At 53.4% G+C, this 139,621-nt stretch overlaps 4 protein-coding genes and 1 long non-coding RNA gene across 35 annotated transcripts; 2 read left to right on the forward strand and 3 right to left on the reverse strand.

Moving 5' to 3' along the window:
- Positions 1–1,428: 1,428 nt before the first annotated feature.
- Positions 1,429–59,069, reverse strand: DIDO1 (death inducer-obliterator 1). 15 transcript variants are annotated; one of them, XM_070588603.1, is made up of 17 exons: positions 58,931–59,069; positions 37,408–37,585; positions 36,763–36,846; positions 34,926–35,766; positions 33,839–34,160; positions 31,266–31,478; positions 29,887–30,100; positions 19,973–20,447; positions 19,680–19,839; positions 18,493–18,609; positions 18,274–18,378; positions 17,642–17,777; positions 16,850–17,381; positions 16,267–16,420; positions 15,501–15,590; positions 14,426–14,621; positions 1,429–6,228 (listed from the first exon to the last, which is right to left on the reverse strand). In XM_070588603.1, the coding sequence occupies exons 4-17, from the start codon at positions 35,762–35,764 to the stop codon at positions 2,963–2,965; spliced, it is 6,819 nt and encodes a 2,272-aa protein (XP_070444704.1). In that variant the 5' UTR covers positions 35,765–35,766; positions 36,763–36,846; positions 37,408–37,585; positions 58,931–59,069; the 3' UTR covers positions 1,429–2,962. The 15 variants fall into 15 exon arrangements, 11 of the variants coding, with proteins under 11 accessions (XP_070444704.1, XP_070444698.1, XP_070444701.1 ...); XM_070588597.1 differs by having other exon boundaries at positions 36,763–36,858; XM_070588600.1 differs by having other exon boundaries at positions 36,763–36,858; positions 58,911–59,048.
- Positions 59,070–59,165: 96 nt separating this feature from the next.
- GID8 (GID complex subunit 8 homolog) lies at positions 59,166–68,634 on the forward strand. Of its 2 annotated transcripts, none has more exons than XM_070588611.1 (5): positions 59,166–59,386; positions 62,146–62,275; positions 63,321–63,517; positions 64,019–64,216; positions 65,029–68,634. In XM_070588611.1, the coding sequence occupies exons 2-5, from the start codon at positions 62,158–62,160 to the stop codon at positions 65,200–65,202; spliced, it is 687 nt and encodes a 228-aa protein (XP_070444712.1). In that variant the 5' UTR covers positions 59,166–59,386; positions 62,146–62,157; the 3' UTR covers positions 65,203–68,634. The 2 variants fall into 2 exon arrangements, with proteins under 2 accessions (XP_070444712.1, XP_008527399.1); XM_008529177.2 differs by lacking the exon at positions 59,166–59,386 and adding an exon at positions 59,445–59,730.
- Positions 68,635–73,472: 4,838 nt separating this feature from the next.
- On the forward strand, positions 73,473–90,320 carry SLC17A9 (solute carrier family 17 member 9). Of its 16 annotated transcripts, none has more exons than XM_070587772.1 (14): positions 73,473–73,819; positions 76,272–76,414; positions 80,085–80,282; positions 80,737–80,876; positions 83,020–83,119; positions 84,397–84,527; positions 85,077–85,173; positions 85,394–85,490; positions 86,163–86,250; positions 87,115–87,149; positions 87,586–87,701; positions 88,350–88,405; positions 88,574–88,603; positions 89,201–90,320. In XM_070587772.1, exons 2-14 carry the CDS (start codon positions 76,302–76,304, stop codon positions 89,362–89,364), a joined length of 1,365 nt encoding a protein of 454 aa, XP_070443873.1. In that variant the 5' UTR covers positions 73,473–73,819; positions 76,272–76,301; the 3' UTR covers positions 89,365–90,320. The 16 variants fall into 16 exon arrangements, 10 of the variants coding, with proteins under 10 accessions (XP_070443873.1, XP_070443875.1, XP_070443870.1 ...); XR_011530693.1 differs by having other exon boundaries at positions 73,602–73,819; positions 87,586–87,836; XM_070587771.1 differs by having other exon boundaries at positions 73,624–73,819; positions 85,394–85,520.
- A 26,015-nt stretch (positions 90,321–116,335) lies between these two features.
- Positions 116,336–120,769, reverse strand: LOC139078016 (uncharacterized). The gene is made up of 2 exons (XR_011530697.1): positions 120,180–120,769; positions 116,336–117,007 (listed from the first exon to the last, which is right to left on the reverse strand). It is a non-coding gene; the product is annotated as an uncharacterized lncRNA (long non-coding RNA).
- Positions 120,770–121,082: 313 nt separating this feature from the next.
- On the reverse strand, positions 121,083–122,060 carry BHLHE23 (basic helix-loop-helix family member e23). The gene has a single exon (XM_008529182.2). The coding sequence runs from the start codon at positions 121,944–121,946 to the stop codon at positions 121,215–121,217; it is 732 nt and encodes a 243-aa protein (XP_008527404.2). The 5' UTR covers positions 121,947–122,060; the 3' UTR covers positions 121,083–121,214.
- Positions 122,061–139,621: the final 17,561 nt, after the last annotated feature.

A 139,621-nucleotide genomic window follows, 5' to 3' on the forward strand; every position in this document is an offset into this window, starting at 1 on the left:
GTCAGCCTTGGTTCTGGAAGAAAGCCGGGGGTGACAGGGGCGATAGGGGTGATGGGGGTGGGGCAGGATGAGGACAGAGCTGCCTGGTGCTGCAGGAGGGTTTCGTGAAGCATGGAAAGAACAGACTTCAGGGTGAATGCGAATGAAACTAGACACTCGCAGAGCACATGGAGGCCGGAGGGTTTTCAATGGGGGCATACTTCGCCTATGTTTTGCAGAAACTGCTCTGACAGCAGTCTGCAGGCAAGAAGGGCTCACGCACTTTGGAGCCAGGTGCCATGCCCAGTGCTCCTTAGCATACGTCCTGCCAAACTTGGGGTTTACTGTCTGGTGGACCCTCAGCTACCAGGAGCTCTCTGTAGAGCGGCTTCCACAAGGTCAGGGCTAGCCCTTGGGGTTACCCACACACAAACAGGCGGCCCGCTTCTGTGGGCCTTTGTGGGTCATGTGCATGCTCAGCTGGCGCGTTTCTGAGATGACAGTAGTCTGCATAGGGCGGCCCCACCCTGGGGTCCCCTTGTGGATCCCTGCTTTGTTGCACTTGGGTTCAGGAGCTCTTCCCTGGTTTGCTGTACACTCGGCCGGAAACCAGTCAGTTCGTGTTGAACTGACCCAACAAGAGTCAAGCCTGTCCTGCCCGAGGAGCGTTTTCTCTGTGTTTCTGCTCATAGTGGAGTCGTGAAAGCACGTGCTTGTTGAGAAGCTAAATTCCAGCACGAGGTTCCCCAGGTTGAGGTCAGTCACACATAGCCACTGACAAGCTGGAGTTCAGGGGCAAGGCTCACCCTGTCTTCTCAAGTGGCCAGGCATAGGTCCGGGAGAAGCTGCTCCCCTCAACCCAAAAGCTCTGTGTCTGCCCGCTGGCTTGGCCACCGCCAACCCCCACCCTCGGCACCCATGCCACCAACCCCACCTTACCACATGCTCCCTAACCAGCCTGCTGGGCAGCCAGATGCTCCTTTAAACGAGTCAGCAGCTGGAACTTCGGGGTTATCTCCTGATGAGGCCTTCCCCCACCCCATGCCCGCCCACCCCCATGCACCCACCACTTGGCATCCTCTAACCACACACTTCTTGGTTCTTTGTGTGGTGGCCTCAGGCTTCCTGCTCTGACAGTCCCAGACCTGCACACAGAGCTGTAGGGTATGGGTCACCTAACCCAAGGAGGTCGGCTGCACGGGGCAGGCAACAGAAACATCTGCTGTGTGAAGGGAAGGACGTGGAGACCCGCACGGGGCAGTGACTGACACCGTCCCCTAAAGCAGGTGCACCACCCACCTCGGGTTCATCCCCAGCTGAGGGAGGGGTCTGTGGGCCAGATGGCACCCCCTGCTTATGCCATGTCCACTGGCAAGAAGTGGGTAGCTGAGGCATCGCTGTCCAGCTCCAACTTTCCAACATAGAAGAGGTCAGTGAGGACACGAGGCAGACAACCTTCCGTAGATGTTTATTCTACTTCAAGTAACAAAACCTATGAAGTTCCACGTTTTAATGTACAGTGATATACTTTGCAATATAAAATACAATTTACAGAAATTTCTATCAAGTAAAACTAAAGAAACACACTTGATTTTTACATTTGTGTATTTAAATTAGAAAAATTTGTTTTACATGTAAAAAACCTTCACATCATATTAAATGTTGGGACTTGCCACCACCTTAATGTAATTTACCCTACTGACACTGGCTTTATAAACCGATCATCCCAAATTGCTACGTTCTCGTTTCATAACTTAAACATTTGTGCTAGGAAGTGAAAAATCTGTAGTGATGTACGATGGAATAATAGACTCCAAACAACAAATGAAATTCTCTAATTTTACATCTGTAAAAGTAAGTTTATGAAAATATAAAAAAATTATCAAAGTGTATTTGTACAGTCAAATAAATTAGCAAGGTTTTCTCTATTTCACACTTCAGAAGTACTTGAAAAATACATGACAAGAAGCAGTGCACTGCATTTCACAGTGAAAAGCTTTCTAGTTTGTAGTTCTTGAACTAATATCACTATTTTTCATCTCACTTTATACAAATATTGTTCCATTTTCAATGACAAACTTTAAAATTTACCACCTGACACATAGAACGGTCTGGAGCTGTGCGCTTTCCCGGGACACAGGAAGAAGTGCTGAGATGGTGGAGCTCCAAGAACACGGTCCTGATATTCAGATCAAAGAAACCCACCCCCGCCTTTTAAAGTACACTTAATTGGTTTATTTCCTCACTTTCTTTAGGCTGGTAAAATTTGAACTTCTTTCAATAAATTGTTATTTAAAATGCAACAATTTCTACTCTAGCAGATGTTGCTTTTAATCATGTTTTTGAAAAAAATGTATGAGGTGATAATAAAAACGGAACAAAACTAAGAAATGTGTTTTGTTTCCTGGATGAAATTTGTCATTCAAATTTATGGCAAAAGAAAAAAGCATTTGTAAGTTTTGTGTTTCTCACCATTCCAGGGACGAGCTGACATGGTTCTCCCACAGCCACAGCACACTGCCCTCTGGGAGAGCCTGTCAGACCTGGACCAACAGCTTTTGGAGCACAGAAAGACAGGAGACGTCAGCAAAGATATGGCTCTGAGCTCCACTGAAATTCCCCTAAAATTTACACTAGTCAAGTTATTGGAAAAGATAACTCTATAATCTGAAAAAGCAATATGCTTTTGTAGATACTTTCCCATTTTAGTAATTTTAAATGGAAACATTAAATGAGTTCTTAGTTTTTTTAAAAAAGCATCAGAATTGTAAAGATGTGAAATTTTGTAAGAAACCATTATACACAAAACTACAGTAATTTTTGAAGTCCAGAATATTCTATTCTGCATCTAAGTTTATAGCTATTTCAAAGACGATTTGTTGAACACATTTTATGAGCGTGGCTTTTACAGAGGCTGCTGCCTGCTGCGACACACAGGCAAGGACGAGGGAGCCCAGGCCCCTGTCGCAGCCCCCTCACCGGCCTAGGTCTGGGCGGCGGGGTCGGCCCGCGGGGCCTCGGCCTTCAGGTCCCGAGTGCTCTCCTTGCTTTTGCTGCGGTCCTTGCGGTCTCGGCCCCGCTCACGCTCACGGGCCTTTTCGCGGTCCCGGTCTCTGCTGCGAGACCGCTCGCGCTCCCGGTCCCGTCTCCGGTCCCGCTCCCGGTCCCGGTTCCTGCTGCGCTCCCGGCTGCGATCAGACTCCCGCTCCCGGTCCCTGTTGGCACTCCGCTCCCGGCCACAGTCCTTGTCTCGGTGTCTGTCCCACTCGCGGCCCCTCTCCCACTCGCGTTCCCGGCTCCAGTTCCGGCTGCGCTCTCGGTCCCAGGGCTTCCCATGCTCCCGCTCCCGCCGGCGGTCTTCGAAGGCCCGGCCCTGCCGAGTCTCTGGCAGCTGAGCTTCAGGCTCATCCAGCGGTTTGTCTTTGGGCCCAGCTTCAAATCGCTCCCTCTGCCTCCCTTCAAAAGTCTGGTTTCTGTATTCGAGGCCTTTGCCCTCTCGGAAGTCAGAGGACGCCCACTGAGCATCAGCCTCGGGGCCCTGCCCAGGCCCACCAGAGGGCAGGGAGGAGGGTGGGCCGGCCTCGTCCCACCTGTCCTTCCTGTGCTGTGGCGGGTGGCTCGGGAGCTCCAGCAGGGGCCGGGGAGCAGGCTTCATCCCCTGTGCAGACTGGCCCTGGAAGTGGAAGCGGGAGGGTGCAGGGTCATTTTTTTCAGGAAAAGGCGCAGAGCCCCTTGGTCCACTAAACTGAAGGGGTGCTGGCGCCCTTTGGTTTGCAAATCTCGGTGGTGAATTGACCCTTTGTTCCTCAAACTGCTGAGGCTGAATCCCCCTGGGCCCTGGCATGAAATTCGGTGCTTGGCCTCTGGGTCCTTCAAACTGATTGGGATGAGGACCCCGGGCAGTTTCAAACTGACTAGGATGTGGCCCCCTTGGGCCAACAAAATGGCCAGGGGGTGGTCCTCTCTGACTTCCAAACTGAGAGGGAGGAGGTCCTCCCCGGGGTCCTTTAAACTGAGACAGCAGAGGCCTTCTTTGGCCTCCAAATTGGAAAGGTGCTGGGCCTCTATTTCCCATGAACTGGGCTTGTTCTGGTCCTTCAAACTGCGCAGGAGGGCCAGCCATCTCATTGTACGGGGCATCTTGGAATTCCCTTTTTTCCCCATGGGGATCCTTGCGTTCTTCGAATTGGGGTGGTGCTGCTCCTCTGGGCCCACCAAGGTGAGAGGGGGAGGGCCCCCTGCTGTCCCCGTAGGGAGGTGGCCCATGTGGCCCTGAGAAGAGGGAAGGAATAGGCCCCTTCTGGGCCCCGACTCTGGCTGGCGGTGGCCCTCGTGGCCCATCGCTGTTGGAAATGATATTCTCTTCTGAAAACGGAGGGACTGGTCCCCTTGGTCCTGGGAAATTTGGGCCATGAAGCCCTGACATTCCAAAAGTGCGTGGTGTGGGCTCACGCTGGCCCTGAAACTGGGGCAGAGGGGCCCCCCCTTTCTGCCCAGGTGTGGGGAATGTGGTGGTCCCATCGCCAGGTCTGGACTGTGGCTCTCTGTCTCCTTCAGTTTCAACTGCCAGATGGTCACTTTTTTCAGGAAACTGAGCATTTCTTGGATCCTCATACGGGGACGAACCAAGGGATTTTTGCTGAGATGTAAATACTGCACTTGAGAAAGGATCCCTTCCTCCAGGAGAACTAAAATTCTGCCCCTCGTTCTGCACAGGGAGGTTAGGCTGGAAGGAGGTGCTCGGGGGCGTGGGCAGCAGCACCTTCCGGGCAGGTCTGGACATGCCCTCCCCACCTGCCGTGGGGTGAGTGCTCTCCACGGGCTGCTGGCCTGGGCTTTCTGAGGACTCACGCTGGGGGCCGTCCTGCTTGGTCAGGAGGGGAGCCTCTTCACCTGGAGGCCACAGCGGAGCAGCCGACTCCTTTTCTTCCTGAGCCGGCACAGGACCCTGGCCGGCAGCGGGCCCTCCGGGCGCGTCTCTCATTGGTGGGGCGCTGCGTGCACTGCTGGCTGGGGGCTTTGAGCCCGGCTCACTCTCGCTGCTCTCGGCAGCTAATCGCCGGGCCTGCCGGGGGTCGCGACTCTGTCTTGGGTCAGAGCCTGGGCCCGCTCCCTGACTGGTGGCAGGGAGCACAGCTGACTTGCCTGTAGCCTGCGGCTCCTGCGGGAACAGCTCGGCCTTGGGCAGCGAGGACTTTGGAGGCGGCGACATCAGCGCGTCTGACACGGAGAAGTGAGCCATGGAGACCCCGACGGCGGCCCTTTGCTGTCGAAGAGCTTCTTCTTGCTCTTCGACTTGTCTCTTCTGCTCCTCGATCTGTTTATTGAGCTCTTCTATCATTTTTTGTTGCTCAACCAAGGAGGGAGTTGAGACGTCGGCAGCATACTCAGCAGGCCTCTCTGTTGAGCTGCCTTTCACGTCTGCACACATTCTATTGGGCAGGTCGTCAATCGTCACTTTGGCTTCTTCTAAGATCGTCTCGTCCTCCGGGTCGTATGCCACCTCCTCCCGCTCGGCGGCCTCAGGGGCCCTTTCCCCGTCATGGCGTCTTCCTCGCTGGCTGGCCTGAGTGTCAAAGGCTCGCTCAGGTCCATACTCCTCTTCAGGGTCATACGGTCTGTCATCTTCCTCTTCCTCCAGAGCTTTCTCCTTTGAGAACTGACCAAACTGCTGGACGATTGGATCTAGTAAAGGCGCTGCCGGCAGCCCGCCCTCAGCCTTGGCCCTGGAGTCGTGGTGGGAGGCTGAGGCGGGCTCCACAGGCTCTTTGGTGGGAGGGTCAAATGATTTCTTCTTTCCAAAGAGAGTCTGCAGGATATGTTCTAGGGGCGAAGCTGTTTTCGGAGCAGAGGAAGTGACAGAGGAAGCGGCTGCTGTAACCGTCGCTGGTGCGGGTGACACCGTGACAGTGTTCGTGGCTCCTGGTTTGAGGGATGACAGTATTTTTAACACCGATGATGAAGTTGGTGCAACTGGTGGTTCTGGCAGTGGGGGCGGGGGTGGAGGTGAGCCCGGGGGTGTGGTGCTGACAGCGGTCTCCCCAGGGCAGAGCTGATACTTGGGGGGCTTCTTCTCAGACGGCGGTGCTGGAGGCATTTTGGGATAGGCTGAAACATCCATTTCTTCCTGTGCCTGCAGTCTGGTCCGCTTCTCCTCTGTCTTGTCTAATTCTCCAGCATTTGAAGGACGTTTTATTTTTTGACAGATTACTAACCCAAGGATTATGTTTGGACGTGGTGACTCAAGACCTGAAAAACAAAGTATTTGTGCAAATTTTAGAATCTAAATTCAGCTTTTGTCCTTCAGAGTTAAACTTTATTAAGTGTGGTAGTGGGGAATGTTTTAATAGGTAGAAGGAAGAAATTCTGAGGCAAAATAAAACCAAATGTTTGAAGAGCTTATTGTAAAAGGCCCACCCAGCCCGACATGGGCCTTCTGACAGGAGCAGCTAACCCGAGTCCCAAACCACAGAACCAAGGGCTCAGTTCACAAGTAAATTCATCCCAATTGCCGGCATTTATGTTACAGATTTAAAAATTACATACGATGCTAAAGCAGGAGTGTGGGAGGAGGTGGGGAAGGCCTTATGTGAATGCTTAATGTCACTAGCCCACAGGAACGGAGGCGTGTGGACCAGGATGCTTTTTAAGCAACATCTCCAGCTGCGCTCTCTATTCGCCTCTTGCTACATACACATCAGGAGGCACAACCTTTCTGTCCTTAACTTAGGAGTTGCAATACATAAATTAAGCCAAATATACTAATATTAAAAGTTCAATTAGAAATCAATTCTATAACTCAATTATAGTGATCAATACAGCACACACCATTAGGTACATTCACAAGTGATTGGTGACAAAATCACAATTAATGAAAAAAACGAAGCTGACTGAAATGGCTAAAATAATGTTCTTTTAAGTTTAGAAAAAGCTTCAATGAGCATTAACTTATCAGGAGCTACCTAATGCTCAAGTCTTTGTAAACACGGGACCTGGCGCTTAAATAAAGCGCAGAGGTGATCAGAAAACTGGCGGCAGAGAGCAGACCCAGTGGAAGACACCCTGGGAGCTCAGGGCACAGCAGAGCTCTTAAAAGCAATGATTTACTACAAAAGGATTATTCCAAACATGCTACACTGTGGCACAAGATATCAGGGATGCTAACACTTCAGTAATGACCCCCACCCCCACACTCATAATAAATTCAGAATACCAAAGGGAAGCAAAAAATCTAAGTCACAAAACAGCAATTTAGGGAGAAATGATATACAAACTTTGTCTCAATAGCAGGAGGTATTTAAAATTAAGCAAATTCAATTTATAGATATTTTTAACATTACTATGGTAAACATATTCAAGCCGCATGATTCTTTTACTTCCTAAAAAAGAAAATCAGTACTTTTCCTATTCTTTTTGTGATTTTAAAGATGATTACAAGTCACTTCAAATAAGCTGTTTTTGGACATCATTATTTAATTCTAAAACATCTGTTAATCTTCCTAAATTCCAGTGGAGACGGGTCAACAGGCTGACACACAAGGGTGGTGGACATCCCAGCCGCCCCTGAGGAGGACCAGGCACGCACTGAGTTAGGGTGAGCCAGCACACACTCGGGCGACAGGGATTGCTACCCTCCCTCCCAACTGTGTCCTTCACAGGCTGGTAGGCAAGAGCTGAGATGCCCAGTGAAGACAGCCATCCCAGGCCCTCACCACCACCTTCCTTAGAGAAATGCCTTCCAACATCCTCTCCCTGCCCTTGTGATACGCAGCTGTGTATCAGGGAGAGGAGGGAACAGAGACGGGACAGTTAGGCAGGCTACACTAAGTATCCCACCCAGCTGACTCTGCTCAGCAGATGTGAAGGGTAATCTATCAGGTTCACTTTCTAATTAACATGAATTAAGGATATTCTAACTTAAAACAGTACTTCCTTCACTATAATAGCTATTTACTGAGTACTTTATAACCTATTCAAATCCAGTTTTGGGGTATGATGAATTGGCTCTTACAGCCTTTCTGGACCAAATGTATGTCGACAGTGGTCCCAGAGCTTGCAGAACAGGTTTCCGTGCTGAGCACTCTCGGCGCACACAGCCACAGCTGAAGCTGGGGGACAGCTCTGAGCCTCCCTCTCCCTGAGCGCCTGACACCAGGAGCAGAGGAAAAGAATGTGCTTGCCACGTGGTGGGTGTGAGCCAGGGCTGGGGGGCCATAGCATGGAGAAGCCCACTCGAGCAGCCAGGACCCACGTCTTGTCCTCAATGCAGAGGGACTATACCACCCCATAAGGAAAAGCTCCACTTCTAAAGTGCCAACACTACACCTTGTGGCACGAACCAAGCTTCAGGTCACTACACCGTGTGTGTGAGGGGTAAATCGTCATGGCAGACCCGGGAAAACATGGTCTCTGGTCTTGTGATGTGCACCACTCCAATGAACACTTTCAATGGCTTAATGTGCTTACCAAAGGAAATCGTCAGTATATCCCAGCCTTGGCAAGAGCCTTCAGATTTTAACCTTTGTTGTCATACTCATCACAGGTAAGGTCATGCTTAAATTACTTAATCTTTACGTCTGTTTTGAAAACAGCAAGCTGTCAGGAGACTGGCATCTAATTAAGCAGCTGGTATTTTTAAATGCTTCAATTCTCGCCCACCTCACCTGAACACACTCCTAAGTGTCCAATCAAGCTCCAGAGCCAGCTCAGTTAGTTCTAAATTTCCCCACTAATCTCCAAGATTTTAAATTTAAATTGGGCTGTCTCAAAATGTGTACCCCTATCTTGAAGCAGTCAAACCTTATCATCTGATTTATATGTTCTTGTTATGGTTGCATGAACATTTGAAATGTAACTAGCATCTTGGAAAGAACTTATATTCATGGAAGAAACAATAAAATTCACACTGATCTATCTTGGGCCTTGGAAGCAATCTCTCCTGAGATGAGAATACACCCCAAATTGGATCCTGCTCTGCACCGCGTAAGGTGGATGTCTCACAAGGCGACCACTGACAGGAGATGATGAGGTATTCACATCTGGGGAGCAGCAGAGGGCCATCTTTCCTTCCCAGGCTCCCACTCCTGGCCTGGGGCTCTCCAGGCTCACCCACTTGGGAGCCTTACCCTGGGGAGAGGACCGGGTGCCCTAAGAAGGTGCAGCAGCAGTGACCATGCTGGCTCCAGCCTAGGCACAGGGATGCTTCTCTGGTTTTGCAAAATCGCTTTTTTCCATTATTAGAAGGAGGCATGCCTACTTACCCACCTCCCTTCTGCGGGTTGTTGTGAGGTTTATAACTCATAAAGCAGATGAAAACAAGCAACTAGACAGGTGGGATATGGAAATGCCAGCTGCAGCTAAATGTGCCACCTTCCACTTCCACACAAGGAGTGTCCATCAGACTAAGAAGGGTGGTGGCACTACTGGTCTGCCCTGCCTCCAAAACACGAGAGCCAATGTCTGTCTTCAGAATGCATCGTGTGGAAGAGAACAAGCCTTTCTAGCTGCATGCAGGCATCCTCTGAGTTCTCACAGTAGAAGGGTCTAGCCTCAGCCCCAGTGGTTAGAATGAGACCACCCATAGAGAAAAAGTGGACAAACCCAGGGACAAGGGGACATCTGAAAAGATGTGTGCCAATTGGTTTCCTGAGACAAGACCAAAGTCAGGATCCGTATATCCAGGTGTGTCAGCAACAGAGATGTGAGGGCAGTGAAGTGGCCGGGAAGCAGTCCTCTGGGGCCTCCCTGATGCACCTCAAACTTGGCATATTGCAGGACAAAGTTTAGTTCTAATAAATAAGCCATCTGAAAGCTGACTCCTTAACTCTAAAATTATTAAAATGATGCTTCTACCCCTAAATCTATCTGGTATGCTCCGTTATTATTTAAAATCAAAACCCTCAGACCCTCTTATGGTCTGAGTCCGCCAAAATTTTCACACCTGCTGGAACAGAAACTGTGCGGGAGTTAACAGGCAGTAGTGCTTAAGTATGACTTGGCTAGAAAGAACCTTGGCAAACACAGGGGAAAGAGTGTCCTCCCCCTCCACCACACACACCCACTCACACACAGACACACACAACTCTCCCTCTTTCCAACTTTGAATCCCTAAGACCTGTGCGAAGCCGGCGCCAGCGCGTGTTTCAGGTAAAAGGAGAGCGTTGTCCATCTTCATCCAGGTGCCCCCAGAGCAGTGCCAGCCTGCACGCCCTCAGCTGGGCTGCACTCCCAGAGGTATGTCACGTTGGCTCGTGAAAAGCAAAGGTGGAGACTTTCGTCCTCCATCTCACTGGATCTGTGATAGGTACCAAGAGCTACCAAACGGTTCAAATTCAAACAAACAATGACCAGTTTCCATGAAATATTTTTATTGATGTTGAAGAAGAGCAGTACATTCCATTCGATACTATATGCGACTTTGATTACAATATCTACGCACAGCTATTGATACATATGTACATGAAAATTGAAGAAATGCTTACCTGACAATATTTCAAGTCACAGAATTTTTCAGCTAATTTAGAAAGCAGTTAAAGTGAATACCGAAAGACGACTATGGATGACTTTCCATTTGAACTGTGAAAGTTCAGAGACTTTCTGAGAAACGGCCCTCTCCATCAGAACCCCTAAGAAGGTAGAATTCCTGCCCTCTGCGTATTCTGTGCCTGTCTTAGAAACCCACTGTCACTCCACAGGCCTTCTGAACGGAAAACCCGAGCCCTACTGACTGACTCGGGAGTGACGGGTGCCCGGGCCTAGGTCCAGTGCCGTTGGGGTCACACAGGGAAGCACAGAAGATGAGTGTCCAGTCTGACTGGTCTTCCTTCCATGAATAAGGCCCCAAGACGTGTAGACCATCTGAGCCCGAGTCCCCAGCGGTGAAGCCCCATCCGTGTAAGCAGCATCGAGCTGGGCTAACATCCAAAGTGGAAAAGACGGTCAGCTGGACTCGAGACTCAGGCTTTCCAGCTGTCCTCTGAAATAACGCTGCCAAGTTATTAAAAAATGCCACTGTGTGACAGAACAAGATAACCTGGCATTTCTGTGCACAAATGATAAAAATATGCAAGGACTAAAACGTCCCGAGAAACAGCCCACTCTGGACATGTTCTGAATGCTGTGTGGGAACCCAGTGTGTGGAAACCATTTCCCCTGTTTACTGTTGATAGAGCATAGCTGAGATAACAACAGGGCACTGACCCAGGGGCAGGCCACTGCAGGCTTGACCGGGTGAGGACGTGGTCTAAGCACACTTGCTTCTCAAGTGTGAACAGCAAGAACTGGAGGAGAACACTATGTCATCAAAATCTCCTGGTTCCTAAGGTCAGAAGCTGAGGGACACCTGTAATTTTCTATAGGTATGAAATGGATTTCAAGCTGAGATTACGTGTACGAGATGGTCACTCTAGCCTGTAACAACCGCTCGACCTCCAACAGAACCTCCTACATACCCTCTCACAGGAGAGGACTCCATCTGCTCACGTATCAGTCCCTTTACACAGACTGGCAGCTCCCCAAAGCTGGAGCTCCATGTCCCACCCAAGGCCTGTGCTTTGTGCACCGCACAGAGAACTGACGGGCAAAAAGGCCTTGGGACAGAGAGCAAGGTGTTGGAATGGAGACAGGACCAGGTGCAAACCCTGGCTTGGCCACTTACTGGATGTGTGACCTCGGGTGAGGGACGGCAGTGGGCAGTGCAGGTCACTCCCTTGGAGAACAGGGGTAAATGCTCCCTCCTGCAGGACTGCGGTGGGAGCCATGGACGCTCCTGTCAGGCTGTGGGGCACTGGCCATGTCCTGCTGGCTGCTCTGCTGAGGGACACCATTGCCACCCTCAGATTGGGTCTGTGCCTTTGAAGGATGCTGTGCAGAGACTAACTCCATGAGGACAAGGACCACCACCAAGACGGGAAAACCATTTCCATGCCCAGCCTTCCAAACACATGCACACACACGTGACATACACAAGCGACACACACATCACAAAACCAGGACACACGCCCAGCCTTCCACACACACACCATGAAACCAGGACACACAAGCATCTGTAACTAGAGAACGCCAAGCCTCACGATGAGTACTTGAGGCAGGGTAGGTGGATTAACCTGCCTGGGATCAAGTTTGTTGGCTCACGTGGAGTATATAAAACATACATAGATATTAATGTCAAGCAATGGTATCAGGAGGATAGAAAAGATAATACACTAATTAAACAGGCTTAGATTTAGAAGAAGATCTTAAATTTTAAAAAAAATCTTTAAAAGCTTACTGGCAAAATTTCATTCGTTACTACATTTCTAAAACCCTTTCTACTATTTTAACAAAACACTTTTGTTCTTTTCTGTGGATGAAAATCTGTGGGTCTTTTGGGTGTCCCCTTCGGGCAGCGTCAGAGCCTCAGGAATGTGGGTGGATGAGTGTGAGGTCCACTCCGTGGTCACCAAGTGTGTCTGAGTGGTCAGCGCCCATCAGACTTAGCAGATGAGGCAAGCACCCCTGCCCAGACCAGCCCTCTCCTCTCCTCCTGCCACTTGAGCTGTCACCCAGGACTGTACCCACGTGACCCAACTCCCGCTGCGGCTCCAATGAAGGGTCTCCTCTGGTGGCTTCCCTTGACTGACCCCGCCTGTCCAATGCAGGGAACCAGTCCCTGCCTAATCGTGAACCTAAACTCCTTCCATCCTTGTCACAGCAGGGCCTGTCATGGTACCCCAGGGCCCGTTCAACACACCTTATGACCCTGCTCCTCTGCCAAGATGCCAACTGGGATGGTCTCAGGGAAGCTCACACTGCTGAGTTTGCAGACGGAGTGGCAAGAGGAGCTCAAAGAAGGATGAACTAGTGCTTTAATTCTGTTTAAAAGAGGCGGCTCAGAATTTTCTAACTTGCGTTTCTGTTATCAAAAAGTGCTTTAGCACTGAGAGGAAGATGTCTGTGTTAGTGGGAATCATGTGCTTACACTAGATCCTGCTCACAAGCTTCTACACGTGTGACTGACTGGAGGTTCTTCAAGGGCACCTGAGAAGTCAGCTTCTTCATCTTCACCTCAGGAACACAAGACGTGTCTCCCTCCACGGTCGTTCAGGGAGCTGGCCCATGTGCTTCACACAGCTGCTCACCAAGAACCTCTGAGACTCTTTCTGCCACCCATCAGGTGGTCTTTCCTCACCCCAAGGGATGTGAGATGATACCCTGAAGTACTTGGCTTTTCAAATGTATCTGGTATTAAGATAATTTAGTGTATCAAGCCAGTATATATTTAACCCTGCAATTATTGACATCAACCAATACCTTTGTGGGTGCAATTCTAAAAACTGGCACAAGCTGAGCCCACCTCAAGTACTAAAAACGTGCACCAGTCAGGACGTGAGAGCGTGCTTGTGGGTGGTGGGCTCTAGCCCTAAGCAGGGCCAGGGAGAGCAGAAGCCCTATAGGATCCTAGCTGGTTTAGGTGTGGTGGGGGGTCAGCACATGGCTGTGGCAGGAGCATTTGCCAAGGCTGGTGCCGGGAGCCAAGGACACGTAGGTGTCAGGGTCTAGGCAGCACAGCGACGGCTCAGGGCGTTCAGCCACTGCCTCTAGAACAATAAGGCACTTCAGCATTCAGCACACTTGGACACCACAGCTTTCAGGTAGGATCAATCCTGTGGGGACTGCATGGCCAAGGAGGGGCTTCCATCTAGGCACCTTTTGCCAACTGCGTAACTTAAGTCACATCAGCTTCTTCTCTGGGGCTAAGAAAGGGCAGGGCCCTCACAGACCACTGCCCTCGCAATCCCCCTCAAACCCTGGACAAGTCTGAACTCTCTCTTTAGGTTAATTTTAGGTAATCCTTTAAAAGCAGCACTTCCTAGGAAGGAGGAAACACAAAGCAGTTTGCTAAAGATAAAAGAACTTAATAAAATTTGAACAGTAGATCTGAAAGCAATTATTTCTAGAAATATTTTTCTATTTTACACTATCTTTTGTAGTTCCTAGAAATTAATCCCTGTTAGAGGAAAGAAGCCTCTGACTAATCTTTGTTCATTCCTGAGCTGAGGATTAAGAATAAAAATCCCATCTGAGTGAAGACTGTGAGCGACAAGCCAATAGGCAGTATTACCTTTTCTTCCAGCTCTTCTCTGGGTTCCTGGGCATTTGAACATTCCACTGACCTGAGGCCGTGACAAGCTGGTTGGACGCTGGGTTTTTCTCTCTTCATAAAACTTTTCTAAGATAATTTATGTCAATGATAAGGGTACTCCTAGTGTCACCCTCCAATATCCCAGAAGCTGAGTTCTATAGCTAAATGTTGCTTCATCCAGACTGCTAATTCCTGGTCCTAGAAGTCACAAGTTGGCCAAGCGGCAGATGTGCCTGTGACAAACTCAGCAGGACTCAGCGTTGGTGGGAAGGGGATGTGTGGGATCAGACGTACCTCAGTACCACCCAGTAAGTGGGCGCTTACCTGGTCCCTCAAAGGGCAAGAGTTTGGATGGAACGGGGTCCTTCGCACTCAGTGGGATCAGATAGAGGTCCTTGACGTGCCTGCTGTTATTAGCTACAACGCCGAAGCGGCCACGGCTGCTAAAATAGGAGTAGAGAGAGATATAGGCCACCTCCTCTTCCTCTGTTGCGGGGTGAAAGCGGATCAGACACAGCTCCTACAACAGAAACCAGGACAGAGAGCATTGACCTGCGGCTACTCTAGAAGGCATCTGCTGTCATTTTGTATTTAAACCACAAATGCAATCTGAAATGAGAGAAACGAGCAATTCTCTGATTCTGATTTTCACAGTCTTACGGTCCAACATGTTAAATCAATGACGTGGGAAAGAGAATCAGGCTCAAGTATCAGATTGCTGGATTCGGATCTTGGTTTCAGAAGGACTCTTTAATACTTCTCTACTCACAGCCCCAGTGTCCTCAAAACAGTGCCCATCTCACGGAGCCCTCGTCCCGACAAGGTGACCCACGTGCAATGCTAGCTTAGTGCTGTGTCTGGTACAGAGTAAGCTTTCACTACCTGTGACAACTGCAGTCACAATCAACTGGCTGTCTGAGCTACCAAAGCCAGAAACGGAAGGGCTAACCCAGACAAGAGGTCCACACCCTTCTGTGAGCCCAATAAAGACTTAAAGCCCCTTCCCAAGGGGCACAGTGCCTCCAAACACAGCGCAGCTCCACCTCAGGGTTCAAAGAGACCGAGCCCGGCAAGAGCCCAGGCCACACACCCCAGCCAGACCAGCTCCCGGTCCCACCCCTACTTCAATCACAAAACACTAAGGAAACAAGGTGTCTACACTTCTTACGAACACTGAACTGCATATATATTATTAAAATAGGAACAAAACTTGCATCACGGCATTACCCAGACACACTCTCCCAGTTATCCAGCCATAACTTAAACATGCACCTGGAAATATCTAACTACAGGCTGACATTTCTAGTATTAACTCATCAAGATGAGAAGTGAAAGAAAGAGCTGTGTTTAAACAAACACCTTCTTCCACAGGAGCAGAGACGAGACTGGGAGCAGGTACCTTAGACACGGAAGACTTGAGTTTGCCGACGTAATCCCAGACTGTCCTGGGTGCAATCCTTCCACCGATGTGAATCGTGTCCGGCAGGTCCTAAACAAAACGCACCTTGCATAAATGACTGGTAAAACCGTAGCATTCACAAAAACTGACATAGTAATTTCAAAGCACCAACTACTCGAGATTCAGGAAAACCATAACTACTCCAAAGAAAACGGTAGTAACAACGTTGTGTGCTGCTGGGTCCCCTCACAACAAGGGTTATGAGTAGCAAACCCAAGGAGGGCAGGACAAAAACCTTCTCCAAACAGAATTACGTTTGAAAACACGTTTACGTTCCCTTTCATGAACACATACGCACAGTAATAACTCAAATGCTGGTCAGAAATGCCCAACTCACTACTCTTTGCTAGTGCTGCTTTCATTAACTTTGAAAGCTACAGGAACTATCGTGTGTGTCACTCCACACCCATGGCTGGGTGCATGCACACTCCGGGTGAATGCCCCAGCTGAACAGGGGGGGGGGAATGAATCAGCTTTTTTATAAAAGCTGGAATGCCCGATTTCTCATTCAAATTTCCGCCACTGTCCAAACTGCTTCACCCGCTGACTCATCGCAGCAATCTCTATTTTGCCGTCAGAGATGCTTACACATCCAGACGCTCAACGGGAAGACTGTCAGACATCTGACTCCAGCATGTGATGAGCACTCCTGTGAAAGACATGCGCGTGCACACACACAGACACACCACATTCTCTCGGTTCTAACCTCACTGAGATAATCAAAACATCCAGAGACAGGATATGCCTTAGTGACAAATTTCGCTACACTCTGCATGTTAATAAATCCTTTCCAAATGGTGCTGAGTCGAGACAAAAAGAGGGTTGTATCTCCTTCTGGAGGGGAACGTGACTCTGAGATGCTGTAAAACAAAACCATAGAAAATAAGTAAATCTCTCTGCACAAAGAATTTCCAAAGTTTGAAGATTCTATATATTTATAAAAGCAAAAGTGAATTCCTGCCAATTTTGGTAGCTTATTTTTCCAAGTTAACTTCTTTAATCATAATGATATAGACAGACATTCCGGTCAAAGAAAAATAAACTGAATAGGAACGAGGCAGATGAGTATAAATGTAAATTTCAGTTTCAAGATTTGTACTTGTAAAATGATAATTAGGCATCCTAAAACTGGGCCTTTAGAAAACGCCCTATAAAATATTATAGAGTAAAGTCGTAGTTCTGGATAGATTTTGGAGCTGCACCATTCCATCACTCATGACTACTCCTTCTGTTAATCTAAAGGAAAGGAGAGGTGCTGGGCTCCTTCAGACCACATGTGGAAGCCGCACCTGATGCCTGGTGAGGGTGGGACCGACAGGAGGTATCTGGGCTCGGGGGACGAGGACGGCTTGGCTAGTATGGACTTGGGCACCGTCACAGAGGTTGCCGCAGGCTTCAGGACGTCTTGTCGAGGTTCCACCGGGTGGGTGCTGTCCAGGTGGGCTGCTGTGGGGACTGCGACTGTGCACGACCCGCTTGGTGCAGTCCTGGGGTCTCGACCGGACACAGTGACCGTGGTGAGCACCCCACCCCCACTGGAGGCTGGGCAGGAGGAGTGGCCTTCCAGGGTGGAGGGCTCAGGGTGGCCATCTCCTGGAGGCACAGGGCAATACTTTCTCTCCAGGTGTGCATGAGACGCACTCTCCAGGTCGGGCTCAGAGGCATTTTCAGGCAGAGTGTCTGGCATCACTTCATCAGCTGAGCTGAGAACCAGGTCGGAGGGAGAAGCGTCACACTTGGATTTTGACTCTTCCTTCTTAGCAGAAGCCGACAACTTTTGTTTTTTCGGAGCTGGTTCGTCTTCTGATGATGGAACCTGACCTGAAAAATTTAAGGAAGGCCTTCGTGAGAGAGTCGAGACATTCAAGGGCACAGCTTGCCCACAAATAGACAATTTCTTGCAAGAATAAAGAAATCAACCCTGTAAAGGTACAGCTAACTTCAACAACTTCAGAAAACCACCCAAGCCTTCTAATTTCTTAAACTTGGGCCAAATACAATTGCCATTAGAAGTATGAATGACTTTAAACAAAAGCTAGTTAAGTCTCATCTCTGAAGTTTCCTCCCCAAACTATGCTCACCTGTACAAATTTTACAGTTCAGATCAAACAGATGTGCCCGGTGCTGGCTCGTTGTGTCCTTCAACATACTGCTGAAGACGTCGAGAAGGGGCGCTGTGCTTTTCTCAGGGGCGGCTCGCACTAACTCTTGCTGTTCCTAAAAGGAAAAGAAACAACAGAGTAGGTCATTTCTTTCCCAATCCACCTCCAAATTCACAGCACGTATGAAAAAACAGCTCATGTGATTAAGAAACACTGAGGGGAAAAAAGGACCACTGAGGGGCTGGCCCGGTGGTGCAGCGGTTAAGTTCGCATGTTCCACTTCAGCGTCCCGGGGTTTGCTGGTTCGGATCCAGGATGCGGACCTATGCACTGCTTGTCAGGCCATGCTGTGGCAGGTGTCCCGCATATAAAGTAGAGGAAGATGGGCACAGATGTTAGCTCAGGGGCAGTCTTCCTCAGCAAAAAGAGGAGGATTCGCGGCAGATGCTGGGTCAGGGCTAATTGCCCTCAAAAAAAAAAAAAAGGCCACTGCATATAAGTTCTTGAGAAATAATGCAACCACACATATTGTGATAAGCGCAGGCACCTAAAAATACTTGGAATGGGCTCAGTCTAGCTGCTTCTGCGACCATGGGGAGCCCGATGCTTACGTCTGAGTCCGACACTGGTGGCGAGTCTTCCATGTCGGGAACCGCCTCCTGCTTTGCAGCAGTCTTCTTACTTTCATTGTGCAGTTTAGGGCGGGGTTCCATCACCTGAGAGGAAAAGACAAACACAAGCCTTAAGCCTTCTTCTCTGCGACTCACTCAGGCCAGCAGTCTGCTAACTCACTTCTGGAGAGCCAAGCAGCCACCTCCCTCTGCACTCACAGGTTTTGTCGGTCTCTCTTTCCACACGGAAAGCTCTTTAGATACAAGTTCTTCCGGCTTCATTCTCACAAGTTTTGCCAAAGAGATTTCTTCACGTAGAACACGATGGAAGAGTCCCTATAAACAAACATGTTTCATTCACTCATGTGCCTGTTTGTAAGACACTAGAGAGGACATGGAAAAAACAGAGCATGAGAAGTCCCTGCCCAGAGGCCTGTGACGGCAGGACAAAGGCCTGAAGCTTCAGATCGGGTGGAGCAGGGCCTGACCTCATCCAGCTCCCCAGCAGCCCGGAGTACAGCCTGGGGGCCCCCACTGAAGAGCAAATGAGCCCAAAAAGCATGGGCACTAAGTTTGGAGAGCTGACCTCAAGGCCTACCCTGCACCGCCTGCGAGGAAGCCCTCCTCAGAGAAAACAGAATCAACCCAAAAAGGCAGTGTTAGGTACAAAGCTAGGAAGTGCCAGGGGGTCAACATGGCGAGGTGGACAGTCAGAGTACTTGACCCTGTTTCTTAACAGAGGTAAAAATTTAAGAGGCTGATGGAGAAGATGCCAGAAGATGGTGACTCCACTGTGCAGAAGCCACACTAGGAAAGCAACTAACCCCTTTTCCAGCCTTAACTCCCGCTGGATCCCACACACAGCTGCTGTGAGGACTAAGTGTCCCACACACCAGGTGTGAACAGCACCTGTCCAAGCGGTGAGCCCGGCAGGGATTGCTATTACTTATCATCAACCTAAGGAAACCCAAGGTAGCAGGCTTGCTCAGCTGATGCGGAATGATGATAAGGCAGAAAAGGTTGTCTGAAGCCCAAATACGGAGATACCCATTTCCTAGGATTAAGAATTTGAACTTTATTCTGGAGCCCATGAAATGAGAGCAATGTAATTTTACAGCCACGCTTAGAAGAGACTAATCTGGTGAAATAAAAGTGGACTTCAGGGAGCCAGAGACCCCCAGGATGCCAGTTAAGAGACGGAAGGGAAGGATAAACACTCTCCACACCAAGAACATGGGGCCCGCAGCAAGTGTCGCAGAGGATAAAAATACCCGTTAGCTTTCACTAGGATATAAATGTTCAAAATGCTGTATTTGGTCCATTATTGTGAAGCTCAGCTAAAAGAAACTAGCTGCAAGTTCACCTCCGTGACAGGAATGTCGTACCTCTGAGCAATCGACACACACCTGGTTTTTGGGATCCTTGAGGTTGAACATGATGCTGCGATATTTACTCTTGTAGCGATTGTCTGTAACTCGGAACAAGTTGAACATCTCCTTCTCGATGTGGAGGGCGATCTTGCCGACCTCGTTTTCTGTCATGATTAAGTCGTCACTGTCACTGACTCTATACGGAATCCAAACAGAACTTGGTAAACCACTGCACCTGCACACATCACACCGCTTACATGGTGGGGCAGTCCAGGATGACCACACTTTAAGTGGAAAACTTTAATAAGCAAATCAAGTAAACAGCTCACCTTTTCCACAAAATCTCCTTCAGGGAGCGTCTTATATTTTGCCGAATTTGCGAATTTGGCTGTGATGGGGCAGGGCTTGAGGTCCCCAGGCGTCCTGGGGCTGTAGAGGCCAAGGGAGCAGAGCTTGCCACCGGCTTCCTGATGGCTCCCACCAAAGCAGCAGAGCCCGGCAACTTTTTAGAAGCTGCTGTGGTAGTGACAGGCGCCAGCCCTGCCTGCTTGGCAGCGGAAACACCGCTGGAGGGGGCGGCCGGGAGCCACGGCCTCTTGGGTATGGTACCCTTGAAGCCTGAGGGCGACTTTTTGATAGCTGATTTGGCTGCCGCCATGTTTGCAAAATGAGGTGGCTTCTTTGGTACTAGATTCCTGGACGAAGGCTGTCGGCTGCCCACCGAAGACCCTGGAGGAGCCATTTTCTTGGGTGCTGCAGCCGCCATGGCTGTGTGCTCCTCCAAGCGTCTGTCCTCCTTCATGGCTGCAAAAGACACGCAGCAGGCTTAGTGAGGCGGGAGGACACACAGGCGTGCTTTGCCGCTGCCTTGAAAAGCACGCACCCCTTAAACTAGCAAAAGCTTACAGCATTACTGGATGAGATTTGGAGAAAAGGATTTTTAAAGTAATTATTAAATTCAGAAATGGAATGTGAATAAAGGCTGATAGCAATATTTATGATAGTGACCATACTTTATTTCAGAAAGAAATGCTTTATTATTTTATTAGATTAAGCCTTTTACTTCAACCAACAAACTTTAGGTATCAAAGGCTTGATTTAAATCATTAGCTAAGCTTGAAAACTGAAGGCAAATTTCAAATCATCAGAAAAAAGGTGTTTGGAAGAGCCCTTTCATTAAGAATTCAAGCACAATGTGTTTGTAAACATGAGTTAAAAAAAATCTTTTCAAGATGGATCAAACAAATTCTCTTTAAATGCATATTCTCTCCCTCCCCCCAGGGCCTTGGAAGGACTACCAAGTCCATTCTTGGGGGGAGGGAGGGCACTCAAAGGTGCTCACCATTCTCTTGGACAAAAGTCAATTGATCATGACGACATTAATAAAAGACAGAAAGCTGAGAGAAATTTGCAACATGGGGAAGTTCAATCACTTTTATACTAAGAGATGACAAGAATACAATATGCTGTTATATAAATGTTCCCACTTACAACCCTCTAGATAGAATAAATTATGGGTAAGATGATACGTTAGTGCTTGTAATCCAAACAAGGATTGTAATCAAAAGCTAAAACAAGAACAATATCAAAACCTCTCAACTCATACAAAAATCGTTATACGATGCTAGTACTTTCTTTACAGAGAGAGACAGCAGGCTAGAGGGCTGATTATGTTCAACCCTGTCACAGACCGTCGGAACAAAGGTCTTCGGCACAAGGACGACAATCCTAAACCAGCACCGCGGCCCCTTGCTCTCCGTGACACGTGGCCAACCAGAGCCACGCCGGGGAGCTGTGCTCAAGTGCAAGTGGCACCTTTACAGATGGTCCTCACTCTGGCATGCCACACAGAATGGCAGGAACCCAGAGAAGTAAATGGCTGGGAAAGGGTAGCCCAGTGAGTGAGCGAGGACACTATGTGGAGTGCCACCTAGGGCAGGCAGTCAAGTCATACAAGGGACAGACAGAGAAATCGCCTCCCTAGGTGCAAGCTTTTCTCAAACTACCCACGCAGCAGGGAGCATCAAAACTCCCAAACACTGAAGTTGGGGACTTAACAGATACTCCAGCAGTCTTTCAATTTTACCCAGGGATTAAAACCAACCAATTGATCAATCATCAGTCAGCTACCAGTGCTCCTTTTAACTGTCCCCAACGACCAGGGAGAAGGTCTGAAAAATCTGGGAAAAGAGGTGAGACTCCATCTACAAATAACGCCTGCCCCAACAAACAGCCCTCCGGAGGCATTCACAGCACCAGGGGCCCCAGCTCAGCCAATACCACCAGCCTTGGCCATCTTGGCAGAGGGTCGGAGCAGTCACCCTCAAGGAACTCCCTCTTTCAGCAGCCAGCGAGGCCAGTTCAGCAACGGGCGCTAAACGGCTGGGGACCTCAAGTTTTTTCCACTTTATAGTATAATTGAAATTACCTAATTTTGTGAAGTTTCATTACATGGATCCAAAACTTATGACAGTGTTAGAAGTGCTTTGTTATTATCAAGCATCAACTCTGACATTAAACCTCATATTTTCATCTCACAAAGCCTCCTAACCTCATGTCCCTGCCCACCCCTGCCCAAGGTGGCCTGTCCCTCGGACACCAGTGCTCCCCCACATTGCCATGCTTCCCAAAGACCACTGTGCTCTCCCAGCGAGCAGCCGGCTTGTACTCTACACCTGCCCTGCTTGTCATCACTCATGTCCACTGTCTCCAACAGTCACACTTCTGAAGGCTTCATTCCTTTAGGAGTTGGGTTTCTAAATAAAGCACACTATAAAGTAATGACAACGTCTAACAAGATAAAAAATAGGGACACAATAGGAACAAAGATAAAAACTACACTTCTACCTGTATTATTTCATCAGATCGAGTTTACAACCTTAAGGAGTTAGACATTTGGAAATTTATTTTTGCCAACTCAGATTTGGGTAACAAGGTCCGCAGCATCGAACCTGTGGGATTGCTCAAGTTCACGTTAAATAAAATGGATGGAAGCCCCTTTTCTTAGGGGAGGGGGCGGGAGTGAGGGAGAGGAAGAAACAAAGATGTAGCACAGCAAGAATCCAGCGCTAGCCGACACCAGGAGTCCGCAGGGAAGCCAGCCATCAGCAGTCAGGAAGGAATGAACTGGTCAGAATTAAAATCGAGACCTAAAGCCAGTTCAGCCGCAGCCTTTCACAAATACAAGCTTTGCTGAGTACCCTAGTAGCACACTTTTAAGTAACTCTAAGAAGCTGGCTTAAAGTGCTTCCAGAGACCTCCTAAGATGCCGGACTGTAACATACAGGATACTTGCGTGACAGAGCCTGAGACAAATCTCACCTTTTGACATTTACGCTGTTAGGTGACAAATTCGTATTAACTTCAAAAACGTTTGCTCACTCCAGGTCCCCAATCAGAACCTAAGATGAGTACTTCTACTGTTCTAAGGGGTGTTTTCTCACTCATTCAGGGAAAACCCAGTCAAGAGATTATTTTTAGGACATTCCTAATACACATGATTAAAATGACCTATTATCCAAGAGTGGTAAGAGTAAATGAATGTAATCTATTAACAAACAGGGCATGGCTTTCCTTAACCATTATGCTGTTTTATAAAATCAATTGCTTCTGCTTTTTTAAAGTCAACTTCTGCTATCCCTTACCTATGCCTCATATAGAAACAGGTATATATTTATAAATGGGTAAATCAGACTATATAAATAGGTATAATTAAGCGAATTATTGGTGAAATGTTCTCAAACAGCAACTTGGCTATGGCCCTCTTCTACTTTGAAGGTAAATATTTACAACATGTAAAAAGTTCTATCCAGCAACTGTTACAGATGCTGATCCAGTTGGTTCCACTGTAAGGGGGACTTGGGTTGGCTGGAATGACAGTGATGGCCATACAGTGCTGGAACGCTCTGACAGTAAAAGAAACTATCATTTTTGAGCAGACCATAATCAAATTTGCAAATCCTTCATTTAAATTCATTTCTAACTGTATCATATTGTGTATAAATTTACAGAAGGGCAAGGACTAACTTTGTAACCAACCAGAAAAAAACGTCCTCAAAAGCAGAAGCACGCTTGCACTCCAGGGTGGCTTCAGGAGACAGCTGATTCCCTCCACTGCTACAGATCCTCTGCTGGTCAGCAACAGCACTGTGCTGGCAGCACCAAGCAGAGTTAACTGCAGTGTGGACACAGGCACAATGCCCAAACCCCACCCATATCTGCCTACGTCCTGGATGGAGCCGGCCCACCGGGAACGTGTGCCAAGTCTGTGCCATTCTGGCAGCAAAGCTTTCTTGAGCTTCCACATCCTGGGGGCCTGCTTGTCAGGGAGGAAGAGCGCTGCCTCATTTCCAGGCCAGGTGATGACTTAGGGAGAAACTATCTCCAGGAGAAGCTGCTCCAGTGGGCCAGCCCAGTGTCCTAGATAGTTGTTTCTGAGAGTCTGGCCATTTGTCTGTAATGGAAATGAGTTGTTTGGGGTAAAGGCTGGCAGAGAACTAAGCAGGCCAGCGTGCACAGGGATCAGTGCCATTCTAATTGGCTAATTTCCCAAGCGTAAGACTGGGTGCCTCGTCACACTGCAATGTGGGCTGTGGTGTTACAGCATCGCTGGCCACTGGGTGGCACTGGAGGGCCTCCATGGAGAACTGGGAGGAAACAAGTCTCCACCAGAGGAATTGTGGTGCTGTGTTCATCTGGATAGAAGCTGCACAGCTGCCCAAATGAAGTTACAGCAGGACAGGGTGTAGACACGGGGCGCTTTATCAAGCCTGAACAACCCCAGGCTGTCCCAGATACCCACATCTAGTGACGGCCCCCTCACAGGTACAGTGACTGGTGAGAAACCAGAGGAATTGCAAATTGCTTTATACCTTTTGTCTTGCCCAAACTATGTGCCAGTTTACCCTAAGCATCCCCAGATAAAAGACTTCCAGTCATACTGATGGCTGGGGTGGGCCCACTGCTTAAGAATGACTGGCTGTAAAAGCCAAGGAAATCAAAAAGTGAGCTTCTGGCATGACAATGAGTGGGTCAGAAACAGTGGCCTCTTCCGCAGGTGCACCACATGGCGCAGGGAAGTATCCTACAGGTCCCAGGCCAGAGTGACCGCAGGCCTTTGCACAGGTGTCCCCTCCCTGGAACTACCCACTGACTCAGGACCCAGCATCCTGCTTCACACCATCGGTGACCTCCAAGCACCACCCACTCCCACTGGCTCCCAAATATGCTCCGCAGGAAAGCGAAGGCAGCTATCGCTGTAGGGACCGTCTGTAACAGGAACTGAAAATGAGGGCAGGGAAGACACTGTAGAGGAGCTGTGGAAGTGACAGAAGCTCTATTTTCAACTCCGCATGACATGTGTACAATGAGGCTTCCCACCTCAACTTTCTTAACTGTGTGAAAAATCAAGTTAACAGTAGCAGAGAAAATCATTTTGCTTTTGTGCCTTTTCTTAAATATTCTGAGTTGTTCCTCTAGAAGTACAATAAAGAACTGATTTGCTTTTACATCAGAAAACATGGATAATTCCCAAATAACCTCAAGTAAGCATAAGCTACTTCCCTGATGCTCTAGGACATTAGGATGTCCTTAGATGCGTCCATAACCAAACTGTCACGGTTTGGCTACGTCAAGCTTTTCCAGGAAGACTTTGTTCTCACTCATGTCCAGTTTGAGTGACCTAACGGAGAGGTGCATGTAGCTCGCTGTGAGAAATTGGCAGAAACAAGGATACATCTGGAGGCCGTTGCCCTTCCTCCTTTTAACAGTATCACACGCAGTATTTTGAAAGTTAACCCAAGGCCTGATTCACATTGGATTGGTAATATGTAATAGCACTGCTCAAACTGTCCTTCAACATGAACCATGAGAGGGAACTGTGAGCAAGGCCTTGTGGGGAGACGGGCACTTTACCCTCCCTGAGCCCTGCTGGAACCCTGGCGAGCGGTCAGCTGTGCAGTGCGCGAGCCTGGCTGCCAGACCGGATCCACCTGGGAGGGCAGCTGCTGCTTTCCCAAGACCTCGAAACCAGTTTGCAGGCCCACCCATCCCTTTAATAAGGTAACAACATCATTTGTTGGTGCCCCGACTGCTTACTCCAGCCAACACGCTAGGGGCACGTTAAGAGTCCCTCTACCCTCCCCCGTGAGCCCCTAGTCCCAAAGGGTCGCTGTCAGCAGGAGCCCTGGGCTGGGCACTGTGCCCACACGGCCGGGCTGTGCAGCACGGTTACCTTTGTGTCCTTCTCGCTGAACTCCTCCAGGCTCCCAGGAACGAAAGCTGCCCAAACTTTCATTTAAATAAATGAAAGTGGCAAAACTTCTCAACAGTCTTCTAAGTTTACTTCTTTAATTTTCAGAAGAATGTAACTGTGTGCATGGTGATGTGTAACACACAAAAAATCAAGAATATTAAGTATTTTACAACTTTATACAAATATACCTGAAACTTGTGTACTGGTATTGGAGAATTACAGCAGCCTCTTCAGAGGGGACCTTGGGATCTTTGACACCAATAATGCCACCAGAGACTTCCCTATAGTACTAGTCATTAAACATTATCGAGTAGTTCCACAGCTCCAAAAGGTCATGTGAAGGTCACCGAAGAGCAGATGAAGTAAGGGGGACACCCTACTAGAAACTTCCAGCCCACCCCTCCTCCCGGGGGGCTGAAGCACAAGAACTAAGGGGTGGCCCAGAGCACTGCTGAGGGGTTTCGTCTCCAATGTTAAAGTTTATGTACACGTGGAAACCTTTCCCTGACCTAGTTTTCTGAACTGCTGGCTTTTTTTCAAGCTTGTAAAAAGTAAAACACTTAAGAATACCCAAAGACTGCCACTGCCAACCCAGGAAACTCCAGCTGTACGGACAACAGTAAAAGTAGTTATCAAGCCAAATCCCTTTTCAGGACAAGTTTTGGTTGTTCCACTAACTGGGGGAAGAAAACTGGTTTGGATGTACAGTCTGGTTTGTCCCCAACCACATTTTATTGCCATGACAATTCTGGAAGAGACAGATAAAAATGGCTCATGAAACTGATAAAAACATGACTCGCCCTCCAAGGCTTTAAATTTCTCCCAAATATTCTTGGGTTCTAGCATCCCCCACATATTTAATTTTATTATGGGAAACTTGTTTCCTCTTATCATTTGTGAAAGGTGCTTTGGGAGCCCACACCATCAGTTATCCTTGTGAGACTCTGTGTTCTCTTTGATCCATTTCACCACAGCACGTGGACTATCTGCGAGGCATGCACATGAACTACAGGGCAAATTTTGTATCTGAGTAAGATGCTTAAAAAATCACCTGGACTTGGGATTATGGGTCCTGTCAGAGTTTTCCATTTGAATTTTCATGGCTAGATGAAAACTAGAGAAATCTCATTTTCTAGTCAAAATTCATTCAAATCCCCAGTGTTTCAAATCACCTAACAAGCCATTTAGGGAGTCCACAATACTAGGAAACTGGGCCTATCAATACGGATAGCAGAATTCGACTTCTAAATTCTGTCTAATAAACCAGGATGTTTTAGAACAAAGTTTTTACCCTTCTTCATGCCTTGACAATAATGAGAGGTGAACCAACAGTGGAAATGAAGAGAAAAATAAGAATCAGGCTACAAAAACAGAGAAATATCATGATTTTGGGAGAGAAATAAAATGGCAATTGTTTCCATAAGTTAAAAAAATTGTACAGATATCCTCAAAAACAATTTTAAAAACAAATCAGAGGAACAACTGTATGTTATTTGCATCAGCCTGAGAACAAGAAAGATCTACTCATACTTTCATGGGGAGAAGCAGGGAGGAGCTTCCATACTCAGCAAAGTCTTGCCCAACATTTAACAGGAGCTCCCCACCACTGACATTCACTGAAAAGTTGTCCCTGTACCCGTTACCCCAGGTCAGCACCAGTGGCCTGGGAAGGAGAGGGAAGAGCGCCTCCAGGAGCAGCGTGTCGGCTCTTTAAACAATGGGCACAAGGAGCTGAAGGGATAGGCCCAGACTGGATACACACCCAGGTTAACGTGGAAAACGCCTTCTCCTAAGAACTGTGCCAGCATCAGCTGCATCCTGAATCTCATCGCCCTCCACGCGGAAAAGCATGCTGGCAGCCAGCCAGGGAAGCAGGTGGGGGTCCTCGTGGGGATGCGGAGCTCTGGTGAGTGGATGTGGTGCTCTGTTCCCACACCTGAGGCGATGGTGTGGGAGAGGTGGGGAGACGGTGCCACCCCCAAGGCAAAAGCGGATATTCTACCAATGGCCTTTTACCCTTCTCCCAATCATCTTCTGGAAAGATGACATTCTGGATAACAAAAAATGATCAGAAGCAACTCACTCAAAAATACGTCCCTTAAACACGCTACAAATCTGGGGCACCCATCAGTTTTGATTTTGAGATGCAAACGTGCTGGGAAGAGTCCTCAGTCATGAGTCCGCTCCGACCTTCTGCCCACGGAAGCACGTCAAGCTTCAGCAAGGAGCTGTGGCGCAGAAAGAGGGAAGCGGTGGAGAGGAGAAGCCCCAACCTGTGAGCAGACACGGGCCTTCTCAGGATCTCTCCCCGCAGTTCCCTCTCCTCCCTCAAAACTGGGGTGAGGAGGACTAAGAATCAAGGATGAGCGCCATTCTTCCCATCTTCCCACCAACCTTCCACCCCTTATGCGCCCACAGCTCCACACTCAGGGTCTCAGGGCAGCTTTCCAGTTCCGGTTAATAGAGATGGAAATTACTGGACTGAAATCCATCACCCAGGGGTTTTGTGGTTATACCCCGGCCTTCCTTCTTTTTCTGTTATGTGCCTGTAAGAGCACTTTAGCTCTAAGTATTCCAATGCGACTCCTCCCCACCTGTTCACACGTGGGTGAGGCTTATTTTAGAGATGTTCATGACCTCTATAAAAGTGCTACTTTGTAGAGGTGCTGTAATTTCCTGAAAATTTGAGACACGTTGTTAGCATGAAATTCTTAGCTCAAACCATCTAAGGTGTATCGAGACTCATTTTAATACACCATTTAATTCTGTATTTAACAACTCATTCCTAAAATTAAAAAATAAAAAAATCCAGTATTGCTTTGCAATTTACTTGCAACTCCATTTCTTAGGTCTTGGGCTGTTTACGTTCCCAAAATGAGTATTCAGTTACCCGTTTTTCCAACCACACTCGATCCAGAACCCACCTACACAAGCCCCCTCCCTCGGGTGACCGGTCAGAAGGCGACTGAAGGGAGAACACAGCACAGCTCTGTAATCCGGGGAGTGAGGACCGGTCAACCTTTCGGTGCTTTTGAAAAAGGCACAAAACAGTATAAAAGACAGTATAAATAAAAGCTGAATAAAAAATAATAATAGAAGAAGAAGTGCCCTGTGGATCAATTGAAATTTCCAAAATTTAATTCTGGGGAGTTAGAGTGAGAAATTAGAATAAACAGAAGAGACTCAAGCTGCATGATCTAACCTGGGATTTCAAAGATCTGTTTGAAACGTCTTGATTTCATTCACTAGCACTGTGGGGCACGGTGTGAGCCAAGAGCCCCAAGAGGGATGCCAGTTACCCTTGGCCATGTCCCTCCAGTGAGGGCACTGCTCAAAGTGTATACACATCACACTCACTTACCTTGGAACCGAGGTGGCAGCAGGAAATGGCCTTCAAAACACCAATGTGTTTGTGTAGGTGTGTAGTATGTGAATTGGACATGAAAAAAAATTCCTGTCTGGTCAAAAATAATTTAACTCCTGAAAATCCTACTTAAGGTGAGTATTAGATGCAACACAAGTTTGCAGAAACAGACTTCCACAACATACAGAAGAAGTGATGACTGCGTGTGCTGGAAGTGATAATGTGGAAAAGCCCTGAAGCGAGTGGGGCTGCAGAAAACTGCGAGTGAGGCTGGGACATGGCATCCTGAGTGCTAGGCAGTGTGTCTACTCAGTCAGATCTTGTTGGAGAGAACACAAACACTTACCAGAGCCTGACAATGAGAACAGAGATTAAAGACATCAATCGTCAGGTGACACATTCAGCAATGAGGTTTGTACAGCTTTTTGGAAAACACTGACAGGAAGTCTCAACAGACTAAGGATGGGTACAGGGGCTCGAGAGGCATCTTGGACTCAGGCATTTGCTTCGATCTTTGGAGGTGCAGCACTGCACACGGCTAAACTCCTAGGTCTGGACGGCCCAAGTGGACGGCCATCCAGAAAGACTGGGGAGGGTCCAGAGGCTACCCCCTAGGTGATACATACATTTATACAACAGTGATGGCCAGGGGGCAGCAGTCTGTTCTGGCTTCACTGCATTGTAATTGTGGTCGCTTGCCCAGGACGGCGTGCTGCTTTCACAAGTTGTTTCCTTAATAAGGACCTCACTCCTAGAAGGGGCCACCATCGCCTTCTTCACGGTGTTTTCTTTCTTGTCTGGAGCTGGTCTCTTGTGCACAGAAGAGATTTTAATGCCTGCCTGGATAATCAGTAAAACCCCAATCATTAAGGAGGTCAGAAATTAACCTTCGCTCATTTCACTTTGCAATGGAGGTCACGATACGCTCTATTCTTGAGGTCATTTCAAGCCCCCTCACCACCCTGAGCTTGTGCACTGCGTCAGGTCAGCAGCAGGCTCTGGCTACACCTGCACACCCAGCAGACCCTCAGCATTCCAACGTAATATCCAGGACTTCAACACTTGAGCACTGTGAAGGTCCCTGACACAGAGGAACCTGTAACCCTGCTGAGGTACAAGGCTGCTGGGGTAAGAGAATGAACCACTTGAGTGAGGCAGTGAAACACGGCAAAAACAAAGTGGAAAGGGCCTCAGTGCGAGAATGCGCCCTACGAACACTGCTTGGCGCGAGGAGCGACACTTGGAGAAGAGACGGAGTACAAACGCCGTTTCCATGTTCTCCATCAGGTGCTCCCAGTGCTGTCATGCTCTTACGGTAAAGAGCAGCAACTGCTTCTCTGGCAGTTCTATGATTCAAAATTACCAGCCTTAAAAATTAAGCCATCGAAGGCTAAATAAGCCCTTAAAAATATTAAGAAAACTCTCTGAATAGCACTAGTTACGCTTTGTTTCTCATGAATTTAACAGGGACCAGAACGCAGCTGCATCAACCTGAGCCAAAACTCAATGAAGGGTCTTCAAGTGTATCAGTGCCTGTGATTTCTAAAACCACCTGGATTCTTCCCAAATCACATGTAGTATAAAAATGAGACAATTCTGAGAGCTAGGTCTTGAAGTGCAGCACACAGCCTTGCCTAGGAGCGCTCTCCCTTCCCGGCCCCCACCTGCCCGAGTCTACTTCCACACCAAACTCTCCTCACAGGACTGCAGGCGCATGGACCGCAGGCGCATGGACTGCAGGCTAGCAGCCCTGAAGCAGCGAGCCGCCTGGGTCTGCTTCACTGCATTCAGTCACTCATCCCTCAGCTAAAGGGCAGAGAAAAGAAAACGTCAGAATATATGCTCATCTGTAATTCTGACGAGAATGCTGGTGGGAAAGGTGGAGGACACTGTGCGTTGCTTCTGTGCCTGCTGTCCCCACACTCCACAAACCAATCAGCCAAGACGGTAACATTTACACACTTTTTGCTTCAACTGTTCAAACAGTTGGTCTTGTGCAACTTACCTGAACACTACATTTTGGAAGAATGAGCTTTTCTGGCTTCGTCTTGGTCTTTTCTTTAGGTTTTGGTTTTTGTTCTTTACCTGAATTTAGAAATTTCATGGTAGCTGCAGCATGTTTTAGAATGCAGTCATTGCTGCAGTAAACCGAGTCAGGCTGCGCCACGCTAGAACACCCAGGGCCAATACACTTTGAGGCACCAGGAGGCTCTACAACCTGCAGAATAAAACATGTGACTTCAAACAACGGACTTACCAATTCTAGCAGTTAAAATACTTTGTAAAAATCACTACTTATAATACTGAGATCACTGTTTTTAATCAAGAGACACTAACAATATTCTTAGTATAAATAAAAATGTGTCTTTGTTTATTCAAAGTACAGGAATCTATTTCCCCTGTGTAAGGCGCACACATTCTTAACTGCCCTTCACGCCATCTGTGGTGGCAGAACTCTAAGAGGACCCGAGGACACTGCCCCTGGCGCACACGATGGGATTTCACATCCACAATTAGGTTGTTATACGGCAAATGGGCAGGGATTTTGGAGATGTAATTAAGGTCCCAAACAAGATGATTGCTAGTTAATCAAAAGGGTCTGAGTTAATCAGGTGTAAACCCTTAAGAGGGCCCAGGCATTTCAGAGGAGAGGAGACTCCATTGCTAGTTTTGAAGAAACAAGTGGCCCTGCTATGAGAGGGCACTGCAGCCAGGCTCTGAGGTACAGCTGCCAGGTAAAATCCAGGACACTCAATTAAATGTGACTCTCAGATAAACAACAAGTAACTTTTTAGTATAAGTATGCCACAAAAATTGCATGGGACATATTTATATACCAAGCCATGTGAGAGCTTGCTTTTGGAAGTGGATCTTTCCCAGCTGAGCCTCTGATGAGCTCTTCAGCCCCCACTGACACCTGGGGTGCAGTCTGTAAGAGCCCGGGCAGAGGGCTCAGCTAAGCCAGGCCCAGGTTTCTGACCCATGGAAACTGAGCTGGTAAATGTGTGATGTTTTAAGCTTCTAAGCTTATGGTAATTTGCCCTACAACAACAGGAATCATTTATATACCACAAGTCTAGGTTGCTCTTGTTTACAAATACTAAAGTATGTTTTGGTGGTCAAGACAAAATATACAAGAACATATCCCTCAAATGTACCTGAGCAAAATCTTATTTCTCAAATTAAATATTTAAGATAATTGTTTTTCCTCCATAGAATCCAAGTTTTACTCAGAATAAAATTTAAGCTTATGTAATCTCAAAAACATTGACAATAAAGATATGAAATTAAGACTTTTCACATTAATTTACATTTCCATTAACTTTTCTTAATGACTAAATGGGCCATTAACAGTTACTATCACATTTCCGCTTAGTAACTCCTAATACCTCCATGATAGACGTACTTAAATGGCCCAGCCCTCACGGCCCTTTCCCCTCGCAGCAGACAGTGCAGGGTGCTACGGCACAGCTGCTTTCCGACGCAGCCACCTCAGTCTTCTGCAGGCCCAATAGCTGCTAAAGGGCAGGCAGCCGGGCTGGCCAGGAAGCTGCCCTCTCCACCAACCCAGCTGACGGCAATAGGGGCAGGACCCCACTTCAAGGCTGGCTAGGGCCTCGGGAAGGCCCAGAGTGAAAACATGGTCTGGGTAGGACCATCATGAGTGCCTGAGACGGTTCTCCTCAACAACAGAAGCTGAGGACACGTGGAAAACATGACCAAGAACTGTGGCCCTGAAGGGGCCTAAAAACCAGTTGGGAAGGAGAAATGAGTAAGAGCTGGGAAAAGAGAAAAAAGAGCTGGGACAAGCACTAGTGAGTGTCTGGGACTATTCCAGAGGGTCGTGTAGCAGATGTGAGAGGAGCCTCAGACACCGGGGCAGAGTTCCCTGGCCAAGGCTGTTCCACCACCACTCAGTGTCTCAGGGAGGCAGGCACAGGACCACTAGTTCTCAGAACATGGTGTCAGGTGATATATGTGCACATTTACTTCAGTAATTCAAAAATAACTTTGTTCATAACTGTACATCAAGATCAAGATTCCATTAATAAGAAAACTTAAGGAGGTGTCAGCCCTGTGGCCGAGTGGTTAAGTTCGTGCGCTCTGCTTCGGCGGCCCAGGGTTTCATCAGTTCGGATCCTGAGTGTGGACATGGCACCGCTCATCAAGCCATGCTGAGGCGGCATCCCACACGCCACAACTAAAAATATACAACTATGTACCGGGGGGCTTTGGGGACAAAAAGGAAAAATAAAATATTAAAAAAAACCAAACAAACTTAAGGAAAGACTAATTTTCAAAAAGTGAGTCCATTTAAGGAAAAAGTTAAGTCAGCACTAATAGTACAGGAGATAGATATGTTCCCCGATGGTGGCACACAGGAGGGCCGGTGAAGCAGAGCACAGGACTGTTTTTCCACCAGGGCTCAGCCCCACAGCAGACACCACGCCAGCTGCAGGGAACACCTAACTTGTTCTACAAGAGAAAACATCTTCTAGTCTTCACGTTTCTGTTGATAAGGAGTCTGAGCTCTCTAAGGTCACCCTCCACCACCGACCTTGGCAGACAAGTACTTACAGGCTGGAATATCTTGAGTTTTTTCTTGCCGCTTGGGTTTGCAGCTTTCTCAATTCTACCCTTTATTCCTTGGTCTTCGCTACATTTCTGCTCTACTGTTCCTATACTGGTAAAGTCTGTGCCATCAGCATCTGCAGGTCTAACTCTCGTGTCCTGCTGACCTGCGGTTTCTGTGCTGGTCTCATCCTGCACTTGCAGAATGGTGCAGTTTGGGCAGATGTAATCTTCCCCGTTCCTTTCCAAGAGCCTCCCTCGAGCCTCAGAAATGCCCACACAGTCTCCATGAAACCATTCTTCACATCGGTCACAGCAAATCATAAACCTGAAATTACAAAATCATGGTATACTATGAATGCAAAGCAGAGATAACACTCAATTTTAGACATACTAGCAAGTCAAAGTGGTTTCAATGCTGTATTAAAGTAGAGAGAACAGAATAAAGAACACTCATAGGTCTTCTCTTGATTTTATTAACCTTCAACCAGATTTGCTTCATATTTTTTGGCGAGTGGAGACTTAGTGAACTGCAGGCTTCATGGCATCGCTCCCTGGACACTTCAGCACTCACCTCCACAAAACGGCAACAAGGCCTTTATCCCACCTGACGGAACCAACAGTGATTCCTCACACTACCTGATACCTTATCAGAGCCAGAGGCTCTTGAGATGCCCTCAATGTCCAAACTATGGTCCAATCACAGCTGCAAGTGGGCATTACGCTAGGACAGTCTAGAGCAGCACGTCTCTGAGACGGCAGCAATGTCCTAGTCTGAGCTGCCTTGCATGCTCACCTTAATGCCCATGCTCAGCCTTGCATGCTCACCACTGGCTGCGTGTGGCTAGTGTGATAAGGCAGTGAACGGCCCTGTGGACAGAGGCCACCAAGGGAGAGTGTGTGGCTCCAGGCAGTCCTTACCCACTCCTTCTGTTTCTTTTTTGACAATGACTTACTCATTTTTTTCAACAAAAGTTACTCATTCAGCACAGCTTTAGAACTCTTTAAATCAAATGAATGGAAAACTCTGCTGTTTCCATTACTTGTATCTCTCTCAAAGTGGGGTGGCCAACACCCCCTCTCCCCAACCTACCTGTTGTTGTGGGGCTGACGACACATGCAGTACAGGGCGTTGGGGTCGTAAACCTCACACTCGGGCTTGTGTCTGACCGAGGCTCCAGGTTCTTCATCTTTCATTCCCTGAGCTGCTTTCCCTTCCAACTGACTCTCTCTATCGTCCTTCGCCCCCTGGGACACGGGCCCCTGGGCAGCCTCGGGCTCCTGTGTGCCAGAAAGTGAGCTTCCCGCGGCATCGCCTGCCTCCACGTCCACAATTTCCGCAGGATCCTCCTCCTGACGCTTCTTCCTCAGGCGATTCTGGATACCCTTCAGGGGCCTGCTGGCAGGCTCTTGTTCTCGCTTTCTTCGTAGGCGATTCTGAAGTTCTTTCAAAGTCAATCCATCACTGTCGCTATCAGAGGTGTCGTCCTCATCATCACCTCCTTTGGCCTTTGCAGAGGAGGCTGGTCGTTCCTTAACACCCCTGGAGCCAGACTTGGACCCACTTTTCATTTCAGAGGTGCTTTCTACGCTCCCTTCAGAGGCTGTTTCCACATCTGTAACTGGACAAGATGTTGGCTCACTGGAGTCCTCAAGGGAGACAGGAACATTCTTCCTTCCTCTGCGTCGGACTGTTGTGAGAAATTCTTCCACTCTCTCAGTCCGCTTTGGCTGTCTCCCACTGCGTCGCAGGGAAAGGCTTTGTTGTTGCTGCCGGGGCTGCTGCTCCAGAGAGTCCAGCTCTGCGTCCCCAGCGCCCTCCCGCTTAGCAATGGTGGTCCTTCGAAAACCCCATGTTTTCCTGAACTCTTTACTGGTGGGTTTGATGGCCTTGGGTGCGTCCTCATTGCTCGGGTCACCTTTCTCATCCATACCTAATGGTGAAACGCAACCAAACCACAACGAGTGTTAATGAGGTCACATTTCTTAGCCAATGACCACTAAACCCCTGAGCTCAAAGAGCAGACAACCTTTAATCGCACATGAGAGGGAGCACCACCCACAGGAACGGACGCTCATGAACACGGATGAAATGGAACAATTTTCTACCTACAAAAAGTGAAGATGTCTGGTAAAGCAAGTTATTTTGACCAGTGTTTCCTAAAATGTGATATATAAGGTGATTCAAAGTGATTCTTGAAGATTTTAATAGTTATATGTCTAATGTTTAATAGAACAAGACAGTAAGCATATCAAATCTATAATTATGTCATTTAACTGCTTGGAACAGGGTACCTGTCTCATAAAACAGGTAGTGGGGAAAACATTAATGAGTAACAATATAAGTGGTGCAAGGACTGACTGGAACAGTGTTAGTGTAGTGGATGAGAGGTGGCTGTGGGCTCTCTGGCCCTCTCAAGTGGAGACACGGGGCCCATCTGCCTCCCTGTGAGTTGGGATCACTGTGCACACAGAGCACAGTGGACAGAATGCTGTGCCAGTTCCCAGCTTAGCATGTAAGAGGACTGGCTGCTTCTCTCCTGGGTTGTGAAGCCCTGAGCTGCCACGTAAGAAGTCCGACACCCTGCTGGAGAGATCACGTGGGAGTGGGTGTTATGTTGGACCCTGCATCCAGCCCTGCTTGTGGGCTGAGTGCCAGGTGATCCCTGTGGACACCTTGTGGAGATAAGGATCACCCAGCTGAGTCCTGCTCAGCTTCCTGAGCCTCGACCAAGGATACAAAATGGGCGTTACTGGAGTCCGCTGGGTTCTGGGGTAGCTGTTATGCAGCAACAGATAACTGGGACACTCAGGAAACACCGACCTAGGCAACAGCTTTGATGTGTACTACTTCTTTCCAATAGATCATTAAAAGGTCATGTTTGTGAAAACTTTACTCTTATTTAAAACCTCAAAAAATTACTATATACCTTGAGAAATTTTTTTCCAAGCTGTCCAGGCTTCAATCACATTTAACTGCTAATAACGACTCAGATTTTATGCCGTGTTCCATCCTAGGGGAAGGACTGGTATAGAATGAAAACATTCAAAATATAAAATACACAAAATCGGAATCACATACAACCTAATTCTTTTTTCTGCTTCCTACTAAGTGTTGTCACTTCCCATTTCCCTGGTCCAGCACCGCAGATCCTGAATCCTTCACTCTCTAACTTGGCCCACATGCTCACAGGCCACTCAGAAGCCTAGCGGGAGTGGCTGTGGCATCAGGTGTGCCACCAAGGACCAGACCACTTTTCTGGTCACCTGAGATTTTCTGCAGGAAGAACTCTTCTCTACAAAATACAGTTCTAACCAAAGAGAGAATATACAATGTCAATGTATATGCACTAATATATAACCAGTGTAAAAATAAAGGGACACTCCAAAGCAAATTCTTAACACATGATTAAACGTTCATCTAAAAACCTTAGGGCTAAAGTTTGGATTATTTCAAACAAATATGAATGTTATATTGTATCAGTTTCTTTACATATAATGCTACTTTAGCAGTAACACATGATTTCAAATCTAAGTTAAAATTCTGTTGATGTTTAACACCACTGATACTTTACCTGCCCCAACACTGAAAGCCTGGCCACTTGTTCTGGATGTCCTAAATACCACAAAAACCTGGCCAATACAATCACTTGGTCCAAGTAAACAGCCAGGCCTCAAAACACTGCTGCTGTCAGTCACTGCTCACAAATAACAATGTAGATTATCTTGAGAATGTTCCCAGGAAGTGGGCTCCTAAAATAAAATAAGAAAACAGTTTATAGATCTTAAGTACAACCAAAACTACATTTAAAAAAAAAGGGCACCAAACTTCCCAAGTAATCTATTATTTGAGGGTACATTACGTGACCTACAAAGACATTCAGGGAGTCAAAAAAAAAAAAAAAGCACAAAACACGGTCCCCTTCCTTAAGGACTTCTAAAGAAGGGAAGATACTATGACCACTGATCAAATGGGAGAACAGGCCTGGGAGGGAGCAGCAAGCCTTGGCTGGCACCCTGGGGCGGCAGGGGGAGCTGGTGCTCAGACTGCAGAGGCCTCAGTGGGGAGGAGGGTCTCAAAGTCAGCAAATGGGTATCAGCTGCTTTCCAATTAGGATCCTTTACTTTTGAGATGGACCCAGCTCAATAAAACCCAACGCTTGAAAGAAACACCAACAAAACGTGAAAAGGCTGAACAACAAAATTATTACGAACGCAATTACTTAAAAATCCTTAATATTGTAGCTATGCCATCACTTTAGATTAAAACCTAAGAAAGATTTTAGAAGACTAATGTTTATGATTACTGAATATCAACATGGTATAGTTCATCCATGTGTATTTAAAAAACACGTCCCCTCCTATATCCTCTTTCAAACAGCCACGCCTAGTTTACAGGCTCACTAACCATGCCTGTGTTCCTAGATAAGTCCTCAATTTTATTCTCTTAACACATTTCCATTCTAGCCCCAAATCCCACTCCCCTGAGCTGAGCATGAATCTGGCACCTCACCTCTTCCTCGCCTCACTCCAACTGCCTTCCCTGTAACCAAGGTCTCCTTAGTGACCTCAGAACAAAGACAAACATTCTGAGGCACCTCCTTTTAAAGAGACAGTGGCCACTTCACCCTGATTAGCCAAATCTGTAATCACGGCCATCACATCTCTTGAATGTGGTAAACCTATCTGAAAATGAGGCTTCACAGTCCAGAAACTTTACTTCTCAGAAGAAATGGTAAATAAACCATACTTCTATATTCCACAACACTGAGCATTTATAAATTAAGCAAAGAAATGAAGATGCTTTCAGGAATGAAAATTTTTTTTTTTTAAAGATTTTATTTTTTTCCTTTTTCTCACCAAAGCCCCCCGGTATACAGTTGTATATTCTTTGTTGTGGGTCCTTCTAGTTGTGGCATGTGGGACACTGCCTCAGCATGGTTTGATGAGCAGTGCCATGTCTGCGCCCAGGATTCAAACCAATGAAACACTGGGCCGCCAGCAGCGGAGTGCGCGAACTTAACCACTTGGCCAGGGCCAGCCCCGAAAAAATTTTTTTGAATTTATGTTAATCCGAAAATAAACATACTTCAGGATTTTATTTTAGCTCTGAATAATTAATCAGAAAAGGAAAATCTAGTTATTTCTGCTAAGTGGAATGGGATAAAGTACATATTCAGAATAGATCATTTTAGATAATTTGGTTCATTTACCTTGACTTTCTATTTGCAAAACTGATTTTTCATAATTATCTTCAACACAGAAATTCTAATATAAAATTTCAGCTGAAACAAAAACATGTATATCAAAAGAAAAAACAAAACCAACTATTTATAATCACGGCAAAAGTAAAGGAAAAATTGTGTTATGTTTCTAACACAACCCAGGTTTGGCGTGTAAATTCTACACTACAGCACCTCACATGAGGAACATGGTCATAAAACCATGATCACGTCATATTAGTAACAATTTTTCCCAGAAAAGAAGGTGTGCATCTCTGAAGCTGGGAGAGTCAATACCATAGGTGAACAGCAAGCGGACTGAAATAATTTAATTATCTTTCTACATCTGTAAGTGGACATATTTTCTCAGCTAAAACCTGCTCCATTTCCTATGCTATGAAATCTTAGGTTTAAAAATATAAATACAAGCCAACATTTCACAACTGCTCTGTTAACAACAGAGTCTGTGAGGTGACCCAGGGCACAACCAAATGGCTGAAAAGTGATCAAGAAGAGGACACACGGGCCCCTCCCGAGTTCTTGAAGGCAGCTCTCAGAGCCCGTTTACACTAAGAAGTCGAGGACCTCAAACAGTTTTTGTTTATGTAGAATATATAAAAATTTCCAAAATTCAAACTGAGAAAAATTTTCAGGTAATTGGGGATGTTCTTTGATACCACATCAAACCTCAGCAAGTAGTAGTTTCATAAAACTTAGTTGCAGCATGGAATCTGAACCGTATCAAGGAACTTTCCACACTTTCTTACATGATAATCCACGGGCCTGCTTGCACTGTGAATGCATCTCTCACCCCAGCACGTGCTGGTCACCTGGAAAACCCGGGTTCACGGACGTCTGCAGAGCCACGTGTCCACACACTTCATTAACGTACAGACGACACGCCTGTAACATCAGCACCCGTCTCCCCAAACATCTTTAATTACTGGGAAGGCATTAAGCTCACAATGGCAGATATAAGCTTTCCAAAATTCTACTCTTTGATTGAAAGCTCAAATTTTATCATTAGCAACAAATACTGTCAGTTGCTTTCCTCAAGACTCAGCTCATTCATCTTCGAGAAAATGCCTCCCAAAAACCAAGTCTGAAAACTGTAGCCCTCAGTTCTTTCACGTACAAATGGTGCTCCATGAAAAGGGGGCTGGACTCCACTCCTGAGAGCTCCTCCTGGAGACAGCCATCCAGCTCTGGGGTGCGGCAGGAGTGTTTTATGTGTGCCTGCCATTTCACCACAGGAAAGGCTAAAAAGAGGTCTGCTGGAGGGATGAGATTTAACGAAACCAATTATCTTTACTGCCTCAGCAAGGACATTCTTAAGGGAAGCCGGCACATTCTAACACTGACTGCACGGGGCGCACGCACACTTCATGCCACTGTCCTAATCTGCTTCCTTCTGTACCACCAGGGCCAACTATTACTGTGGAAAGAGTTCTGCCCTCTTTGTCCCCAAGAGGGGTTTGGGGACCCCGAGGGGTCCATGGAACACACTACGAGAACTTCTGTAACATGCCATTTCTATTAGTTTAAGAACACATTGGATATACGCAAAGCAATAATACCTATCTATTTTTCCTATCAGAAGAGACTAAAATTTCCTTCCGGACAAAACTGTTCTACAAAAATTCTAAAGCAACTAAATTTTCCCTTCAGATTCTCCAACTCTTCAAAATGTTAAACTGTCAAAAGAGAATTTGTTAAACACAAAACCACAAATACCCTCCCAAAATGTTATGCATTACTTAAAAAAAAAAACCCAAACTACTATAAATGTTAGTGACGCACGACTCCACAACCACTGCCAATCTGAAGGCTCAACCTCCCGAGTGTGCTCAAGGCAGTGACTGCAGAGAGCCGTCGACAGCTGTTCGTTCTACAAACTTAGGAGACTAACTTCTCTAAGACACTTCAAAGTACGACGACAACCACAGTGAAGCTCCTGCTTCCGCAGCACGCCGCCGTGGAAGACAGCTGGGGCTTCTCAGGACACCGCACCAGCGCACGTGCCCCACCTGGCGGCCAAACAGTGTTTCTCCAAACTTCACGTCCCCCTGAAGCAGGATCCAAAACTACCAACTTTCGCTCTGAAACAATTCTCACCAGCAGTCAGAAATTATATCCAACGCTACAAAACAACCTCATTATTCTGGACTCTGCTGACTCAGAATTTTTAATTCTGACAGGCTAGGCTAAGTTTACATTTTATATGTTCTGTATTAAGGGTCTTCCCTCTCACCACTAATCTTTGCCGTCGCTGTGGAGGGACTGAGACGATGCCAGCTAAAAGTTCTTTCCATGACTAAGAAAGATAGATTTCTCAATTAAAGACTCTTTCACAATTTAGTTTTTATTAATGAAACGGTCACTAATGATAATAGGCCCAGAAATTCCAGACAACTCAATACATCCCGAAAACACGAATGTTCTCCTATGATCAGCAATGGCTGCTTTCAGTCTACGTTGACTTGATGGCCCATGGGCCCGCTCTCCTCTCCTCAGTGAGCCCACAGGTCTGCAGCAGCAAACACCACACTTACCCGTTAAACAGGGAGAGAAGAGCGGTTTGGGCCCACAAAGTAAACTAAGAAATCCAATTTTTGTTTATTTCAATATCTACACAGAACCTGACTCAACCGTAAAATTACATTGAAGTCCTTCAGATGGTGAATTCAAAGTTTTGCTGCTTACCATATAACACTGTCATTATTAAAATTATTCTGATGACGTGAAGGCGTCCACAACAGCATAAGTTTCTCAAGAGGTAAATAGACAAATCTAGAAACAACCCTCCTGTTTAAAATTTCTTAGGTATTTTTGCTTTATGTAAAACTTGCTGAGGACTGATGCCTTGGGCCAGGCTCCGGTGTGAAGCCAGGCCTCCAGCTCCCTTGTCCCAGGTGTGCAATCGGTACTCTGGTTTCTCTCAGTCCAACACAGGCTTGTGACCCTGGTGGGCAACTCTCAATCAGCGCCAGGAGCCAGAGCAGCCATGAATACATCAAGGTTAAGGAGAAGGAAACGAGGCTTTCGACTGTGCTCTATTTAATCGTGTGGACACAGTCCCCTAAACAGCTTCTGCGGATGGGTTTTTGCTGTGGTCTGCACGTTTGTGTCTCCCCAAAATTCATGTTGAAACTTAGTGCCCAAAGTGATAGTACTAGGAGATGGGCCTTTGGGAGGTGCTTAGGTCATGAGGTCCGAGCCCTCATGAATGGGATCAGTGCCCTTAAAAAGAGACCCCAGAGAAATTCTTTGTTCCCCCACAACCCAGAAGACATCTCACCAGGATCCGACCATGCTGGCACCCTGTCTGTGGTCTTTTGTTACAGCAGCCCAAGGGACTGAGCCAGCTCCCCTCTCATCTCTCAGTAAACAAAAAAATATGGTTTCAAACACTATGCAAGGGACTGTCTGAATCTTACATCCTGAGGGATCGGTACTCTTAGGACAAGGCCACCACCTGGTTCCTCTGAACTGTACAGGTTCCCCTCATTAAAAAATCTGCCATATGGGACAAGTCTGGCTACAGCTAAATGCCCAAGGACAACACTGGGATGGGTTCCCAGACAGGAGCCTCCCCTCTCCTTCCCCAACCAAGACAGAGAGAGAGAGAGAGCTCTCACGCACACTCACAGGAGACCTGTAAAGACAGAGAGGATGCTGTCACTTCCCAGGACAGTGCAAGGTAAAGTGCTGAGTCATCCTTGTCGAGCACTTCAGGGGCTCCTTCCCCTTGGAGTCTGCAGATCCGTAGCCGTTAATTAAGAAGCTGATCTCCCAGAGGGCCACCCCCTCCCGCCCACCCCAACCAGCCACTCTACTGCTTCGATATCCAAATTCGTCTGTTTGGGCCCCAAGTGCATCTGTGCCGGCACCTACAAGGCACTGCGGCAAGATCCCTGCATCCTAGTTTGGTCTCCTGGGGTCATGCCATGAGGGGCCTGCATCATTCCACAGCCCCCAACACAGGTCACTCTCTCCCGTCTTCACCACGGCTACAGTTGCTTTTAAGGACCCAGTGAGAGGCTGTGTATAGTGAAAGGACATTCTACGATAATGCAAAGTGCCACTCAACGTTTCTCTCCTCTTCTGGCATCTGAAACAAGAGGCTGCGTGCCCTAAAGCCAAAAGAAGTCTTGGGCCCTTCCCACTCAGCAGGCACCCTGGCCACGCTCTGGGCCTCTGGTTTCAGGTGGTCCACTTGGAGGAAGAAGGCGTGCACTGAAACACCCTCACCTGTGATGACAAACTAGCCTTATTCCACGTTTTTCCCAAAAGGTACACATTTGAGCCAATCACAACAGTTCAAAGACATTGCCTATCTTCCCAAAAGTAATCCATTTTCTCAGGTGTTACAACTTGGAGTCAACTGTTTTTTAAAATTCTCATTTCTCTACAAGAAGAGCATTTCTAATCATTATCTAGAGCAGAGGTTCTCAAAGTGCGGTCCACGGTCTCTTTCAGGAGGTCCCCAAGGTCAAGTTATCTGCACAACACTAAGACATTACGTGTCTTTTTCACTGGTCACTCTCTCAGGAGTATGTGGCAGAGTTTTCTGGGAGCTAAATGACAGTGATATCACAACAGTTTCAATGCAAAAGCAGATGCGAGAATCCAGCTGTTGTCAGTTAGGCCAGACATTAAAGAGATTTGCAAAAATGTAAAACAATGCCACCTTTCTCATTAAGTTGTCTTTGTCTTGGAAAACAGTTTCCATAAAACACTATTCACATTAATATGCAGATGTCTATCATTATGATTTAAAAATGAATATAAACTTAAATATCCCCCTTTTAGAGCCTAACATGGTAAATATCAATATATATATAATATAAATAAACAAAAGCTCTTTGGGGTCCTGGTAATTTGAGGTGTCAAGAGGTCTTGAGTTTAGCTGTGTAAGCAGGTCAGTTTGAGAACGGCTGACATGGACACAGACTTTACACTTAGGGTAACTTTGAAGGGCTGCTCCTGATGGGCCAAAAGCAACTCTGACGACCTTGCCTGTCAGGAAGACTAAAAGACAGTGGCAGTACTGCTTCAGTATTAGACTCTTCCAGACCAACCTCCCCTGCCACACCCCCGCCCCTGGCCTTTCCTCAATCACAGGTCCACATGACAACTGAGAAGGCGCTGATTTCCAACTATGAAACTGACTGCAGCACTCCCAGAGTGACTGCCACCTCAGTTCAAAGAGCACGTGCTAGGAGAAAAAAACAAAGGCCTTCTCTTACAGGCGTCTGCTTCTTGAGTGAAGCTGCATCTTATGAAGGTATTAGGATCTCAAGTCACAGGCCAAGAGGCAAAAATGCTTGGGGACCTCGGAAACTCAAAAGTCAAGAATGAACTGTGGTTTCTTTCAGCTGAAATCTTCCTTTTTTTCCGAGATTAGCAGACACCAATGTCTAGTTTTGTTTTTGGGGATAGTGGAAAAGGTCTGAGTTTAATACAGGAGTTTCTGTATCCATTTTTGCAGATCCATACAGAGCTGACGTGACAGTCAGGCTGTATACAATGTCACTTGACAGACTTGTACCACTGCTGCATGGGTTGGACGAAGTGCAGAGGAAGGATGTCTTACTACTAAAAACATGCTGTGAAAGGGAAAACAGTTTAAATGACAATCTAACCAACCCACAGTCCCTGGCTTGCATCCACCTAGCCCTGTATCTCCATGGGGTGGCCAGGGGCATTTCAGGAGGGACCACTCTTCTTTGTGCAGGCTCAAGAGTCTCTGTCCTGACCAAGGCAGCCAGCAGTGCCCTCCCCGACTGACTACAGCGTGACACCCCACCATTCACAAGTGGGGTGAGTCCTCTAATAAGCAGATTGGGTGTCAGGAGGCTCAAGGGGTGGCACCATGGAAGAATGCAGGCTCCATGTCAGACGTCCCTGTCTTCCTTCCCAGCTGCAAACAAAAACAGCTTGGCATGCTGGGCAAAAGCACCTCTCTCTGGGCTGTACTTTCCTGCCTGGGAAATGGGGACAATTGTGACCTCACAATTTCCTAAAAGACATCTGAAACTACATCTTGTCAAGTGCCAGTCAGTGCTTGCACACAGCAAGCATGCAATACATGGTGGAAGTCATATATTAAAATGACAATGCCCATGTCAGTGAGCATTTGGGGAAACAGGCCCTCTCAGGAGAGTCTGACAAATATTTACCAAGAACCCCTATGTGCTGGGCATGGGGACAGAGCAGGCAACATCCCTGTTTCCATGGACCAGGTGGGCATGCTTCATTCACTCTGACCCAGCCGAGATAACTGGGAAAGGGGGGGCATATTTATAAGAGTGCTCCCAGGCATGCATTTTTTTTTTCCTGGGAAAGATTCACCCTGTGCTAACTTCCGCTGCCAATCTTTCTCTCTCTCTCTTCCCCTCCGCAAAGCCCCAGTACATAATTGTAGGACCTTCTAGTTCTTCTCTGTGAGCCACCACCACAGCATGGTAACCCAGAGAAGACTGGTGTGGTTCCAAGTCCAGGAATCGAACCTGGGCCACCAAAGCAGAGTGCGCCAAACTTCTACCCACTAGGCCATCAGGGCTGGCTCCCAGGCACTTTTTTTTCCACAAAGGAACACAAACTGATGTCCATTTTCAGGAGACTGGTTTGAAAAATTAAGAAACATCCATATAATGGAATTCTTTAAGACTGAAATTAAAGGATGATAACCCCCACGGCCACTGCCATGGAAAGAGGCCCACACACGTGAGTGAAGAGGCAGATCACAACTCAGTCCTGCACAGTGGCTACATTCCCTGAACACATCCTGCCATACACACACCCATGTTCACGAACACGTGAAGAGCTGTAATGTCAGCTTCGGGATGGCGCCATTTCTGGTGTTTGTGCTATCCTCTTTATATTTTTTATATTGTTTTAAGTTTCTATATACGTATTTAACTTTGTAACCCAAACAAAGTAAAGCTATCTTTACACTGGGGAAAAAACCCCTCATGTACCTTCTTATAAAGGTGTATTAGATGCCACTTAAAGTATCTGTATCAGCATAGGAAAACAAAACCACAGCATCTAAGTTTGATTCCCAGAGAGAAATATCTGCTTCACAAATTACACACAAGATAAACACTGCCTACTGATTTAAGTACTGATTAAGTCACTGATACAAGAATTCTTATTAAAATATGTACAATTACCTATTCAACTTCAGATAACAACTTACCCTCAGTATTACTACTGAAGAAATAAAATAAGGCCTAAGCAAGAGACTACTGTCCAGGAAGTGTGGGCACTCAGACCAACTGAGCTCGCTTCAGACTGCTTCTGATCTCCTCTTCCTCTATTAGTAGATTAGTACGTTTCCATTAAGTGTTAATCATAGAGCCTTTCTAATGGCATTCACACACACCATGTGATAATGGCCATAAAGAGAGTAATATTAGATATCCACTGTAACAGACCTCATCATTTAAACAAGAAATGCAAAGGGGAGACTCCATTTAGGGAAAGCTTTCTTAACGGACTTTCAGTCCACCAGGCATATAAAAAATCAGGCCTCCACTGGACACCCTATCACTGCAGGGACCCGAGGACAACAGTGAGCTGGCCCGTAAACACAGCCAATCTTTGCTCTTGCAAGAGCCAAATGGAAGTCACTTGGTACCATGAGAAAAGTGCATAAAAAAAGGTAAAACGACGTACCATGTTAGAAGTATAAAACAATCAGGACCTGGAACATGTCACAAACACAGAACTAAAAAGAACCAGTTCCTGGGCTGCTCAGGAACACACACTCAGTGACTAAGACCCCTACGTTCGTAGAAAGACTTACAGTGTCAACAGCAGGACCAAACTCCACTGCCAAAAGAAAATGGGAGCCAAAGCCCCCACAAAAGAAACTCCACAAAAGAAACTCACCCCAAAGCCCATGTGAAGCACTGAGAGTGCCCATCTCTAAGCCTCCATGACACATTTCCTCAAAAAGCCATTGTGATGTTCACACACGCATACACACCGTGAACAGCACTGTTTGCCAGGAAAGAAACCGGTAACCATGGGTACTAGCAGAGAGGAAGGAGCTGAGGGGAGCAGCAACTGCACAACTTTTTTCTTTTGGAGGAAGACTAGCCCTGAGCTAACTGCTGACAATCCTCCTCTTTTCGCTGAGGAAGACTGGCCCTGAGCTAACATCCCTACCCATCTTCCTCTACTTTATATGTGGGACGCCTACCACAGCATGGCTTGTCAAGTGGTACCATGTCTGCATCCGGGATCTGAACCGGAGAACCCTGGGCCGCCGAAGCGGAATGTGCAAACTTAACCACTGTGCCACCGGGCCTGCCCCTGCATAACTTTTTATTTGTGCATTTTCTTTTTTCTTTTTCCTAAAGATTGGCACCTGAGCCAATCCTCTTCTCCCCAAAGTCCTCCAGTACATAGCTGTATATTCTAGTTGTGAGTACCTCTGGTTGTGCTATGTGGGACGCCGCCTCAGCATGGCCTGACAAGCAGTGCCAGGTCCAAGCCTGGGATCTGAACCGGCGAAACCCTGGGCCGCCGAAGCGGAGCACACGAACTTAACCACTCGGCCACGGGGCCGGCCCCTGTGCCTTTTCTTGTCAGAACAGAACTCAATTTGCTTGCAATAGCCTGAATTTAATCAAATGCTAATAAGGGACAGCTCTAGGCAGAAAATTAAAAGTAAATTAAAGAGAGACGTTATTCCTAAACTCACTGTTAAAGTAAGTGTTCAAAAACACAGGCAAGAAGGGTAGAGACAGCACTTAAGAAATGCCTTACGCGTAAAGTTTCCAACAGGGCTGGGTCTGTGTCTCCCAGGTGACACTTCTGAGATGTCTATGCCATGTTTAAAATGGGAAACTAGTGGACTAGCCACAGACACATATGTATGTATACACCAACCCCAAGTGCCACAAGGGCTCTAGACTCCAGGACACATGGATGGCAACAGTGGGTTTCAGTGAAAGAGCTGGGATGCCCTCACAAGCCCCCGCTACACTTGTCTCCAGGACTGGAAAGACCATCTTTCTGGTCGCTGCTACAGCCAGGGTGTTCAGCACACAGACGCGATAAATATTTGCCAAATAAATCAAGGAACTGTTCTAAAGGTTACGGATTTTATGTCCTTGAAATGCACAGCTAAAGTACCTTTCTTGGATGCATTATTTCAGTTAGGGTCTATGTAGCTCTGGGGAAACCATGGGACATTTGTCTGGGGTGGCCCGACAGTCCAGTTAGAACCCAGCTCAACGATTTCAGGCAAGTTCCTTCCCCGTGCTTCACCTTCCTGGAGGTTCGAATGCGTACAAAAGCACTCGACTCATTAAACAAGTTAGCACTCATGAACTGCTCAGAACAGGGTCCACCTTGGTGGAGTAGCCACCGTGAGCTGTTATTGGCGCCAAATGGAGGCAGCTTCCCCCTGGCACCAATCTACAAGTACACTGAGAGTATGTCAATATACTGAGAAGATCTTAAAATCCACCTTTTCCTTCTGCAAAACACCCAGATACATTAGGCTCAAATCTCATTCTATCAGTGAGCAAATAATATGGATATTGTTATCTATGGCTAAGGTAAGAATTAAAGAGTACCTCCAATTTAACTCGTGCCCTGTTGTTACTTACCTATGATCCCAACTCTAAGCTTATTTACTGAGGTGCTAGATTCAAAGCAGAAAACCTGGTCCTAACCTCCAGTGTCTCACAATCTGGCCAGGGAGCAACAGACACAGAAATACAGGGAAGCAAGCAAAGGGGAAGCCGAATGTCAAAGGCGTGAAAAGAGAGAAAGGGAACGGCCAGAGGCACGCCTCCAGTGGAAAGCAAAAGTTGCCCCTTTCACTTTCAGGACAAAGGGAGAGTAATATGTGACACAATATACATCAAATTGGCAAGTCCCACAAAAAAGACACTAGAAATCAGTATTTTACGGCTAGGCATACACTCTTTAAGAAAGTGAAACCGATTCTCTGAAAGCCTTCTTTGCTTACTATAGTGCCAAATATCACAGAACCATCGTAATGTACCCTCTACAAGAGCAGTCGGCCAGAAATCAAAACCATCAAGTTAAACGAAAAGCAACAGAACCCAAAGTTTAAAATAGGATCCTAGGATGAAACTTCATGATCCTTCAAGAATGTCTTGAGGAACTAACTGGGGTTGAAAACAAAAGGATCCAATCCTACCAGCTAGTTACCTGAAACAGAATCATTCCTTCGTGTAACCCAGCGAGCCTGAGAACTTCCAGGAAAGCGCATTTTCCCTCCTCTTGGCCTATTCCGCCCCCTACGCTGCTGATTGGGCAACATTTGCTATTATCCCTTCGAGTCGGATCACACTGTGAACAAACCACCGACTAAACACCCCTCGCGGGCTGACCAGGCCCCAGGCCGGCGCCCACGCATGGAGACCATCGCCGGGCCCCTAGCCGCCCGTCACCCAGGCGTGGCGCCCCGCAGCCCCCATCCCCGGCCTGCCCTCCCGCCCTCCGTCTGTCCCCGCGGCCGCCGCCATCTTCTCTTCCCGGCGGGAGCGCAGCCCAGCACGGACGCTGCGGCTCTGCGCGGGCCAGGCTCGGGCGCCGCAGCTGTCCCCGCCCGCCCGCCTACCCCCCGAATGCGGCCGGCGGCAGTCGGCCCCTCCGCCCGGCGCCCCACTCACCACGGGGCGCAGGCCTCTAGGGTCTCGCAGCCATTTCCTCCGAGCGCCACGGAGCGGACAGGCGGGCGGGGTCGGCGCCGGCCACCGAGACATGGGGGCTAGAGGGGCCGCCCGCGCTCCGAGCGGAAGCGGAGCCACAGCCACCGAGACCCACCGGGTGCTAGAGAGGCCGCCCGCGCCCCGAGCGGCGCCCCCGCGTGGCGAGCGAACGGAGGTCAGGCTCCGCCCCCGCCTTGCACGCATGCGCCCTGTGCGCCGCCCGGTTCTCGGAGCCCAAGGGCCAAAGCTGGGGGCGGAGGCGGCGGGGATCCCAGGCTGTGGGGCCCTGAGGACCAGCCACCCCAGGGAGTGCACCGTTGCCTGGGTCCCCTTGTGGCGGAGGGGGCGGGGACGAGGATCAAGCAGCAGGGCGCAGCGCTCTTTTCCCACAGACTCGTTCTGTTCCCCCCCCGCGCTCAACCTGCACCCACACGCCCAGCAGCGCAGCGACCCGCCTCAGCCTCCCTACACGCGGCCACAGCGAGCGTCTGCTCACGGGACTGCGGGGGGAGGCCGGTCACTGTCGGAAAAGGGAGAGGGGCGCTGGCAGATGCGTAACCCTCCACCTGCAGTTTCTTGCCAGTGCTGACTACTGACACCCTGCACCTGGCCTCCCCAGATACTCAGCAAACAGACCTCGGAGGGAAAGAGCTGCTTGCCTCGGGGCACCGTGGACACTGGTCATTTGACCTGCCAGCAGCAGCCTTGGCCGGGCCTTTGCCCCCATTACTTCCTCCACAGCCCTCTTCGGAGCTCCTTAGAAGCAGGACCCCTTGGCCTTTGTTTTAGGCCCAGCGAAAAGCGGAAAGCTGCCCTGCGCACAGTGAAGCAGAGATGCTTCCTTGTGCGAGAACCAGGGGCCTGGGAGTAGGCATGCTTTTTGATAAACATCTCTAAAGATCACAGGGCCCGCCAGTTTCTTTCCGAGAGAGACTGTCAGTTTTCTCCAAAGGAATACAACACAGCTTGTTTCTGCTGGCGCAGCTCCCTTAGGACCACCTTCATTGAATCTTGCAAGGATGGGCTCTATACTCTTCCATCTCGATGTGGCTTCAGGTTTGCCCTCAGGTAGGCGTAGCGGGAAGTTTACAGACCCGCCAGATGGAGTTGAAACCAGCTTGAACAAGCAGTTTGATCTTGGGCAAGTTGTAAAATGGGACTCACATACTGTAACTCGGGGAAGATGACTTGAGGCCTCCCTACAAAGGGCTCCCTAAACGGGAGTTGGACGGGAAACTCCACACCGCCTCTTTAGATGAAGATCTTTAAAGAAAGCAAAACCAACAGTCACATCTTTCTGCAAGGTGAGATTTTAACACTGGGGTGCAGTTCCAGGCTGGGGGCTCAGAGGGATGAAAGGCCCTTAGGAGTGGGCGGATAATGGAATAGGAGAAGGAAGCATGAGAAAGCTCAGAGTGGAAAACCAGCAGACAAAGGGGAAACCCAGAGAGCAACAGCAGGAAGCCCCCACTCGTTGTCACTACAGTCCTCAAAGATCCTCAGGATGCCTCCCACAAAGCAACAGGAAAGGAAACCACTCAGGCCCCTGGAACTGAGCCTCCCCTTCGAATCTCTCCCAGCAGGACCTGACTCTGATTGCTGGCTCTGACTTTGGCTTGTGGGCTGAGGGGCACTTGCCACCCTGGTGAGGAGCCAGGCCCTCCCCCTGCGACCTCTTCACATAATTCCAGTTCACCTGTTGTCACTCCTGATGGAAGCTGCTCTTCGCTGGTGAAAAAGGCCTTTCTGGAATTGTAGATTGGGTATTTTTTGGTTGAACTCTACTAGCTAAAGAATATTTCCTTCTAACAAATGTACTTTAATAGCTAAACCCAGAGGATGAAACAAATTTTTAAAAGGGGCTCCGGTTGTCTCAAATTCTTCCCTTAAATATCCCCAATGCACAAACGAAAGTCCCAAAGTCCTGTGGACTGACAACAAGAGTGGCTCAGAGGGTGGAAGGGGGCAGGAAGCTTAAGAGGCTTCCATGCCTCAAGGAGGTTTCAGAGTCTCCATGAAAAAAATATGATTGGCGCATCACCAACACTTATATACACCAGGTCCTGCCACCCCCACCCCATGGAAAGTTCAAGGAAGTTTATAGAAAACTCAGCAATCCTTTACAAAAACTGCTTCTTGGTGCCCACTCCTCTCACCCCTGAATTAAAGCCCGTTGAAAAGCAGGGTCCTCAGCAGAATACCCTGATCCCAAATGAAAATCCTAAAGTAAAGTGCGCCTCTCCTTGGGGTCAAATGCAATCACCACAGGCAAAGCGTACCCTCAGGGCAGCTGTTTCCAAGGACAATTTAAAACCAGGCGAGGCAGCAGCAAGTACTTTTATTGTTACTCACTTGCAATTCAGACAGAGAGCAGCCCCAGGCCCTCTCCATGGGCGGGTCGCTGAGAAGTGGCTTGAGGGTCAGGGTCACAGGTGAGGGGCAGCCCCTCAGCTAGCAGTGACCCCCATTGGACCCCAGGCTGGGTCCCAGGTGGCCCTGCATTGTACTCAGATGGACCTGGGGCAGAGGGGAGGCTCGGGCTGAGGGGGTGGCCCCGGGGTGGGGGAGGGGAAATGGGGTGAGGGCACGGGGCGGTGGAAGGGACAAGGTCAGCAGCTCTTCTCCTCCCTGGCCTCAGTTTGGAGAAAACCCGCAGGATTCTTCCAGAATGGCCACCGCTGCCGGTGCCCTTTGATGCAGAGGTCAAGGACTGCAGGGCTCAGACCTCACACTTGCCCAGGCCCCAGGCTTGCTGGACAGACAGCATGTGGCACACTGTGGAGAACTATGCATTACTTGCAGATTCCCCAGTCTTCTGGGGGCTGCCCCAAGGCTGGGCCTGGTGCTCTCAGTGACAACAGCACCTCCCTCTGTTTTGCTTCTCACCCTATTCTGGTCCCTGGTGCATGGTGCCTGGCACCCAGAGGCTGTGCTCTTAACTATTTGTGGAATTAAATAGGTGAACGGAAAGTTTATTACAAAATACACCCCTGCCATTCCCCGGGGATACAATGTAGATTCCCAGGAACAGACAAATCTAGTATTTTTTTTTTATTGCTAACAAAAGCTTTAACCACTGTATTCTTTTTTTATTTGAGAAACTGATGAATTTTCATTACTTTTACATTGTATAAAGCCAGCTAACTTTAACAGTTAATTTTAGATAAATTCACTTGGACGGTCCTGTCATCTCACAATCAAACTGGCTACTACTCTCCCAAAGCAAGACCCAGCACTAGCCTTTGGCTCTCCTGTAGGGCAAACAGCAGGTTTGTCTAGCAGAGGCGCAGATCCTGCATTTGTGCGTCACCATCAGAAAAGCCCGCTTCACTGACTACGAGAGTTCGGCTAGATGCTGCTCTGAAGGGACCAACTGTCTCAGAAGCAGAGTGCTGTGGTGGCGAGGGTGGAGGTAAGTCAAGGGGGCTGGCAGCATGGAACAGGGCCAGGAGACAAAACACAAGGTGAGGAAAAAGTTAGGATTAGGGGTTAAACTTTGTGTCCAATCCTGAAGACTTACAGAAAGTCATCTGCGCAATGTGATAGAGCTAAACATTCAAAGTAGCAAATGAGAATCATACCAATCTGTCTTTTAGGGAAAAGAATCAACAAAGGTGAAAGACTAGGAAAGGGAATAACATGGGAGGAGGGAATCGCGCCCACTAATGCTGTGCCACGTAATCTTTCTACACTAAATGTCTGTAGCTGGCATTGGGATGGTGTCCCATCATTTGAACAAGAATGCCATAAACCACCGCTATGACTATCTTAATTAGAAAAGCAACAAGCCACGGCTCTTGGGTCCCTTCAGCCTGCGGAAGTGGCTCCAGACAAGGTGGCTGTGGCCTCACGACAATGATCTAACACTAGGTACAAAGAAGTGCAGAGGAGACAGGGCACTGAATCTAGATGTGTTCTCGGATCTTCCACCCTTTTCCAGAGATCCTTAGAAAAAATTAAGTCCAAGTATTTTTCTCTCTCCCTCTATAATAAAGCCCTAGCTTTGTTACCTAAACTAGAGCGAACACATTCAAATAGAACAGTGCTTGTTACTCCTACCTTCTAGGACAGTTCCTGTTACTCTGAGAGTCTAAGTTTCCCTGTGAGTTGAGTGAGGAAAGGAAATAAAGTCAACTTCAGAAGAAATTAATATTTTAATAAGTATAAGGCATAAAAATCATATTTCCTTTCTGGTTGGTTTCATCTCTTAACAGTCTCTAAAGGAATACACCAAATAAAGAAGCCAGAAAAAATCAATGCCTTTCACAGATCTTGACAGAAAAGCAATTTAAGAGTAAAGCAATTGTGCCTAAATGGGCCCTTTAGCCTTCTAGGCTAATCGTGCTGCTAAGTATGTAACAGAGAAAAGGGAAACCAAGCCCACAGACCTTCCTTGAATTCCTAAACCCACTGGGGAGCATGAAAAGAAAGCTGCAGAACCTCCCCAAGGTGAGAGGATGGTCAACCTAAACCAAGTTCCAGGGCAGGGGCAGGGCACCAGGCCGCTGGCGTGTCGGGCTTCAGAGGGAGGGTGCAGCTACAATCGTACAGGCTACATTTTAACAGATTATTTTTTTTCCGCAAATGAAAATACTTAAAAAGTGAAAAAGATTGTTTAAAAGTCAGGTCTAACAGTGGCTTTCTGGATTTGTCCAGAATAGAAATACTGTATAAATTCCTGCTCTTGCTTAGCTCACAAAAACAAAATGGTGAAAGTGAGAAAGAGTGTATTTGAAGGAAATACCAACAAGAATAACAGAAGCTGAGCTTTAGGGTTTTCAAAAGGACACCCAAAAGATTTTATTCTGAATTTCAACAAAATCAATACCCATAAATTACCCTTCTGATACCAGAATATGTTTGAGTTCCAGATTGAACAAACTGCTTCTAAAATTTAGAAATCCAAGGAAAAACAAGATCTCCCCCAAATCTGTCAACAGAAGGTGAGAGGCCAAGAATGTTCCCTTTTATGGTTGTGCAGAGAAATGAAAAATCTTAGGAGCCTGTCAGACGTACAAAAGTTCCTCTCACTCCAATAGAAAGTAAGCTTTTAAAGAGTAAATGTAAGAGGACTTTAAAGTCAAAAAAGCAAAAAACAAAAATTTTGCAAGTGTGTTTTAAAAAAGGAAAATGTGAACACGGACAGAAAAAATGTCTCATCTTCATTCAATGCTTCTAACTTCCAGTTAGACTTCTGATCCTAACAGCGGGTCTCATACAAAAAAAATCCTTAAAGCATACATAGATACAACTATACACATATCTATTATATATGTGTTTTTATATGGATATACATGTGTATATCTATATAAATTTTTGTTTAAATTTATAAAAAGAAAGAAAGGTCCAATCCCAAACTGATGTGTATATCAAACTCTTGACCAGTCAGGTCTGACCGGCAAAGTCAAATTCAATAGGAATGGTCCACAAACAGTCTGCAAATGGGCAAATTAAACAATGCCACTCCAGCGGTCTGCCCGTGCCCTCCTGCTGGCAGCCCCCACACCACTCATTTGTTTCAAGGAGCTTGATGCTGGACACAGTTTATGGTACAACCTCAGCAGGAGTTAAAGGTTAAAAAGAAAAGGATCAATAAAAACATTACTCTTACTTTTACCCATCCAAAGAAACGTCTGACATAGCCAGGCTTTCTGATTTAGTGTATGATGTAGAAAGAGATGGAGAGGGAGGGTGACCCTATCAAACAACCCCATGACATGCTCCACGGGGGTCTTAGTCCAAGTAAGACGCATGGCATCTGAGTATGTGCAGCAACTACATCGTAATAAAATTCTTCCTTACTCCTTTCAACATCTCCATGAAGAAACTTAGAACACTGAAAAGCTAAGCCTGTGGAAACTGACTCCCTGGTGTTTACTGCCTGCTTGTGGCAATGATTCTGAGCAGCAACAACCAATTCGTTTATTCATTATCCAGAACAATCAGGTTTGTTTTTGCCAAATCTCTTTGAAAGCAGGGGCTCCAGTATGCAGGGGTTTGATTTTATGCTTTTGGGTTTTTAGAGTAAGACAAAAATACCCACCGAAGTACTGTGGTTCTCTAAAACATGGCTGATATCCTAGTTGTGGAACAGTCTAGGATTTGAGTAAAGGAAGCACCGTGTATTTTATTCTCAAAATACTTTTCCCTTTTTAAGAACTCTTTAATGTTCTTTTAAGAAATAAACTGTTAACTCCTGTCTTTAAAGAACTGCTAATTTGTCAAAACAAAACTCTCCACCTGAGCCTGGAGAACACACTGGACCACTGGCTGCCCCCCCCACAACGGTGCCCCTCTTTCCTACCAGGAAGTGCAGCCAGTTAATGATCCCACTGGGCTGAAATCTTAGTCAGCCTGGTCAATGCTACAGATGGTGGCCAAAGTGGCCTAGAACCCACCCACCTCCTTCCTGCTCCCACACCCTCAGCCTCCTCGCTGCAGGCTGGTGTCTTCAGGCCTCCGGCCAGGCTCGCCTCCATCTTCACTCCATACACTCTCCACAGGGGACCTCAAGCACACCTGGCTGTGCTTGCCTTTACCTTGATCTGGATGCATCTACTCACCTGTTCCCCTAACATCTCCACTTGATGCCTCAAGTGCACCTCAAAACCTAAAGCATGCAAAATGAGCTCATGACTTCTGAGCCTCCTCACTAACCCAGGCCCTTTCTTGGTGTCTTTATTCAGCGATGGTCCCAGCCCATAACTTAAATGCACAAGCCAGAAGCCTGGAGATTCTCCTTGACAGGCCTGCCTCCCTCCCCCTCAGCCACCAAATCCTGCTGCTTCAGTGTTTAACGTGATCAGTTCCACCTGCTCACTTCTCTGCACATCTGCCGCACAGCCTGAATCACTTCTGAAAGTGGTAAACACATGAGCTGACTTCACCTAACCCCCATTCACCTCTCAACTCACCGCAGTCTAACTGCCACCCCACCTTGTCAGTGAACTTACTCTGTCACCAGGAACTGTCGGTCAGTTGTTGCTGAATGCCGTACTTGCCCACCCTGCTGCATCTGACGCTGCTAATCACATCTAGAAACTATGCCCCACAGCTTCGGGAGAGCCTGCTGAGGCCCTGGTCCTTGTCAAACCTCTCCGGGTGTTTCTTCTCTGTTGCCTCAGTGGACAACTTCTTTCGCTAATGCCTACATGTTGCTGTCCTCCTGGATTCATCCACTCCTCCTCTCTATGGAGTTTCTCTGAATACGTTCATCAGCCCTCACACACAAAACCCTCATCCTTCTCTTGAGCTTTAAAGTGTCCCACAGGCACCTCAAACTAAACAAGGTCCACAGTGAACTCATCATCTTCCCTTCCCTTCCATCTCACTCCTCATCATGATGGTTCTTTCTCAGTTGGCACCACCCCCATTGACCTCATCAACCAGGATCCGCATCTAAGCATCACTCTTGACTTCTTCCCTCCCGTACCTCTACAAACTGTCAGTCACCAGGGACTGCCAGTCTTCCCTCCTCACTGAAGGTCTCCCTTGGTCCATTTCCAGAGGCTGCTTCCAGTGAAGGTCTCCATCATCACTCACTCACTTATTCCTTCACCTTCTCAACAAATCTCTGTGAACTCCTACCACGTACTAGATGCTTCAGTTCCTGTCAAGCTCACGTTTGTGAAGCATGACATCCTACAGGCATCAGTGATACAGATCAGTGTGCCAAATGTTACAAAGGGATAATTCAGGACAGCACGTGAGCACAAAAGAGAAGCAGCACATCCAACTTTGATTAGGGAAGGTTCCCACTCTGAGAAGTCAGCCTAGCCAAGTGTTTTATGTGAGAGCCCAGAGGTGAGAGAACCTGGTTGAGTGGGGAGAAGTTCAAACAGGTCAGGATGCTGGAGCAGAGAGGGAAAGGGCAGGAGCGTGCTGTTTTTAACTGTGCTCACTTTGCACAGGTAGCTGCACAGTCCAGGAAGTGTGTGAGGGGGACAAGGAGAGATCACCCTGCCTGCTCCGAGGGTTTCAGAAAGGAGCTGGCAGGACCTCTGGGAGGGCAATCCAAGGAACAGAGAAGACAGCCTCAATGTTCTGAGGGAGAGGCTGGCACAATAAAAAGCAGCCAGTCTTTAGACCTAACCAAGGAGGTAGAATCTGCAGGACTTGGTAACTGGCTGGCTGCTGAGGGTAGGGGCTGTTAACCTATGACCCACCGAGAAGGGGCAGCTGAAGCCTCTGTGGACAGGAATATTGTATTTCCTTAGGACACTGCCATGCATGCTTTTTGCTTGTGTACCCTTGAAAAGAATTTTTAAAATCCGCAACCTATCGCACACTATTAAGGTGACATTTAAATTTGTTTATAGGGTCAAGCAGTTGCAAAGAACGTAATCATGGACACGTGCTGCACCTGCGTTTTAAATACTAGATTTGTATCAAAGCTTTGGATCTGCAGATTTAGCTCGTTCCACTAATGGAAAATGTCCATAACTAGTCATCGCTCTTAAAGCTATCTGCCAAATTGGACTTGGTTTCCGGGAGAAGTCTGAGAACACTTTCGCGTTATTCAGTTCACTTTTGAGCAATCACATGAAACCATCTAACTCCTGACTTCTAAATGGGGAAGACGTCGGATTTCCTCGGATGAAATAAGAGGCTGCCACTTCAATTTCCTTCCCGAAGCGCTCTAACGTCCTTTAACATTACTCTCCGGCAATAGGAAGACGAGACCCTCCTCTGAGCCGGTCTGCTTTCTTCCTGAGCAGACGACCAACAATAAGCAAACGCGCGAACGTGTATTTCTGCGTCTCCGCGTCCCCCAGGACCCGGCTGCGGCACAGGGAGACCCTCCGGTCGCCGGGCAGCGGCCGCGGTACCCCGGGGCCCTGTCGCACACGCCTGCAGCCCCTGCCCAACCTGAGCGCGGCGGAGGGCGGGCCGGGCCCCGGGGGGAGGGAGCGCCTGGCCTCGGGCGGAGGCTCCCAGAGGGCGGCCCGTTTGTTGATTCATCTGGCAGCGGGCGAGCAAGCGCTCCCCGCCACGGCCGGGCAATCCCCGGACCCGCCTCAGCAGACGGAATGGAGCGCTCCCGTCGGCCGCGCTCGGGCGGCTCCTCCCGGGCCTGTGCGAAGGCGGGCGCCCGTTCGGAGGCACTCCGCCTCGGGGCGACACGAAACACCGGCGACTGTCTCCCGCCCTCACCCCATGCCCTCCGGGCTCACACAAACGACGGAAGGGACGCTGGGACGTTCGCCTCCGACTCAGTCTAGATGTCGCCATCCCGGCGCGAAGTTCCCCCACACGACGGTTCAACGGCGGCCATCTTGCCCAAAGGCGGCCGACGCCTTTTGACTCTCGCGCCAACCCGTAGAGCGAGGGCGCCGCGAGGGGAGTTCTGCGCAAGGGCGGAAGCTGGGGTCCCCCGCTTCCGGGAGACTGCTGCGCCCCGCCCCCTCGCGGGAGCACTTGATTGGCTACCGGATCGCGATCTCGCGAGAAGTGGCTGAGGGGGGGCGGCCGCCGGTGCGTCTGGCCTCCGGTTCCCCGCCCCCGCCCCCGCCTCCGCCGCGGCCCCCGCCTCCGCCTCCCCCTCCCCGGCGCCGCCGCCGCCCTCCCCGCCCGCCTGGTCTCCCGAGCTGCCGTGGGGACCGCGAAGCGCGGGCGGCGGGATCCGCACGGTAAGATGGCCGCGGCGGGCCGAGGGGGCCGGGCCGGGCGTCTCCGCGGGAGCGCGGCGGACGGGGGAGGAGCCCGGGGCGGGAGGAGACCGGGGCGGGGGCCGGCGAGGAGACGCGGGAGGGGCCGGGCTCGGGTCCCCGCGCCGCCGGTGCTTCCGTCCGAGGCCGCCGGCCCGCGTTCGGGCCTTACGGTTTGCGGGTCGCCGCAGGTGTCAGAACCGGGCGAGTTCTCGGGGGAGGCGGCGCCCTCCGGACCTGCAAGTCAGACTGTCCTTCTCGGCCGCGGTGGGGCGGGCGCGGTGGAGCGGGCAGCTTAGCTCGGCGTGTTCCTGGAGCGCGTTCCGGTGAGGGCTCCGGCGTTCACAAGGGCCGCCGGTCAGAGGGCGGTAGTTCCTGGAGATGTCGCACATGTGTCTCTGCGAGGAGAACGATTTTATCGCAGGACCGCTTCAGAGCAGGAACTGGGCTGCCCGGGACGTGCATGGCTGCTTGCACGTCTTCAGAATTGGGATTTTGATTTGAATCAAACGTTGAGTATTTAACAGCTGAGTTCTTTTTGCAAGAAACAGAAAGGCCAGTCCTCCAAAGTGGTTGCTTTCAAAAGTCGCTCTCCCCGCCAGGGAGTGGTGCCTGGGTGACTGCTGGTTACCCAGTGGAAGCGGACAGAGGGTGCCTTCTTTGTCCTCGGTTATGTTGAATTGTTGTCTAGACATCAGAAGAGGGCCTGAGTGAGTCGTGCAGTTGGCCGTAGCAGGAGATGGGTATTTGTGTGCGGGACAGCGTCTCTTGGTTTTGCCTGCCCGGCCAGTTTTCTTCTGCTGCGCCTCCCCCCTGGGCTGATCTGTACGTTGCCGCGTCCTCCAAGCACCTGAGGACTTTGTTTTGTGCCCCTTTGCCTCCCTACCCACACTATCTCCCTTGGTGATCTTTGCCCAACTCTTGGCTTCTGGTATCATTTTTTGGCAGATGTTTTCCTAATTAATGTTTCCAGCTCTGAGCTCCCGACCTGTAATCCAGGTGCCTGCTTGACTTCTCCACCTGCGTGTCTCATAGCTCAGACTTGCCTTGCTCCTCAAACCTGTTTCTCTCCCGGTCCTTCCCTCTCATTTGTGGCCCCACCCTCCTAGACCTCAAGCTTGAAGCCTCTGGTCGATTGTCCTCGGGTCTTCCCGCTCTTTTATCCCTCCATGTTCAGTCCAGCAGCAAGGCCCATTGGCTCATGTCCACAGAATGTCGATCTGCTGTGTCTCCAGCTCTTCTGCCGCTGCCCTCTCTTGTTTGGCTGGCTCCTTATCTGTCTTCCTGCTCAGCTCTCACTACCCCACATTTGCCATCTTTTATTTATTTGTTTATTGAAGTAGTTTAGCATGTGCTTAGCTACGTAAAGTAGTACCCATAATATACATATCAGTTACGAAGGATTAAAATGAAGTGGACAGTGGTGGGCTCACCACTCGTCTCAAGAGCCCAGCAGGTGCTCCCAGGGTGAGCACCTACCTATCTGCCTGTCCTCCCACGGTAACCACCTCCTTAGTTTCGTGTTTCATGCCCTTACTTAATACAAGACAGTTCTGCCACGTGTGTATTTATTGCCAAAGCACACGTTATATAGTTGTCTTGTTTTTGTTCTTTACTAAACTGTCTGCCATGCTTGGGCCTCTGCTGCAATTTGCTTGATTGATCCAGCTCATTTTTAAGGGTCATCCATGTGCTTGTGTTCCTTTATTTTAAGCGCTGTAGTGAATTCTGTTATGTGAATACACGGTCACAATGCCTTCTCAGCAATGCCAAAATCCAAATAGCTCTGAAAATGAAAGGTATGTGATGACAAAACCTGACTTCGTGAAGGCTGTTTAATAGCCTGTGTTCCACTCAATATGAATACACATACATTTCACTGAAGAAATACTTGTTTATGAGGTGCTGTCCCAGACCCCAGTGAGGATGTCATATACTGTGTGGTAAACTGTGCCATATAGTCTTTGTACAATCTGCAAAATTCTGAATTCTGAAACATGTCTGCCCAAGGATTTCGGGCTTGGGATTTTGGTTCTGTGAACCACAGTTCGTTTGTCCGTGCTGCTGTTTAAATGAACATCTGGGTGGGTGGCTTCCATAGTTTGCTGTTTTGAGCAGTTTCTTTAAACAGGCTTGTCTGTGTTTGATGCATGGTGAGTTTTCGAGGGTCTCAATCTAGCAGGAGTAGAATTGCTAGGCTGTGAGGAGCACACGTTTTCAGCTTTACGAGGAATGCCAAATGTTTTTGTACCACCAGTCTGTTCTGACAGCAGTGTAAAGAGTTCAAGAGAACCCCACGTCTCTGTTAACACTTGGTAATTTTTGTCAGTGTGGTGGGTATGCGATTGTGGGCTTCTTTTGAGCACATAAGTCGAGCATGTAGTTCTTTAGCTTATACTTTTCACAGGTGCCCTTTGTGCTGAGAGGAGTCTCTGCCTACACTCCTCCTGCAGCCTGTGAGGCCTTACTCACTCTGACCCCAGCTGACCTCTTGACCTCTTAGTTCTAAGACCCTTGGCTCTTACCTGCATTCATCCTAAGTTCTAAATACCCCAGCCTTCTTTCTGTTCCTGAAACCTGCGTTTGGGTCTCAGGCCCATTGCAATTGCTGTTTTGCAGATTTAAATTATCTTCCCACTCTCTTCCTTTTACTTCTTACTACGTCACTGTGTTTATTTCTGAAATGAGCACAGTTGTCATAGAATTCTTTACCAATTTCTTAAAATTTTTTTTTCCTGTAGAAATAAATCAGAATGAGTTATGCAGAAAAACCCGATGAAATCACGAAAGATGAGTGGATGGAGAAACTCAATAACTTACATGTCCAGCGAGCAGACATGAACCGTCTCATCATGAACTACCTGGTCACAGGTAATTCTCCCCTTTTGTACACACAATCAGAACTTTAGTACTGAAGTTCCGTGGTAAAGATATGTTGTGTTTAGGCGTTATACAAACACGGTGCTAACTTAATAAACTTGTAAATTATCATGTTGAAGATATTCTCTTCTGAAGATAAGATTCTCCCAGGTCTCTGAGACCTAAGGCAAAAACCTCTTTCTTGGCCTTTGACGTTTTTACAGTTAATCAAGATAATTAAGAATGTTCTGAAGTACATTTAAAGCCCAAGTAATGGGCTTTTGGCCAGTCTGATAGATTATACTGGACTGTTTCTAGAAGGTGTGCCCAACTGAAAAGAGGAAACGGGGAAGGGCAGAAGCCTAGGAAGGAAAGAAACGTGCTCTGTAGCTGACCCTCAGTCCTCCTTGACATGGGAGAGGAAGGGGCAGTTCTGTACCTGGAAGGAAAACCCAGATGTTTCCAAAGGGTGGAAGTCTCCTTCCTACCAGTTCCCAGCACTGGGCCCCCCACATTAGTCTCTGTGAAGACCTTTTTTGAAAGGTGATGAGGAAATACCAGCCTGTAGCTCTGTGTGTGTGTGTGTGTGTGTGTGTGTGTGTGTGTGTAGAGAGAGAGGGACACAGGCTGCTTTGATGTTGAAGAGAACTGTAGACTCACTGAGAGGTGGGAGTGGCCAGGTGGCTGCTGGCTGTGACAGCGTAGCCAGTGTGCCTTGCCTCACCTGGACCAGCTCTGCAGCTTCTCTGCATCATACGTGGAATTGCAGCCTTCTTCAAGGAGCCCACACCAACACTTTGGGCTTCCTGGCATTCTTTCTCACCTTTGGCTGGTGGATTAGAGTTTGTTTGAGTGGAGTAGAGCAAAATGAGCATGGTTTTCTCCTTTTCTGTATCTCACAGGCGTGACTAGTTCATCACAAAGCTGTTGATACCAAATCCCTAAGAAGGAGTGGGTCACATCGGAGGGGATTTACTCAAGGTGAACAGGCTTTCTAGAGATAAAAAGGTTTAACAGGAATGATTTTCCAAGCAATGAAGATGGTTTTCATTTTCAGAGGGCTTTAAGGAAGCAGCAGAGAAGTTTCGAATGGAATCCGGGATCGAACCTAGTGTGGATCTAGAAACACTTGATGAGCGAATCAAAATCCGTGAGATGATCCTGAAAGGCCAGATTCAGGAGGCTATTGCGTTGATCAACAGCCTCCATCCAGAGCTCCTGGACACAAACCGGTATCTGTACTTCCACCTGCAAGTGAGTTTCTGTTGAGAGGCGTCTGGTTTGTGGACACTCGTTAAGTTAAGGTTATTTGCAATGATTCAGAAGTAATGAGGCTAATCTGCATTAATAAACTATTGTTTTAATTTACATGGGGAAGGGGTTTGACATAGCTATTGTCATATATTTCAGAAGCTGTTTCTTGCTTTAAAAATGCCAATTTAGGGGCCGGCCCTGTGATGTAATGGTTAAGTTTGGCACACTCTGCTTCCGTGGCCCGGGTTGGCGGGTTCAGATCCTGGGCACAGACCTAGACCACTTGTCAGCCATGCTGTGGTGGCATTCCACATATAAAGTGGAGGAGGATTGGTACAGATGTTAGCTTAGGGCAACTCTTCCTCAGCGAAACAAGAACAACAAATTTAATAACTCAGAGATGCTAGGAAACTGTTCTTTAAGATGTCCTTCTGACTAGAAAGAAATGCCATACAACGGGGTGTGTGGTGTGTAAACCTGTCTGCCTTTGCCAACGACTAGCAACAGCACCTGATCGAGCTCATCCGCCAGCGCGAGACAGAGGCAGCACTGGAGTTCGCTCAGACCCAGTTGGCAGAGCAAGGCGAAGAGAGCAGAGAGTGCCTGACGGAGATGGAGCGCACACTGGCCCTGCTGGCCTTCGATAACCCTGAAGAGTCACCCTTTGGAGATCTCCTCAATATGATGCAGAGGCAAAAGGTAAAGATTGGTGAAAGGAAAGTCTTCCTTCTCACCTTTAATGGATATGGAGAATGGGATTTTCAGAAAAATACAGTGTGTGTGAATTTATGGTGTAGAATGAAAGACAGATCATTTCTGGGCATGTATGGTATGATAGCATCAATTCTGCCCTAGTTTTTAATTGTTTATTGTGTTAAACGAGGAACAGCAGAGTGTTGTGACTTTATTGTCACATATTCGAGCCTGTTTGCCAATTTTTCTCATTTGTCTTAACCTCTTTCCTGTTTATTTGGAGACTTTTAGAGATAGGTGTCCTGAGTGTTTTTTATTTAAATTCCCATATTTGCTTCTTAGACTTGCTCCTTGCGCTCCTCACTGCTGCTTCTGTATTCCAGCCCACGTGATGGCTCGTCACCCCCAGACACAGCTCCCTGTCTCCCCGCTCTCCTCTGTGCTCGAAGGAGTGTAGCCCCGAGGCCCACGCCAGGTGTCCTCTTGAGGCTCGCTGGGATGGATCTCCTGTCACTCCCACCCTGGTCTTTCCCCTCTCCTTGTCCCCTGGAGCCTGGCTTATGGCATTTAACTGCTATCCAGGCCAGATGTGGCGTTGCCGACCAGACATGAACCCCCTCTGGGCGAGGAGTATATGTTTCAGCTCCTCCAGGGTCCTGCATGGTTCTGGGCTTCTTGTTTGTTTAAATAAATCACAACCTTCTGATGTAAGCTTCTCATGTAAAAATGGTTTTCGAGAGGTGTAAATGATACTATCACAGACTCTTGCTGGTGCTCTGCATGTGTGGTTGTTTTTATTGGATGTATTTATTTTCTAGGTGTGGAGTGAAGTTAACCAAGCTGTCCTAGATTATGAAAATCGTGAGTCAACACCCAAGCTGGCAAAATTACTGAAACTACTCCTTTGGGCTCAGAATGAGCTGGACCAGAAGAAAGTGAAATATCCCAAAATGACAGACCTCAGCAAGGGCGCCATTGAGGAGCCTAAGTAGGGCTTGTGCAGCGGCACCGCGCCCCACCCGGCACACTGGTTGGCCCATCTGCGACTGAAACATTTTTACTGCAGTAGAGAACTCTTTCCCCCTTTTACTTTTTTTTGACCCGGCATCTTTTTTGAAGGGAAAAATGGCCCTTTGAAGCCCGGGAAGACTCGCAGTGAAAGACACTGTCTCTGGCAGTCTGATCCGCATCCGCCTGTGGTGCAACCTGGAGGTGGTGGCGGCTGGCGCTGTCGCTCTGGCACTCGGTGTGTCGGCTGCTGAAGGGTTCCTTTGCCTCGAGAGCTGTTGCTGGGGACTGCCGGCTACACTGGGACTCCACCGAGCACACGAGAAGCACTGGTGGCTGCTTTGCTCTCTGCGGGCACGTGGGCAATGGCGCATTTCTCACTTCTCCTGAGTCTCCTCAGGCCTCGTGCGGAAGTTTCTCCTTCCCCCTTGGTTTTTGCTTTTTCATAGAAAAGACTATATAAATTTGTAAATCCTAATTCAAACACTTCTTCTGTGTGATGGTGTTGAGTTTGATTTGTTTTCCCTTTTGGTCTGGGTTGTGTGGCTTTTGGGGAGATGTGTGTGTGAGGGGTGGGTGGTGTGTTTTCTAATTTTTTAAATATATATCTTGGTGCTGTATGTGGTGAGAAACTTTCCTAGAGGATCAATGAACCATCTCTTCTAGGCAGTTTTGTTGAAAATAAAGGTTTCTCTTTGATTTCAAGAATGACCAAAACGGCCTCCAAAAAGTTTTAGTCATCTCAAACAAACCTTTTGTTTTGGCGGCTGACTTCCCCATGGTGATGGTAGTGACATCATCTGGTGCCTGCAGCTGGAGGACCAGTCCCCTGCTCTGTGTGCTTGGAGTGGACTTCTCAGAGGGAGGGAGTGCCAGTGCTGACGGCTGTGTGCCTTGGTGTGGTGGAGTCCTTGGCTGGGAGTGCCCAGTGGGGAGCTTGAAAGTGGCAACCAGTGCAGCCAGTGAGATGCGAGTGCCGTGTAACTTGGAGTGGAAACACGTGTGTTTGGATTCATTGCAGAGTGTCACTGAGCATTGGTGCTAGGAGTCAGTTTTGTGGAGCATAACAGAACCACTGACCCCTCAGGGCAAGTCTTGTGGAGGTGGCGGTGACGGTGACCAAGAGCACAGAGCTCCTCTTGCCTCTGACAGCTCATGCACTTGGGTGGGGGCTGCCAGCTGCTGGAATGGCTGGGACTCAGTTCTCCCTCAGTGGATTCCTTGTACTGGCACAGGGTGTTCTGGTACCCAGGGCTTGGTGGAGAGAAGGACCACTAGCAGCTGAATTTGGAGGAGTTTCTTTCCTTGACAAGCAAGGTTAGGCAGCTTGCAGGTACTCGGGTTGGTCAGGTGGCCTGCCTCTGATTGCTGGGGCCATCTTTGTCCAGGCCCTGCGCACCCTGAAGCTCCGTCACGCAGTGTCTGCGATACAGCTCTTCTCTGCCTGCGCTGAGGGGTCTGAGGGTGCTGCTGTTTTGAGGGCAGGAGCTGTGGGCAGCATTTGCCTTTGCCAGGTGGCGGTTGTCCTTCAGTCACGGAAGCATGTTAGAACTCCCGCGGCCCCTGCAGACCACTTTGGGCTCCAGACTGTCCCCTTGTGCTGCCTGGTTCATTTGGGGAGGGTGAGGGGGTGCCCCTCACCCCAGAAGTGATGTGTGTCAACTCTGTCTCCATAGTCGTCTTCAGGTGTAAACTTTCTTTAGGATCATTTCCTCTGAGCTTTGAGGATAAAAATAAGTTAGAGGGAAAGAGAGTTTTAATATTCAGGTAATTAGTAGTTAAATATAGCAGAAGCTGGAAGAAAAATCTTAGAAGAGAGGTAGAGATAAAGCTGTACGTTTTTTGAAAAGCACCAGATAATTCAGCATGTTCCTATTTCTCTTTTATGATGAGTGTATATAAGACCGTTTACCTGCCTAATTAATATATAATCAGTTGGACGTATTCTCCAGATTAGCAGGTGTGAGGTGTGTAGTAATGGGAAGTCCTGTTCTCAGGAGTTACCCACAGACTCCTGGACCTGGGTGGGCTTTGTCACGCGCGTGAAATGTCAGGAAGTGGCTGTAAGACTCAGTGTTGGTGTTTCTGTCCCAGTTCAGCCGTTGAGTAGCTTCCTAAGCTAGTGCTGAAGACCAGCGTGAGCTCCTTGTTGGTGGTACTTGAAGGGTTCAGCTGTTATCCTTGTTTTCTTTACTTTGGTTTAAGAGGTTTAGTTACTTTTCCTGGGATCTCTTAGTGGACTAGAAATCTCCTCCGAAAGGAGCGGCTGTACAGACTTTGCCTGTTTGCCACCTTTTTGCAGTTTCCGCTTTTTCAGCAAGCAAACTAAATTAAGCCATTTCAAGATAATGAGCATTAAGTATAATTTGATTTTTCTGCTTCGTCTCATTTGGATTTTACTATCATGTTTATTAAAATGTAATGTTTTACAGAGGTAGTTACTTCTGCTTTTTATGCTTTTTTGTGGAAAGTGCCTTGAAATAAATAAAATCTGAGAATATTCTGGTACTCTATGTTCCTGATATCATGAAGTCATGTGAGGAATAACCCCTGGTTTGGAATCTTTCCAAAGCCTTGGGACTATTGCAAAGCAAATGAGAACTATATTTTTGCCATTTGAATTAAGGTTTCCAGGTTCTAGAAAAGGCAGATGTTTTTTGGACTGGTGTTTGAGATGAGAGTCTCCCCAGCACGTGACTGAAGACCCCGTGAATGAGGCCCCCGGGACACCGAGGCCCTTCTTTCCATCCAGTCAAGACGCGCTCTGAAGATGTGAGGAGAAAACACGTTGAAGATGGTTTTTCTAAGGCGATGTGATGTCTTTATTTTCCTCTTTCTGTACAATATTAGTTTTGGGGAGTGGCAGAACCAGGGGTGTCAGAAAGAATCGTGCACATTTTCTGTTAAAGACAGCGACGTCTTCGGGATAATGGAGCAGGACTCCCCTCCGAGTTGTTGTCGTCAAGTCTTGTGAACAGAAGACTAGATTAAAAGCGTCAGGTGAATGCAATGGTCTGCTTTTCTGCTGACCGAAGACATCGAGTGGGACATAGTAGGGCGTCATGTGGCGCGGCCACCTGCTGCATGTCCTCATCAACCTGTGTAAGTCCGGCTTTTTGACGTGTTTTACTCTGACACCACGCGTGTCATTTTTTACAACGGGTATGTTTTTGTTTCAGAAACATGTACTGCTTTTTTGGATTTATAGTAAATTGTATTGTCAGCGTCAGTCCTGTGAAATCCTGTATGGGACCATCCCTGCTGTAGTCCTTTTGTACGCCTCTGATTCTGTAACCCCGCTTTATTCTTGTGGGCCGATATGTGCTGCCCCCACCAGCATCTTGAAGAATGCAGAATGGGTTGCCTTTGCTGCTTGTTCTTAATTTCACAGTAAAAGTTCTCACATTTTTGTCTCAGTGGTCATCTAAAAGCTCCTTCTTTTCTTCCGTAAAGATAGCCTAATAAGAACAAGGAATTGAATGTAACGCCTTTTTATTGGAAGTTGGCCTGTGGGACTGAGAAGGGGGGAAGGACACTGGTCTCATTACTCTGGGCTTTGCTGTTGCCTTGTCCCCACTCTCACCAGCCCCTTGTCTTGTCTGGTTGGTGTGTGTCTGTTCATGTCTGTGCCTTTGCTTTGAAACCTGCTGTTTGTCCTCTAGAGTTGTGACACTTAGCTTTCATTTTTGTGAAGGAAATAGAACTATTTGGGCTACCCACCACATGATTTTAAGCTGAATTGGAATATCCTAAGTAATTTCCTTTTGCTTATGAAAGTTCCCAAACATTTGAGGTAGAGGGACTGCTCCAGTGAGCCCCAGGTTCCTTCTCACTGTGGCGCTTGTTCCGTGTCCGTCTGGGCGTGGGTCCCACTCTCAGGGCCACGAGCGGCTTCACGTGTGAAAGGCGGTTGTGGGGCACTTGACAGAGACGGTACCTTCTAGTGGAGTCCAGGGCAGTGGTACTGTGGAGTGTAGAAGTCAGAGAACAGGAAAAGGAGCCTCTCCCATCACTGTCCCCACATGGCAATGACACCTTATGCCATTCTTCATGCCCACGCTCCCCACCTTGCAGGAGGGATGTGGTGGCTCTTGATGATGCACCCTCACAGAGGGCTGGGGACACGGTGCTGGGAGCACTTGGGTTGCACTCATGAGAGTCTGAGGTGTTCAGCAGGCGCCCCAGTGTCAGGACGTGGCACCTACCTGTCTTGGATGTCCTCCCATAACTCTGAGATGCCATTGAAGTCCTTTTCCCTTCCTTGTGGTGAATTTGCTTACGTGTGGACACAGGGTTTGGGCGGGCCTTTGGTGTAACTAGCCTGGCAGACTCTTCTGCGATGGGTGACCCTAGAGGTGTGGTGTCTTGAGCTGTTTATCATTGCAGGAGGCTGGCCACAGCTCCCTGGAAGCCAGGCCAAGCCCCAGCCCCAGTGAGGCGAGGGCCTTGGTGGGGCAGGGAGGGGTAGTCTGGGTTCGTGGCTCACAACCTCCCTGTGTGAGCAGGGTAGGTGAGTTCCTCACTGCAGAGGGTGGGAGTTAAGGATGTGGGGCTTGGAGTTGTTTGCAGTGTGTGGAGGTCTCCCAGCTGGAAGGCCAGGCTCACAGGTCCAGTCTGACCACAGTGCAGAAGACGGTCTGTCAGACTCATTTGTACCCAGCTCTATCCAAAACAGTCAGTGAAGGAATAGCTGGAGGGGCGTGGAATTTGTCCACGTGGGCCCTTCCAAGTGGCTGCATTTTTACCCTCCTGTCTGGCTCTGGGTACTGTGTGGTCAGGCTGTGACACTGTGTGGTGATAGTCTGACTCGCACTGAGAGCTTGGGGGAGGAAGACATGGGGGATGCTGCTGTTGGCTGTACTGCGCATGTCTGCCCGGATTGATAGGCGCTCTGTGTGTTTTGGGGTGGGATGTTTGAGCTTAGTAACCGGAGGGAAGTGATGGAGCTGCTGCCAGTCGACACGTTCTCTGCCTGCCTGTGACTTCTCGTCTGTAGACACATCTGCAGGCTCTTCTCACACAAGTGAGGTTTTCTCTCCTACAGATCATGGTGTCTGACGATCATGATCTTCCCAACTAGCTTTAGAAAGCAAACTGAGCTGTCACCAAGGATTGCCATGCCAGGCCTGGAGGGGCCAAGGAGGGAGGTGGGGGGCAGTCAGCCGGAAGCATGGAGGGCTGTTGACCACACTGGCCCAGGTGAGGGGATAGGGTGTTGGTCCCTGCTTGGCCACAGACTCGTGGACGGGAGAGCCCTTAATCCCTGGGCGTTCTAGTTGTGTTCTTAGTGTATAACAGGAGTGTTGAGAGCAGTGTTGGTAAGATTCAAATACTGAGCTCACCAGCACTTTGAAAAGAGTGAACTCTGGGCCCGGCCCGTGGCTGAGTGGTTAAGTTCGTGTGCTCTGCCCAGGGTTCACTAGTTCATATCCTGGGCGTGGACCTAGCACCGTTCATCAAGCCATGCTGTGGCAGCATCCCACATAGAAGAAGTAGAATGACTTACAACTAGGATATACAACTATGTACTGGGGCTTTGGGGAGAAGAAAAAAAGAATAAAGAGGAAGATTGGCAACAGATGTTAGCTCAGGGCCAATCTTCCTCACCAAAAACGTATATAAAAAAAAACTTGAAAAGAGTGAACTCTTCCAGAACCTTCAGGAATTCCACTTGTAGAGCCTATATTGACCAAATCCATTTGGTACCATCATAAAGTCCATCTTTTCTGGTTCCAATGAAGTTGTACACAGTTCTTCGTCCTTGTTTTCCTCTGCCTCTTAAAATATGAATTCTGCTCCAAAGGGGGCTGCCTCCTTCCGTCAGCCAGTCCCTGCAGACTGTGTCCAGAGCTGGGAGTTCGTTTCTGAGTCTCCTGTCTGTAATGGCAGAGGGGCCATTTGTCAGTCTCTTTCATGGACTCATCTCTTCAGGAGAAGGAATTGTGCCTGTTTGGCTGCAAATGGGGCAGAGGTGACGGGGCAGAGGTGACAGGAGAGGGGGCAGAGGTGGCGGGGTGGCATCTGCATTTTATGAAAAGCTGTGTGAGGTGTGATGGCTGGTCTGTACTTTGCCTGCCTCGTGCTGTGCAGGAGGGACGGCTCTGGGGGCCAAGGAGGGAGAGGTTACAACATAAGCAGTGAGGCGTGAATTAGCTTTAAAAGAACCTTTACGGCCTGTCTCGGTGCAGCAGCACTGGAAGTAAACAGACGTTAGGTGGGCAGGCCCCAAACAAGAAGGGGGAACCAACGCCCTAAGCCAGTGGGTGTGGCTGTGACAGCTCTGTCACCAACAGCAGCCCTCCATCTCTTGAAAACCAGCTGTTAAACTGTCTGCGGCAATTCTCTCTGTACACATCCCACCCAGTCATTTTCCACCTTGAAACTCAAGGAGGGTTGGTTGGTTGGGTGTGGGGTAGCTCACGGAATCAACTAGAAGCCTGGACAGCATGTGTCCACCCTGGCCACTGCCAGCACCAGGTTCATAGCCTCCCCTTAGAATGTGACAGTTGGTCTAGCAGCTTTGGCTGCCACCCAAACCTTCCACCTCAGTGAGGACTGGGAGTCCTGCCGAGCTCAGGGGTCTCGGGAAGGTGTCCGCTGCTTGCCCTGGAGCCGTTTCCCGGCCCCTCTTGCACAGCCTGTGCACTGGGCACCTCTTGGCCTCACTGCTCCCACCCTGGCCAGAGCCCCCTCGCCTCGGGCCTGGAGTATTGCAGTGGTCTTGTCCTCCCTGCCTCCACCCTGGCCCCCTACGCTGTCCAGACAGCAGCCAGGGTGGTCCTGTGACACTGGTAGCTTCCAACCTCAGAGCCCTGGCTGGCCTCTACTTGGCCTCCAAGGCCTGTGGTGCCTGCACTGCCCCCACCACTGTGACCTCGTTTCCCTTCTCCCCCTCCAGCCCCTCTGGGCCCCTGTGGTCCTGTGCACCTGAGCCTGGGCCCCTCCCGCCCCACCTGCGTGGCTTGCTCCTTCACTTCACTCAGGCCTCACTCACGTGTCTTTTCAGGGACACTCCAGCCCGGTCTATGTGCAGAAACAACCATTCCCGACCCTTTTATTCTCCTTTTTGTGCTTTGTCTGCCCGCCCCAGAACGTCAGTCAGCTCCAGGAGGAAAGGGACTTTGGGTAGTCAAGAGACAAATGTCCCCTACACTGTGATTCTAGGTCTTTGTCTAAAATTATCATCATCAGCCTCATGCAGTGGGTGGAAGCGAACGACCAGGATGACAGTGGAGTACTGTTGGTAGCAAAGAGTTCAGCAAGAATGCTCAGACTTTCCTTGGCTGTGGGCTGGGGCTATTTGAGGGCATACAGCTCTCTCCACACCATCTTTCTGATCCGTTGAGCGTCAGATGTTGACAAAAGGATAGCGATCTGTTCAGCAAGCGTGTACGGAGCTGGGCAAGTGAACCCCTGGGAACACAGTGCAAAGGCCTAAGGTAGACACAGCTGTTGAGGCCCAGAGAGGAGGCTGGAGCCGGGAAGGCCGGCCCCCGTGGTGCAGGGACATTTTAGGTTTTCTTCTAAGTGCAGTGAGAAGCCTTTGGAGGGCTTCGGCATGGTGTGACATGGCCCAGTTCGCTAGGCTGCTGTGTGGCAGGTGGATGGAGGTGGGTCGGGGTGGAGGTGGGGGGAGGATACGCAAGGAGGCAGCAGCTGGTAGAAGCAGAATGTGGCCAGAAATCCAGTCATCATTGTGTCCCCACGTTCACAGCCTTTGTGTGTTGCCTGCGTCCTTCACGTGGGCATAAGATCCACGTGCTGCAGGCTTCTCAAGTCACACGTGGAGCCCCTGAGAGTGAGGGCCCCATGGGACACAGCTCGGGGCCCAGCCTGGATCCATGCTCAGACACCTGTGTGAAGAACTCAGCCCTTCGGCAAGCATCTGCTGCGGGCAGACTGATTGCACTGCGCCGCTGGTGCTGGCAGGCTGGTTCAGGGTCACAGGGCTGGAGCCCACCTCCAAAGAGCTGTCTTAAAAATTGGTTGACCCTGGAGTCTTACTGTCATTGCACTTAGTTAAGATTATCCCTAACTTTCACTTGATGCGAACACAGCCCTGTGAGGTGGGGACCACCATCATCCCCCAGATTTATAGGCGGGCCCGCAGGCTCCCGGGCTCAACAACGTGTCCAAGGCCAGTGCCATCACTCGGCACTCGCGGGGGCCAGGATCATACCGGCTCAGCTCCGCCAAAGCCCCACCCGTCCGCCCACCGCAGGGGCAGCGCGGCGCCACACGGGGCGGGCTGTCTGCCTGCTCCAGGAACAGGGGGGAGGCCTGAGCGGGGGTCTGACCATCGCGCCGCAGACCCGCGAGGCCCGGCCTCCCCGTCGGACGTCCGCGGGGCGGGGACCTGATTGGCGCGCCCCGCCCCTCCCGCCCGCCCGCCGCGGTGGCCGTCCGGGGGCGACACGTCCTGGGAGCGCCGGACGGAAGCGCAGCTGGGACTGACACGTGGCCTTGGGCGGCGCTGCCCGCGTGGGTCGGCCCGGCCGGGAGCCGGCTCCTGACACGCTGCGCCCGCGGCCGTCTGCGCCCGATGCAGCCGCCCCCGGACGAGGCACGCAAGAACGCGGCCCAGGACACCCAGTGGTCCAGGTGGGGCCGCGGCGGGGGTGGGGTGGTTGGGGAGGGAGCGGCGCGTCCTGCGGGAGACGTCTCCGCTTAGGGCTCTGCTGGCTGCAGGGCTGCACGCCCAACACTCCCCTGGGTAGGGGCAGGAAGGAGCACACAAGTACCCCTACTGCCAGGGACCCTCCTCCCTTCCATCCAGTCCCAGGACCCGCGAGTACCCCGGTAGCCCTCTCCAGGCCAGCTGGGGTCCTGGGGGTGGTGTAGGCAGGGGGCATCCTCCGAGGCCTGTCTGGGGCAGGGAGCATCCTCTCAGACAGTGAGGAGAGATGGCTCACAGGCAGAGTCCGGCATCCTGGAACTGATCCTGCTAGGTAAGACCACACCCATTTACAGGCCTGAACCCCCACTGGTGACCACACACCAGAGGACAAGGAGTAGCAGTGCAGGGTCACCCAACAGGGCAGTCGGGACTGGTCAGGGGGGCACACGCTGGACCCTGTGGATGAATGGCTGAGTTCCAGTTGTGTGATGTGGACAGGGTCCCCTTGGGGAGAGTCAGTGGTCAGGAGGAAGGGCTCAGGCGGGTGACCCACTCCTCTCCATGTTCTGTTTCCACTGTCTACTGTCAAGTGCAGAAGACTCCTGGGCAGGGGGTCTGCTCACGAATGTGACACACACAGCAACCAGGGACGAGATGGGAACCCCAGAGCAGCCCCTAGACCGCCCGTGGCTCAGCCCTCGATCTGGTTCCATGGGCTGTGGCTCCTCGGCCGAGCCTGCGGGGCCCTGGGCCCAAAGTCAGGCCCTGTGATTGCAGAGCTAGCGCAGCTCCAGCTCAGCGTCCCAGAAACCTGCTCTCTGGGGCCAGCCCCTGCTGCCTGCAGGATGATGGCACCTTCCTGCCATGCCTCCCGGCAAGTCCCCTGATGTTGAGGCCCAGATGAAGGTAAAGCTAGCAGGGAAGCCAGAGGCTCCCATGGGACCGGCATGGTGAGCAGGGAGGAGAGTGCGAGCCACAAAGCCCAAATGTCAGTGCTGGCCTAGTCTCCCCAGCAGGTGCCCGCCAGAGCAGGGAGGGCTGCCCTGCGCGGGTGCACAGATGGGGGGGGCCTTGCAGCCTGCCTCTCACTCACTTCCTCCCTCCCTACCCTGCTGGTTATGGAGGGGCACGGCCTTGCTCTGAGCCCAACCCGTGTGTGGCAGGCCAGCCAGGCAGAGGGTTGTGGCCCAGGGCTATAGAACATTCTGCAAACTTCCCTCTCAGGTTATATTTTAATGGCTCTGGCTGGCTTTGCCTTTACTCCCCTCCCTGCTCAGTTTAGAGAGGAGCACGTGCAACAGCCAGGCGTTCTGGAGGGGCCTGTGGGATCCTGAGTGCAGTTGGGCTCAGCTGGGAGAAGGTTTTCACACCCCTGAGTGGATAACAGTGATAATGATCATAACAAGTGCTACTGTTTATTGCTGCCGACTCTGCCTGCGCTCTGTGTGGAGAAGCACTGTCTGCTCAATGGGCAGGGCTGCTCTTCAGCCACACCCCAGTGCAGGGGTGGGGGGCAGCCTTGGCCGGGCATGTTCCCTCCAACTTTCTGCCCTCCTGGCCTGTGGCACGGGCACATTTCCCTTTTCTGAATTGAGGGAACACGTGACCACATATTTGCTCAGCCATGGATGCTTCTCCAGCACAGGCGCTGTTTGCAGGAAGCACAAGGTTCTAGAAGGTTCACAGGAAGCATCCTGATGAGCTGGGGACACTGACCTGAGGCTCAGGGCCCATCAAAGTGGGCGGGATGAAGCCTTTCAGGCCCTTCCTGACCAATCCTGCCAGAGCCTCCGGTGTTCCACCAGCCCATCCACAGGATCAAGGATTCTGGTTCTGGCATCCTAATCCTCAGGCAGCTGGCCACATCTGGGTCGCCCTCTCCAGCCAACTTCCTTGTTCTGTTTCCCCAACGGCTATGAAGGAAGTCCCTCTGCCCACCTGGCTGGCACTGCCCTCCTGCTCAGGAACGGGGCTGTGGGGGCCTCTGGGGCCCAGGGAGAAAGCAGACAGCACCTTGCCCCACGCAGCTCCCAAGGGAGCTCCCGGGCCAGTGCCTTAAGCTAAAGTGGACTGGTTGCCTGGACCTCACGGGCCTTTCTTGACCCCTTGTGGCCATAAGGAGGCTAATGGGCAGCACCACATTCTCAGTAGCCGCCCAGCCTTCCAGAGCAGGTCAGTGTCAGCTGGCCTCCCGCTGTTTCTCACTGGACTTCCCACCCAACGTAAACAGAGCCCAGCTCTCAGGGTCACCAGTAGGGTCACCTGAGGGAGGGGCAGGCTGCGGGGGCACAGTCCCATCTGGACGCAGGTGACCCTTCACTGCTTTGACCACATAAAAGAGTCACGCTCCCTTTCAAAGGCACCTTTGGACTCTGGCTGCTTGTGGGAAGGTGAAAGGCTTGCTCCCACGTCCCCACCTCTCTCTCCGTCACTCAGGCTGTGCGTGAAAATCAGAGCCGTGCACACATGTGCTCACAGAGAGCGCGCCTGCAGGGGCACAGGGAAACCGTGGGCCTGTGTGGTCCCCGGGACAGCTGTCTGGAGGCCGCGGCTGGGCTGTGGAGCAGACGCGCCTGCAGGTGGGTGCCCTGCCGGCCCCGTCGGGTGGGCTGACTTTGACGGCTCTTTGGACTGCGTTGCTCTGTGCTTCCCACGAAGCCCAGTGGGAGTGTTTGCTCAGAGGGAACAATGTCCCTGACAGGCCTGTAGCACTTGGGACGGAAGCAGGCTGGGAGGTGGACTGGTGCCCTCGCAGGGTGAGCTTCGTCAAGTCCCAGGGGTGAGCTCTGGGGAGAAGTCAGGGCATCGTCCTCGTGTTTGGAGCCCTGGAGGAGACGGGTGCCTGAGCCTGTAGTGGCTTCAGCGCCTGGGGGCCATGTCGCAGATTCTGATGGGCATTGAGCCAGCGCCAGCACCAGCTTGCGGATGCCTGGACCCCCCAACTGCCTCACAGCCTTTGGTTCTGCAAAGATAACCAGCGTTTGGGGCCCCCAGGCCCAGAGCAAGAGTTGGTGAGCCGCCCTGTGGGGTTCTGCCCCCTCCACCTCAGCCTCCAAGCAGGGGAGGCCACCAAGACCTGTGCAGCCTGCCGCTGTGCTGGTGTTCCCATTGTCTCAGCTTCTGAGTCGTTCCAGTAACATTTTAAGAACTGGGAAGTGGGATCAGGGCATGATGGCCAGGGTCCCTGCTCTAGCAGTCGCTGAGGGGTCACTAGGCAGTTTCCAAGTGGAGCGCCCTCCCCTGGGCTCAGCCAAGGCACAGCCAAGCGGCTGGCTCCTGGAATTGCAGCACTGTGGATATTTTTAGCATGGGATCCTGTTTCCCACTGGACACCTCTAGGAAGTTTCAATATATAAAGCACATAGCAGCAGAGGGATGCCCTGGAGCCACACCCATGCACCCCTCTGAGCACCCAGAGACCAGCTTGAAATCCGTGGTGCAGTGCAACCTCTTCTGTACACATGGGGAAACTGAGGCCCAGGGAAGGGACAGGGCTCTGGAGTCATGCCGGGACCCGAACAGCACCCACGTCTCCTCCTGGAGAGTTCTTCAACGCAGAAGACCACTCGCTTCGTCGGGAGCTGACAGCACTTTGGAAATGTAATTCCCAAACTCTAGGTGGGGCCCCGGCCTACAAATGTGGATCTGTTTGGGGACAATAGACCAGACTGTTTGGAACTCAGACTCATTCACTCCAAACCCACGAGTGATGGTCTTGAACCTCGAATCATCTGTCTCGGCTGGTGGGACTGCAGGACTCCGCACCGGCTTCCTTGGCTGTGGAGGGCACTGCTGGGGGTGAGGGGAGTGTGACCCTGGGGCCCCCACGATGAGGTCCCTTGGCCAGCCCGAGACAGCAGGGGAGCTACAGCCTCTCCATCTCGCTCCCCAACTGGAAAAGTACACTGTGGTTTGCAGAGGGGGAGTGCACCGTGTGGAGATGCCGGCCAGAGGAGGTGGCCAGTCACAATGGCTCCTTGTTGGGGCACTAGGAACTTGTGGGTCATCCTGCTGTTTACTGAGCATGATGGAGGCAGGCATGGGCACAACCCTTCTCCACTGAGGAAACTGAGGCTCGGGGCAGCCAGGCAACTTGTCCCACGTGCCTCAGGCCTGTCCACAGCCAGGCACGGCAGGCCATGGCTGCTGCAGTTGCCCCAGGGTGGCAGCAGGCCCTGAAACAAACCACCTTCTCCTGAAAAGCTCCTGGCCAGCAGCGCCTTCTGGTCCCGCATTTTCACCCAGCTCCAGTGCTTAGTGGTCCACCCTGCTGGCGGGAGGGCACTGGACCATGGGCGTAGCCTCGGCTCGCTGCTGGCCGCTGCTGCCCCGGTGAGGTGGGCCCCGTTCCAGGTCCGTTGCTGCCTTTGAGATAGCTGACACATTTTGTTGTGCCTGTTTATCAGGCTCCTGGCGTGTGTGCCACCCACTGTCTCTGGGCCAGCTGGCAATACCTTGAGGCATGAGCTACCCTTAGGGCCTTATCCCCCCAGGAGGCAACCAGATGAGGACTCCGGCCCTCCCACGGGTGCTCCTGGCCTGTCCTCCTGAGTCGGACTGGCAGCCCGAGCATGGAGAGGGCCAGCGGGTGGGAAACATGCCCATGTGTCCACCGCAGATCGAGTCCAAACTTCCACCACCCCTGGCCACTCACTGTTCTCTGGTAGATCCCCACCAGGGCAGCCCAGGGGCAGCCCCCGCCAGGGCTAGACAGAGGTCTGAATGGGGGTTTGGGGGGCAAGGGAGAGACTCCATTGTCCCCCTCATCCACCAGGCAAGAGGTGTCCTTCCCCACTCTGCTCTGCAAACTGCCCTCTGAGGCTCTAGCCAGCCTCCCCTCCTGGACACCCCTTCCTTCCTTTTGGTTCCTGGCTCGTGGTCCCTGCCTTCCTCTCCTGGCTGAATCCCGCCATTTTCCTGGGTGACTTTGATGTCTATGAGCTGGCCACCTGGCGCCCTGGCCTCTCACCCTTGACCTTCTCCTCCCTAGTGACCTCCTCAAGGCTTGGCAGTACCGATGCCTCGTCCTCCTTCATCCAACCTGGCCAGGCCTCAGATCCCCAGGCTTGGAACCCCTGCCCGTGTCCTTCCCACAGCCCAAGCTTTCTCCCTGCAGCGTGTCACAGCCCCAGGGAGAACCCAGCCCCCTGTACCCACACCCCAGCCGGGGGGCGAGTCCAGGTGCAGCAGGACCCCGAGCCGTCTGCTGGGACTGCTTTAGGCTTCTCCATTCTCCTGACAGCTGCCCCCGTCACCACCCTCACTGCACACAGACATCGAAAGTCCCTAGAGCTGCCCCCTCCCCTGGGCCATCCCCCGTGTGCCTCCCCGACGGGGTCTCTCCCGCACGGACAGTGCTTGAGGCTCCCTCTCTCTCTTTTTCTCTTCTTAAGAATAAACGTTGTCGTTTAGAAGAGTTCTAGATTTACAGAATCACTGTGAGGGTAGCACACCAGCCTCCCCAGATTAGTGCCCTGCGTCTGTACCATCAGTGGACTGATAGTGACACAGGATTGTTCTGATTTCTGCAGTTTCCCCGAGGTCCCAGGACCCCATGCAGGATCCCACAGGCCCTGAGTCGCATCTCCTGGGCTCCTCCTGCTGAGGCAGTTTCTGACTTCCTTTGGTTTTGGTGACTAATATCGAGGAGCACTGGCCAGGAGTTTTGTGGACTGTCCCTCTATGGACATTTGTCTGGAGGCCTTCCCAGGCTGCCAGGGCTGCCTCACCCCTGCCCAGGTTCCTCCAAGGGGCCACCTGCCCCCATGGCACTGTGTCCCCTGCTGGCTGCCCAGCGCCACCTGCCCCCAGGTTTCCTGGGGACCCTGTAGGGGGGCCCACCGTGCTGGTCTCACCCGGTCATGGGACCCTCCCTCTGCCTCAGCTGGGGTCCTCTTGCCCAGCCCACTGCTCCTTCAGTGGGTTATGAGCTGCCAGCTCCAGCCTGGTGGGCTTCCTGGGCCCCCTCAGTCCGTGAGAAGGTGGGTGCCCTGGTCCCGGCTGCCGGTCCTGGAGAGGAGCACCCCTGCAGTGGCTTATTTAACCTGCCCTATGGCTGGCCATTTGGGCTGTCCCCAGCTCTGACGTTCTGAATGATGTCGTGCATCTTTCTAGTATCTGCTGTGTTCTCCTAGGAGTCAATAGACAGGGGCATTTAGACTTTGAGACATGGCTGAGTCGCCTCCTTCCAACGTGCGTGAAGGAGGGCTCCGCCTCTTCTGGGCCTGACCAGGCCTTCCTCTCCTGCAGGCCCGAGTGTCAGGCATGGACAGGGGCACTGCTGCTGGGCACGTGCCTGCTATACTGCGCCCGTGTCAGCATGCCCGTCTGCTCCGTCTCCATGAGCCAGGACTTCGGCTGGAACAAGAAGGAGGCCGGCATCGTGCTCAGCAGCTTCTTCTGGGGCTACTGCCTGACTCAGATCGTGGGCGGCCACCTGGGGGACAGGTAACCACCTCTCCCTGCAGGGCTGGGGGCTTCTCTCGGGAAGGATGGGCCCTGCTGGCACACAGGGTGAGGCAGCTCCTGGGAAATGAATGTGGGGAGAGGCCTCACACAGAGGAAGATGTGAGCTGGGAGACCCGAGGTCCACGTGGGAGGTGGTTGGGGGGCCAGCACACAGCTCCCCTTTGGGGTGCTCGGCACCCCAAGGAGCACCCGGCATCCTCATGAGGCAGCTCTGGGGGCTGTGGGGACAGACGAACCAGGCTGGATCCTGCACTCTCACGCAGCCTCCTCTGCAGAGGGGGATATGGCAGCACTGCCTACCCCAAAGGGCTGCTCTGAGCGAGGCATGGTGCAGGCCCTCCACCCGAGGCTCCTCCACATCAGGATCTTCTGGACCAGCCCATCAGCCCAGGCGCACAGCTCTCCCATCACCATCCTTCTGTCCCCACTCTAGGATCGGGGGTGAGAAGGTCATCCTGCTGTCAGCCTCCGCCTGGGGTTTCATCACCGCTGCCACCCCGATGCTCGCCCACCTCGGCAGCACCCACCTTGTCTTCATGACCTTCTCTCGCATCCTCACAGGCTTGCTCCAAGGTAGGGCTGCCTCAGGCTGCTCCCTCACGCTGCCGGCATTCAACTCTCGTGCCAGGCGTGGTAGAGCAGGGGAGTGTGTGCATGTGTGCTTACACACCTGTGGATGAGTGCATGTGTGTGTTCATGCAGGTGGGTGAACATGTGTGTACACATGTGTGTGCATGTGTATGTGTTTATGTGTGGATGAGTGCGTGTATGTGTTCACGCAGGTGGGTGAACGTGTGCATGCATACATGTGCTTGTCTGTGCCCCTGTGTATGATGTGCTTTCAGCTCTGCCTTAAATCAGAGCAGGTGTATCACACCTCAGGGCTATCGCTGAGAGGGTCCTGGGGCCCTCAGCCTGGCGGGTGAGCAGCTGTCCTCGCCGGCAGCGCGGCCCTGTGCAGGGCCACGGGAGGGCAGTCCCTGTTGGCGGGTGCTGTCCCGGCTGCACTTCCCTACAATGACTTGGCACCTGAACCACTTTCCATTTTCTATAAACACTTCAAAGTCTGGCACATTCTGATGTCAGTTGTCCTCCTCTGCCAAAAAGTCTACTCTAGGGACCTGGGTGGCAGCCAGGTTGCTACGTGATATTTATTAGTCCCACTGGGCAGCACAGTGGGGACATGTGGCATTTCTTCGTGTTGCTGGGCAGAGACCACGACCCCACTAGCCAGGCCAGCAGGCTGAGGAGATGCAGGTTTCTTAAGACTTCTGTCTCCCATGGTTTGGGGGCATTAGACTTCTGGAGAGAGCACCCCCCAAAGACGCCCAGTGGCCTAGCTGATGGCAGGTGGTGCACAGCCCACCTTCAAGGGAACGGGGTGGCCTTCTGAACTCCTGCCCTGTACCAGCATGGCATCGACAGCTTCCATCACCTGGATGCGATCTGAGTGGGTGGGATCTGGGATCCTTCCTGAGTACCTCTCCCACTCACTCTGGAAGGGACCTCCACTTCCCCTCTCCCCTAGAGCCTGGGGCAGAGCATGACCCTGCTTCTAGCCTGTGCCCCCAGGAACCCAGATCTCCTGGAATTGGCCCCTGCCTGTTTCCTGACCAACCCCACCAGTCTGGCCCATGGTTGGTCCCACTGGTCTGAGTGGTCTGAGCGGTCTGGCTCCTGTGCTCCTGCAGATTCACCCCACTTGCTCCTCATGTGGCCTCTGGCTGGTGCTCTCTGTCCTGCAGAGGAAGGTCCCAGGACACCTGGCTGGCTCTCTGGGTGCCCAGCTGGGTGGCCCTTAGCTCGGGCTGTTTCTCCCCATCATCCTGGGAGGCAAAAGGACTCCTCTGTACAGCTGGTCTGTGGCCAATTACGGGGGACAAAACAGGGCTCAAGGGGCAGCTGTCACCCTGGGTGACTGGCACTTGGCGTGGACAGGGGCCCAGGACCCAATGGGAAGGCAAGGGCCATGTCCTGTCCAGGGCCCCTGGCCTCTTAGCTTCCCTGGGTGTTTCTGCAGAAAAACACAGTGTAACAGGCAGGAGCTGCAGAGCTCAGGGCAGGGTTTTTTTTTAACTAGATTTTGAAATAATTGTAGATTCTCAGGAAGTTGCAAAGAAACATACAGAGAGATCCTGTGCTCCCTCCCCCACCTGCCGTGGTAACATTTGGAGTTGCTACAGGGCAATGTCGTGTCCAGGACCCAGCACTGTGGTTCCACAGGGCTGTGCAGGTCTCACTGGTTGTACATGCATCTTGTGTCCAAATGTGTATGTGAGTGCGTGACCACGTGAGTCAGTGTGTGCGAGTGTGTGTGATTGTGTGTTAGTGTGAGTTGGCGTGTGTGCTAATGTGATCAGTGTATGGTGTGTGTGTTTGTGCACGTACAACTCATATGTGTGTGCGCACATGTGCATATCAGTGCCAGGTCTCAGAGCTGGCATGGCTCCGGAAGCCAGTGTGACAGTGGCAGGAGTGCCAGCTTGGACCCGAGTCTTCCTGCTGCCCACTCTGTGTTGCAACCTGGAATGCTCTTCTCACCCAAGCTGAGTGTCTCCTTAGCCGAGTGTCACTGGGAGCCCAGCCCTGTTGGTCCCTTGGGGGTGAGGTGGGCCCAAATAATCCAGGATGGGCCCCGGGGAGCTTCCCGGCCTGGCTCTCACCCCTCAGCTCGGGGATGTGGCTGCCGATCGTCTGCATTCTCTGCTTGTTCCAGGAGTTTACTTCCCTGCACTGACCAGCCTGCTGTCGCAGAAGGTGCGGGAGAGCGAGCGAGGCTTCACCTACAGCACTGTGGGGGCTGGCTCCCAGTTCGGGTAAGTCCCAGCCTGGGTGGGCAGGGGAGGCAGAGGCAGTGCCCCTGGCAAAGCGGCCATAGGTCCAGGCAGGACAGGCCACATGGGAACATCTGCAGCTCAGGGTTATGTGGGCCTGGCGGGTTCTGTGCTCCAGGAGGCGCTGGCTGTCACTCCCCATCTCTGAGCACAGCGCTTCTCTTTGTGTGCGTTCTGTCCCCAGTGCCGGTGGCACGTGGCGTGGGCCCTGGGGTTCTGGCGCGGGGCAGGGGCAGTGACTTCTTCATCAAGTCCCCTTTCATCTGTGCAGAAGGAACCTGGTGGGGAGGTGGCCTGTGCTCACCTGTCACAGCCCAGGTGTGAGCACCCTGTGTCCCTCCTCCCTACGCCGCCCCCGAGCCCCAGGCCCTCATGTCCAGACCTCGCTAGGGGTGGAAGGATGTCCTGCTGTCCTAATGGGGCTGCCTGTCCCGGGGTTCTGACTTCATTGCTGCTGAGGTCTAGGCAGGAATTCAAAGGGGCAGGGGGTGCCTGTGATTGGGCCAGAAGGGCCCAAATGAAAACCCAGGGCGCCAGTGAAATGTCAACTTCAGATAAGCGACATGGGACATGCTCCCACAGAGAAACATTCCTTGTTCATCCAGAATCCCGTTTCCCTAAGGCCCAGGGAGAGATTGTGTCCACCCCATGGTTGGGGGAGCGAGGCTCAGAGGGCAAGGCCACCCCCAACAGGCTCACTGGCCTCAATGGAGAGGAGCTTTTTTCTTCTCTCTTATTCCCCTTTGTCTCCTGGCCAAAGCTCAGCAGATGAGGGGCAGCAAGGGGGAGGGTGGGCAAGGACTTATTTGGGACAATAGCGGGAGTTGGGCTTGGTTGCTGTTCCGTCATCTCTGACCTGTGAAGCTGAGAACAGCATGGAGGTTTCAGTTCAGCATTGGCAATACGTTCTTCTTGTTGCCTTTTTTTGTTTAAAAGTATCCACACCACGATTGTAGGCCAACAGAGTGCCTGGAAGCAAGAAATTGCAGCAGCGCAGGGCCCACAGCAGCCACCCCTGTGCCATGTCACACCCACGCAGCTGTGCCCACGTCCACCCTGGCCCCTGGCATCTGAAGCCCCTCCTGAAAGCTTGCAATCCTTAACAAAATACGCTGAGACTGGGGCTTCTGAGCAGCTGCTTTACAGGCACCAGAAACACCTTCTTTACTAGGGACTCAGTGCACACCGGGTGGGGGTTCTCTATCTGCTTGCCTGAGTGAAGCCGAGGGTCATGGCCACGCTCCTCTCTGTCGTTCCAGGACCCTGGTGACGGGGGCTGTGGGCTCCCTGCTCCTGGACTGGTACGGCTGGCAGAGCGTCTTCTATTTCTCTGGCGGGCTCACCCTGCTGTGGGTGTGTTACGTGTACAGGTACCTGCTGAGCGAACAAGGTAACCACAGCCGGGTGGGCGAGTGCCGGCCAACACCACTGCCTGGGGAGGGGCCAGGCCCAGAGCAGCCACGGAACTTCTGCAGAGCATGCCAGATCAGGGGGACCCAGGGCTGCCCCAGGCTGTGAAAAGAGTCCCCTAGACTAGGGGCTCAGGAAACATGTCTGCCACCGAGCTCTCGGCCCGGGTGTGGCTGGGCTCAGTCCTCAGAGCTCCGCTCGGGCAGAAGCAGGCTCCTAGGGAGAGCTGCCGTGGGCACAGGCAGTCTGCAGGGCGGTCGTGGCTTCAGGTGGCAGGAAGGGGGCTGGGGGATCCGAGGACAGGAAAGGATCGAGAAAGAAAGCCTCAACACACACGTCGACCCTCAAAGGCAAATGCTACCAACCCAAGGCGCTGGCAGAGAGGATGGTGCCCAGCCAGGGAGGGTATGCAGGGGTGTGGGGGCCTGCTGGCCCACTGGAACCATCCCCGTGAGTGGTCTGTCATGAGCAGGCACCATCCTGCCAGATTCTGATCTGCTTTTGCGTGGAAACACCTTGCTCCCTCTAGATCTTATCCTGGCCCTGGGCGTTTTGGCACAAGGCCTGCCAATGTCCCAGCACACCAAAGTGCCCTGGAGACAGCTCTTCCGGAAGCCTTCTGTCTGGTGAGCTGGGCTGCCATGGGGTCGCAGTGTGGGGCAGGGGCGGCAGGATGGGGGTTGGAGCCTGGCGGGCCTCACGTGCTCCCTGGCACCAACTGACCACAGGGTGAGTACAGCCAGGGGGTCAGATCGGCCCACGTTGGGGTAGGGCCACTCTTGGCCCCTGGTGAGGGGAGGGGGCTGGGGGCGCGTGGACCTGAGCCTGGCGTCTGCTTCCCTGCAGGGCGGTCATCTTCTCCCAGCTCTCCTCCGCGTGCTCCTTCTTCATCCTCCTCTCCTGGCTGCCGACCTTCTTTAAGGAGACATTCCCCAGCTCCAAGGTGGGTTGGCCGCCTGGCAGCTCGTTCAGGGTAAGTGGCGCCACGAAGCCAGCACGTGGTGTGCAGATGGGCCCCTGGTTCCACCGGCCTCGGTGATGGTTCTGACACCACAGGGGCTAGTGGCTTCACCACTCTCGGGGCTGGCACCCTGGGTCGATGCGCCTTGGAAAGGCCCGGTGCCATCCCGCTAATGCATTCACACCCGGGTGTCCAGCTGCCCCAGCAGAGTCCCCACCATACAACCCAGCCGGCCGATCTGTGGATGGTCGTTCCTGATGAGGGCCAAGCAGGGGCTGTGATGTGGACAGGGCTGTCACCTGCCCATCCACTCAGCTCGCTCCACCAAGGCTGTCCGGCCACCCTCCCAGTTCTGGTGACCAGGACCCCTGAGCCGCACATTCCCAGGGCGGGGTGCGTCCCCTAGCTCTGCCCCATCACAGTATGGGGAGCCATGGGGGAGACTCGGCCTGCAGGGGCACAGTCCTGGTGGGCCCAGCGCTTGGCCAGGGTGGCAGAGAGGTTAGGGCGAGGGAGATCCCCAACCCCAGAAGGTCCAGCCTGCGGGCAGGAGAGCCTTACTGGGCAGTAGTGGGCATGGGCAGCCGCTCTCCCTGGTGGCTGCGTGCCGGCTCTGGCCACCTCTGAGGCCCTGTTCCCCCCCTTCCCCAACAGGGCTGGATCTTCAACGTGGTGCCCTGGCTGGTGGCGATTCCCGCCAGTCTGTTCAGTGGATTTCTGTCCGATCATCTCATCAGTCAGGGTGAGCGCTAGGGCAGGGGCCAGGCCAGAGCCACACCGGGCTTACCTCACTTTTCGGGGGCAGGGGGGCACCCCTCCTGGAGGTGCAGGTACAGCGATGGGAGGGGGCTTCACCCCCCTGAGGACGAAGCTGTGAGACTGGGACCCCCGGCTCTTGGGCCTGTGGGAGCTAGCTCCCCGCCTGACTCAGCTGATGACTGCCTTAAGCCTGTCGCCTCCCCCAGCCTCAGTTTCCCAATTAAGGGGGTATTGGGGCACAGTGAGAGGACCTGAGTCCCGCTGTGATGGTGGAGATCCCCTCGAGGGGCCAGATTCAGCCCCCAATCCTTTCCAGAGCAGGAAAGGGCACCTGGTAGTGTCAGAGGTCACAGACCTGGGGCGGGCTGTGCGTGTCAGGTGCCCGCCCAGGACCCGAGTGCACACGCCCCGAGGACAGCGCCCTCGCACACACACATGCTCCCCTCTCCCTCCGCACACTGCGCTCTTTCTTAAATGCTAGTCTTTTCCTAGTTACAAAAGTACCGCACACCAGTTGTGGAAAAATTATAAACTTTGCAGAAACACAAAGAAAGCACATTTGTAACTGTCCAAGTGGCCTGCCTCCCATGCGTCTGCCTGGCCTCTGCTGTGGGAACCCTCTCCATGCACACACACAGCAGAGTAGATGCACGCACATGCACCAACATGCATGTGCACACATCTCACCACGACACAGGATACCCCATCTTGAGCCAGGGCCCGTCTCTCGTCTCCCCTGCTGCCTCTCCTCAGTGTGCTGGGTGGGACCCCCACCCCCCGCCACCTGTACCAGGGGCATCAGTGCAGATGGGCCGATGGGAACATCTGCCGTCTCCCCTCTGTTCAGGTTACAGAACCATCACCGTTCGGAAGTTCATGCAGGTAGGACCGTCGGCGCGTGGCTTCCTCTGGGCACCCCTGCTTTGCTCCTGGGAGCTGAGGGGTTCTGTCCCCAGATCACCTGACCCAGAAGGCAGCTGTTGTGGCAGGGCAGCTAGGGGTGCTCCGGGTCAGTGCTGGGGCCACTTTGGCTGAGCTGAGGTCTTCCCTGAGCTGCGTACACGGGCTCTCTGCCCCTCGGAGCCCTGGCACCCATTTTTGGGCCTGGGTTTGCTCATGCAGGATGGGGCCTCTCCCCTTTAGCTCCAACGAGCAGGGCTGGCTTATCATGGAGCCTCTTCCCACATGTCCCCTGGGCAGGCCCCAGCCTGGGAGGAGTTTGCTCACCGACCCTTGTTCGTTGTGCCCCAGGCCGCTTGGGGAGGGGACTTGTTGGCTGCCGTGGCTCCTGCCCTGTCACCAGTTGTCTCTCCCGCAGGTGATGGGCCTCGGCCTGTCTAGCATTTTTGCCCTGTGTTTGGGTCACACCTCGAGCTTCTGTAAGTCTGTGGTCTTTGCGTCAGCCTCCATCGGTCTTCAGACCTTCAACCACAGGTGAGGGCCGGGCGCCCTGTCCGCTGGAGCCGCTCCCTGCTGCCCACAAGCATCCCCAGCATCGTTCGTCCTGGGCGTGAGGGAGAAGCCGCCTGGCTCAGGGGCCACGTGGAGGGCGGCTGCATGGCAGGTCCCGTGAGTGAGCCACGGAGGCAAAGGGTTGTCTGAGCTGGTGTGGACCTGGGCCATTTGAAAAACAAGAACCTCACCTGGGGAGGGGCTGGGAGAAGAGATGCCATCTCCAGGTAGCATCTTTTGTCCCCAACACGTGAGGGGTGAGCTGCGTCTGCATCTGCCCCTCCCGATCTGCTCAGTGGTACTAACCTTTAATTAGGAAAACTTCACTGGGAGTTGTTTTGGGAATTGGCAATTCAATGTCGCTTTCAAATTAGTGAACTGCATTTGAGCAAGCTTGCTTCCCCATTTTTTTTGTCCCGGGAGTGGGTGCCTGTGCTGTGCCAAGGCCCAGATGGGAGAGCTGGGGCGGGTTCAGACGGCCTGGCATGGCCCGGCACCCGGGCATGGCAGGGTGGGTCCCAAGTGCTCCCTGACGGTCTGCAGGCTCCAGGCACTCAGAGGGCTGGCTGCTGGCCTGGCAGGGTGGTCTGCCCGTGGTCACTGGCCTGCCTCCCTTCCCTTTTCCCACAGTGGCATTTCTGTGAACATCCAGGACCTGGCCCCGTCCTGCGCTGGCTTTCTGTTTGGTGAGGACCCTGCCGTTTGGATAGGAAGCAACTGCTTCCAGCCCAGGCATTGCTCACCCAGCCTCGTCCCTCCTTGAGCTCCCAGGGCTGCCCCCAGGCGGGTGAGCCAGGGGTGGGTCACAGTCAGTCTCCTCTGACCAGTCCTCCTTCTCTCTGCCCTGTTCACAGGTGTGGCCAACACAGCTGGGGCCTTGGCAGGTGAGAGGTGCCCTGGGGTCCCTGCCTTTGGGGCTCAAGCCCAGAGGCCCTGAGGTGCCTCCTGGCTGCTACACCCCTGTGTCCTCCCACTCCCTCTGGCTGCTCCAGCCCTGCGGGTTCGGGCCGGGCACCTTCAGCAGGGTCCCACAGTGTCAGACCAGTGTGGGGAGAGTGCAGACCCCAGAGCTGGCCTAGGGAGAGAACAGAGTGTTCGCTTCTCCAACAGCACGTAGCCCCACTCGCCCCCTGACTTGACCCCCAGATGTGAGTCAAATCCCCGTGGTCCAGGGTCCCCGTGAGCCCAGTGCCTGGAGGATGATGACGGGACTCGTTCCCCAGCCCAGCCCCTCCCCAGTGCCCCCGTCCCCTGTGGAGGATGTGGAGGGACCCATTGGGTGGGCGATTTCCTGGATGGCCCCTGAGGTCTCTGCCCCCTGAGACCCTCGGCCCGGCAGCATGGACACCTGAATTTGGCTTCTCTCCTTCCAGCCCCCACCCCAGCCTCTCCTCCAGGCACCACCCCCCTAGCTTCTCATCCTGGCACTGCCCTTGAGACTGCCTGTCACTCAGCCCCTCGGTCCCCTCTCCTGAGTGCAGGTGTCGTGGGTGTGTGCCTGGGCGGTTACCTGATCGAGACCACTGGCTCCTGGACATCCGTGTTCAACCTGGTGGCCGCCATCAGCAGCCTGGGGCTGTGCACCTTCCTGGTGTTCGGACAGGCCAAGCGCGTGGACCTGAGCCCCGCCCACGAGGACCTCTAGCTGCCCAGACCCCACAAGCCCCGAGGACCCAGCGCCATCAGCCTCGGGGCAAAGGACTCAGCTGAAGGGACACTCGCTCTCGACCCCAGATTTATGAGCAGGGGAGAGAGCCAGCCTCAGCCAGGCCGGCGGGCAGGGCGAATGCCAGAGCCAGGCAGCCCTGGTTGGGCCTCAGTTTCCCCACCTGCTGGTGGGGCGATCGTGCCCTCGTCTCAGGGTTGGCGAGGCTGCCAGGGGTGCATGGGTGTGTTTTTAGTGGCAACAGCTTCATAACAGACACAGCCTGTCCCACGTAGACCCACAGGCACCCTCTACAGTCGGCCCCCGACGTAAGCCAGTGCAGTGGCCATCCCGGGCTCTTCCCCTGAAACCTGCTTCCCTTTGTTTCTGTGCCCTTGGGGCTGGATCATTCTCTGTGGGGGGCCGCCCTGTGCACTGTGGGGTGTCTAGCAGCATCCCTGGCTGCCACACAGTAGATGACCCCCCAGTCATGACAACCAAAACTGTCCCCTGACATCACCAGCTGTCCCCAGGGAAACTCCCGAGTGAGAACCATGGCTCTAGGTGAAGCCTGTGGGGGGGCTTCTCCGAATAGCCAGGCTGAGACCCCTGTTCCCTGGGTAGGCGGTGGGCCCAAGGCCTTTGCCCGTCTTTAGGCTCCCCCCGTATGCCCCTCTCGTGGGTCCCTGGGCACTAGCGATGTGATCTGCTTCCTGGTGCCTAGTGACTCCAGCTGAGAGGGGGTGGGCCCCTCCTGCCCAAGCTGCTCCCCAGAACCAGGCGAACCTCCCTTTCTGAATTGTCTTTCACCCTCCCAGGTTATAACAGAGGAGCTGGCCGGCTCATGAATTAATAATAGATTCTGCAAGATGTATATGTAGAGAAGAGAAACTATAAAAATGTGGAAAATCACACCAAAGCCTTATTTAAATGACTATTAAACTATTTAAAAGGAAGACCGTTGTTTTATTTAACATCCTTTTTTAAAAAAAGAGTAAACGTGTTAAAGATTTATTTAACTCATTCACGAGGAAACCAGCAAAGTGCTGCGAACAGGTCAAATGAGAATCCAAGGGACACGTTTGTGGATTGGGAATGTTGAAATGAAAGTGCCAGTAGAGTAGAGCTGGCGCTGGGCTGCTCCTCTGCTGGGCAGGCCCGCCGTGTGCCTGGAGAGGAGGATTGTTGCTATCCACGGAGCTGTGCGTGCGGCTCCCGCAGAATCAGAATCAGAGTCATTTTCCATTTAAGCACAAACTTTCCCTGACCGTCTCCCGACTCCTGACCAGAAAGAACCTGAGAGAAAGATTCTTGATGACAAAGTGAGTCTGGCCTGGGTGGGTTTGCTCCGATGGTTTACAGAGGTGCAGCAAGAACGTGGATTTGCCATAAAGGCCTTTACGTCTGCTCACCTTGGGGTTTTCACGAGGAACCTCAGGGGGACTCGAGCTGGAAGCCCAGCCCAGGAAATCCCTGCGGACCGTGGTGTCGTGCAGCAGCCACGCACCGCTGTGAACTCCTCGGGACACACACATGGGGTCTATTATCGTAGCCACTTGTAAGCGCACAGTTGAGTGGTATTAACTACACTCATTGTTGTGCACCATCCCCGCCATCCATCTCCAGAACTTTCTCATCTCCCCAAACCAAACACCATTAAACACCAAGTCCCCACCCCCTCCCCCAGCCCCTGGCCCCCACCATTCTACTTCCTGTCTCTATGAATTTGACTCCTCTAGAGACCTCATGTAAGTGGAATCATACAGTATTTCTCCTTTTGTGTCTGGCTTATTTCACTGAGCACAACGTCCTCAAGGTTCATCCATGTTGTAGCAAGTGTCAGAATTTCCTTCCTTTTTAAGGCTAAATAATATTCCATTGTGTATATTTACATATATATGTGTATATACTTACACCATGTTCTGTTTACCCACTCATCCGTGAATGGACATGAGTTGTTTCCACCTCTTGGCTGTTGTGAATAATGCTGCTGTGAACATGAGTGTGTGATGAGCACCTTTGTTTTTAATCCACAGCAAACTGTAAACCCTTTGAGAGTCTGAGAGAGGAGACAGCCCTACCCATGGGAACCCAGAGTCGTCAGGTCTCAGTGCCTGGAGCCCCTGAGGGATGCAGGACCCAGGAGGTGATGGTGGGTTCTGCTCAGAAGGGGCCCCTGGGGCTCGCGTGCAGACTGGCCCCAGGCCTCCGGGACTCCACATCTGGCCACACTTCTGTCCCTTCCTTGCAGAACGGAGGAAGGAGGAGCCAGCAGAGGGGCCCAGCATCCTCCCATCACTGCTGAACCGGGTCTGGAATGTCACCCTGGAGTTGAGTGCCGTCTGCCTAACCCTTCCCAAGGCCCATGATGGACCCTGGGTTGGGGCTCCCCAGAGTCTGGGGGAGGATGTTTGCTACTGCAGAGGGCGCTAGTAGCAAACAGCGGGTTTCTAGCGGGGGTGTAGGGCGGCCCTGGGCTGGGTGTTATCTGGTACAGTCAGGCTCAGACACGTCCCCACACCCGGGGCAGCCCTGGCAGATCCCAGCGGCAGACAGGGACCCTGAGGTCGAGCAGGGACATCAGATGAAGCAGGAGGCGAGAACGTGGATCCAACGTCTGGAGGTTCCACCTGCCTTGTTCACCCAACACCAGACTGCGCTTGTCACCTTCCCTCCCGAAAGCAGGGGCCCCAGCCACCTGGGACGTGTGTGTGCACATGCATGTGCGCATGCATGTACCTGCACGGCCCACAGCCAGGAGGAGGCTCAGGAGCCCAGGCCGCTGTCACCCCTCCTCTGGCTGACAGAGGGCGCCGTCCGACAGGGCTGTGTCCACTCCGGCCCCAGAGCAGCTGTCCCCAGACTCCGCCCTGGGACACCGCGGGAGGCACTGTGGCGCCGGCCACTCAGAGCCCTTGTCAGTCAGTGTTCGCACCCTCAGCTCCAAGAGAAGGGGACAGGCTGGAAGGACGTTCCGGGCGCAGGGAACCGCATGGGCAATGGTGGGGGAGGCTGCACACTGTGCGAGGAGCGGTACACGGGGACGGGGGGCCTGGGGGCGTGCGTGTCAAGGCGACTCTCAGGGGCAGGGACCCTCTCCCGGCTGCCCCTTGCCCAGACTGTCACCACCACAGTCCCTCCTGCTGGCCCAGGGCCTTGCACACGTGGGGCTTCCTGTCTCCACCCCCAACGAGAAGACAGAAGGCTGCAGCCAGGAGTTCGAGGTTCGAGGGCTTTGTCACCACTGGCCGCAGTGTGGAGCTCCGGGGGCCGTGCCCTCCATCCCCTCCCTGGGACCAGACCGCGGGTCTTCAGGAGCACAGGGGTCTTCAGGGGGTGGAGCTGCCCCCCACTTGGTCAGGTGGGCAGCTGGCACTGCGGGCGTTTGGACTCTGAATGGGGTGGCTGTGCTCCCAGCTGTTCTGAGAGCTGCTCCCAGTGCCTCCGGCCAATGTCCCTCCTGCGTGGGGGCTGTGCCCGGTCCAGGCTCCCCTGAGGTCCTGTCCCCAGAACCTGACAGCCCCACACAGGCCTCCCTGGGTGCCCTTCTCCATCTCCCACTCACGTGTAGCGTCGTCCCCTCATGGTCACCCTAAGTGACACTTTCCTGTCTTCTCTTCAAAGTGGGGTCTCTAATGACCACTTAATATTCGTAATTAGCATGTTAATGGCCCCTGCACCTCTCTGGGCTGCTCTCCCTAGCCCCCCCATTTCTGCTTTGTCCTTCAGCTGTAGGACTGCAGCGCCCTGGGGGTCCCCACTTGCCCCCTCAGGGATTCTGTGCATCTGTCCCCCTGGTGGGTTGTCCCTTGTGGCCGGGATTTGCAGAGGCCTCCCCGGGGGCTGCCCTTGCTTGGGATGCCTCCAGGGACCACTGGCCTCTTTCTGTCCTGACCGTCCACAGTGGGGCCGCCGTCCCCTCTGAGCAAGCAGGGCGGCCAGCACGGCGTGGGGTTTACTCTATTGTGTTTAATTGAAAAGCATTGAAGCCGCGGTATGAATATTCAGCAGGGCGGCCGCTGGCGAGGGAGCCGCTGTCTGATTGCAGGACGCACCCCAGCACGGGGCCTGTCAAAGTGGAGCGAAGTGGGGAAGCTATTAATTGAAATAGCTTCATTAATTAGTAATTAACAGCGGGGAAATGACTGTGTCACATGTCGTATTTCAGTGGATGCCCTTCATGTGTTATGGGGCCTTTAATTAAAGGACGCGCATTTTAATTAAAGGCAAGCCTGGCCCTTTGGCCTTTGGAATACAAAAGACGCTCCCAACTTCCAAAGGAGATGGTGGGAGGCTGGCTCAGGCAGCAGGGGAGCCGGGCGGCTAGGGCGTGCTGGGCCGGCAGTGGCCTCCCACCTCGGGACGCCGTACCTTTCAGACCCTTGTGGGGCAGTGGGCCCTGGCTTCTCCTCCTTGGAGTCCAGCTGACAGCCTCCCTGAGCCCAGAGGTGGTGGCCACGTGGGGTCATGTGGGGTCACAGGCCAGAATAGGAGGGTCCCCTGCCAGAGTGGAGTGTTGCTGGCCCTGACCCGGCACTGTGATGCCCCAGGAGCCCTGCCGGCCCCAAGTGCTGCAAGCAGGGCTGGAAGCCAGGCAGAAGGTCCCACGGGGCTGGCGCTGTCCCTGCGCCCTCCCCCGCCTCGGGGCTCCGGTCTCTCCGCTGTTCTGAGTGGGCAGGAGAGAGGCCAGAGACAGAGCTCGTCCAGAACTGCGCCTGGCAGTGTGGGGAGGCCCTTGGCCTGCTCCTAACACCCTGTGTGCGAGTGGGTCCTCTCCTCATCTCACCTTCTGGGTGAGCAGCCCAGGGACACTTGAAAGTGACCGAAGCTCAGCAGGCGGACCCCGGATGCTACCCACAGCCATGCCGACCCTTGCAGACACCTCAGGATCCCCTCCTTGCCACCCCTGCCTCCTGCCAGACAAAGGAGCAAACAGCCATCTGGGGTCCCACGTCCCTTTCCAGCTTCATGCTCTCTGTCTGTCTCTGTCTTCCTCTCTCGGTCTTTCTGTTTCTCTTTCTGCCTCTGTGTCTCTCTGTATCATCTCTCTGTGTCTCTGTCTCTGTCTCTCTCCCCACAGGGGTCCTGTGCCCGTCACCCACACCATCTATTGAAATGGCTCTAGCTTAAAGGTCCCAGAGACGACTAAATCCAGCTGCCGCGCGGGGCCTGCTGCCGAGAGGTTCCTGCTTCCGCCTCTGCGACACGAGGCTCCACATCCGCCCTGGTGCCCACACTTGCTCAGATGCACCTGTCCTCTGCCCTGCCCCTATTTTCCCTCCTCGAGACTGTGGCCCTGGCCTCTGTCTCTGCCGGGATCACCTCCCCACACACACTTCATCTACACATGTGCACACACGTGTGTACAACTCACATACCAGCATGTACATGTACACACACACGGAGCTTGTGGTGGGGGGTCCCCTCTAGACAAGAGCCCCCAGCACAGGGCTCCTGCCGGTGCTCCTCGTGGAGGGTGCCGCCTAAGTGGAACACAGAAGACCTGGCCTGGGCGTAGGGAGCACCCACTTTTCTGCCTGGCAGAAATACTCAGCATCAAGGGAACAGGGCACCTGCACCCCACACTGGGTGGCAGAAATCCGGGTGTGCTGGTCTCAGCATTGATTGGGCACCTTTCTGTGCCCATCTCAAGTGGAGGCAGACACAGGGGAGAAGACCCGCCCTGCTCCGAGAAGCCCGTCTGCATAGGATGCTGAGGCCGTTTCAAATCTTGGTCCCCAATTCCTTCCCTTGAGAGGTGAGCCTGGGTCCCCTCTGCGGCTGTCCAGTCTCTGCTCACAGTCGCTGCTGGGAGGGAATTTCACCGAAGCCGACTTTCTACCCCCTCCAAAAGCAGCGTCCTGCCTTTGCCACGGTGGGAGGTGCACCCAGGAGCTGCTTTAGGAAAGAACCAGGAAAGCATCAGCTTCAAGGACAGGCCATGGACATGCCACTAAAAGTGCCTGGGACATGTGAGTGACATACATTCTGTCCAATTAAATTATTTAACACGTTGGCATCGTCATCCTGCAAACCTGTGTGTCGCCCTCTTTTCCCTCCTTCCTCAGCTTGGACACCTGCGGTTAGCACTCGGGTGGGAGAGCATTCTCACGGTTTCTCCTGCTCCCGTGAAAAGGAGGCCAGGGGGGCTCCCCATGCTGAGCCTGCACTGCCTGTGCTGCCCCTGCCCCGCGCCCAGCAGGGATGTTTGTACTTTTTGGCTGCCTTTTCTTCCTGTTGTCTATTTTACACCTGCCTGTATGAGCAGCTTTATTAGCAGAATCAGGCGCCTCCCCAGTGCTGTCTGGAAGGCCTGAGGTGGCATCCTGGCATCCTGGGACGGCCAGAGGAAAGTGCTGCAGACGTTGGGGCTTAAACAACAGAAACCGATTCCCTCGCAGCCTGGAGGCTGGACGTCCAAGACCCAGGTGTGGGCAGGGCTGGATTCTCCGAGGCCTCTCTCCTTGGCGCACAGAGGCCATCTTCTGCCTGTGTCCTCACGTCTTCCTTCTGTGTATATCTGTGTCCTCATCTCCTTCTTATAAGGACCTCAGTCGGACTGGATTACAGCCCATCCAGATGATCTCTTTTTAACTTAGTTACCTTTGCAAAGACCTTATTTCCAAATGCAGTCACGTTCTGAGGTCCTGGGAGTTGGGGCCTCGACATACAAATTTGGGGGGTACACAGTTCAGTCCCTAACAGTGCTACGCTGTCCTTTCCACCTGTCCTGAACCCAAGCCCCCAGGAGCCAGCCGAGGCTGCCCCGGAGAGCACAGCAGATGCTGCGGGCTGTCCACCCCCTTAGGGACAGGGGTGAGGGGTACTGGTGCTCATAGCTGAGTCCCTTTCCCAAGGTTGACCTCCCAGGGTCAGCCTGAGTCCAATGACTTATCAGCATGGTGGCAGAGGCCCTGCCTTTGGCCTCAGTTGGGGCAACCCTGAAGGCCCTCGGGCTCCAGAGCTCGCCGTGGGGCGGCGGAGCCTCTGCTGTGGCTTCATCACCTCCCGACTTCTCCCCTGCCCTGTCTTGCCCTCCACGGTGCCAAGAAGCCCCAGGATTTCCTGCAGCAAATCTCCATCTTGGCATCATCTGCATGGGCCCAGCCTGAGGCAAGGCCCCAAACTCCAGCTCGGGGGGGTTCCCCGCAGCCTCTCTGAGCTTGGGACAGACCCATGCCTTCCCTGTTTGAGACTCTTCATATGTTAAAAGAGAAGGACACGCCAAAGCAGGGTTAGGAGATGGCAGCTTAGATGAGACGCTCACAACGCCCCAGCCAACAGTATTCCATAAAAATGATGAGGCAGCTCACTCCTGCTCACCACAAGGAAGCCACGGGACCTATAAACCCTGAGGGACACGACGGCCCACGGAGAAAGGGGCAACATCATTACCCCCTCAGGGAAGTCCAAATCAAACCACTGTGAGGGACCACAGCACACCCACCAGGACAGACAGACAGGAGCAGGCGTTGGCCATGCTGTGGAGAAAGCAGAACCCTCACACAGGGCTGGTGGGGGTGAAACGGTGCAGACCATCACAAGGTTAAATACAGAGTCACTGTAGGACCCAGCAATTCCACCCCTAGGTACAGACCCAAGAGAAATGAAAATGTGCTCAGACAACACCCGTACGTGAGTGTTCACAGCAGCACTGTCCACAATCAGCCCAGGTGTCCATCAGCGGGTGAATGGACAAACCAAATGTGGTCCGTCCACACTCGGGAATATTAATCAGTCATAAAAAGGAATGAGGCACTGACTCAAGCTATGCAGTGGGTGAACCTTGAAAACATGATGTTCAGCCAAAGAAGCCAGACACGAAAGCCCAGGGCGCACAATCCCACTGATGTGAAATGTCCAGAACAGTAAAGGCCACAGAGACAGAACGCAGACTGCTGGTGGCCAGGGGCTGGGGTTGGCAAGGGGAAAACGGGAGTGACGCCACCTGACATGCGGTCTCCTTTTAGGGGATGAAAATGTTCTGGAACTGGATAGATGTGGTGGTTGAACAACATTGTGAAAGTGCTAAACGCCGCTGAGCTGTTCACGGTAAAACGGCCAATTTTATGTCCTGTGAATTTCACCTCAATTACAAATGTCGGGTGCACAGGTGAGGAGCGGTACATGAGCGGCCTTTCCTTCCCACCCCAGTGCCCAGGCATGTGGTTGGGCAAGTGTGGGGCGCAAGTGGCCCTCCTTGGGTCAGCCCTCCTCGAGGCCATGGAAGGGTCCTGGGGCCCGTCTGTGTCCGAGAGCTGCCAAAGCTCCTTTGAGAGTGGGGAAAGAGGGCCCAGACCCCCGAGTGAGGTGCCATCCACCACCACCATCCCAGGATGCCCCCGGAGGCGGGTCCCTGTGGGAGGTGGAGGAGGGGGCTCAGAGCGGGTGGCGGCCTGCCAGGGGTCACGTGGCTCCCGGGCAGTGCAGGGGTGCGTGCGGCACCAGCGTCCTCCTGGACCAGCACCTGCTTCTCTCCCGCAGTGTGAAGACGTTACCCTGAGAGACTTCACACCAGTGACACAATCTTTGCCGGGAAAGCAGAACTTACGAGTGGGGATGAGTGACCCCAAGAGTGGATGGCTAACGTTCGGCGACTGTGCTTAGGCCGTTGTCGTGAGGGCGTGCTGCTGCACGGGCGGGGTCCTCTGTGCCCTCTGCTCGGAGACTTAGCCCCCGCCGGAGCCTTGCAGCCCCTTGTCCAGAGCAGTGACCGTGTTGTTCCCTGTTTGCCAGAGTCCCTCTCGGGCACCTCCCTCCCTGGCTCCCTGCCCATGGACGCTCACCGAGGGGCCGCTCCATCCCGTCCCAGTTCAGGGTTCCAGCCCATGGTCCTCCTTCCTCTGTCCCCCGAGGACAGCGTCCTCCTCCCTCCCCTCACCCCCCAGGACAGTGGTCCTGTTTTACGGACTGAGATTAGAGGCTTGTTCAACAGTATAAGGTGCAAAAGTCTCCTGAAGGTCATTTGGGGCCGGGGCATCCCCTCCCCTGGTCCCCTCAGCAGAGAGACAGGTAGAGGAAACCCCAGCCCTCCACGTGCCTCATCAGCCCTCATGTCCCCATTCCATGGGGCTGATCCCAGGTGGCTCCTCTATCCCTCGGGCACCCCTGAGTCCCCATGGCTGAGCCAGCATGAGGAAGTTGGGGCCAAGCCCCCAGGCAGCCCTGGTCTCCCTCCTCCGTGGGACCTGTCCTGAGCTGGGCATGGGCGGCACTTCCTCCCGTCGGCCTGTGGGGACCAGCTTGGCGGGGTGCTGCTGTGATGGGTGGGGGAGCTCAGAGGCGGAGGACTGGTGTGTTCCTGATGGGCCCTCAGGATCACTGTGTCCTGACATTTGCTCCCCAGGCTGATGAGTTCTCAGGGAGGGAAAGCCGGCCCAGCCTGCAGGATGCCTCTCTGCTCCCCCGCCCCCAGCAGTTTTGCCCCAAATGGATGATCTGAGCACAGACGGATCTGAAGGAGCCAGCTCGTGAGGGCACCAGAGCTGCAGGCCACCCGGGACCCCCTTGACTCCAGGATGGTTTCCATCAAACTGGCAGGCTTTCCTGGAGAAACTTCCCTGGTTCCTTGCCGGGCCGGCTGAGCCTGGTTGTCACCCCACAAGGCCACACACATGGGTCCTTTCCAACATTCCCATCTCCACGTCTCCTTTGCCGAAATGACTCTCACCAGAGTTAATTCTTTTACGTGAAGAATGTACGACAGGGCTTGGCTACTTGGTCCCTGTCAAAACTGGCCAACAGTGGCGCCTGGTCTCTCTTGGGATCTGGGTCCCCTCGTCCAACTGCTCCTGGGTGGGTCTGAAGACCTAATTTTTGCTAAGCAGAGTTTTTTCTTCCATCAACCTCTAGTTAACACCACAGGCAACCCTGAGCTGAGCCCAGCGGCACTGTGCAGGCCTCAGGCAAAGATCAGCCAAATATTTGGGGCAAGAACAACATCCTTGGCGTCCAAACAGCTGGACCAGGGTCCCCAGTGCCAGCTGATTACTTGCTTTGGCTGCCTGTGCCTGACCCCAGCTTGACACCCCAGTCCCATCCTTCCTCTCCATCCAACGACGACCAGGGATGTGGCTCTGGCCAGCCCAGTCCTTCCTTCCCCCTCTGTCCTGTGGGGCTGAGATGATGAGATGATGGTGGGCCTTGCTTATAATGGGCTTCCTGCCCTGCCATCCCCAATGCAAAGCCCTTGCTCATATTCAATATTCGGTCTATACTGAGTCGTGACTGTAGGCAGCAAGTAGCCTCAGGCCAGTTTCCGTCCTGGGACCATCTGCTGTTTGGGAGCAACGAGACTTGGGTAGCAGGCAGCCGGGTGTTGCAACTTTCCTGTGAGGAGACCCCTCAGAGCTGGCCAGGCCTGTTCTGGCTCCCTAATTAGCAACTCCCCCAGCCCCACCTGATGATCAGACCCCCACCCTGGGCCTGGGCCCATGGGTTCCTGTCACGGAGCTGTCTCCAGAATGGGCCCTAATTGGCGGCTTCGGAGCAGCTCTCAGTGAGACTGGAATGAGGGGCCTGCAGCCGCCTCCTCATGGGCGGAGGGCTGGCCTCTGTGGTCTGCATGGGGCGAGGACACCGCCGGGGGCGGGTGGGGGCAGTCAGGGTGGCTGGCCCAGCCCCTGATCAAATCTTTGGGACAGACTAAGCCAGAGCACTCAGTTTATTTGCAGAAAATCGAAGAGCAGAGAGAGGGCCCTAATGAAGGCGTCTGCCAGAGCTCAGTCCAGTCCAGCTGCCCCACGAGGCGGGGAGGGTCACCTCCTCCAGCCCCGGCCCCGGCACCTCGTCCGCAGCCCTGACGGACGCTTTTCCCCTCTCGCTTTGTTCTGTCGCTGTGGCCGCACTGGGGAGTCGCCTCCCTGCTGACAAACGCATGTCTTTGTCCCGGGCAGAAACGGGCCTGTCTTCTTGGCTCACCAGCAAGGTTCAAAGGGGCTTGAAAAATAAGTGTTTCCGTAAGTTTTAGCTGACATTCCATTTTAATGACTTTTTAAACAAAGTAACTATTAAACGTGTGCAGTTTACGGTCTCCTGATGTCTGACAGGTGTTTTTGCCCATGTGGGAAGCAGATGCTAATGGCATCCTCCTAATAGCTCACAAATTACAAGGACTTGGCACTTCCCTCTGTACGTGGCGCTGCCAATGGCCAATTTGTTCTTCAGAAGTGGCCACGTCGGCCTGTCAATCAGCTCTTGCCGTAGGCACTTTTTGGTGATTAGAAGCCCCTTAGAGAGCGAGAACTCCAAATTAGTTTTAAATAAAAAATAAGAATATTCATGCTGTTGAACATCTAAAGGTAAGAGGAACAACAGAATCCAAATCGGCTGGCTTGGGTCCTGGTGTTGCTGGCAGAGGGGGCTTCGGGGCCCAGACCCACCGGGGGTCCCTGGGGACAGAGGCGCAGCCACAGAGGTCGGGGTGACAGGTGCAGGAGGGATGCAAGTGACTGGAGGCCAGCCTGAGACGCACAGCCCCAGGACAGTGGGACTGGCGGGTGCCAGGTGGGCGCTTTTCATGTTGACTCGGCGCCTTTGCGGGGACATGAAAGCTCATCCTGAGGAGCCGGGGGAGAAGAGCCTGTCTCCTTGAGAGGAGAACAAACGCTCCCTTTGAAGAGGTGATGAGAACACAGCATCGGGTGGGCGGCGTGGGCATGCCCAGCCGTGAGGCCCAGGCTCCCGTCCTCCTTCCACCCTCCTTGGGGCGCCGGCCGCTGCCTCTCCCTCTGGGCCCGGGTGTGTGGGTTCAGCCCTGCCGCCACCTCCTCCACATGGGTAAGTTACATCTCGCTGTTGTCCCCTCTGGGAATTGAGGTGACAACCGTGTGAACTGCTTCCAGGGTCCTTGCTGGGCTCCCTGGGCCCAGGCCCTGTCCAGGGTGCTGACTTGAGGTGTCAACTCAGACTCGGTCTTGCCCAGCTCAGGAAACAGGCCTGGATCACTTGTGGGACGGGAAGTGGGGCCAGCCTGGGCCGAGGGAAGTCAAGGTGGCTTCCCTGAGGAGGTGACATCTGGATGGGGTCTTGAGGGGGCAGGGAGAGTCAGGCAAAGGTCATTCGAGGCTCCAGGAACAGGGCCCGGTGGGTGCAGACTGCTGCAGGTTAATGCCTCGCTGTGTGGGCTCAGGGAACTGCTCCGAGACACCGTTGGGGTAAGTTGGCTGCATGGGAGCCTCCAGAACATCCTGACCCTCACTCCTCCGGCTCCCCAGAAAGTCCCAGCACAAAAGCTGAGGACAGATCCAGGGATGCACAGGTGCCCTGGCCAGCCTGCCGTGGGGTCCCAGGGGCCGTCTCCATCCTCTCCCACCCAGAGCCTGCAGACAGCAGGTGCAGGTGAGAGGCTGGGGTCAGTGGGCAGGCAGAGTGATGGAGGGGCCTGGGGTGGCTGGAGGACAATGAGCAGAGCTGGGGCAGGCTGGGAGGCAGTGACTCCACATGGGGCAGGGGACAGCCTCAGGCCTCATAAGAAAGGACAGATTTAGAGCAGAGGCAATGGGGTCCATGAAAGCAGGGTGGACCCACCCAAGGCTGGCGGGGCCTGGGTGCAGGGCACTGCTGTCTGACTACCAGCCTCTATGGGGCTGGAATGCATGACCAGCAGCCACTCCAGTCTCCCCAGAACGGGCCCAACAGCACAGACTCTCTCTATCTCCTCCTAAGAGTATCCTTCTGGAGCCCAGACAGACACTCCAGGCCCAAGAAGGCTCAGTTTCCCCTTGGCATCCAAGATCTGCCCCTCCACACGTGTCTCTCGAGGTGTCTCCTGGTCCTGGGGGTGGACTCTTCATGCCACTAGCAGACTTGAGGGCGCTGCTCTCTGCTCTGAGCTGTCCTGTGTGCTCAGACTTTGGGGACGGGGTCCTCAGACTGTGTGCAGCCCGGGGCTGGACGCTGTGAGCCCAAGGGCCCAGGAGTTGAGGCTGCCCCAGGGGGTGTGGTGAGGAGCACTCCCTCCATCTCTGATCTGAGATCGAGTCCTGGGGCTGAACGTTCTCTGCTCTGGTCCAAGTCTGAGGGCAGTGGGACAAGCCCAGAGGAGGTCACACGTTTAGGCCAGAGAATGAGTGAAGTCCTCTCCAGCCTCCTTGCCTGGCCCCCGTGGTCCAAGGTCACAACCCCCAGCACCATTTTCACTGGCTATAACGCTTGTCCTCCAGAGTTCCCCTTAATGTGTCCTTGACAGACAAAGACAAATCCATTTTAGGGCCCCTTCATCCTGGAGTTGGCTTCCAGGACTGTCTCCCTGGCCTTCCAGAGCCCTGGGCGGGGAGGGGACAGAGCCCCAGTGGGGCCGGGGGACAGAGCCCCAGTGGAGCGGGGGAAACAGAGCCCTAGTGGGGGGGGGGGACACAGAGCCCTAGTGAGGGGAGGACAGAGCCCTAGCAGGGGGACAGAGCCCCAGTGGAGCCGGGGGACAGAACCCTGCCAGGGGTGGGGACAGAGCCCCAGTGGAGCAGGCGGCACAGAGTCCTAGCAGGGGAGGGGGGCAGACAGAGCCCTAGCAGGCAGGAGAAGGCCGCTGCTCATTGCACACAGGTCAGCTCCCAGAAGCAGACGGGGGCTGTGAGACCCAGGGTAGCCTCTTAAAGTGGCCCAGGAGAGGATCTGGGATGGAGACGCCTCCTCACCAAGGACGGAGAACTTTGCCCCAGTACTGCAGGCCACCGACCTCCCAGGCCAGAATGCAGCACCACAGCCCTGGGGCCCATTTCTCCAAACTTCTCAGGAGTCTTCATCCCGGGTCCTCATGGGAGCTGACACTTGGAGGGAGTCCCTGAAGCCCAGACGGGAGCTCTCCATCCAGACTCAGGCTGCAGGCCCTGCCTGGAAGCTGCTTGATCTTTACAGTGACCCACCCTCTCTGAGCCTTGGTGACCTCAACTGGAACGAGTGAGGGAGCATGGCGAGCCTCCCGTTTCAAGGTGTGAAATGAGTAAGAGAAACCAAAGTGGAGCAAACTGGAGTGGAGGGCCTGCCGGGGAGCCCTGGCCCATCACACACCGCCTATCACTCCAGACAGGAGACGGACTTGCACCTGGACAGGAAGCACAGCTACCTCACTGCTGCAGAAGATTTCTCTCCCGACCCGGCAACAGCCCAGCCAATGAGAAACACCGAAGCTCAGCCAATGAGAAATGCCACACCCCAGCCAATGAGAAATGCCACAGCCCAGCCAATGAGAAACACCGAAGCTCACCCAATGAGAAACACCAAAGCTCAGCCAATGAGAAACAGTACTTTTCAGCCAATGAGAAAGGCCACAGCCCAGCCAGTGAGAAAGGCCACAGCCCAGCCAGTGAGAAACAGTGCATTTCAGCCAATGAGAAACACCACAGCCCAGCCACTGAGAAACGCCACAGCTCAGCCAATGAGAAACAGTGCATCTCAGCCAATGAGAAATGCCACAGCTCAGCCAATGAGAAATGCCACAGCCCAGCCAATGAGAAACGCCACACCCCAGCCAATGAGAAACGCCACAGCCCAGCCAATGAGAAATGCCACAGCCCAGCCAATGAGAAACACTAAAGCTCAGCCAATGAGAAACAGTACTTTTCAGCCAATGAGAAAGGCCACAGCCCAGCCAGTGAGAAAGGCCACAGCCCAGCCAATGAGAAACACCACAGCCCAGCCAATGAGAAACAGTACATTTCAGCCAATGAGAAACGCCACAGCCCAGCCAATGAGAAACTCCACAGCCCAGCCAGTGAGAAACGCCACAGCCCAGCCAATGAGAAACGCCACAGCCCAGCCAATGAGAAACAGTACATTTCAGCCAATGAGAAATGCCACAGCCCAGCCAATGAGAAGCCGCAGCCGCCCATCTGTCCCTCCCCCAGTGGACTTCCGTCTGGAGCAGCCCCGCCCTCTCCCTTTTCTCTATAAAAGCGGCTCCTACGTTGCTCTCTCGGTTTGCCTGCGGTTCACGAGGGTACCTGCCCGAAGCTGCGATTCTTCTGTCTATTCCCAAATAGACTCGTTCTGAGGGTAAGGTGACCGGTGAGTTTGGTTTCCAGCTGACAGGGGCTTAGACAGCGCCATGTGTGCGGGGAGCCTCGCCAGGCGCGGACACGGACGGGCTCTGGGTTTGATCACAGCGCTGGGCGTTGCCCTCCAACCTGCCCTCTTTCTGTAGGGTGACCCGCTGCTCCCAGGGCAGAGCGCAGACTCTCCCACGGCTGGTCCTCCAGCCTGGACCTCCGCTCAGCCGGGACACCTGGCACCTGCCTCCCGACCTCTTCGTTCCCACCCACGTCGTCCTGCTCTCATCCCTGAGGGCCACGCTCCTGCCTCAGGGCCTCCGCACCTGCTCTTTCCCTGCCTGGGTCCCTCCCCCTCCACTCTTCTGAGTTCAGCCCAATGTCACCTCCTCCAGGAAGCCTTCCTTTGTCTCAGGCTGTTATCTGGTTGCTGTCCGTCCCTGTTCTCGACTGTGGATTCTGCCAGGGCTGAGGCCAGCTGTTCTTGCTCATCCATGTGTCCTCAGCAGACAGCTGTGTCAGGCTCGATCATTAACGACCTTTGATAATCAATCAGGGCTAAAGCTGTTACAATCAATACCAGCATTGTCTCATCTTCGTGACTGTCTTTTACAAATTTACCATTTTAACCATTTTTAATGTGCAATCACCACCACTATCTAGTGCCAGAACTTTTTCATCACTGCAAAAGACACCTCATACCCACTAGCAGTGACCCTCAATCCCCTCTTACCCTCAGCTCCTGGCAACCACTAATCTACTTTCTCTCTCCCGGGATTTGCCTCTTCTGGGCATTTCACACAAGTGGAATTACACACTGGATGGTCCTTTGTGTCTGGCTTCTTCACTGATCACAGTGTTTTCAGGGTTCATCCATGTTGTGTGAATCAGTACTTCACTACTTTTCATGGCTGAATGGTGTCCCATTGTCTAGAGAGACACATTTTGTTTATCTGTTTATGAGCTGATGGGCATTTGGGTTGATTCCACCTTTTGGCTACTTTTTAGTAGTGAACAGCACTGAACAGTTATTAAATATATGCATGCACAAGGGTCTGTTTGAGCCCCTGTTTTAAATTATGACTGTCGTTTGAATTCACAAATCCTCCCTCGGCCTTTGGTTACTCATGGTTTAGAGGGAGGGTGACTAAGTGTTCCCCTGGTCCCCAGAGGAGCAAATTCTAACTTCTCAGCCAGGAGAGAGCCACTCCCACCAGGACAGCCCCTCGCTATCGCTGCTGCCCGGGCCGCGGGCTAGCACGGCGCCTGTGCTTCTTTGCTGGAGCGGCTGGGCAGCCCAAGTCTCCAGTGAAAGCCCTGCCACACTATTAAATATTTTAGCGAATAAAATTTTGTTTTAAACGTGCGGCCAGATGTCCAAGTTGACAAAGTGCTCAAGGCATTTGACTGATGAAAAGCCGGAGCGCTTGGTGAGTGGGATTTGAAACAAGCCCTGAGGCAAGTGTGTGATATTAAAAACATCCTGGGCTCCCTCATGCGGGCTCAGGTGCACAGAGGTTTGAAGGCGAGGGTCCATCTGTCACCGCGATTGCGTCCTGACACTCAACAAAGCTGGGTAGATCTCGGAGCGGTGGCCACTCTGCAGCAGGCCCAGAGTGGGATGCTTGTCACAAAGGAAGTGCCATCAATATTCATGGCTGGGCCTGCTGGTGGCCTTGGGAGGGCCTGAGCGTGGGCTGGGCTGGGCGGTTTACAGGGGACGGCAGCAGCCACGGGGCAGGCCCCTTTCTGTGGCCTGGGCTCTTTGCTTTGGTTGATGAGGAGCAACTGCTTCCTGGCAAACTCTGCCTCCAGAGTCTGTGGAAGCATCCGAGACGGACGGGAACCCACAAGGCTGTGGTCCTCTTCTGGGCAGAGGGAGAGAGCAGCCCAGGCCACAGGAAGGCAGACCTCTCCCCAAGCAGAGAGGAAGAGAGAGAGAGAGGCCCTGAGAGGGATGGGAGGCCCACGGGGCATGGAGGCCCGGGGGGATGGAAGCGGCGGGGGGGGGGGGGGGGGGGGGGATGGGGGATGGGAGGCCCTGGGGGGATGGAGGCCCGGGGGGATGGGAGGCCCATGGGAGATGGAGGCTTACGGAGGGATATACAACCAGGCAAAACACTTTTAGAATTAGCAGAAAGCCTGAACTCTGTTGTTTTTTTAAAATCCAGGGGCTTGATGTCCGACACTGCTCCCCAAGTGTTGCCGTGTGTAGGTTTGGATGGACTGACCGTCGTGAATCCAGGACGGTTGGCTTCACTGACACAGATACACGCCTCTGTGCTGCTACGTCCTGCTTGTCTGTCCTGTCCTTATTTGCACCACAGATTTGATAATTTCGGCTGTGATCTAAACGACTGTGTTAATTACTGCCTATTGCGTCCTTGCATCTGAGCTCCCCAGCCCCTCACAATTCCCACAGACCCTGAGGTCGGGAGGGCATCACCCCTTGCAGAGACCAGGCCAGGCCTCCGGAGATGGGCTCTGGTCTGGGGCCGGCCCGGGGGGCCTGGTTCCTCCATCCTCGCACTGACCTCGGGTGCTCACGTCCCTGCATCTGAGAAATGCGGCCGCCCACGTCTCCTCCCTGGCGGCTGCAAGGAGTCAGTCGGCAGAGTCAGCCCCAGGGTCTGGAGACCAAGGGAGGGTCCCAGATGAATCCCGGGAGCTGATCCATGGGGGAAGAAGACGTGTCACGTCCTCGAGAACAGTGTCATCCTTCAGGAAGTTGTCAGTCCTTCCTGCGCTGTCAAGGAACCGCAAGCGGGTCATTTGTGGAAGGGCTTCACGCCTGCCTGGGTGTCCGTCTGCCCCGTCTGCTGAACCCAGGGGCAGCAGGAGCGCACCTCCCCGGCCCGGCAGAGAGTCCTAACAGCCCTTTCACAGACCGGACGCTGAGGCTCGCGGTGGTCAGTGGCTTGTCAGGGGTGCCCTCGTCTGCTGTTCAGCCCTCTCCCCTTCAAGCTGGGCCAGGGCGGTGGGGAGAGGAGGCTCTGCGGTGGGAGAGCCTGGGGGCGTGTTCCAGATCCCAGGATCTGAGCACCTTCTGTTCCCCAAGTGGAGCATGGGGGTGAGGCTCCAGCATCTCCTTCAGAACGTTCTAGCACAACCTCTGCTTCGCCACCGAACAATGGAAACCCCCAAAATGCCACAGAGGAAATGTCATTAGTGCAGTTTTTGTGTAGGACCCAGAACAGCCACTCCTGGGCTGTGAAGTCCTCGCTACGGCTATGCCCATTCTCTTACTTACCAAGGGCCTTTAACGCTGCCAGTAAAAGGTAACGTCAGGGGGTTGACAGAGCCAGCGTGTCTGCATGTTCCCCATCCTGAGTGCTTGGGGAGGGCGTCAGGGGGCAGGGGGCTCAGTGGAGATGACAGGGGGACCCTGCTGGGGTCCAGAGGGAGACATCCCACTGACAGCTGGAAAGTGCAGTCATATCTGCTTGTTGAGTGACTCTCACATCCAGGTACTGAAGATGGACCTGAGGGGACAGAGGAGGACCAGAGGGCAGAGGTCACCGTCTGCAAAAACCCCCAGAGAGAAGACAGCAAGTTGCTCTTGAGAAGGATCGAAGGAGGAGATTCCTTATCCGTGACGCCTTGCTGGGACATTCACATCTAACTGCAGAGCTTGGGGACTTGATGCTAAACTCAAAGAAATGAATGTCTAAAGGTTGAATTTAGACCCTGAGATTGTTTGTGGGCATGTTTTTATGTGTGTGTGGGAGGGTATCTTGGGGTGATTTTCTCTCAATCCCTTCAACTGAACTCTCCTAGTGGGGTGATTTTAAAACACATCCCCAAATTCTCTGACAATCCTCATCTCAAAGGGAGGCTTAATTCTTCTCGAGTGTGGGCTGGACTTACTGAGGTGCTTCTAATGAGTAAACTGCATGGAAGGGACGGTTTGTGTTTTCCAAGATGAGGTTCTAAGTCATTGCTCACCCTGGGGGCCCCCCGCCCTGCTGTGAGGACGCTCAAGCCACCCTGTGGAGGGTCCACGTGGGGAGGAGCTGAGGCCTCTCACCAAGGATGGTGTGAGGAGCCATCTTGGAAGGGGCTCCTCCAGCCCCAGTCCAGCCTGCAGATGACCGGGCCTCAGCCAATGCCTGGTCTGCAGCCTCAGGAGAGACCCTGCGTGAGAGCCGCCCGGCTAAGCCGCTCCTCAGTCCCTGGTCCTCAGACACCGCGAGACGGCAGGTGTTCATGGTTGTTTTGGGCTAATTTGTCACGCAGACACCGAACACACCTAGGAAGCACCGACCAGATGCCCAGGGGGGAGAAAATGTTGAGGTCGCTGCAGAGACCCTTGCACCTGGTGTGGACCCCTCTGTCCCCTGGTCTCTGCCCCCTCGCCCCACATCCCCAGCTGGCTCTGTTCCAGCAAAGTGTCTCCCACCACCAGCTCAAGCCGGCTCTCCTGTGACCCTGTTGGTTGGATCACGATTTACCCCTCGGGGTCAGAGGCCCAGTCTGGCCCCTCTCTCACCCAGCCCCTCGCAGGGCTCGGGGCCCCCGCTGAGCCCCTTCCTGGGAGAAATCACCCACCTCCTTCCTGGGTGGGGTTTGTCAAAGGAAGGAGGAAAGCGCATGAGACACAACCTGCTCTCTCTCCGGCTCCTCAGCCGGCAGCCAAGTGGCCAGCGACGAGCCACTTGACCTTCCCTGTCCGCTCGCCACCTGTGAGACAGGAATGACAACGCAGTGCGAGAGAAGGTCAACACAGAGACATCCACAGAGCGTTCGGCGCGTGCACCCGCTAGACTGAGAGCCCACTGCCCGACAGCCCCCTGACCCGGGCTCCAGGGCGGGCGGCGCAGAAAGGCCCGTGCGTCCGCCTCAGCGGCCCTGTGGCTCGGTGTCTGGGGCCCGCCGGCTCACCTGTAGAACGGGACGGCTGTGCTGCCTGCACGCAGGGGAGCCGCACAGACGCGGCGCGGTGAGGGGCCTGGAGCGGCCCCTTTCCTCTCCTCTGCTCCCTGGGGAGAACAGCATCCTAGAGGCCACCTGAGTGCGCCCAGCGAGGACGCGGGAATCTGCCGGGGAGTCCCAGCCTGCCGCAAACAGTGCTTCCTGTTGCTGCTTTACCGGCGGATCTTGGAAACCGCCCATGTGCGTGAGTGTGGCGGTGCCCAGTGCCTGGTTGTGGCTGCATGATGTTCCACCCATGGGTGCAGCCGAGTGCCTTCCCGGCCCTTGCCACTGGCAGGAGGTGATGGACAGGCCCTTGCTCTGGGAGCAAGGCTGCTCGTGCCCTTGTGCCCAGGTGTGACTGCGCTGGGGGGAGTGTTCCCACAGCAGGACAGCTGGCCCACAGTCTGAGCCTTTTCCGCGAGGATAGGAATTGCTGGATTGCCTGTCCACACAGAGGTTGAACCCATTCTGCTCCCATGGCCAGGAGTGAGGGTGACACTGCTAAACCAGACCTGTCGCCATGTCCCCAAACAGGCAAAATGTCCAAGTGTAAGTGTGTGTGTGTGCATGCATGCATGGGAATGTGTGTATGTGTGTATGCAGATGTGCACACATATGTGTGACTGTGCATACATGGGCGTGTGAATATGTGCATGCAGATTGTGTGTGCATGGGAATGTACATGCATGTGCATACGTGTGTGCGCACACCTGTGTGGCGTCTTTGGGGTGCTGGAATGAGAAGGGGCCGTGTGGGCTGGAGGAGCGGGGGATGGTAAGGAGGGTCTGTCCCAGGCCTGGCTTGGTGTGCAGCCTGGTTGGGGTGAGCTGCTCTCCATCCCTCCTCCCCAGCAGGGCCAGCTTGATGGCCCGAGACCTGAGTGGCTGCCCGGGCCCTGTGCCCAGAAGGACCCGCGCTTGGTTCAGTGCTCTGCTGTCACCGTCCTGCAGTTCTTAATGGAACGAGGGCCTACATTTCCGTTTTGCACTGAGACTGCAAATTCTGCAGTGAGTCCTGCCCCCAGGACTCTCTGGGCTTTGGAGGAAGGGATGCCGGGCGGGGTCTGCAGCCATGTGAGTGAACCTGGTCAGTGTGGCTTGGGGAGCCTGGGGGCTAAGTGTGCAGGGGCTGGGCACAGTGGCCAGATGCAGCAAAGAAGAATAGGATGGTCGGTTAAATCTGAGATTCAGACAAACGACAAATACGCTTCCAGCATAATTATGCCCCGAGCAATACTTGGGTACTAAAAATTAATTGCTATTTTTTAATCTGGCAATGCCAGCTGGGGGTGTCTGGCCAGGTGGGTGGGGAAGCGCAGTAGTCTGCAGGCAGGATTTGTCAGTGGGCACAGCCCGGCCACAGCCCCCCAATGGCTTTGTGGGTGGCAGACCCCGGGAGCGGCTGCCCTTTGTAGAGCAGGTGGGGCAGGGTGCCCTGCTGCCCCAGGCAGCCTCTGGGGTCAGTCGTCCGGGGAGAGTGTCTGTGGACCTCACCATCCCCGGAATTGGTTGCATTTAATATGGGTAAGGTGCAGAGAAGCGGGTCAAGGTCTCAGATTAGTGCCATCATGGAAAGAGGGCAGCGGCCGTCCATCTGGAGCCAGCTCTGTGTGCCCAGCCCGCAGCTCAGCCCTCAGGCCTCGCCAACCGACGTCTGCTGGTCTCCATTTAATGAGTGGTTTTGGATTAAAATGGGAGCCAACAACAGGGCACCAATCTATATTAAATCTCTGCAAAATGAAAATGGCAAAGGTTTACTCAGGGTCGTTACAGGAGGAAATTTAATCACAGCCTCATCCACAGCGTCCCCTCGCCACCAGATGGACAACTGAGCTGCTGCTCGGGGAGTATGGGTGCCTCCTGTCTGTGAGGAGGGCTTCCTGCTGACGTCTGTGGCCCGGGCACTGCAGGTCCGGCTGAACAGGGCTCAGGGCCGGGCTGGGACACTCAGGCCACATGCACGTGGAGGTCCACCCGTGACATCCAACGACAGCCCTTCGAGCTCACTTTGCTTATTAAAGACTTCTCTGTGTTTTTCTCTATCCAAAAAGTACTACAAGAGAAAAAAGTTGTGACAAGATTCGAGCAGGAAGACGGCTCTCTCGCGCTCCCAGGTAGCAGGACGGTGATCTGTGGGGCTGCCTCCCGGTCCGTTTATCTCACCAGCCATGATCTGGTGGCGTCTTCCCTCTGAGTCCTTCCTCCTTTTTGAAAAGCATTTCCTGTTTCAGTGCGAGATTCTCATGTCTGGTTTACATTCCGTCCTTCTTCCACCTGAGCCCCGAGAAGGGGTCGGCTGACTCAGTCAACGCTAACTGACAGGCAGCTGAGCAGCAGCCCGGGGCGCTGAGCTTGCAGAAAAGTGATATCATGGGGGGCCCCCCGCCGGGCCCTCCCCAGGACTCCTCCCTGACCACTACTGTCATTTTTATTTAATCGGTGAGCTGTCCCAGGCCCCTTACAAGGAGAGTGTGTCAGCCCTCAGGCCAGCTCAGGGCGGTGGACTCGCTCACTCCCGTTTCGCTCCCCCGTGTCTGGGCCACCTCGGCGACTCCTTGCCCAAACTCTCCGCCTCTCATTGGGTCGGAGAAACCACCACCGACAGCCAGGCACGCGACTCTGCGGTTTTAGCCCAGAGGATGTGCTTTCAGGAAAGGGAAGCAGTGTGGGACGTAGTCAGACCAACTCAAGAGGGCCACGGGCATCGAGGGTGCACGGGCTTCTCTGTGTCTATTACGGGGCTGTCAGAATTGCAAGGGCCGTCTTCAGGCACCTCAACACGCCCGCCAGTCGGGTCCTCCCGGAAGGAGTAATACTGGACCTCTCCTTTCATCCCCCAAAAGTCTCTTTCGTGTCACAGAGACTCACGCAGGGCTGCTTCTGCAAGAACCAGGGTGGCCCACAACTTTCAGAAGTCTGCTGGCACCTCCGTGGGGCAGAACGATGAGGCCGCGGCGTGCAGCCCCACGGCAGGCACAGCCCTGAGGTTTGTGGAAACGTCTCACATGGCTCTCCCAGCTCTCATGCTGCTGAGATCACAGCCCCACCTTACAGAGGGTGAGCCCGAGGCACGAAGCGGGAACCGCGGTGAGCCGCAAATGCACAGCTGAGCGAAGGAGGCCAGACAGAAAGCTCCACGCCCGTGAGTCCATCCAGACACGGTCCGGAAGGGGCAAAGCTACAGGGCCACCACATGGATCAGTGGGCGTGGGCCAGGCGAGCACGAGAGAGCTTTTTGGGGAGATGGCAAGATTCCCTCCTGGTTGCAGTGGTGGCTACACGCTGCTTGGTTTGTCGGCACTCAAGACTGTGCCCCTGGGGCGGGTGCACGTTACTGTATGTGAATTATACCTCAACAAGCCTGACTTTAAAAAGTCAAAGAGCAGGCGATAGATGGTTCTGGAAAGAGATGGTGGGGACGGTCGCACAACATCGTGAATGTCTTATGCCGCTGAGCTGTGCCCCCACAAATGGTTAAATCGGGAAGTTTTACGTGAAGTATGTTTTACCACAATACGAAGAAAGAGGACACAGTCTCGCGTAAAAGAAGAAACAGCCCCTTTAGCACAGCCACCCTGCCGCTCCTCCACCTGCAGGCTCTCCCAGCGGCCCCAGGGGTACGAGGGTCTAGCAGAGCACCACTGAGCCTATTGCCTGTTGCTGACATGGAGCTGCCGTGCAGCCCGCTGATCGTCTGGCCGGGAGGACGGCTGAGGCTGACACAGCAGCTCCAGGGCCTGGGGGCAGCGCAGCCGTTCGTGTGTGGCCCACTCAGTCCTCAGGATGGCTCCGAGCTCCCGGCTGGGCTCCGTCATCATCGTCTCTCCACGGGGGAGGAAACAGGGTGCAGAGCCCGCCCTGCCAGGGGCAGCTTTCCCCATCCTGGATAAGGGCGCCGGGCGGAGGCCCGGAGGGGCCTCTGACCTTGTTTGCTCATTTGTTAGGGTGTTGGAAACATTCTTTGTCCACCTGCATGGTGGGCGGAGAGGAGGGGCCGGGCGAGAGCAGAGCCTTCCCTTTCAAATGACACAGTTAGCAGTTCTGCGGCCGTAATGAGGCTGCTTAATGAAGTCAGTGCCCTTGAAAGTTCATCCACGTCCCTCAGCTGTCAGCATGGCCACCTTCCGACAGAAGATTAATTAACCACCACGTCCCCTGCGGGGAGGGAGAGCAGCCCGACGTGAAAGCGGACAGGGTTAGGGGACGCATGCTTCCTCAGAACGACTTTTTAAACCAGCCTTTCACGCAGCAAGTCAGGGGAAACCGCTGGACATCGTGCTCAGGAGGCGCTGGCCCATCGGCGCCCATCCCTGCAGCCGCCAGCAGCTGCCCCTCCAGCCAGGGCCTGCCTCCTCCAGCCTCTCCCCTGCAGGGGCCTCCTGGGATCTCCTGAAGCCGGACGGCTGCCAGTTAAGTGGGGCGGGTCTGCTGCTGGGGGCGGCCAGGCTGAGCCACGCTGTCTTGGGGCGAGAAATTGGGGGCCCAGGAAGTGACCGCAGCTCAGGAGTGGACCCTCCCCTACTCCCAGTGGAGCTCCCGACTGGCCAGTTCGGCTGTCCTCGCTCCCTCTAGTCCTGGCTGAGGACATCCTCGAGCCAAGCGGAGACTGTCTCTCTCAGGTCCCGCCCGCTGACTGCACAGGGGCAGTCCCACCACCATCTGAGCAGCCTTGGGGCAGTAGTGCCTGTCACGCCCATGCTCAGGGGCGTGGCTTGGCCTTGGCAGTGGTGAAGGGTGTCCCCGGGGAGACAGGGGACGCCTGCAGGAGACTGTGGGACCCCCACCGCTGGAGCTTTTATTTACACTGCTTACCCAATCTTCTCTTTCTGAAAGGGTTGGAGACCTAACCCCTGGTGACCACTGGGTCATTTGCCCAGGACTTGCCAGGTTTAAAACAGCCTGCATTGCGGAAAACCCCCCAGTCCCAGCAAGTGGGCATGGGGGTCACCCTGCTAACCTCAGTCAGACACAAAGACCAGACGGTCGACAGAAAGGGAGGGGGTTTCAAACACTTGTCTTAGAGCGAGATGGGGGTGAGGAGAAACAGCAGAAATGGGGGTTCCGGAGGGTGCCGGGATTGCTCTGTCTCGCGGATCCAGGAACCCTCGAGGGGAATGAGACTGAGCAGAGGGTGACACGTACACACACGCACTGCTCACACATGCATACGTGCACGCACACACAGGGCTCGGGTGAGTCAGGCAGAGAGAAGAGCAGCTGCCCCAGCTCCTCTTGCCTAGCGTCCACCTGGCTCCAGGCTGGGCTGAGGCACCAGGCAGCTCTTCTCCTGGATCGGCCTTTCCTTTCCAGACCAGCCAGCCTTCCCTGAGCCAGATGCAAGCAGCATCACGGTGGGAGCAGTGACCAGGGTCTTGAGCCCCCCAAGCTTGTGATATTTAAGGAGCAGGTGTGATGGTTGGTGGAAGAGGCTACCCAGAGGGAGGAGAGTGTCGTAGACTCTTGTTTTCTTCCCCAAAGAAGCTGCAGGAGTGAGAGGGACAGAGAGGGAGAGAGAGGCAGAAGAGCTATGATGTGTGTGCCGGGAGGGGCCTGGGGCGTGTTCTGTTCCCTGGGCGCAGGCGTCTCTGGAAGCAGCCCTTGGACGTCTGGGACGTTGCTTTTCATCCCATCTGGTGCCCTGAAGTCACTAAGGTGGAGGAGAAGGAGCTGAGAGAAAGCTGGAGGACCTACTCGTTCTGGACATCGCTGCCGACCCCACAGCCCAGAGGGAAGATTCAAGGGCAGATGCGCGTCGTTTGCAAGTCCTGGCAGTAGGTAAAAGGCTTCTAATTTATTTTGGAAACCCAGATTCCTGAACACAAAATAAACACCTTCCATTTGTGGATGATGCTTGAAATGAAGGCACTACCTTCACAGAATTCTCAACCATCTGAGAGCTATGAAGGACGCTGTGGCGGTTGGGCTGGTCCTATCTGATGGGGCTGGTTACTGATGTGCTGGGAGAAAGGACCTTAAAACCCAAACAGGCTTGTTCAGACACAGTTTCTGCCGTCAAGAGTCTGGCTGCCACGGGCCCGCTGGCATTAACTGACTCATCAGTAGTGGGGTTTCTGAACCCCCACTATTACAACTTGTGGGCACGTCCACTCCTGAGCGATGAGCTGCTCCCTTACCAGTTTGCATTCCGTGGACGGCATCCAGGCTACTCCACACAAAACCCCCCAGGGACCTGGCGTGGACCTCGGCAGAGGAGACCTCCCTCCTGCCTTTGCCGTGACCACATGGCAGGGGGGGTCATGTGAGCCCCTCTCTGGTTGGCTCTGATCCCCGTCGGAACCTCCTGGGCAGATGCTGGCTAGGACCGGCCCTGGACTCGCTGCCCCAGGTGTTCGCTGGGGCCATGAAAGAAGGCTCTGTCCCGTGCAGGAGACGCAGAGACCCTTCCCAGGGATTCTGTGACTTCAGTGCCGTCTGTGGTCAAAAAGCAGGAAGGTGCTGAGAGGGCCGGGGACGCAGAGCTCTGGGTGGGCGCACGAGCCAGCGGGCTGCAGAGGGATGACAGCGACAAAAATGCGTCCTGTCAGATGCCTCGTGGCCAGCAGAGAGCATCGCGGGTCCCCTTTGTGTCTCGGGGTTTGTGGCCAGGTTCCCAGACTGGCTGTGGCCTCGTTAGGGCTGCAAGAGCTGTCCACACAGAACTGGGGAGACTGGGTTCCCGTCAGGCCGAATCAGGGCCCCCAGGAGAGCGACTGACTGTGGGTTCATTGCTTTAGACAAAAGGGGGCTTGGAGGTGAAAGAAGGCTGGCCAGGAAGGCTCGGCCATTTCTAACATGCAGGCGAGCTGCTCCTCTGAAACCTTTGAGCTAGGATCCTGCTCTCATCCCCGGAGGCACCACCATGTGGTCAGGCTGGCCGGCACGGGGTGGGGTGGGCACTGAGTGTCACTGGGGACAGAAGCCATGGCCAGGTCCACGCATGGCTTTGCATTGCATTCTGGTGGCTGTGCCTCCAAGAAACGCAGACGGAGGCATCTGGGGTCAGAAAGCAGCTTCCCTTTGCATCCTGACCACAGCCAGGCGATAGCCAGCCGACTCCACAGGCCGACCACAGAGGAGCAGACACGTTGGTTTATTCAGAGACCCCTCCACACATGCACCTTAACGAGCGCTCCCCTCCGCTGGAACCTCCGGCATGATTCTGGCTGTCTTCCCACTCAGAGAGCCATGCTTCAGAATAGCTTTTATACATTTATATGAATACGCACGCCTCAGGCACTCAAGCCAGGAAAACGAGCATAAATCACTTTTTAAACCCGGGAAAACGCTGAATCAAAGGTAACTTTGAGAGCCTTTCTGCTCTTATGGTAACGTGGGTTCTGCTCCTTTGGGGTTATTTTGCAAATGTGCATTAACTTTCTAATTTTATGGAACAGACTTTTGGAACACAACATCCAGGGTTATGAATCCAAAGAGGTAATTGTTGGAGAAACGATTTAATACGTTGTAAATCCCTCTATGTCCATCCCTTCAAATGGGATGCCAAAAGGGATTAAAGACTGAAAACGCATCACCGGCAAATTCACAGGATAAAATTGCTGTAATCATTCTCTGCTGGATTAACCAGGGCTCGGAGCCTCTGCACGGAGCTTCCATCGGAGCGCGCTCAGCCTCGAGGGTGAGGCCAGGCTGTGGCCAGAAGGACGGTTTGCGCATCTAAACCGATCATCTTAGGAAAACAGTGTTCGTCCTTTACGACAAGGTGCCTCTTCTTTTGACGTTCCCAACCTGCAAGGAGAACAGACACGCATATTTGGCAATGCATCTGCTCTGGACACTCATTAGCTCACCCGCAGGGCCCCCAGGAGTCTCTGACGTCTGCTTAAGTCAAAGGGAAATCCTGTCTTTGGGACAAAATCAACAGAATGAAACAGTTGGAGGCCAAATGCCTGGTGCGTGGTCTGTTGAACTCAGGTGGGCGATGGCCTCATGGGTCCACACTCTGGTCCCGGGGAGCAGAGCTGGGTTTGGGAGGGTCTGTCGATGAGCTCGGGTGGCCGATGGCCTTGTGGGTCCACACTCCGGTCCCTGGGGCAGCCTGGTTTCTGAGTTTGGACGCCGTTACCTGTCACTGAAAACCAGGGGTGCTGCTTTAGGTGAGCGAGTTTCCTAACGGGGGGAAAATGAAGATCTTTGGGCATAAAGTATTTTGGGCACCATCGGAACTGAGAGTGCTGGGGCCACGCCGGTCACGCCAGTCAGGGAATGAAGACAGGGTGCAGGACCAAGGGACCCCTAAGGAGCCACTGGGCTCGGAGCAGCCAGCCCCAGGCCCCCATGAGCCTGGCTTCATGGGCTCATAACCTGAGTCTGAATGAGTCTTGCTCTGCGAGCTGCTCGAGCGACAGCCGGTGTGGCCGAGCTCTTCATTTGTGGTGTGGCTGGAGGAAGGAGGCCGCGTCGGCTTCCAGACAGCCCCTCGGCCGGAGTAGGGAGGACCCAGGGCTGTCACTACACCGGCTCTCCAGGCTTGGGTGTGCTGGGCCAGTGTGGGGCTGGATGGCCCGTGGAACCGGTGACCAGGTGGACACACGGCCACCACTTCTTGGTAGAAAACAGACAAAGGCCCTTCTTGCCACCTGCCTGGCCCAGCTAGCTCTGGTGAAAGAGGACTGAAGGAGGAACAAGGATGGAGCACGTCCTGTTGTCCAGCACTAGAATTTATTCCCTGAATCCGGGGCATTTCCTGCTTCCTATCAAAGCGAAGGAAACAAAGGCCCTCCATGTTTGCATTCTTACCATCTAGAGCGGCAATGTCCATGGTGGGGGCCACGAGCCACGTGGGCTGTTGAGCACTTGAAATAGGGCCCGTCTGAATCAAAACGGGCTCTAAGTGCAAGACGCACTGCAGTTTGAAGACTTTGTACAAAAAAGAGAATGTAAAATAGCTCCCTAATAATTTAAAAATATTGACTACACCTTGAAATAATATTTTTGATGTGTTGGGATAAATAAAAGTGATTAAAATTAATTTCATCTGCTTTCATTTCCTTTTTTTACGTGGCCAGCAGAAAACATAAACTTCCCCACGGGGCCTGCATGTTCCTTGCGTGGCAAGGTGCCGGTCTGAAGGGCCATTGTTAACACCTCCGTCCTGGGGACACTTCCTCACACCTCGTCACAGCAGGTTTGTCTTCCTTGCCCACCACGGATCTTGAAAGCTGTTTCAAATCCGAGCTATATATATATTTTTTTTAAAGATTTTATTTTTTTTCCTTTTTCTCCCCAAAGCCCCCTGGTACATAGTTGTATATTCTTCATTGTGGGTCCTTCTAGTTGTGGCATGTGGGGTGCTGCCTCAGCGTGGCCTGATGAGCAGTGCCATGTCCGCACCCAGGATTCGAACCAACGAAACACTGGGCCGCCTGCAGCGGAGCGCGCGAACTTAACCACTCGGCCACGGGGCCTCCCTCAAATCCGAGCTATAAACAAAGATCTTTCCTATTTAATTCCTCCCCCAAAGCTGAAAAACTCGAGCCCTGGGTGGTTAGATGCATGGAGATGAGTCCTCTCGAGTCGACCCACAGCAATTCTTGCCACCCTGCGGGAGGCAACGCTCGGGAGACCAGAGCCCCGTCACATGTTCCCAGAGTCTCCAGCTGGCAAACGGGCAGCGGACCGGCGCCCCTGGTTGTATTTTGGGCGCGGGAGCTGCCGGAGTCAGACCCTTTGTGCTGGGAAAGTCTTCCCGGCCCGAGGTTCTTAGAACGGTGAGTGTGCTGCGTGAACTTGTCAGAGGTCAAATGACATCTATCTTGAGAGACCAGATTGCTTGATTGGCGGCTGCCGGAGAGAAACCTCACCTCTGGTTTCACTTTGAAAAACACCACTCGGCCCGTGAAAGGCCGCTGTAGACAAATGGCTTTGCAATTTTAGAAAATGTTTAAATTTAATTTCACTTTTACTTAAACGAAGTTACCCGAAGGATTTATGATTACTTAAATGGTTCTTTTTAAAAATTATTTTCCTCCCAAGAGGGGTACAGAGATTTTTTCCTTCACCTTTTTCTTATTATTTCAGACATTTGCCGGGCGGCTGTTTGCCGACCCGTTGTCCGCATCTCAGAGACTTTTCAGACTCTGTGATTTAGAAGCATGGCCCCAACTTGACACAACTATCTGAAAACTGAAATTACAAGTTCAGTCACAAATGAGCACTACCTAATCTGATATTAAAATTTAATCATATGATTTTTAAAAATCCAGTGAAATCTAATACTTTATGTTGAATATAAATGATGTACAAAACATGTCTGTTTTAACCAGAATAAGCAACTCTGTTTCAGATCATGATAAGTAAGTAATTTACAAAGTTGATTTAGGTCACTTTGAAGTGACCCAGGAGCGAATGACACCTGAGCCTCCCGCAGCCCTGGCTCAGTCTCCCAGAAGGGGCGGAAACATAGTTTCTAACACTCAGGTTTTGGGATGTGCAAAACTGATACACTAGTCTGTTAGGGGGAAAAAAAGACAAGGAAGAAATAAAAATGGAAATTAGCAGCAATCAGTATGAAGCATATATCTTTATGAATAAGACTTAATCACACACTTCATTTTGCAAATACAAAAGGGCCTTTTGAAATGCATTAATTAAAGTTAAACGCTAGAGACAGGCGCTTTGTGTGGCGGAGGTCCTCTCCCCATTAGCGTGGCATTAACGACAGCCGCGGAAATTGGGTTAATAAAGCCGGATATCGTAGCAGAGCCGCCCGCACAAACCCGAGCGGACAGCTCGGTGCCCAGGGCGGCTGGCGGGCTGCGCGGCGCGGGACCCCGGATGGTGGCAGAATTCCGGGCTGCGCACCGACTTAAAAGAGACAGACCCTGTCTTCGCACCAACTTTAAAACAGACAGACCCCACCCTGTTCCAACCGGTCTGGGCGCCGCCCCCGCGTACTCACCGGTGGCCCGGCCTCCTCCCCGGAAACGTGCGGCCGGTTGGCGGGGAGGGGCTAGACCGGACCCTCCCCTGACATCCCAGGACCAAGTGAGGGCGCGGGCTGTGAGGACCCTTTCTCCGTGCAGCCGCCGTTAAGCAGAGGGCGAGCCGCAGTCTCCATCCAGCTCTACCCGGGCCGCGCCCGGGCGAGGATGTCCTGGCGGAGCGCTGCGGCTGAGTCGTCCAGGGCTGTTCAGGGGACAAATTCTGCAGACTTGGAGGCAGCTGGCGTTGGTCCATCTACCTCTAGAGGTAAGCCCTCTAGGCAGACAAGTAAATAAACATCACAAACTCAGACTTGGGAAAGCCGGAAAGCCACTCCTCGGGGCTTCTTGCGTCCAAAGTCCAGTTCCGCTGCAAACGACAGTTGCAGGGCGGAGTCGGGGTGCGTCGGAGCGCTCGGCTGCGGGGCTGCGGGCGCGCAGGGGTCGTGGAGCCGGCAGAGGCCGGAGGCGCCGGGCGCCGCGCATCCTCGGGGACACGCCCACGCAGAGCGCGGCCCTGCAGTCTGGCCACAGCGGCCAACCGGGGCCGAGGAGGCGCCCGAACGCGAGGGCCACGACCCGCCAAGCCCGGCTACGCTCTGTCCTCGCGCTCCGCGAGCCCGGGGCAGGCGCCAGGCAAGACCCCCTGTTCGGGATGGTGCTAGTCTTCGCTTCCGCTGCGGCCCTGGTTTTCTTTTTGAGGGTGAGCGGCGGTGCCCGGACCACCACTGTTGGTCACCCCCGACCTGTCCCCGGGCTCGATAACTGGGGGCGTCGGGAGGGTGGGCGCTGCGAGCTCCCCGGCATGGATTCCAGCGTCCCCGCTCTCCGGTTCGATCCAGTGCCGAGACAGGCTTTGCGCTTCCCCCAGCCGCCATCTGTTCAAGGGCTGGAAGGGAGGTCGGGCCGCCTTCTCCCCGTTGGCGGGGGTCCGGTGGGGGCAGGGTGACACAGTCATTGGGGGCAATGTAAAATGGAGGACGTGCGCAGAAGGCGGGGGCCGCCCGCGACCCTTACGGCTTCTCGTTACAGTGTTTGCAAAGCGCCGAGGGCGTCCCGGAGAAGGAAGCGCACTTGTCTGGGCAGGGCAGCGCGGCGGCCGCTGAGAAAGGGTACACGGCGGCCTGGCCGAAGGGCGTCAAGGGCGCGGCGGCCACGGGCGTGGCCAAGCCGGGGCCCTGGTTGAGGAAGGCCACGAGGCGCCGCATCTCGTCCAGGGCCTGCGCCTGCATGAGGATGTAGTTCTTGGCGAGCAGCAGCGTGGCGATCTTGGACAGCTTGCGCACCGACGGGCTGTGCGCGTAGGGAATGACGGCGCGCAGCCCGTCCAGCGCGTCGTTCAGGTCGTGCATACGCCGCCGCTCGCGCGCGTTGATGCTCAGCCGCAGCGAGCGCTGCTCCCGGGGCCGCCGCCGCCCGTCCGCCGCACCCCCCGGCCCGCGCCGCCGCCGCCGCTGCTCGAAGGCGTCGTCCTCGTCGCCGCTCTGCTCGCCGCTGCTCTCGGCCGCCGCGCCCGCACCACGGGGCGCGGGCGCCTCGGGGAGGTCGCCGCCCGGACCCGGCGCACCGTAGCCGCGGGCCGCCTCGGGCCCCCGGGCCGCCCCGTAGGCAAGGCCTGCCGCCGCCGCCGCCGCCGCCGCGTAGCCGTGGCTCAGCGCCAGATACGCGTCCCCGGACAGCGACTTGAGCTCGGCCATGGCCGCGCCGCCGGGGCCCGAGGGCTGGCTGGGCGGGCGGGCGCTCATGCGGCCGTGCCCGCGCCGCCCCCGAGGCCCGCCCGAGCCGGCCGCTGCCGCCGCGGTGCCGCTGCCGGCTCCGCGCGTCCGTCTGGCTGGCTGTCGGTCCCCGAGCCTCCGCGCGCGGGGCCTCTCTGGCCCGCCTGGGCCCCACCTCCTGGTCGACTCCTCCTCTCCGTCCTCTTCTCCCCCCCGCCCTCCTCCACCTCGGCCATCTCCCCCTTCCTCCTCCTCTCTTTCTCCCCCCGCCGCTCTCCGTACTCCCCGCTGCCGCGCGCAGGGCTGGCCCGGGGGCGGGCTCTAGCTCCCACTCGCCGGCTCCGGTTTTAAGGTGCGGACGCGCCCGCTGGGACTTCGCGGCCATCCAATCAGAGGGGACCTGGTGACGGCCTCTTTCTGGAGCCTGGCTCCACTAGTGGCGCGGACCCACGACCTGGGGTGAGGGCACCGCCGAGATGGAGGGAGCTGGAGGTCCGAACGGGGATAGGGAGGGGCGGCAGGGACCCGGGAGCGCATCGCCTGCTTCTCGGCGTCCCCTGCTACTACCGCCTGCCAGACCCAGGAGTTGCCATCACAGAACGCTCGCTTCCCCGTGGGCACTCTCCTCGGTCCGTGTCGCCCTCGGTCCCTTTCGCAGGGGCCGCCTCCAGCGTCGCGCAGGGGTCGGAGCAGGGAGCGCGCAGCACAACCGCGGACACCCCGACCCGCCGAGGCCGGAGCAGGTGCGGAGCGCACGCCTGGGGCCCTCCTCCGGGGTCTTGGGCGCGCAGCCCAGTGCGGGCGCCCTCGCCGACCCGCTGCACAGCCGCGCGACCCGAGTCGGCAGACTGCGCGCTCCGGGCGCCCTGTGGGCCGGCTGGGCCGGGAGGCGCCGTCGGGGACTTGCCCGCCGCCGGCCGTTTCCTGGGCCTCCTGCTCCGCCACGCAGTTCGCCGGGACAAGTGCGTCCTGAGGTTTCTTCCACGCTCCCCCGCAGGTCGTAGTGACTTGAGGCAAGGGTTGCATTTTGAGGACAAAACCTGTTTCAATTACCTGGTATTTCAGATGAAAGGTTTTTTCCATGACTTGCCTGACGATAGAGGGAGAATTTTCTGTTTTCTACTTGGGGGCGAGGGCTCCCCGCATGGCGTTGGGGAAGATGGCAGGCTCTGCTCGAAAGAGATGGTGGGGGCTGCTGGTCACTCTCCAAGCCAGTGAGAGACGGGTGGGGATGAGTCATATGTCCTGGAGCCTGAATCTCAGCTAAGACCCCTCCAGGGACGCTGCGGTGGTGCCCCCAGGTGGGCGTCAGACCAGAGGTGCTGTCTGAGCACCTGCAGGGTGGCAGGCTGATGTGGGATGCCTGGTTCTGCAATTCTCCCACTAGCCTGGAGAGGGGTGGGGGGCTCTGCTGGTCATTGGGCACAGCTTTCCTCAGGGTGAGGGGTGGGCTGGCTGGCCAGGAGAAGTCCCAGCAGCTGGGGGTTAGGGGCGGGGATTGATCCAGCCTGTCTGAAGGTTGCGGAGGGGTGGAGTAGCGATGGGGAACCCCATGAGCCTCTCAAACCGGGGAGGATAGGAAGCTGAGGGCAGCCCGGTTCCTTCCTCAAACCCTGCATCCTTGTTTCCCGATACGCTGAGGGAACGGTTTAGCCCGTCAGCTCTCTGCCAGTGCACCCCCAGCTGACCTTCCTCCATGTTCCTTGACCCAAAACTGGAAATGCGGTGAGCGCAGGGTGCCTCGCAGGACTTGTGCCCCAGCTTCCAGAGGTGCCACCTCCTCTCGCATCAGCCCCATTTGATGGGAATCCTGCCAGCCTTGGGACCCACCTTTGCAATCCTTCCAACGGGGTGAAGGCCAGGACCCCAAACTTTCTCCCAGGTGGGAAACTGCCTGAAGGCCCCATGGTGTTGGGGAGGGATGGTTGCTCCCCACTTAGTCAGCAGATGGGGGTCACCCTGGCCTCCAGCACCAGTCTGCCTGGCAACCACTCATCAGGCCCAGCTGTGTGACCTTGGCAAAGTTGCTTAACCTTTCTGTTCTCCAGGTTCCACCAGGGAGAGGAATAAGAGAGATGATCCATGTGTTGTCAAGTACTCGGGGAGGGTGAGTGGGTGCCGTGCACTTTTGTGGAGTGAATGGCTGACAGCTGTGTGCTTTCTGGAAGGTTCTGGAAATCCAGCAGTGATTGGGATCCTGGCTCTCAAGGACTTCCATGCTGGGTGCGAGTGTTCGAGAAGACAGGCATGGACACGGGGATAAGCCATCACAGGACGCCAGGTTTTCTGTGCTCTGGGCCCTGCAGAGAGGAGGCGTGGGCTAACGTGTCTGCTCCCGCTGGTGGCCTGGGTCCCCCCAGCTGCACGTTCCAGAGGGCCTCACCCGCCAGTGCACCCTGGCCTGGAGTGCAGGTGGGCTCGTCTTTGGCAAAGGTGAGAAGGGTCTGGGTGAGGCCCTTTCCAAGAAGGGCCTGTAGACTGGCCCCTGGGTGCAGGTCAGGCACAGGCAGGGCAGTGGGGCAGCCTGGCGTGGACAGGGCCGTGGTGTCTGGGCCGTGGTCTGAAGGGTATGTGGGTGTCAATTAGGCCAAGAGACTGACGTGGGGGCACCCTGGGGGCGGGGAGGAGCACCGGCTATCTGAAGGAGCGTGACACATTGCAGGGGCAGCAGGGGGCCAGGGTGGGGCCCAGAGACCCCGGGTGGGGGGACCGGCGTGGTGGGGAGCTCGGTCTGTGATGGAAGAGCAGTGGCGGTCAGTGAACGCGCTTGGGAAGTGTTGTCAACAGATCAGTGTGACCCGCTGTGGTTAGGGGACTGGGGGCACTTCCTCCTGGGTGCCCCCCAGGCCTGGCAGAGCTGCTGGGGGATGTGGAGAGAGGCGGGCCCCCAGAGGCTGCCGTGAGTGGGGGCGCTGAGGAGGGACAGCCATGGATGACCTCTTGCCGCTGGCCTGAGGACTGGGGAGGACCGGCGTTGAGGGGGAGGGCGCGCTGTGGACCTACTGAGCCTGGGGGCATCTGAGGCGCCCAGAGGGGCGTCTTGCAGGCGTTTGTGGGGACGTGGGGTGTTGGGTGGGGATCAGTGGAGCACGCGGGATGAGATCGGCTTTCAAAGCGTGGCCTGGAGTAGAGGCCGCCGCGGCTGCAGGTGGGCCTCCCCTGGGGGATTAAAGCAGATGTCGGGGTCCCAGCCCAGGGGTTCTGACGTGGTTGCTCTGGGGTTGGGCCTGGGGCTGTCTAAACTCCTAGCCAGGTCCCGGGCTCTGGGACAGTTTCCAAATGGCCAGTGACCAAGAGCCCTCCAGAGCTCCCAGAAGGGCCAGAGGCAGAGGCGGGCTCGGTCGGACTCCAGGACCATCGAACAGCCCCCGTGGAACGCCCACCGTCCAGCGCTGGAAAACCGGCCTGGAATCCCGCCTGGCCCCGGCTTGGGGAGAGGCCTCGTTTTTGGGCAGACGCCGCCACCTGCTGGCCGCCTGGGAGACCGCGCGCCGCCGTGTCCCCCGGGTTTCAGAGGCACCTGGTCCATCCTGGTCAGGGTGCACAGGGGTCCAGGGACGAGTGGAGACACCTGCGTTGCTGTTGCTGAGTTCCCTGTCCTGGGGTTCTGTACGCGGCCGAGACGTCCTCACCCGGAGTTCCAGCTGATGAGGCTGAGACGCACCTTGGTGCCACCGTTGCCACTTCTGGGCCCCTTCACACTCGCGGGCGAGGGCTGTGTGGGGCGTGAGGCAGTTCTGCACTGACTGTGCTGCTTCCTCGGGCCTCAGTTTCCCCATCTGTAGCATTGGATGGTCTTGGTAAGGCGCGCGGTCTGATGGCTACCCCCAGGGGTGAGCCCCCACCTCCCACCCCACCCAGGGTTCCTCGGCTTCCTCCAGGCCTGGGCCAGTGGTTCCCTCCCCCTCCTGGCAGCCACTCTGTCCTGCAGCCGCGGTCCCTGTGTGTGGCTCCAGCCCTTCCGAGATCTGGCCTGTGACAATCCGATGCCGTGGCCCACGTGGGCACCCAGTGGACATCATCAGCTGCCCCTGCTGCAGATTGTGCTTGTTAGGTCTCAGGGAAGGGGGCCAGGGGGATGGGGGGGACATGGAGCGCTGTGGGGTCACCTGGGGAGCCAATTGGACAGGTCTGGTGGGGGGAGCGGGCAGGAGCAGAGCTCTAGGGGCGAGAGGCTTGCCACTGAGGCCTTGGGCAGCCACCTTTCCTCCTCGGCAAAATGGAGGGACGGGTGCAGTGAGAAAATACCACTAGTGACCAGAAACGCACCCTGCCCCTTGACAGAGACAGAGGCTCCAGAAGCGGACGCTTGCACAATCCCAGTCTTCTCCAGAGTCGGAGAGGATGAGAGAAGACATCGTGGGGGAGGCTGCTGACTCAGGCCCCGGACAGAGAGCCGTTGGTTTTTCCAGGGGCTGCCCCCACCCCCCGCCCTGGGGTGTGGACTCCACCGGCTTGCTGTCCACACGGTGCTTGTGCCAGCGTCCCCAGCCCCAGCTCAGCGAGTGTTTCTCCTTCTTTACGTCGTGTGTGGCGTCTCAACAGTTTCTTTTCAAACATCCCTGGCTCAGGAGAGCTCACATGCAGATGCTGCTGAGGGCCTGACAGATATTCACCCCCAGCCTCTTTGGGTTTTTATGGGTTTTGTGTACATCCTCACACATGCTTTTGGGTTGTGCTATTTCCTGAGTGTGGTCACAACTCCTTGCTGTGGGGAGGCCAGGGGCAGCGCGTTGGGGCAGCCGGCACAGCCCATGCGCAGGCAGGGAAGAGGCGTGGCGGTTCCTTCGAGGCTGACTTGGACCTGGGATCTCGGCTGGGACTCTGCCCTCTGCCTCATTATTTCTGTGGGTCTCTGGTGAGGGAGGCCCCAGGGCCCCACCTCTGGGGGGCCGCTGGTTAGCTCATTTTAGGGGGACACATGTCTCCGTGTGCCCCTTGCCAGGTACCTCTGGGTGGCGCTTAGGCAATGTCCTTGACACCCTCAGAGTCACTGCAGCGCCACGGGGTGTCTCTGTCTGCCGTCCGCTCGTCTCCACTCCGTCAGTCACATCCCTCCGGGAAGGTCCAGAAGGACCGGCCCCTAATGGCTTACAAGAACCTGGTTTTGCTCAAGTTGATGTTAGAAGCTCCACAAAATGACCACCTCTTACATTTGTACAGCACTCAACAGTTTACAGGGGATCCCCGCCCCACACACCCATCAGCGGGTACCCCGCCAGGCTGTTGAGAGGAAGTTGGGTTTTTTTTTAGAATACTTTATTGAGATGTATTTCACATGCTACACAATTCACCCATTTGCAGGGTAGTTCAGAGGTGTTCAGCATGTTCCCAGTGTTCTGCATCCATCACCACAGTCTGCTTTAGGACACTTTTATCACCCCCAAAAAAGACACCCCACATCCACTAGCCATCGCTCTCCATTCCTCGCTTTGCACAGCCCCTGGCAACCACCAAGTCTGCTCTCTGTCCCTATGGATTTGCCTGTTCTGGACATTTCATGTAAATGGAATCCTACAACGTGTGGTCTTTTGTGCCTGGCTCCTTTCACTGAGCACGGTATTTTCTGGCCTCATCCACGTTGTAGGAGGGGAGGTTTTAACGAAATGTGGGCTACTGGTTTGTGGCCTTTTGGCGGGGTGCATGCACCACAGTCCCCTGGTACCGACCATCTCCCAAATGTTGCTCATGTCTCCCAAATCATGTCCTGACCCCATGGCGGTGGTACCTGCTGGGTATTCAGGTGGGATGTGTGGAGGCCAGCGCGGCATGCATCAGCGTGATTTGATCTCCCCACACGGTCTCCTTGGTTAGCGGCACAACCATTGACCTAGAGAAATCGAGAGCACAACTGAGCCAGGTGAAAACTCGGGCAGGAGTCGTTGCCTCCTGGGGTCCTGGCTGCAGCCCTGGTGGCTTTACCTCCGTCTCCTCGGTCCCCTCTTCTCCATCACCACAGTGACTCCTGGCTGCCCTCATCTCTTTTCACGTGAAATGCACGGCAGCTCCCATTCCCTGCGGGATCGAGGCCCCACTCCTGGGGGCACTCCAGATCTTACACACCTGCCCATCCCCTCGTGGTGAGCCTTATCCGTGCCGCCTCCAGCCCCAGCCCGGTGGACTGCACTGACACCAGTGATGTTGACGTGGGTGTTTCTGGTTTCCATGCCCTGGCTTTAGCCCCCACCCACTTGGGACACCCTGCCCATCCCACAGGGCTGAACTCACATCCTCCTCTAGGAGGCCTTCCTGACACCCTCCCCCACGCTGGACAAGATGCCCGTCTGCCGTGCTTCGTCAGGAGCAGCAAGCTCGGCCAGAAGACTCCTGACATCCCATCAAGGCTCGTCTCTTCCCTCTGAGAATGCGGCCTGCGCCCCGAGGTGTAGACACAGAGCCTTTATAGTCCTCTGAAACAGTGTTAGAAGATTTCCTGATGGGAAAGCATCCTAAATTTTGTAAATAAATCTTGGGTGAAATATCCAGATATGTGAATACCTTTTTAGTTTTTCTCTTCTTGCTGATTTCTGACTTTATCACATTGTGGTCAATGAAGATGGCTCATACATGTGACGGGAATTTTATTGGACATAGTTGAAATTATATATATATGTTCACCCCACTCCCATCAAGCGTATTGTGTTGTTCAAATTCTTATTTTTGTGTGTATTTGTCTGATGGATGCCGAGACAGGCGTGATCAAGTCTCTTACTATATTGTTGAAATCAATCAGAAAAAGCTGACAAACAAAGAAAACTTGACACCCGCCCATAAAGCCGTTCTGCTGAGTGCATGAAGATTAATCTGAAAAATTTGCTCCCTAAAGACATTCACATGAGGGCCAGCCCCCAGTGGCCAGTGGTTAAGTTCCGTGTACTCTGCTTCCTCGGCCTGGGTTCAGTTCCTGGGTGTGGACCTACGCCACTCGTCTGTCAGGGGCCATGCTGCAGTGGCGGCTCACGTACAAAACAGAGGAAGATTGGCAACAGATGTTAGCTCACGGTGAATCCTCCTCAGCAAAAAAAAAAAAAAAAAAGAGAGAGAAAGAAAAGATTATCACATGATCACTTATTTTCTTTGTTGAAACTTGCTTTAGGCTCAGCATGTGGTCAATTAGAAAAATTAATACACATTCTTAAGAACAGTTTTAAAGTTTACAGAAAAGTTGATGGGAAAGTACAGAGTCCCCACATACCACCCCCCCCCCCCAGTTCCCCTGTTGTGAGCATTGTGCCTTGGTGGCTATATTTGTTACAATTGGTAAGCCAACATCGATACATTGTTATTAACTAAATGCATAGTTTACCTGAGGGTTCACTATGTTATACATTCTATGGGTTTTTACAAACGATAATGACGTGGATCCACCATACAGAATAGTTTCACTGCCCTAAAAGTCCCCTGTGCTCCACCTACTGTCCTCCCGTCCCCCTCCCCAACCTCTATGACTGTCTCACATGGTCAGTTTTTGTAGACTTTTTTTTTTTGGTGAAAAGTATGTACATTCCTCAGTCGTTGGGTGTAGTGTTCTATATAAGTTAATTTGGTCAAATTTACTGATTGTATTGTTAAAAATGTCTATATACTTAAAAATATCTTTTTGTCTATTTCATCTGTTAGTTGCTGGCAATTCTGAATAAAGTTGCTATAAATATCCATGTGCTCACAACTGATACCATAGAAATAAAAGGATCATGAGAGGCTATTATGAGCGATTACACACCAACAAGTCGGACAACCTGAAGAAATGGATAAATTCCTAGAAACACACAACCCAGCAAGACTGAATCATGAAGAAATGGAAAATCTGAACAGACCAATCACTAGTAAAGGGATCGAATCAGTAATTAAAAACCTCCCAACAAAGAAGAGCCCGGGACCAGATGGTTTCTCTGGTCAATTCTACCAACATTTGAAGAAGAACTAACACCAATCATTCTCAAAATCTCCCAAAAAGTTAAGAGGAGGGAACACTTCCAAACTCATTTTATGAAGCCAGCATCACCCTGATACCAAGGCCAGGCAAGGACACCGCAAGGAAGAAAACCACAGGCCAACGTCCTTTATGAAGACGTGGGAGACGTCCAAATCGGAGGGAAGAGGTAAAGTGTCACTAATGGCAGATGGCAGGACGTTGTGTACAGAAAACCCTAGGACTCCACCAAAAAACGATCAGAACTAATAAGAGAGCTCAGGGGCGGGCACCGTGCCGGGTGGTTAAAGTTCTGTGTGCTCCATTTCAGCAGCCTGTGGTCCGCGGGTTTAGACCCCTGGTACGGACCTGCTCCACTCATCAGCCGTGCTGTGGTGGCGTCCCACATCCAAAATAGAGGAAGACGGGCACAGATGTCAGCTCAGGGAGAATCTTCCTCACCAAAATAAATAAATAAACAAATAATAAATAAATAAATAATAAATAAATAAATAAAAGAATTCAGTAAAATTGCAGGATACAAAATGAACATACATAGTCTGTTGTTTCTATTTGCTAATAATGAAACAGAAAGAGAAATTAAGAAAACAGTCCCATGTACAATAGCATCAAGAGTAACACAATACTTAGGAATAAATTTAACCCAGGAGCTGAACGACCTGTGCACTGAAAATGATAAGTCATTGAGGGAAGAAACTGAGGAAGATACAAAGAAATGAAAGGATGCTCTGTGCTCAGGGATTAGGAGAATCAACGTTGTTAAAATGTCCAGCCTACCCAGGCCATCTACAAATTCACTGCAATCCCTCTCAAGATTCCAATGACATTTCTTCACAGAAATAGAACCAACAATCTTAATATTTGTATGGAACCACAAACGATCCTGAATAGCCAAAGCAATGTTGAGAAAGAAGAACAAAGCTGGAGGTATCACGCTCCCTGATTTCAAACTATCTTACAAAGCTGTAGTAACCAAAACAGTCTGGTAGTGTCATAAAAACAGACACACAGACCAATGGGACAAAGTAGACAGCCCAGAAATAAATCCATGCATATGTGGTCAATTAACCAATAACAAAGGAGCCAAGAAGGTGTTGAGAAAACTGGACATCCACTTGAGAAGAGTGAAACTGGACCATCTTGTACCATACACAAAAATCAAATCGAAATGAATCAAAGACCTGAAACCATAAAACTCCTAGAAGAAAACGGTCAGTAAGGTCCTTGACGTCAGTCCCCGCAATGGTTTTTGGATTTGACACCAAAAGCAAAAGCAACAAAAGCAAAAATCAACAAGTGGGACCACATCAAAGTAAAAAGCTTCTGCACAGCAAAGGAAACCATCAACAAAATGAAAAGACAACCTATGAATGGGAGAGAATATTTGAAAATCATATATCTGATAAGGGGCTAATAGCCAAAATGTATAAAGAGCTCAGACAACTCAAGAGCAAGAAAGCACAATCCAGTTAAAAAATGGGCGGAGGACCTGAACAGACGTTTTTCCAAGAAGACATCCGGATGGCCAACAGGCACAGGAGAAGATGCTCAGCATCACTAACCAGCAGGGACATGCACTCGAACCACAGTGAGCTGTCACCTGACACCTCTCAGAGTGGCTGTTATCACAGAGACGAGCGACAAGTGCAGGCGGGGCTGTGGAGAAGGGGACCCTGGGCGCTGTCCTCCCTGTGGACTCGCCATCGTTGCAGGTGATATTAAAGTGAGACCTTCCTGGTCACTCGTCCTCAGCCCCCTCTGCTGGTTCTCGTTTGCCCTGATGTTTTCCTTCTGGGGGCTCAGGATTCGGTCCTCCAGCCTCTTCTCTGTCACGCCCACCCCCCGGGGATCTCATCCAGGACCATTGACGTGCCCGTGAGTCCCACGGTCCCTGTGCTACCCCCTTTCCTGAACTCCAGACTCATGACCCCGGCTGCCCGCTGGCGTCATGCCTCTGAGGCCACCTCAGAGTCCGTGCAGCCCTGCCTGAGCGCGCCGTCTCAGCCCACACCTGCCCGGCTTCCAGCTGCTCCAGACGCCTCCCCTTCTCTCATGCCCACACCAGATCCTCCGGAGCGCGGTCACATCTCACTCTTCACTGGCCTCCTCCAGGTCACCTCAGTGGCCTCCTAACTGGCTTGCCCACTTTCACTGCTGTCCCCAAAGTCCATCTTCAACACAGCAGCCAGAGTGACCCTTGTATAGCGCGAACCAGATGCTGTGTTGTGACTCAGAGCCCTGCAGTGGCCCCGTGTCACCACTGTAAAGTCCAAACTCTGGCAGGGGCTGATGGAGCCCCATACGGTCTGCCCCCACCTGACAGCTCCCCTGGCCTCTCGACTCTAGGCTTCTTGCTGCGCCCAGAACACACCAGGCACCAGGTGCCTCGGGGCCTTTGCACAGCTTTTCCCTGTGCCTGACTCGCTCTTTCCCTGGCTGCCCACACGGCCAACTCCCTCACCGTCTCAAAATTCAGCTTGAACGCTGTCTTCTCAGTGAGACCCTCCCCTCCCTGTGATGGGGGTCGTTACCCACTGACTTTGCTCTCCTTTCTTTCCCCCATGGAGGCTGTCCCTTCTCCTGAGTACTCTGATTTGTGAACTGATTATGTTCATTGTCTGTTTCCCACCAAATTCCATGGGGGCAGTGATCCCTGTGGAATGGAGGAGTCGTGTGTGTGCTCAGAAGGGTCTGAGTGCTGTGCAGCATGTGCGCAGTGAGCCAGCGCATCTGTGAACAAAACGGCTCCGAGTCACCTCGTTGTCCGAACAGGCATGCGGTGGGGAGCGCCGTGCCTCAGTTTCTTGCTTGGGAGCAGGTGCTGGGAGCCCCGCCTCCGGGAGGTCCAGTGCCAGCGAGGTCCTGCTGGGCTCAGCCCTGCTGCACCCTGAGCCCCTGCTTGCTTCGTTGTGGCCGTACGAGCTGCGGGGGTGGGTTTTGTTTCTCCTTGAGATGGGGGCTGCCTCTGTGTCCGTTTTTGTCTATGAGGCACAGACCTCAGCTGTTCCCTGAGACGGCCCAGCTCCTGCGTGCTGTCTGCTGAGGGGTGTCCACTGTGTCAGGAGGGCCTGGCGAGGGGCTCCTCCTCGCCTGTGATCCTGGCCCACTGCTTTCCAGTGTCGACGAAAATAATCCATAACCAATCTATAAATGAAAATTTGGGTGAGTTTATTCTGAGCTTAAATCTGAGGATTATAACCCGGGGCCTTTCTTCCCGAAGGGAGAAAGGGCACCAAAAAAGTGGGGTGCACAGACTGGTTATATACCCCCAGAGAGGATGTTTCACATAGGCTTGAAATGTCCTTTTTGCAATAGTCAGGAAACTGCTCTGTCGGCACAGTGATTGATGGAAATAGCAGGTAGGTCTTCTGTCTCAGTGAACGCAGCAGGGTGGCAGTCTGCTGTCTCCAGCTGAGTGGTGACAGGTGAGCTGGGTGGTCAAAGGTGAGTGCAGCAATCAGTTCCTAGCCTAAGGAAAGATGCTTATCCCTAAGGAAATGCTAATGTGGGGGGAAGTTGCACCTTTATCTCAAGGGCCTTTGTTCTGGCCGAAGGAAATGTCTAAGCAGATATGCAATGCGTTCTCAATAGCCAGTCAGGCCCTTTTGGAAAAAAAACAAAACAAAACAAAGTCAGGCCGAATTAGGTTTACACCAAATGGCTTCCTCATATATTCCAATATATCCTATTACTTGCCATTTTTATTTGTTACCAGGTCCCCCTGGGAGCCCTGGCCTCAGACTCTGAAGGGGTGGAAGTCAGCCTGAACCACCCACTGTGGCCAGACGAGGGGCTCCCGGGGCCGAGGAGGGGTTGGGGGGTCCACCAGCTGTTTGTGTCCCTCCCTGTAGTGAGCTGCCCTCATGGCTGCCTGGAGCTGGCAGGGTCACGGAGGAGAGGGCTGTGAGGACACTGACAATGGGGCGGGAGAAAGTCCTGGAGGCAGAGTCTGGAGAGGCCAGAGACAGGATGGGAGGGTGTGGGGCCAGCTCTTCCTCACCGCAGGGTGGTGGGTGGACTCCAGGTCTTCCTTGGTGGAGGCGCCCCGTGATGACGGACCATGTGGCAGCGTGGGCCCCCGTACCCCCGTCTCCACTGTGGGCAGCTGGGGGTGGTGTCCTGAGATTTCACCCAAGTCCTTGCCTTTTATTTGGGGGAGGGGTGTGCCTCTGGGGGACCAGTTACCCCTGGAGCCGGGGGTCCAGGCTTGCTCTTCTCGTCCTGGCTCGGGCACAGCCCTTGGGAAGCACGTAGCCCTCCCACGCTCCTGGCTGTTGAGGCAGCAACGGACAAGCCTCATATCCCCCTCCCTGCAGCTTAGGCTGGGACCCTTGGAGCCACCCTGACCCCTGTCTTTGCTCACTGCCACCCACCCCACCACCCGGTCCAGCCCTTGTCAGCTGGCCCCGGTCCCTTGGCCTCTGTGCTCCCTCCCTGAGGCAGCTCCAGCTCCTCGCATGCCCCTGCAGGCCTGTGGCTCCGCCAGCGGTGGGCTTCCTGCCCCTCCCCTGCGTGGGGAGGCCTCCAACAGTGCAGCAAAGTGGGGCGGGGCTCTGTTTGGGGGTCTCCGCCTGTGCTCTCTCCTACCTATGGCCTCCAGTCCAGATTGTCCTGGAGAGAGGCCACGTGGAGGGTGCGCCCTGCTGCCTGCAGGAGACCCCAGGGTGTTAGTGACCCTTTTTGGACCTCCCAATCCTGCGCAGCCCATGACACGGGCAGAGATGGGCTGTCCCCACTGAGCCCTGCTCCAATTCCTGACCCCGGGATAACGAGCGATAAAATGGCCATTGTTTTAAGCCAGCAAGTTTCAGGGGGTTTGTTGTGCAGCTGTTGTAACTGACACCACCTCTGGGCTGGCCTCCACTTGTGGGCTTGCTCCACTACAGTTTATCTTCCCCAGACGGTGAGGGGGATCCTGCTAAAACACGTCAGACCAGCTCCCTTCTGCAGTGACCCCCCCCACTCAGGGTGAACTTGGGCTGCCTTGGCCCTCCACAAGGGCCACCAGCTTCCACTCTGAGCCTGGGAGAATGAGCGCGTCATCCAGACCCCTGCAGGCAGAGCATTTCCTGCAAACCTCACGCCCTCACCCCCCAGGCCCCTCCCCCGGAGCCCCTCCTGGGCGGTCCTCACGCCCACCCGGCCCCACTCCCCTCCTCTTCCCCTCTGCTTCTAAGGCCCCTGCCTCCTTCTTCCCTGTTAACCAGCTTAGCTGTGGGAGTCTTTGCTCACCGCCTGCCCCTCGCCGGTCCTTTCCCCACTGTGTTCTCTGCAGGCGCTCAGAGTAGAGCAGAGAATGGCCACCCAGCACTCGCTGAGGTACCTGAGGTCACCGTGCCCTGGGCTCCAGCTGAGCATTTACAGCTGCGGGCGTGAGTGGGGTGCTGTGCACAGGGCGGTGCCTGGGGACGGGTCATGGGGGGGGCTCTGCCCTGGCTCCTCAGTGGTGCCCGTTGGGGGGCAACTGGGTGTCCAGGGTGCAAGGCCGAGGGCAGGACCCTCACCCGGGGCTCCGCTGGCTGTGGGGGGCAGTTCTCCTTCTGGCCTCCAGGGGGCAGCAAGCCCCTGGGTCTGTGTGGCCAGCGGCCAATTCCAGGGAGGTTTGGGGACAGCAGGAGCGTGGGGTCCAAGCATCCTTGGCTACTCTTGGGCCAGAACACAGGCCCTGGACCCTTGGGAGTAACCAGGATGCATCCAGGAGGGCGGCCAGTGCTGGGCTTTGCAGGTTGGGCCAGAAGGAGGGGGTGGGGGTGGGGGTGGGGGTGGGGGTCGGGGTGGCCCCACCCCCGCCCCCTCCCCAGGTCCCCAGCCCCACCCTGGCCCCGCTCTGCAGGCAGCAGCCCCTCCTCTGAGGCCTGTCTGGGCCCTGGAGAGGGCACCGCCGAGGTGGAAGGGCAGTGGGGAGGGGGCAGGAGTGTGCCGGGTGGCCGGCCTGGTGCCAGAAGGGAGGTCGGGTCTGGCTGCAGGGACCATCTAGGTCCGGGAGGCTGGGGTCAGCATCAGGCACAGGAGGGACAGCCTGCAGAGGACAGTGGTCAGGGCCCAGGTCCTAGAGCCAGGCCCCTGGCAGCCCACACTGGACCCCCAACTCTCTCCTCACCCATAAAATGGTAAACTGAGGCCCAGCCATGGCACCTGCCTCATGGGTACTGTGTGCTTAGGTGAGTCTGGGGACAGGACCCCGCGTCCACTACGTGCCTCATGCACTTCAGTGGGTCACCCTTCCTGGGATGACCATAGCGTGGTCCCGGGTCCCTCTTCCATGGGGTCCCCTGTGTGGGAGGCCAACAGTTTCCCCATCTGTCAAATGGGTGTCGAGGCTGAGGGATCACCTGGAGAGGCCATGGGAGGTCAGTCTCCCACCCGAAGTGTCCCCCACCCTTGGTCCCTTGGCCTTGGCCACACCACTTCAGACTTCCGTCTGAGTCCTGCCACCATGGCACGCTGTCCAGGTGCAGGGACGCTGTCCAGGTGCAGGGACCCGGCACTGGGCCAGGGGGCATGACATTCCCTGCACGCCTCACGCCCTGTCGCACACAGCAGTGTGGGTGCCATCCCTGCCTTGGAGGCCTGCCCCTGAGACGGTGGCAGGAGCTGGTCCTCACTGGAGCTCCCAAGGCCGACGAGACGCGCAGCCCTGATCGCAGGTCAGTGTGGGCTCCCTCTCCAGGGCCGTGCTGGATGACAGGCTGACACAGCTGTGCCCAGCCATGTGGCCACCAACATCCACTGCCGTGTCCGTGTGAGCCCGCGGCTGCTGGGCTGGGCTGCGGTGACGTCCACTGGCACCGGCCCAGAGCATCGTTGTCTGCTTTTGGCCCCTGAGGAGTTTGGCGGGTGTCCCTTTGTCACCCTCTGTGGGCGGAGTCCTTCCTTGATAAAAGGATGGACCGCCTCGAGGACTGATGTCTTACTGCCTTGACGATGTTGCGTCTTTCCTTCTGTTTGGGCGTCTTTCGTGTCCTGGTGTGCATTCTGGTCTTCCGTTTTTCTCGCTCGTGTTCTGCGGTTTTTGGAAGCACGTCTCCCACAGGCTTTGTCAGCCCCCGTTCGTCCCACCTCTCCTTGTTCCTGCTCCCTCTTTCCCTGGATTGTCGTGGACTGAGTTTTAGAGGCTTCCACTTTCACCTTTACTCCTGGCTCCTCAGACGTCCCTCCTTGTCTACACTGGCAGCGGTTGCTCCTCACAGGCAGTGAGTGTAGACGACGTCTCTCTGACTTGCTGTGTGCGCCCAGCGCATTCTCGCGCCTCTGCCCGCTTCCTCTGTGCTGCTGCCTCAGGTGTCTTACTGCGTCTACGGGTGTGAGGATCCCACGACGCATTACTATTTCTGCTTCAAACAATTATCTTTCAAAAAGTCAAAAATGATAAGCCAGTATTTTATATTTATCTGCGTATTTTCCATATCTGGCTCGCTTTGTTCCCCTGTGTAGACCCGTCTGGCGTCATCTTCCTTCTCCTGAGAACTTTGATGTTTCTTTCCGCGTGCCTGCTGGTCGTAAATTCTCTGACTTTGTTTACGAGACTCCCCTTTTCTTGCCGGCCGCAGTCCCACTGGACAGGTTTGCTCCTCGGTGCTTTGTGTCGCCTCGGGTCTGCTGGGCTGGACGGTCTCCCCGCCGTCCCCTCCTGCTCTGCTCCCTGTCTGTCCCCGTGTAGTTCGTCTGTTTGCTCACAATCCTCTTTACCCCGGTTTCCAGCAGTTTGTTAGGATCACTGTGCTGGGGTTTCTCTATGTTTATTCTGCTTGGGGTTCCTTGCGCTTCTGCAGTCTCTGGACTTTTCACAGATTTGGAAAACTTGACCGTTATTTCTAAGGTCTGCCTTTCCCTCCCTCCACCACCTTCAGACTGGTTCACGGGCCGCTGCGAGTCTGCTCTTCTCAGTCTCGCTCTCTGGTGTCAGCAGTGTCTACCGCGTGTCTTCAAGTTCACTTCCACCCGTGCAGAGGCTGCTCTGCCGTTAGTCCCGTCTGCTGTGCTTTTCACTCCAGACGTTGAGTTCCTCGTCTCTGGAGCTGCCTTTGGGTTTTAGACTTTCCCTCACATTCCTCACGGTGTGAGTGGAACACGAGGGCATGTGGTGCTGTGTCCAGTCCTTGTCCTGTCCCCTCCATCGTCTGGGTTCGTATTCATCCTGAGTGCAGGTCACATTTCCCCTCTTCGCATCCTTGGGGATTTTGGATGCTGGCTCTTGGTGGGCGCCAGGTTTTGCTGCGACCCTGCAAGGAGCTTTGTCTGCCGTGCCGTAGAGCCAGTAGGGAGCACACGGCTCCTTCCCAGGCTCACTGTGACCCGTCTCTTGCTCGCAGGGCAGCCCTGGAGTTTCTCTGCCACAGCCGTTCCGTCTGAGCCCTGCCCTCGAGGTCCTTGCTGGGGCTGCAGGTCCTCCAGCCCCGTGTGAGTGTCAGCACTGTCCCCAGTCCTCCTGAGCTCCACCCAGGCGCGTGCAGATCAGTGTCAGCCTGAAGCCTGGGGGCCCTCTGCAGATCCCTGGGGCTCCCTCTCTGTGTGGCTCTCTCTTTCCAGTCCTCGGCCCTGTAGCTTCTCGCTGCCTCAGCCTCCCCGACACTGGCCTCTGTCTCCTCAGCTCAGAAGGGCTTCTGGGCGCTGTGACCTCTCTGAGCTGCAGCATGGGGACCGTCCAGGCAGTGAGCTGGAGCAGTCGTGGGCCCCTCGGGGAGCACAGGCTGCCCGGGCTGAGGTCCGGGGTTGGGAAGCTGCTGCCTAACGTGTGCCGTCTGCTTCTCCAGCCGTTTGTGATGGGAGGGCACTTCTTGCCACCTCCCTCCTTCCTGGATGGGTGGACTCTGGCTGCACCTGGTCACTTCTCCCTCCACCAGCCGGGGACCTGGAAGCCGTGGAGGGGCATGTCTGCAGAGGCAGGGCTCTCTGCCAGGCACTCGGCGACCTCATTCCTTCCCACTGGGCAGAGGGTGAGCCCGCCCAGGGCCGCAGGCCCTCAGGCTTGGGGTTGCAGCTTGTGCTGCCATCTCTCTGGCTGTACAGTAGGATCAGGTGCAGCCCCAGGCTTGGGACCCTGCGGCAGAGTCCAGAGTCCTGGGCGGGCGGTGCTGCCCTCTTTCCTGGGGGCCCCGAGGTCCACATGGATCTGCCTGCCCTGCCCCCATGCCGGTGTCCAGAGTTCTCCCTGCAGCACAGACGAGCTCAGATGGATGTGGCTGGAGCTTTCTGCATCTGAACCTCCAGCAGGTGTGGGCAGGCAGGTGTGAGGGGAGCCCAACTGGACGCGAGGGCTGTGAGGGCATGGAGACCTGGATGTTGGGGCCACCAGGACCTTCCAAAGGCCCCTGGAGGGCAGGAACTGGGTCCCGCCTGATCTTCCCCTGCCGCATGTCACAGACAGCACAGGAGGCTGGCCCGCACCCCGTCCTGGGCTCCCTCGCTGCCTGAGCTGCGGTCCAGGGGCCCGGGCGGCCTGCGGGGTCTGGGAAGGTGTGAATGCCTGGAGCTGGCGGGGACCCTCGAGACGCACTGAGAGCCGATGGAACGTGTCTGTTGTTGGTTCTTATTCCCATGGCTCACACGTTATTATTGCACAAACGATTTTATACTTGGTTGAGATTAAATATTAATATGTAGAAATTTGAAAAGGAGAAATTCTGGGCCCCTAACGATTGCTTACGGCACAAGTAAAAAGCAAATAAAGGACGTCTCTTAGGAGCGAGTGTTTTGGCTGGAGTCCTGGGGGTCAGGAGGGGAGACGCCCCTGGTCGGGGCAGGGGCTCTGTGGCTCGGCCCCCTTGTTTCC

The sequence above is a fragment of the Equus przewalskii genome, chromosome 21 (assembly GCF_037783145.1).
Source record: "Equus przewalskii isolate Varuska chromosome 21, EquPr2, whole genome shotgun sequence".
Classification (NCBI taxonomy): Eukaryota; Metazoa; Chordata; class Mammalia; order Perissodactyla; family Equidae; genus Equus; species Equus przewalskii.

What these genes read in the sequence shown, in the direction of transcription:
- BHLHE23 (XM_008529182.2), bottom strand. Translation starts at nt 121,946, where the DNA reads ATGAGCGCCCGCCCGCCCAGCCAGCCCTCGGGCCCCGGCGGCGCGGCC.
- DIDO1 (XM_070588605.1), bottom strand. Translation starts at nt 35,764, where the DNA reads ATGGATGAGAAAGGTGACCCGAGCAATGAGGACGCACCCAAGGCCATC. An exon ending in CGTCAGCCCCACAACAACAG is followed by an intron (nt 34,161 to 34,925) that starts GTAGGTTGGGGA and finishes TTGTAATTTCAG; the next exon opens with GTTTATGATTTGCTGTGACC. An exon ending in GTTTTGATTATCTCAGTGAG is followed by an intron (nt 15,591 to 16,266) that starts GTTAGAACCGAG and finishes CGTTTTGTTTAG; the next exon opens with GACCTGCCGGACACGATTCA.
- SLC17A9 (XM_070587764.1), top strand. Translation starts at nt 77,143, where the DNA reads ATGGGATCCTGTTTCCCACTGGACACCTCTAGGAAGTTTCAATATATA. An exon ending in GCTGACAGCACTTTGGAAAT is followed by an intron (nt 77,436 to 80,084) that starts GTAATTCCCAAA and finishes CCTCTCCTGCAG; the next exon opens with GCCCGAGTGTCAGGCATGGA. An exon ending in CCGTTCGGAAGTTCATGCAG is followed by an intron (nt 87,150 to 87,585) that starts GTAGGACCGTCG and finishes TCTCTCCCGCAG; the next exon opens with GTGATGGGCCTCGGCCTGTC.
- GID8 (XM_070588611.1), top strand. Translation starts at nt 62,158, where the DNA reads ATGAGTTATGCAGAAAAACCCGATGAAATCACGAAAGATGAGTGGATG. An exon ending in CATGAACTACCTGGTCACAG is followed by an intron (nt 62,276 to 63,320) that starts GTAATTCTCCCC and finishes TTTCATTTTCAG; the next exon opens with AGGGCTTTAAGGAAGCAGCA. An exon ending in ATATGATGCAGAGGCAAAAG is followed by an intron (nt 64,217 to 65,028) that starts GTAAAGATTGGT and finishes TTTATTTTCTAG; the next exon opens with GTGTGGAGTGAAGTTAACCA.